The sequence below is a fragment of the Musa acuminata genome, chromosome BXJ3-2 (genome assembly GCF_036884655.1).
Source record: "Musa acuminata AAA Group cultivar baxijiao chromosome BXJ3-2, Cavendish_Baxijiao_AAA, whole genome shotgun sequence".
Classification (NCBI taxonomy): Eukaryota; Viridiplantae; Streptophyta; class Magnoliopsida; order Zingiberales; family Musaceae; genus Musa; species Musa acuminata.
Window position 1 is genome coordinate 19649002 of NC_088350.1, and position 144179 is coordinate 19793180.

Sequence of the window (144179 nt, forward strand, 5' to 3'; positions counted from 1 at the left end):
TAATGTCAAATACGTCAAAAAAAATTACATTCAGATAAAGCAATTAGACTAAAAGAAATAAGGACAAAACAATGATGCAATTAAGCAATAGTAAATATGTACATTGTGTAGATATGTCAAACACTCATACATACTCATGAATATACATGATTGTACATAAGAGTACATATAGTGTTCCATGCAATTATACTCTAGACGTTCCTTGCTCAATTTTAATGGCTTGGTGCTATCTTGGACACCCAAGTAATTGCCACAATAACAGGAACATAAATGCTTAAATTGCATACTATATTCCATATCGAACACGTGAAGAATGCGTATACCCATTGAACACTTCTTATGTACATAAGCACCTAAGTTTAGAAGACGAGGCAGCTTAAGCATAAGGTTCCGTAGTAGAATTCGGAGAGGTCTAACAAAAGCACCCTTAGCCTTCAATACAGAGGCTCATTCTATGACTTGAACCCTAGTCACAGAAGCTGTAAAGAAACAGCCTTATTATCCAATTCTAAAAACAGTATTAAATAGTTAGTATTTTCAGATACTTGGGATACTTTGAGTACTGATAATGTAATGGATGAAATGAATATATGATTTACTTATATTGTAGTTTCATTTGTCTGATTATATGAAGTTGATTAATCAAATTATTCATCTTCTTTGGGTACATGTTCTTTTTACCTTCTTAAGCATTAAATTATTTCTTCCAAATTAAAGGAGTAGTAAGTATTGATTATTATTCATAATGATTTGCAACTACATATTCAGTGACTCAAACATCATATATTTGAGTATCTTTTTATACACATTGTACTGTATAATATTATACTGTTTCATGATTAGATTATAATGCATTTGTATACCCATATTTGTGTCATATAAGCATCATGCACTTAACCATGCTTTGTAGCAATACAGATCTGGAAGCATAGAGTTTATTACAGTACCAAAATGATCCAATTAAACAGTGAAAACAATAGAATACAAGCACCTTACATTTTCAGTATAAATTTAATCCTATGCTAGCAAATGGAGAAATCAAGGAGCCAACATTGTTCGGAAGCGAGTCATAAGCACCTGATATTAGTATACCACCAAAGGAACTCCTAGTTCAACTCTAATAGCTGGCCAACTAAACCAAGCCATAGAAATTATGGTCTGATGTGGAATGCCAACTCACTGATTTTGGCAAGTAGAAGGAAAGGAGTTATGGCCCATGTATCCTTTCTCTCACATACTGACATGTGTCACGCTTAATTCCTACTATGAATTTCTTACTGTAATCAAGTGCAATGCCTTTGCCAGGATCTTTTCTCACCAAAATAGGAGTAATTAGGGAGCTTGCAGATATAGCAAAACTGAACTTCTAATAGTTGGCTAACCAAACCTAGATAAAATAATAATAATCCTCAACGGACTGCTGTAACATTCGAAATCTCTAGCCTTGTCTAGTTAGACAGCTGGCATCTAACTCTTTATTTGATCTTGTCACTGAAATATACCGAATATATACTGTGGTACTGTAAGTCATACATTGGCTTCTCTTCTGCAAAGACAAGCAGAAACCATCATTCTAGGCTGCAAGCATAAGTTATCTTGCAAATTTTGAGGTTTCTAAAGAACTTCATATTAGCAAGTATAGAAGGTACCAATCCTACATAGGAAATATGATAAAATCAGAAAAAAAAAAAATGCAAGCATCGGCATAGCATAGCAAAGTGATTGAATTTAGACCACTCATCCAATATAACAAATACCAATTTCTTAGCAATGTATTGTTCCTCTAAATCTATGAGATACAATAAACTGAGAGCTTTATGGTAAAAAACTGGTAAAGAAAACATAATATGCATTATGTAAGCTGCTTACTAGCAAAAAACTCTAAAAGAAGTCTCTTTATGCATCAAGTTGTTTCAAAATATAATTCATCCCATAAAACCTAAGGTATTTTAACATGTGTCATCAGAACAACTTAAGAAATGCAAGCAAATGCATTCATAAATATTTATTTGTCTCATACAGCTGTGTACGTGCCGTAGAATCTAAAGAACTCTGTAAATCCATGTAGTAGAATAGCCTTTAACTTTGAGATGGGACTTTGATTGCAATGAATCATAGTAATAAACATAATAAAAAAGATATTCGCTATTAGTGATTGATATTATTTGCATGATACTGCAGATGCAATGATTTGTTGCAAATGACATCAGAGAAGAGCATGCACATGTATAATTGAGATGCCCCATCAGTCTACAAATAATAGCTAACAAATCTCGAAAGGCTTGCTGAAACGACACTTTGTTTCATGCATGCCAGTTGGTCTAGATCATCTGATCATTCAACATGGACTACTTTTAATAGCTCACAATACTAGAGCTCAGTAACAGAGTCAGTAAAGTAATGCACACTGAAAAAGAATGGACTGTCATTATGTGTTGACAACGCTAACTGTTGACCAAACCTCTGGTAACATATCAACAGGAAGATGGTAACACCATATCAAGGAGTGCATAACACATGATATAAGAGTTTTGAGGTATAGACCAACCCTTAATGCCACGTTAAGCTAAAAAAGAAAGCAGAACCTAGAAATTTACTTCCAAAAGTGAGACAATAGTTCCACCAAGTGTTTTCGAAGTTTTGCATTCAATTATTTCATCAAAACCTGCAAAAGCTTTGTCGCACTATCATTGTCACATAGAACAAACTGTTCAAATTTCCAACAAATCCATCCTCGTTTTGCCCAGGCGGCAAAAAAATAGAAAAAAAAAAAATTCTCATCCTTAGAACCCATCAATTCTCTACTATACTCCCAAGATTTATCCTAATAACAGCAAGTTTGCACATAATGCTCTGCAATTAGAACCAATCTCAACATAATTCCATCAAAATCGTCATCTCAATTAGCATAATTTGCACCGTGTTAATCTGCTCTCCAAGACCATGTCAAACACTGACAAATTAGTAATCTGGTTTGAAGTGACCTTTTTTTTCGTATAGAAATTAGGGGTTTAGGGTTTATTTGATCATTACCATATAAGTAAAAGAAAAGGGCATAAAATTAGTAAGGGAAAATTTGAAGGCACTTGGCATAGGGCAGGGGATGTTCTACACTGACCCAGATGACCTGAAGGCCCCGCCTTCCCCGCGATGGCACTGCCGACCCCGACCCCGTACCCTCCAAACCCTTCCATCTCTCCGGAACCCCTCCTTACTTTCTTCATTCCAGCGCGGGCGACCCCATCATCCTCCATTCCGTCCGCATCCTCCTCTTCCGCTTCCTCCTCGTCGTCGTAGGAACCGTCCCGGAAATCCGACGGCCGCGGCCGCCCCTTCCGTCCAAAGGGCGGAATAACGGGGTGCACCGGCATCGCCGACGGCGGCGGTGGCGGCGCGGGGATCGGGGGATGCATCTGGCGGGCCGCTGCGGCGGTAGCGTACATGGATCGGATGGGGAGGAGGAAGTAGAACTTCTTGTCGCCGATCTGGAGGAGGTCCTGGGAGTCAAGCTTGACGGGAGGGTTGCCGGGGAGGTGGAGAACGCCCTCGACGAGGCAGCCGTTCTTGCCGATGACCTCGAGGGCGAATCGGCGGCGGGGGAAGTCGTAGAAGATGCGGGCGTGGTGGCGGGAGATGTTCATGCCGCCGCCGAGGCTGGACAGGTCCACGTCCACCGTCGACTTCTTGCTGTTGCGGCCCAGCATGATGGAGTAGGTCTGCATGTAGTACTCGAAGTCCTCCCCCTGCAGCTTCGCGAACCCGGCCTCGACGTCGCCGGATCCGCCCCCAGCGGCGCCACCGCCCACCATCGCCATGGCCGATAAGGTGCCCCTTCGGCCGAGACTAATGGCTTGGGGGAAGGGTTGCGACTTGGGAAGGACGCTATTAAACCCGCTTCGCCCTTCGGGGAGGGGTTTCTTTTCTTTTATTATTTCTTCTATTTTCTTTAATTTTTATTTTCGTGATTAATTAGAATTGGGAGGGAAAGGAAAATTTTCTTCGATATGGATTTTAAACCCGAATCCATTAAGATTATATCGTCGGATTCGGATTCATGTCCAATACAGATTCGACCCGATTTCACCTCTATCATCTTCCATTGTATTTTCTGTTGGGTTTCATTTCCTACAAAACCTTTCTGCTACACTGATATAATGTTTTCTAATGTTTGGAAAAAACCTTTTAAATGTAAATTATGGTTTCTAATACGAATCATCAAATTGATCATAATTCTGTTTAAGTTAAAAGGATAAAAAAGTCTTAACTTATTTATTTTGGAAGGAGTAAGTTGGTCAAGACTCGATCAAGTTTCTATGAACGTAAAAAGAGACTAAAATAATTAATATGATTCAAATAAATCAAAATTATGAAAAGAGAAGGATAAATTTTTAGTCTATTTTAAAAAAAATATTCAATAATATTACATCATATTAAAGAATTATGAGCTTATTCATTAATAATCATTCAAATCTATATTCATGAATTAAGAACATAAATATCATTTAATATATATATATATATATAATAGATTCATTCCCTTTGTACTTTATCTTTGTACTATATAAACATGACTAACACAAGGAGGCAATTGAGAAGTATAATCATCTTTTAACATTGATGAGTATTTTGTTTTTAAGCTATCGTATGAACTTTAGAACTTATCAAGCTTTTTTTTTTTTTTTTTTTTTTTCCTGATCGTGGCATTCAAAACTCAAAATTCTTTGTTTTTTTCCTTTCAACTTATTAGACTTCATAGTTTGTGGCATTTTAAGGGAATCAAAATATTGTTCTAATTATTTCATCAATTTCTCATTGATAAAGTGATTAGAATAGTTTTTCTTACTTCAATCTTGAACGCTCCGTCTTGTTTCAATTTGTTGGAAGATATCAATTTACATTTCATATGTATCATAGCTCTTTAGCTATTGAGGTGTATGGTTACTAAGATATGGTTTCCACTAGTTTCACTGTTCTTGAATTAGTATTAGGAGACAACATAGTAATACCGCTAGTGTCGAAATAAGTTCGGATGAAAAAGAAGAAGGTTCAATCAACATAGGATGAAGAATGTTCGGATTGATAGATATAATGATTAGAAAAATATTACTTATTTAAAATAAACTATGTGATTGTGAAAAATATGCAAAGAGATGGATGGTTTCGATTTAAGAATTGATATGCTACAGAAAGCGCACGTATTACCCAGTAAATAAGTAAGGATTTCAAGTGTAATATTGTAGATATGAAAATAATTGAAGTTCGAATTATAATTTTAAATTTTATTTTAGGATAAAAGATTTTGAATAATATAAGTACTTGCTTATGCTCCTTAAGTTAGGTTAGATTATCAAACAAAATAAAATTTTAAAAGTAAATAAACTTATTATCATATGAGATTTAAAAAATCATGTATAAAAATAATATGATGAACAAAGAAAGATATATGATTTTACTATTTTGTATGATCATATAATTATTAATACTCACTAAAGAAATATGATTTTATTATTTTGTATGATTTTATAATTATTGTTATTCGTACGATAAAATTGATTTTCGTCTAAACGTCGATTCGAAAAATACTTAACTATAAAACATGTTCGTAAATGAGCAGAAGGTAGTAAGCTATTGAGGAGGTTTGCAGTAAAAATAAGATGTTCAAAGTAAATACAAACCGAGATTTAGAGTAGTTCGATCAATTTTGACCTACATCCACTTTTGGTTTCCTCCACCGACGATGTCACCGACATCCACTAGAGGCCTTCCTTCAATAGGCGAAGGCCAACCACCCTTTTACAGTTTCACTCCTTTTGACGAGCTTAGGAGACAACCCTTACAGAATTTCTCTCCTCTTTTGAAAGCTCAAAACTTGGAAGAAAAAAGGGAGGAGAACTTCTAACCTTTACAACACTTTTGAATTCTAAAAATCATAAAGTAATATCAAGCTTTCGGTGCTTTTGGGGTACCCTTTCATTGCTGAAAGGGTGGGGTATTTATAGGCCCCAAACCAGTTTGAATTCTGAGCTCAAAACTGTCATCTCCCGAAATTTCAGGGTCTGGCAGTTGCACCGCCTGGCAGAGCTCGGAGACTGAGCCTCTGGGCGGTGCCACCTCCTGTCAGGGGCGGTTGCACCACTTGGCAAAGCTTGGAGACTGAGCCTCTAGGCGGTGCCACCTCTTGTCAAGGGCGGTTGCATCGCTTGGCAAAGCTTGGAGATCGAGCTCAAGCGGTTCCACCGCCTGTCAGGGGCGGTTGCACCGCCCAGTCTTACTCAGAGACTGAGCCCAAGTAGTGCCACCGCCCAGTCTTGCTCGGAGATTGAGTCCAAGCGGTGCCACTGCCTAACCTGGGCGGTTGCACCGCCTAGCTTTCCTAGGAGACTATCTCCTGGGCGGTGCCACCGCTTAATAGGAATTCTGGTCCGAATGGGTTGATCCATTCGGCCCAATTTAGGTCTATCAAGGGCCCAATTGCCCTCATATTAAGTTAATGGGATCACCTCCCATTCCTAACTTAATCTACATACTAACTATGATATTTCTTAAGACATTTACTGCAACTTGCTCCGATGTATCAATCGCTTCTTCCGGCGAGCTTCCAGCGAACTTCCGACGAACATTCGACGAACCTTCGGCGATGCTCCGGCGGACTTCCGGAAAACTCCTGGACTTGCGACGATCCACTTGGTGAGTTCCGATAAGCTTCTTTGGCAAGCTCTTAGACTTCTCGGATTTATTCCCGTAGAACCTCCGATGATCGTCCGGACTTCTATCGAACTCTTGAACCCCCAACATGATCATGGTTATTGACTCCAGCGTAACTCCTACTGCATGTCTTTCTTCCATTGTAGTTAATCCTGCACATGTAAAACAAAACTTCGATTGAGACAATTAATCCTAAGCAATTAACCAAGTTGTCCGGCATGTCATTAGTCCCTCGACGCTTCGTCCGATTATTTGGTGCATTGTCCTCTCCTGCGGCCTATTGCCCAATCGTCCAGTTGACTCCGTAACTCCGATATCCTTGGCACAATACTCGCTCTTCTTGGCCCGATGCCCAAGTCCACGGCCCAAAGCCTTTTGTCGATACGTCGACCGATCCATTGGCCCGACGTCCAATCTTCTGACATGTTCCTCCGGCACAACATGATTTTTCCTGCTTTAATTGTCTCATCCTGATCGAAGCATCCTGCGTCACTCAAAACGCAGATTAAAACATAAATACAATTATCAATTGGTTTCATCATCAAAATACGAGATTCAACAATCTCCCCCTTTTAGATGATGATAACCACTTGATGACGGAGTTAACCTTAACTCCCGGAGCTTAAACAAGCTCCCCCTATCAATATACTATATTGATAGAACCTTGAATTCAAACTGAATTCAAGTCATTGCAATATTTATCATGAATACTTGCAACACGTCATCATGAACTTATGCATAACATTATACTTTTCCCCCTTTGTCATCAACAAAAAGGAGAAGTCCAACTATTCTTGTGTTTGGAGTATTAATTCAACTTATTGCATGAAAAACAGAGTATCAAATTTTATCATCATGCAATCAAGCAATTAAAGTTGTGCAAGTTTAGCATGTTTGCTTTTCATGAGATAGCAATTGTTTGCTTCTCTTTAGACTACAAGCTAGCAATTTTTACCATATGTAAGTTTTACTACATACAAGCTAGCTAAGATTTCAAAAGCTAATGCAAGATAGCTTTTTTGTGTAAGCTCATGATTCTTGCTTCCTTTGCAATGTTTGAGCTCACAATTTTGCTTTCGTTGCAAAGTGCAAGTTTAGCATGTTTAGCATCTTGAGATAGGCAAGATAGAACATTTATACATTTTCTTGAGATTTCAAGCTAGCAATTCTTGGTGATGTTCAACATAGCAATTTTTTCTCTTTTGAGAAGTGCAATTTTTGCTTTCTTCTTGAATTGTGCAAGCTAGCTATCTCCCCCTTTGTCATTGTCAAAAAGAAGAGAAGACCCTTTCTAAAGAAGGGAAGATCCTTTATGTCAATTCCTAAATCATGACAAAGGTGAGTATTATTCTTATTTCAAAATTCCATAATTGAGATAAACCTTGAATTCAAATTAAGGCAATTTTAATCATGATTCACATCATATGCAATACATCACATACATCATAATAAAAAGCATGAGTATTGCATGCATCATTTTAGCAACAAATCATAGCATTTCATCACATGGCAAGATATCAGCAAGTAAAATTACGATGCAAGTTCTTGATATCTTAACATGATGCAAACATGGCATATGTCAATCATAGCATTTCTATCATCATTTTACCATATATTTCTTTGCAAGCTTCTTTTGATATCTTAACATAATTCAAATTTAAATATGGCACTCCTAACATCAATTCATATATTTCTCCCCCTTTGTCATCAACAAAAAGGAGAACGATATAAGCAAATTTTAAACGTAAGTACGGTAATGATTCATGCCATAACTAGGTTTATGTCACTTTTCAACAATGAGTGATAGGATATCAATTATACAAACATCTTAAGGAAAACATGACATGGAGATAGCTTTCATTACTTCTTCCTCTTTATTTGTTATTATCTTTTTGCATGAAGGAGGAAAGTCACTTGTGAGCTTACTCGAATGAAGTTAAAATTGATAAGATATTAAAGCACACTTCATTTTTACAAGGATCAAGATATGTGTGTGAATCAAATTCTTGCACATAAAACTATTTCTCTAAAGATATAAGAAGGAATCATCAAATCCATTTCTCGAAAGATATTTTTCACATGATAAGTCTACGAGATGCATTTGCTAGTTGATTCCATATGTCAAAAATCAATGATATGAATCAAACTCGATATGACATATGTTTATTAAGTCTGGAAGAGAATAATGTATTAAAAAAATCTGATTGTTAGGATCAAGAAGATCCAAAAATAAATTTGAACACTTTCATGCATTCAAACAAGGTTTTGCTATAGATTTTTAAATTCAATCATGAAGATAAAACATGCTTATTATCATGGAAATTTTTGTATCCAAAACACATAATTTCCATGTTATTAAGGCAAGTAATTGTGTAAAATTCACATTATAGCAATTATATCCTACCATGATCAAAATTTCTTCCCATTTTATCATTGTAAACAAGAAAGAAGAAGGGAAGAACAAAATAGTATAAAATATTTTAATCATTTTAAGGCATACAAGCCATAAATACAATCACATCATGTCATAAAAGATAAAATCACTTGAATACCAAAAGACATGATTCATTTTGACATATCTCCACTTTAAATAAAAAATAAAAAGAATTATTAGGAGATCATGATATAGATAGAATTCATTCAATCTTGTAAGAGAACAAGATATTAATTCATGCATATAAAATCTTGACTTAAGCATAAGAAATCTCAATTTATAAATTTTAAAAAATCAAGATAAAGCTCAATTAAATCATCAAATCAATATCATTTTCAAGAGATTCATAAAAGTAATATAAATAGATTCATTAATTTCCCTTTTTGAAAAATCAATAAAGTAGAAAAAATAAATTTTTCAAGAAGAAACCTTTCCACTTTTTAGTTGTTTTAATTCATGTGATTTATTTCATACATGCATATTCTTTTCTTTTATGCCAAATAAAATATGCATCAATGTTTAGGATCAAAAAATGAATTTTGTCATAAAAACCATCAAGACCAAATCATCATGTATAACTTTTAAAATCTCGTGCATAAAATCATCAATCATGGTATCAAAAACATTTAATATTTTCATTACATCATTATGCATTACTTCAAATCAAACATGATTTCATTTAATCAAAATCGAGAAATTAGTTAATCAAACATGATACCATTCAACAATGTTATGTAAGAAATTTTAATGAAGCCAACTTGTGTTTCTAAATCATTATAATAGAAACACAATAAAACTAATGCGGAAACGAAATAGCGTACCTCCAGCCATTGTCGCCAAGAATTTCTGCAGAGGTTTCTTCTTGAACTTTGGTTCTTCTCGGCTCAGAACTCTCGCTTTAGATGGTGTAGGAAAGCCTTTCGCTTCGAAGAGATGATTGAGCCAAGGGACCAAAATCGTCATGTATATATAGATGTTCTCCCATCAAGAACATTTATCATCACCAACTCATAACGTTCAAGAATTAATTCAAATTTGTAACGTTTGGACCATAATGAAGAACTTAATGATATTAAATATTTAATTTAATAATAACGATTTCATGCATAAAGAATAAGAAACTGAAATCATTTAAACCATAATAAATGAAGAAATTCATGATAATGAATTATGAATCTTAATAAGAACAGTTACGTTATTATTAAATAAGATATTTAATAATAATCGTTACATTCTCCCACTTGGTCCATACGTTTATCTTAATAATTTGAATTAATCTTTCTCGAACAACTTTCTTAAGAAATAAATACATGAATCATAGCGATAAGTCCTCTAAGAGCGAGTATTATCATCCATGTATCACGATGTATTTAGTTTCTTAATATTAATGTGGTAATATTACTTTATGAATAAACCTTATGTTTATTCTTGGTCCAACAACAATATATTTTCTCAAAATAATGTGTACATAAATGAGAAAATTTCATAATATATAAGAGTTTCAATATCATTACAAAGTGGAACTAAGTCCCATTTTCTTTACATGATCCTTGAATTTTAGAGGTGGCATGCCTTTAGTCAAAGGATCAGCAATCATCAATTCAGTGCTAATATGCTCAATGACCACTTTCTTTTCTTTTACACGTTCTTTTATGGCTAAATACTTAATGTCGATGTGTTTATTTCGACTTCCACTTTTATTGTTTTTAGCCATAAAGACAGCAGCTGAATTGTCACAGAAAATTCTTAATGGCCTAGAAATAGAATCCATGATTCTAAGCCCAGAAATGAAACTCTTAAGCCATACACCATGTGAAGTAGCCTCAAAGTAGGAGACAAACTCAACTTCCATGGTAGAAGTAGCAGTCAAGGTCTGCTTAGCGCTTCTCCAAGAAATAGCTCCACTGGCCATCATAAAAATATATCCTGATGTTGATTTACGAGAATCAACACAACCGGCGAAATCTGAATCTGAGTAACCAATCACATCTAGATTATCTGTATGTCTATACATAAGCATGTAATCTTTGGTTCCTTGTAGATACCTCATCACTTTCTTTGCAGCTCTCCAGTGGTCCATACCTGGATTATTCTGATATCGACCTAGCATCCTCACAATAAATGCAATATCAGGTCTAGTACATACCTGAGCATACATAAGGCTTCCTACGACAGAAGCATATGGGATGTTTTTCATTGATTCCCTTTCAAAATTGTTCTTTGGGCATTGGTTCAAATTGAACCTATCACCTTTCACAATGGGAGCAACACTTGGTGAACAATCCTTCATCCGAAATCTTTCTAAAAGTTTATCAATATAGGTTTCTTGTGATAGACCTAAAATGCCTCGAGGTCTATCTCTATAGATCTTAATGCCAATGACATAAGATGCTTCACCCATATCCTTCATGTCAAAATTTTTAGAAAGAAATTGTTTCACCTCATGCAGCAAATCCTTATCATAGGTTGCAAGCAAAATATCATCTACGTATAAAACAAGGAAACATATTTTACTCCCACTAACCTTCTGGTATATGCATTGATCCATGAGATTTTCAACAAATCCGAATGAAGAAATCACTTCATGAAATTTAAAATACCATTGGCGGGAGGCTTGTTTTAAGCCATATATAGATTTCCTAAGCTTGCAAACCAAGTGCTCACCAACACTAGAGGAGAAACCTTCAGGTTGTTTCATATAAACCTCTTCCTCTAGATCTTCATTAAGAAATGATGTTTTCACATCCATTTATTGCAACTCAAGGTCAAAATGAGCAACTAATGCTAAAATAATACGCAGAGAATCTTTCTTAGATACAGGAGAAAATGTCTCCGTATAATCGATTCCCTCTTTTTGAGTAAATCCCTTTGCAACAAGTCTTGCCTTGTATCTCTCAATGTTGCCTAACGAATCTTTCTTAGTTTTAAAGACCCATTTGCAACCAATGGCCTTTGCTTCATTAGGCAACTATACAAGATCCCAGACTCCATTGCTCATCATGGAATTCATCTCTTCTTTCATAGCATCATGCCACAAATTTGACTTTTTGCAACTCATGGCTTGTGAAAATGTTTCAGGATCATTTTTGGCTCCAATATTATAGTCAGATTCTTGTAGATATACAACATAATCACCAGGAATTGCTGATCTTTTATTTCTAGTAGATCTTCTTAATGTTGTACCAATGGTTCCTTTAGGAACTTGTGGTTCAACTAGTTGTTCAGGAGCTTGTTGTAATTCCTAAACTGCTTGATCTATTAGAATACTATCAACAACTTGTGGAATTTCAATGATTAGTTGTTTAGCACTAGTTTGTACTTGAGGAGTGCTATGAACTATAACCAATCTATCATTTGATGTGGAAGGTTGAGATTCTATATGATCATGTGCGGAAACTATGTTCTTGAAATGATTGCTCCCACTAATCACATCATCCTCAAGAAATTTAGCGTTTCTTGATTCCACAATCCTAGTTGTGTGAGATGGACAATAGAACCTGTAACCTTTGGACTTTTCGGCATATTCAATGAAATACCCACTAACAGTCCTCGGGTCCAGTTTCTTCTCTTGTGGATTATATATCCTAACTTCAGACGGACATCCCCAAATGTGCATATGTCGCAAACTCGGTTTCCAACCTTTCCATAGTTCAAATGGTGTCTTTTGGACAGCCTTGGTTGGAACTCAGTTTAATATATACACAGTCATTTTTAATGCTTCAGTCCACAAGAACTTAGAAAGATTGGAGTTGCTAAGCATACTCCGCACCATGTCTAATAATATTCGGTTTCTTCTTTCTGCAACACCATTCTGGTCTGGAGAACCAGGCATAGTGTATTGGGCAATAATCCTATGTTCTTGAAGAAACTTAGCAAAAGGACCAGGTGCTTGTCCATTTTCAGTATATCTACCATAATATTCTCCACCCCTATCTGATCTCACAATTTTAATTTGCTTACCACATTGGTTCTCAACTTCAGCCTTAAAGACTTTGAAGGCATCCAATGCTTCATTTTTATTATGAAGCAAATATATATACATATATCGTGAGTAATCATCTATAAAGGAGATGAAGTATTTCTGACCATGTATATCCATGTCTGGACAACATATATCAGTATGAATTATTTTTAATAAGTCTGAACTCCTATTAGCACCCCTTTTGGACTTATTGGTCTGTTTTCCTTTAATACAGTCCACACAAGTCTTAAAATTAGTAAAATCAAGAGTACTAAGTACCCCATCTTTAACTAATCTTTTAATTCTCTCTATGGAGATATGTCCTAATCTCCGATGCCATAATATAGAGGAGTCCTCATTAATATTACACCTCTTAATGCCAGCGTGAACATGCATTGAACCTTGAGTATTATCATTTTGTAATAAAATACGGTAAAGACCGTCAAACAAAATACCATTCCCAACACAATCAGATTTATATAATAAACGAAAAATTAAAGGAATATCCAAATGGTACGAGTCTGGAAACAGAAATTAAGTTTCGTGAGAAACTTGGTACATAAAAGGTTCCTTCCAATTTTAAAACAAAACCACTACTTAAAGTTCAAATGCATGTTCCAATTGCTTCCACATGTGAGCCCATCTTATTTCCTGATAAGATGCTTTGCTCACTTCCCACTGGCTTCCTTAGATTTTGCATACCCTGCAAAGAGTTTGCAATATGGATTGTTGATCCAGAGTCAATCCACCAGGTGTTAATATTAACATTGATCATATTAGATTCATAACATACATATGAGGTTGGTTTACCTTTCTTTTCAAGCCATTGTTGGAATTTCGTACATTCCTTCTTCATGTGTCCCTTTCTTTTACAAAAGAAACACCTTGCTTCTTTCTTGATATCAGCTTGGGGTGGTATTTTACCTTTTCCCTGCTGATGAGCTTTTTGATTGGCTTGATGTTTGTCAGTTTTGTTCTTCCCGCGAGTGGTTACCATCAATGCACTCTCACCCAATTCCATTACTAGCCTCTCTTCTTCTTGAACACACATGGTCATTAATTCATTAATTGACCATTTGTCCTTATGTATATTGTATGAAATTTTCAAAGGGCTATATTGAGGTGGAAGGGTATTCAGAATATAGTGCACCAAGAAGGATTCTGACATATTAACCTCAAGTTTCTTAAGTTGAGCCGTAATATCTCGCATTTGCATTATGTGCTCACGCACACCCTTTATGTTGGTGAGTCTAAGGGATGAAAATTTCATTATAAGGGTGCTTGCTAGTGCCTTATCCGAAGTGATGAATTGTTCATCGATAGCCTTTAGTAAGTCTCAGACATTTTCATGTTGGTCAACAGAACCACGTATGCCAGCAGTTATCTTAGTTTTGATAAACATCACGCTGAGCCGATTGGATCGCTCCCATCGCTCATATAACGCGATCTCAGTTAGAGTGCTGGTATCAGTGACTATAGGTGGTTCGTCTTTTCTAATAGCATAATCAATATCCATCCACCCTAAATGGAGGAGAACCCTCTCCTTCCATATCTTATAGTTATCACCACTAAGTTCGGAAATATCACATCGAATATCAGAGAAATTAACAGTTCGAGAAACTGCATAAAATCAAACATACTTATGTCAAAATTTGAAGCTTAATAGACTAAATTACATGTTTTACCAATGTGAAACATGCCAAAAATATGAATCTCATGACATAAAAATTGCCTGTGGGCTAAATTCTTAATTCAAATAGATTCATATGGTCTTTATGATAAAACTATCAAATTATATTCCAATTCATAATCCCTGTGGGTAAATTATGAAAATAATCTGATATTTTATCCTGATTAATTATATTAAATATAATAAAAGATCCTGTGGGATAACAATTATTATACAAAATATAATCAATCACAATATGATGTCTAATTACTTATGTGATCCTTATTTTAACTTTATATATAATTTTAATTAATTAAGGATGCTGTGGCTAATTCTTAATTAATTAAGATTATATGGATCACTAGACATTTTAAACATAAAAAATTTGCTCATAAACATAATTTAATATAACTAAATATGCATATATAATATGAGCATTTTACCGACTAAAAATGTTGAAAATGATATTTCCTCATGATTTTCAACAAAATATATCAACAAGTTTCCAAGAAGAAATCAAAATCAAATCATTTTCATGGCATAAAAATGAAAAAAAATTTCATATCAAGGCAGAGGTCATTCGGCTCTGATACCAAATGTAAGAAATTTTAATGAAGCCAACTTGTGTTTCTAAATCATTGTAATAGAAACATAATAAAACTAATACGGAAACGAAATAGCGTACCTCCAGCCATTGTCGCCAAGAATTTCTGCAGAGGTTTCTTCTTGAACTTTGGTTCTTCTCGGCTCAGAACTCTCGCTTTAGATGGTGTAGGAAAGCTTTTCGCTTCGAAGAGATGATTGAGCCAAGTGACCAAAATCCTCATGTATATATAGATGTTCTCCCATCAAGAACATTTATCATCACCAACTCATAACGTTCAAGAATTAATTCAAATTTGTAACGTTTGGACCATAATGAAGAACTTAATGATATTAAATATTTAATTTAATAATAACGGTTTCATGCATAAAGAATAAGAAACTGAAATCATTTAAACCATAATAAATGAAGAAATTCATGATAATGAATTATGAATCTTAATAAGAACGGTTACGTTATTATTAAATAAGATATTTAATAATAACCGTTACATGTTAATCAAACATGATACACATTATTACTTCTTAACCACATATAACATGATTTCATAAGGTATTTTTAATCATTTTATTTATCATAAACATGTAATTTTTATGATTATTTTCAAAATTACTAGAATGATAAGCATGATTCCTAATTTTTGTATTTTCATTATAAAATATGTAATTTTCAAGAAAATTAATTTTAAACAAAAAAAGAAAAATGCATCATGAAAAATATCAAGTAATTTTAAAATAAATTAAGGGGGTTTCGATTACCTCATCATTGAATGTCCTTAAGGCGTAGTTTGCCACCTTGCCTTTCTTGATTTTCTCCTCGTCTTCGGAGGAGCTCGATTCATCCCAAGTTGTATTCTTTTTCTTGCGTTCAAAGCAAGTAGTTCCGTTTTTTTTGCTTTTTAATTTTTGTTTCATTTGTAGTTTAAGTTCACTATCACTTGAGCTTATGCTCGAGTGGTCTTTAAATGTTCTGTGTCCCAAATCCTTCCTGTTCTTTGGAAGGTTGTTTTGTTCATTATATTCATCATGTGCATTATGCACCATTTCATATATCATCAATGAACCAATTAGTTCTTCAAGTGGTAAGTTGTTTAGGTTTTTAGCTTCTTGTATTTGCAGTTACTTTTGAATCCCACTTCGTAGAAAGAGAACACAAAATCTTGTTTACGACTTCAAAATCTGAAAAATATTTGCCAAGAGCTCTTAAACCATTGATGACATCCGTAAAATGGGTATATATGTCACCAATGGTTTCGCTTAGCTTCATTTGAAAAAGCTCGAAATAATGCATCAAAAAGTTAATTTTCGAATCTTTAATTCTAGAAGTGCCTTCGTGTGTGATTTCAAGAGTGTGACATATGTCAAAAACCGTTTTGCACAAAGAAACCCGATTGAACTTATTTTTATCGAAAGTGCAAAATAAGGTATTAATAGCCTTTGCGTTTAAAGAAAAATACTTCTTCTCCAAATCCGACCATTCGTTCATCGGTTTAGAGGGAAGTTGAAAACCGTTTTCAATAATATTCCATAAATCTAAATTAATAGAAATAAAAAAAAATTCTCGTTCGAGTTTTTCAATAAGTGTAGTCCAATCCGTTAAACAACGGTGGACGAACAACCGATAAGCCCTCTTGAAAGCCATGAAGAGTCATTTCTCTCGGGTGTAAATCCGAAATGAGAAATACCGGGCTCTAATACCAATTGTTAGGATCAAGAGTACTAAGAGGGGGGGGGGGGGGGGGTTGGGTTGGGGGTGAATTAGTGCAGCGGAAAACTTTCGATGATTAAAACAGCGTTCGTACGATAAAACCAATTTCCGTCTAAACGTTGATTCAGAAAATACTTAACTATGAAACACGTTCGTAAATAAACAGAAGGCAGTAAGCTATTGAGGAGGTTTGCAGTAAAGATAAGATGCATAAAGTAATATGTAAACCGAGATTTAGAGTGGTTCGGTCAATCTTGACCTACATCCACTTTTGGCTTCTTCCACCGACGAGGTCACCGACGTCCACTAGAGGCCTTCCTTTAATAGGCGAAGGCCAACCACCCTTTTACAGTTTCACTCCTTTTGACGAGCTAAGGAGACAACCCTTACAGAATTTCTCTCCTCTCTTGAAAGCTCAAAACTTGGAAGAAAAGAGGGATAAGAACTTTTAGCCTTTACAACACTTTTGAGCTCTAAAAATCACAGAGTAAGATCAAGCTTTCGGTGCTTTTGGGGTGCCCTTTCATTGCTGAAAGGGTGGGGTATTTATAGGCCCCAAACCAGTTTGAATTCCGAGCTTAAAACTATCATCTCCCGAAATTCTGGGGTCTGGCGGTTGCACCGCCTGGCAGAGCTCGGAGACTGAGCCTCTGGGCGGTGTCACCTCCTGTCAAGGGCGGTTGCACCGCTTAGCAGAGCTCGGAGACTGAGCCTCTGGGCGGTGCCACCTCTTGTCAGGGGCGGTTGCACCACTTGGCAGAGCTCGGAGACCGAGCTCAAGCGGTTCCACCACCTGTCAAGGGTGGTTGCACCACCCAGTCTCACTCAAAGACTGAGCCCAAGCGGTGCCACCGCCTAGCAGGAATTCTAGTCTGAATGGGTTAATCCATTCGGCCTAATTTGGATCTATCAAGGGCCAAATTACCCCCAGATTAAGTTAATGGGATCACCTCCCATTCCTAACTTAATCTACATGCTAACTATGATATTTCTTAAGACATTTACTACAACTTGCTCCGGTGCATCAATCGCTTCTTCCGGCGAGCTTCCAGCGAACTTCCGGCAAACATTCGACGATGCTTCGACGGACTTCCGGCAAACTCTTGGACTTGCGACGATCCACTTAGTGAGTTCTGATGAGCTTCTTTGGCAAGCTCTTGGACTTCTCGGATTTGTTCCCGCAGAACCTCCGACGACCGTCTGGACTTCCGTCGAACTCTCGAACCCCCAACGTGATCATAGTCTTGACTCCGGCGTAACTCCTACTGCATGTCTTTCTTCCATCATAGTTAATCCTGCACATGTAAAACAAAACTTCAATCGAGACAATTAATCCTAAGCAATTAACCAAGTTGTCATGCATGTCATTGGTCCCTTGACGCATCGTCTGATTATTCGGCGCATCGTCCTCTCCTACGGCCTATTGCCCAATTGGCCAGTTGACTCCGCAACTCTGATATCCTTGGCACAATACCTGCTCTTCTTGGCCCGATGCTCGAGTCCACGGCCCGAAGCCTTCTGTCGATACATCGACCGATCCACTGGCCCGACGTCCAATCTTCTGACATGTTCCTCCGGCACAATATGATTTTTCCTGCTTTAATTGTCTCATCCTGATTAAAGTATCCTACGTCACTCAAAACACAGATTAAAACATAAATACAATTATCAATTGGTTTCATCATCAAAATATGAGATTTAATAATTATTAATACTCACCCAAATAGAAAATGTGTATATTTAATTACTTATAACAGTAGTCATAATTGTTGTAAAAAAATATTACTCTTTTATTATAAAAATAGATAAGGATTAATGGATAAGGAAAAATATATTATAAGGTTAAAGGTGTATATGGGCTTTGATTCTCGGAAAAGAGAATATAGATGGGATTATGATTTTAGATTTTACTATTTTCGTATCATCTCATAATTATTAATACTCACTTAAAATGGATATATATATATATATATATATATATATATATATATAATTATTTTTTAATATTCAACATTTTAAGTGACAAGCATGAGCTGATAGATTTTAGGAATACGCCAGTTAGTGGATTCATAACTATATAAAATATTGATATGATCATAATGTACTGTGTTTACATATAAGATTTAAGACTCAATTGAGTGTGAATCAAAACTCATGGCTTGAGTTTTCTTATTAGTACTTGATGACATTCATAGTTCTTAAGGAAGCTTAATATGATCTTATTCGAAGGTTCATAGATTTTACTTATTATTATTATTATATATAAAATAATAATTTGATAGGTGGTGTATTAGACTCGTTTATGAAATGTCGAGAATTCAAAATCTTATTTATAATATTTTAAGGATATCAACTAAACTATAGTATATTAGATCGATTTACTAAAATTGATAATTTAGCTGATAAAGATTTTGATTGTCCTCCTCTCTATTTGTGAAAATAAAAAACTAATATATCGATAGATGATCAGTTTAACATCATGATATCTCGACAAATATAGAGTCATGTTTAATCGTAGGATATCAAGTTGCTATGGGGCGTGAAACCCATCTGACATATAAGCCAGACAATTCAATGGATCAAGAATGCGCAATGCACATGTTCTTTCAATGTTGTGCTGTCTATAATTTTCTAACACAATGATATTTTATGCAAAAACACAATTGTGCAGCATTCTTTGAGATCAGATCCTCGAGTTTTGCTACCCAGATGGCAGATCATAGTGATCCAGGACGAAAATTCCTGCGAATCTGTATATGAAACCAGAATCATGTATCATAGCTATGTTAATCTACACAGAATTCGGTGTCAGGCTTTGTTCTTGTGTTTCCTTCACTTGTGCTTTTGTAGCTGCAACACTTGTGGTTCAATATACTTATAAGTGCAAAGATTTGTGATCTCGATATGCAATCGAAGATGAAGAAGAGAAAAAGAAAAAGTGAAAGAGGAAAGAGGAAAAAAATGAGGACGAAGAAGAGGAAAGAGGAGAGGTGGAGGAAGAAGAAAAAGGAGATGATGGAGAAACATGGAGGAGAAGATGATGAAGGAAGAAATAAAAAGGAGGCATATTGACATGACTTTAACAACATGTTTATAATTCCTCTAAGCTTTTTGTCTGATCATTTGATTTGATACGTGATATGTCATATTGTAATTTGTATAAGTTATACGTGACCATTAGTCAAAGTCTTAAATTTTCCATTCTAATTTTTATAAGTTAGAGGGCTTTTAAGAATTTACCTCTTAAATATAGCCAATTAAAGTTGATGAGGGAAACTTCAAATTTTCAAATCTTAAATTTGTGTTATGACGTAAAATTATCCAAAATTATCATAAAATCATTTTCATCCTAAGCGTTTCATTTAATTTTCACTTAGTGAATTCGGGCATCGCTATTTGGCTATGATTGTTGAGTTGTTAGATTCATCCTTATAGAAATAAATGGTATTTATATTGAATTTACCTAAAATATATCTAGTAGTATATTTCAGACTTAACGATCACGTTCAATAAATATTGACTTAATTAAAGATATTATCTTGTATATAACTCTTCAATATCGAGAAAAGATCCATATAATCGATCTCAAATAGTTAAGATATTATATTTTTTATTATCCTAATATTTTCTTTTTTTCAGATGAAATAGATCTTGAAACAAATTATGGATTCTCTTTCTTCCTCCAACCAAGCACAGTTGACACAGTTGACAGATTCACTACCCTTTCTCCACATCTTTTAGAGGTTGCTGCTACGTCTTTCTCCACATCTTTTAGAGGTTGCTGCTACGTTTAAACCTCGGCTCTTTGACTTGCATGAAGAGGGATTGACATCACAGCTGATACCAGTGGAGAACTTTGATTTGCTAAGAACATTAACAGCATAGCGTTTCCTCCGATATCAACTTTGTCCGGACCTGAGCTTGAGCAAGTGCTACTGTGAGAGAGAGAGACTTGAATCCTTTCTTATCTCATCTCACTTGATGATACATGATACCTAGAAAACTTGGTTAGATCAAGTGGTCTCATTTAATGGTCAGATATATTATAGATATGATTGGATAGTAGGATTCCTTAGGAGATAACCTTGATATGAGGAACTCTTCCAATAACTTATCCTACTCTCTACTCTCGCCTATAAATAAACATAACCTCTAGGGGTTAAAAAGTAGTATCTCATATAGGATTAGAGATTATAGTCTCTCTCAACTCTTCTCCCTAACCATCAACCTAAGTGGTCATGTGAAAGGATAAGAAGAGAGGAAGGATCTAGTTTCTAGTTGTCTTTTCAGATTGATATCTCAGATCCGACGATGGTACGCTTATAGATTAGATAAGGTTTATTCTTCTGAACAACAATAAAGGTACGCATCGTAATATTATTAGATCTAATTTTATTTGATTTTAATCCTAGCATAAAAAGACTTTCCGCATTACAGATAGCATGATTATAGGTTTTATGCTAATAATTGGTATAAGAGCTTAAGTTCTTGAGATCAAATATATTAGATCTATTATTTTTGTTTACAATGCTTGAATGATCCATATTTCATCGATCTGTATTCCTATCTATTTTGTTTTGTTGCCTACTTACTGGTAATGTTAAATTTGTTGTAAATACGATCTCCAAAAATTGCAAAGTAGCAATGGTCGTCGTCGACCTTACTGCGTACAACTAGCGAATCTGCTAGCGACAGAGGTTGTGCTTGGCAGCATGCATGTCACAACGGCTGTGTTGGGTAGTGTGCGCATCGCATCACAGCAGGCGACGACCGCACGCGGGCAACACCACACCCATGCAACGGTCGTGCGATGGTAGGCATCTATGCGACGACCGTGCGTTACAGTAGCCACGGCCAGCTGTGCGTAGGTGACAGTAGCTACGTAGGTAGCAACTATTAGGATTAAGAGCGGTACAAAGAGGGGAGGGGGTGTGAATTAGTGCAATGGAAAAATTACGTCAATTTGAAAATCTTCGTATGATAAAATTTGATTTCGACAAAAACCATTTTGTTTTTCTTGAATGAGTAGAGAAGAGGGGATTGGACAGTTTGTAATAAAGTAAAGTTGAATGCAGTAAAGAGATTAAGTAGTAAGGAATGAATACACCGGAATTTATAGTGGTTCGATCGTTGTGACCTACATCCACTTCTGATTCCTCCTCCGTCGAGGTCACCAACATCCACTAATGGTCTTTCTTCAATAGGCAAAGACCAACCACCTCTTTACAGTGCTTTCTTCTTTTCACGGGTTTAGAAAATAACCCTTACAAACCTCACTCCTCTTCTTGGATGATTATAAAGCTAAAGAGAGGGAGGAGGACTCTTCTCACTTTTATAACACTTTTAACATTCCAACACTTCAGAGTTTTTTTTCACACTTTATTACTTTTTCATGCAGAAAATGATGGGGTATTTATAGGCCCCAATAGCTTCAAAATTAGAGCAAAAAAGTGTCTCATCCCGGATTTTCAAGGTACTAGGCGGTACCACCACTTGACACTCTGACACTGGGTGGTACCATCGCCTAGTCTAGCAATACCACCGCTTGATAGAGTCTCGAATACTGAACTCTGATGGTACCATCACTTGATAGGGCGGTACCACCGCTTGGTAAGTAATAACTGCCGACAGTATCACCACCCCAGTCTGGCGGTGCCACCACCAGACATGGTCTAGCAACATGGTTGGGCCTTGAATCTGACCCAAACCAATCCAATTACGAGTCCAATTGGCCCCTAATAGAGTTAGTGAGATTACCTCCCAAATATAATCCTAATTAAATGCTAACTATAATTCTTAAGACATATACTAAGTAAATTAAGTCCAGTTAGTCTAGGTTTCTTCCGGTAAGCTTCTAGCAATCTTAAGGCGAACTTCTGACGATCTCTCGGTAATGTGTCAATGGATTCCCAACAAGCTCCTGGACTTTACGATAATCTTCTTAGCGAGTTCCTACGAGATTCTTTGGCAAGCTCCTGGACTTCTCGGTCAATTCCGACAGAACTTCCGACGAATGTCCGGACTTCCGACGAACTCTCGAACTCCCAACAAAATCTTGATCTTGACTCCTACACTTCGTTTTGCTTTATACCTTAGTTGCTATCATAGTTAATCATACATTTCTCAATATATAGATTTGATCAAATAATTTACCAATTGATTTTATCATCAAATCTGATATTCAACAACAGCCACATGCGCGAGCAAAGGCAGCCCCGCGACGGTAGCTGCGTGGAGGCGCTGTAGATCATTGGGCAAAATTATAGTTTTGTCCTAGGGTTTCCCTTTGGTCAAATTATAGCTTTGCCTTTTTATATTTTATTAATATCCTTTAATTCTTTTGACAGTTCTGCCCTTTACAAATCTCATAATTCCAGTTTATATCATGTCAAATATTTACGATTTTACTCTTATGAAATTGAGAATTCTAATTTATTTTCTTAATTATCAAATTGATAAATATGATTTATTATAATTATGATTGAATTTAATCATGATTATATTTTGATTATTTGATTGGATTTAATTTTGATAAAAAAATATAAATTATAATTTACTTTTATAGTTTTCTCATATGACTTATTGATTATATTTTTACATATGGTAAATAAAATCTAATTATTATTTTTATATATTTATTTGGTTATTCATATATATATATATATATATATATATATATATATATATATATATATATATATATATATATATATATATATTTAAAATTATGAAATGATAGTTATCTTTCACAGCTCTTTATCATTTATATGTTATCATGATTATTATATGAGTTTTTTCTTTTACTGACTAATGTTCAATAATTATTATGGTTGTTATTCTATTACTGAACTGCTTCAACATAAATCAAGATAAATAAATTTATGAATATTATTTATAATTTATCTTTATAAGTTTTATTTGATCGATACTATCAAAGTAGTCTAGGATGGGAGATTATGAGATATGAATTACAATAAAGGCCTTATCATTTATAGGATATTTTAAACTATATTTTATAATTTAAATAAATTTGATAAATATTATTTATAATTTATCTTCCTAAGTTTTATTTGACTCGTAACTACCAAAATAGCTTGAGATGATAGACTTATGGGATATGAATTACAATAAAGTTCTTGTCATTCATGGGATATTTTAGATTATATTTTATCTTTTTGTATTGGTCCTACAACCATCAAAGTGACCTGGAATAATAATCTATAAAATATATTATGGAATTGATCTTAAATAACATTAAATAAAATAATATTCATGATGACATATAATTAAGAGATTTAGATAATATCAACGAAAAATCTATTTCAAATAGTTATGTGATGAGGGTAGGATGATACTGTTTTGAATATCCTTATAGTTTATGGTTGTATACCCAAAGGTAATAATATTATTCCACAAGAATGGTATCAGTCCCCTATAAATGATCTTAAATAAACACTAAATATGTCAATATTTCACCCAAATATGAAATATATATGATATCAATAGTTCATACTATTTTGGAAACTCAAAGCATTAATGTTATATTATTATAATAGTACTCCCTTCATTATATTTTTATAAATGTCCCTGTACTTTTTGAAATAAATGACTGAGCATATGCAATTTATATTAATTGAGTGAGACCTTGATCAAATTAATTGAACATGACACAAACTTAATTATTGAAAGTTCTGTAGAATAAATAACTGAGGTGACTGATCAAGAAAGGTATGAAAGACTCAATGATACTTATATAGTTTATAACTAGGGTATGAGAATATCTAAGGATTAATTTAAATTTTTTGATAAGTCATTAATTGATATCTTAAAATGATAGAATTTGAGGAATTCAAGATTATATCCTCAATATAAATGATAAAGCTGTAAACTCAAGACTCATATTTTGAGTACTACTCAGGGAGTAGGTAACACTAAAATAAGGATAAAGCGTAAGTCACCTTAGTTTATAATTACTATATAAACTCATAAAAGAATATCTTCATAATAAATTATTACTTATGTAGCAAAGAAAGTTATGTAAAAAAAAAACACTATAAGATTTGATTTGAAATGAAAAGGTATAAATATAACCTTTATATGATTTAAATCAAATATTACATAAATATTTTTCTAATACTTGATGGATTAATTTGATGCTTCAATATATATTACCAATAATAGATATTTATTAAAAAAAAAGAAGGGGGATAAAACTAAAAGAGAAGATATTCATCATTATAGAGAATCATTTTAAAGTGAAAGCGATATTAGTTTGTCTTTATCGCCTACATCTAAAAATAATTCATTTGATAGATCTTGAGGATCCTATTATTATAATTCTAAAAATTTAGATTTTTAACCTATAATTATTAGAATATTATTTTTCTTTTGGTGGTTGTAAATTTACTATGATTCAATAAAAATTAACCTTCGAATTCTATATAATTGTCTATACAAAATTAATATGAATCTTAAATTTATAATTATTCTATAATTAAATATTAAAATGAAATGTAGTTTTATAAACTCCTTGAGATTATGCTTATATCTATGGGTCACTGTATGTTTTTGTCTCGTTAAAGAGATATATTTTGTCACAATATAAATAACTTATTGAGATATGATTGATTATATATATATATATCTAATTTATGTAAAGTCTATGACTGTTCACACTCTTGAAGTATACATAAATGAAGTCGATAGACAAATAGATAGAAAAGTCAACATCATTATATTTGACAAGGGTAATAAATTTTATAGTATTTATGATGAACCTAATTATAATTTTAATTCTTTTGCTAGATTCTTGAAAAAAATAAAATATATATTTAATATGATTTACTAGATGCGTTATAGCATAATATGATTGCTAAAAAATATAATCGTACCTTTATAGATATGGTTAGAAGAATATTAGGTTATTATTCTTTTGTACCAAAATGAATGTGAGAAGAAGCTCCAAAGACAATTATGTATTTCTTGCATGCTGTTCCTAGTAAGTAAATTATATGACTTCTTTTAGTTATCAAATTATAGGAAACCTAACTTAAGATATTTATATATTTGATATTATTCTATAGAGATAAGGATCTTCAACTCACATAAAAGAAAATTAGATTTAATAACTATTCTGAATATTTTATTATCTATTCAGAAAAGTTTAAAAGGGTGTATACCTTATTGCTGTAATCATAGTATGGGGATAATTAAATCTGGTAATGTAAGATTTCTATAAAATAGAAAATTAGTGGGAGTAAAAATCTCGAAATTCAATATAAAGGAGATATAAGTTGATACTTCTTTATTATTGGAGAGATTGTTATTACTTAAATCATTAAATGATTTGATAAAAGTGAACAACAAAATAATATTACTAAACTCTCATATTATATTGATATCGCTATTAATGGTCTTGTAGAATAACTATAATTAACAACATTTGGAATATCTCAAAGAAAAAGGAATCTGTGATTTATGGTTATTATGTGGTATATCTACAAGAATTATATTATGATATATGAATCATAATGGATCCCTTATTATTTTCATATATCATGAAAAGTAACGATTCTAAAAAATAATATGATGCAATAAAAGAAGAGTTAAAATCAATAACCAGAATAGTATTTGATAAATTTATTGAATTATCTAATCATTATAAAATAGTCTATTATATAAATGTAACTCAAAGAATAATGTTGAACGATATAATGGTCAAACTTGTGGTTAAAAATTTTACTCATAAAGAATGTATCGATCGTAATGAGATATTTAGTTTTTAATGAACTCGTTAAGAATCATCATGAAATTAGTGACTCATTGTAAGTTTGAGTTATATTATAATAATATAAAAATATATTTTTTAAAATATAGCAGGTTACTCTAAATGATTTACAAAGAAAATGAAAGAAATATAAAATTTAGTATACAAATTTAGAAATCTATTTATGACCTTAAATAAACTTTAAGATAATGATATATAAAGGTTCTTGATATCATTATTTTTAATTCAGATTTAAGAAAAATACTATTGATTAGTATTTATTTTAGTAGGAGCAAGTTTATTATATTGATCTTATATATGGATAATATTTTGTCTTACCAATAGTGATCTTGGTTTATTATACTAAATCAAGAAATTTATCACTAAGAGTTTTAAGATGGTTAATATGAATGAGACATCTTATATTATTAACATTGAGTAATTCAAAGATAGACCTCAATGATTATAAAGACTATTTAGAAATGATATATCAACCGAGTCTCGAAAAGATTTAATATACAGCTTTGTTTAGTAAATCATAAAAGTAAAATTTTATTCAATAGTAAATACTTTAAAATGACTTGAAAATAATCAAATAAAGAAGATATTATTTGTATATATGCAGTTGGAAGTCTATGCTTAAGCATGTGTCGGAATAGATATCAGTTTTACAATTAAAATGTTGGGTATATATTAGAATTACCCATAAGTAAAAATACTAAAGGACCGTAAAGAAAGTAATAAGATATCCGGAAGGGACAAAGGATTATATGCTCACATATATGAAATTATATCATCTTGAAATGATGGTATTTTTTTTAGATGCTGATTGTATAAATTATCTCGATAATAGGAAGTCCACTTTACGATTAATATATATATCAATTAAAGGGATAATTTATTATTATTAATAATAAAAGTTGATTTTATGACATGCTTTGAGGTCGTTGATCAAAATTTTTTACTGTGAAATTTTATCTCAAGACTTGGTGTAGTCAGACTTAATTGCCAAGTTTTTGAAGATATTTTGTGATATTATAGTAATTTTCTTTTCTAAGAATGACAAGTACTATTGCTTGAGTTCCACTGTCAATTAATTACTTGAGTTCCACTGTATTGATTGTTGATCAATTCACTTATGACTTACAGTCTAAAGTATTTAATATACAGCTTTGTTTAGTAAATCATAAAAGTAAAATTTTATTCAATAGTAAATACTTTAAAATGATTTGAAAATAATCAAATAAAAAAGATATTATTTGTATATATGCAGTTGGAACTCTATGCTTAAGCCTGTGTCGAAATATATATCAGTTTTATAATTAAAATGTTGGGTATATATTAGAATTACCCATAACTAAAAACACTAAAGGACCGTAAAGAAAGTAATAAGATATCCGGAAGGGATAAAGTATTATATGCTCACATATATGAAATTATATCATCTTGAAATGACGGTTATTTCTTTAGATGCTGATTGTATAAATTATCTCGATAATAGGAAGTCCACTTTACGATTAATATATATATCAATTAAAGGGATAATTTATTATTATTAATAATAAAAGTTGATTTTATGACATGCTTTGAGGTCGCTGATCAAACTTTTTGACTGTGAAATTTTATCTCAAGACTTGGTGTAGTCAGACTTAATTGCCAAGTTTTTGAAGATATTTTGTGATATTACAGTAATTTTCTTTTCTAAGAATGACAAGTACTATTGCTTGAGTTCCACTGTCAATTAATTACTTGAGTTCCACTATATTGATTGTTGATCTATTCACTTATGACTTACAGTCTAAAGTATTTTTGAAAGAACATGTTCTTATGATTGAATTTGTGAGCAACCCATAAAGGATATTGTGATGAGTGGATATTATAATTAATATTTTTATTTAGGTACTTAAAGTTATTTGTTTCTATTATCCTATTCACAATTATGTATGTATATATTATAGTTAAATGTGATGACATGATTGTCTTAACAAGACAAATTATAGGGGTCATTTTGGACTGCATTAAGAAATGCTAACAGTGTTGTAGTACATAGAAGGAAGTATGACACTGATGACATACAACCATTCTAACTCATATTGTTAATTAGACTTAACGAAGTATTATTATATTTATTAGACTTATTGACCTATTTTTTAAAATTTTCATACATGCATATAATTTTTCTAAAATTTCAAAATCCAATTGGGTTAAATTATTTTTAAATAAATTTTATTTATTTATTTTTGATTTTAAGTCTTTTTTATCTTACTAGTAAAGTGAGAGAATGTTAGATTATGTGACCTTATTTAATTAGATAAGATTTATTATAGATATGATTGGATTCCGATTATGGTTATTGACGAATACAAAAGAAGTTCATGTTAAAGTAGGATTCTTTAGGAGGAGATATCCTAACAATTTATTATAAACCCTCTACTCTCGCCTATAAATAGATAAGACCCTTAGGGGTCATATAGTTGAGGGATTACAGTCTCTCTCTCAACCCTTCTCCCTAACCATTAATCTAAGTGGTAGTATAGAAAGAGAGGAGAAAATCTAGTTATCTTTACAGACTGATATCTCAGATCCGATGATGATACACTTGTAGATTAGATAAGATTTAATATTATTAGATTTAATTTTAATCTTGATATAAATGTATTTTTTATATTATAGATAAAATGATTACAGATTTTATGCTAACACATGTTTTCTCTTTTCTCTATGCTCCACTCCACGAATAAGAGTTACCATTTCCGATTTCCGAATTCCACTAGTTGCCTTGCCGATGGATTAGACGTTGACTTCCTCCTGGTTGATATAGATTCGTCTCACACTGCTCTCACCGGTTATTGATATTAATATCGGACAGAGATTTAAATCCTTGACTCGAACTACAATAAAAGAATCGAATGATTAATCAAATGAGGTTGAGATGGTTGAATCGTCGAAAGCTGCATTGAGTAAATCATCAATATCAGACGTCACAAATTTACTTGAGCTAAAAGTGTTTGCATCGCTTTTACTTTTTGTGGCCGATGGGAAAGCACCCAAACACCTAATATCCATGGATTGAAAGGTCCCCTAAACCAAGATGATAGACTTTATGAGTGCTTAAGCCCCAAGTTAAACCTTTTCCCCATGGACACCTCCCTCTCACTTGCAAGTCTGTGTCATCTCCTATCATTCCTCATGGGAACCAATGCTTGACTTTGACTGCATGATGCTGTGTGCATAATCTGCTCAAGCCATATCAGATACTTTAAGGTTCTAATGAATGCTGGAAATGCACCACTGTTTCAACCCGTCATGTAGCTTGTCTACATTTCCTGTTGTAAACTTTAACCCCTTGGGGGTCTCTTGAGCTACGTGGGTTGGCGCTGAAGGAAGGTAAAAGTAGAAGAGCGATCGGGATAGGAGAAGAGTAGAATGACTGACTGAGTTGGTGATTGAGTGGACTACACATGCCGGGGTTGCAATCTGCTAAAAGAGTAGGTATTGGACCAACTAATCCATCCCTCTCTCTCTCTGCTTCGAATGTCCGAAATCATTCATACGTGCAAAAGAATCCAACACCAGCTGATGTAGATCTGATATATCTTCTTGGGGGTTCATTTTGTTCTTGCTTCCTCGCTAACTCAGCAACTACTACCCCTGTTTCATTCATTCATGGGCAAGTTTGTCGTCCTTCCCTTCTCCCTCGGCTGCGTCTCTCAGTCGAGCGTTGCGGTCGGCGAAAACCGACACAGGAGAGCACAAGCAGATGCGCCCTCAGCAATACCAGCCGGTGACAGTTCTTGTTCGTTCTCTCGTTCCTCGTCGCTATGTACCATGTAGATCTGCTCATCTGAATCCTGTACAGATGGAGAACCGGGGAAGACGAGGAGCTCGTTCATGTTTCGTCCACCTCCACGCCCTAACATCTCTGCGGGGTTTCAGAAGCTCATCAGGAGCTTCAAGAGCTTGCCTCAGTTGTTCGCAGTGTACGACGAGGAGGAGGAGGAGGAGGAAGAGGTGGTGATGGAGATCGGGTTCCCGACCGACGTGCAGCACGTGGCTCACGTAGGGTGGGATGGCTTCCGCGGCGTGAGCGCCACGAACTGGGTTAAAGGCCCGGAGTTCCTCCCCGTCCCCTCCCTCTCGATGAGGCAGCTCGAGGTGGCGGCCATGGCCACACAGACCGGCTTCCCTCCGCCCCATGGTCCCCTGGGGCTCGACCACATGCAGTGAGGTGTAGTTTCCCCTTTGTTGTCTTCTCTCTCTTCTTTGGTTCTTCTTCTTGCCATCTTCTGGTGATGGCCAGGAGGTCTGCATGTGAACTCATATCATAGCTTTGTTCTCCTGTAATACCTTCAAACTTCACTGGTACTTCTCGTCTGCTATATTTGAGTTTGACATATGAGATCAATATGGACTGTTTCTGAGTATCCTTGTGATCACTAACAAGTTGATTGACTTAATTCTCATCCATCCTAGTAGCATTTCTTGGCCAAATGAAACTGAGAATATCTGATAAATTTTATATGGAATATGATTACTATCTTTATCTTTTAGAATATATGCCTGATGTTGAGTGTGTGATCTTTCAAAATGGATCTCTTAATCCTTATAAATAGATAGAGGTTTATGATATGGTAAGGAAGAAAAACTACAAAGATCTATCTTTGATAACAAAGTGCAAGGATTCTTTTTGTGTGGTTCACATGATTTGACAGCCTACCAAGAACTCTCCAATTAGTTATAATTTTTGTAACTTTTAGTATGAAAAGAAAGAGACAGAATTTGTTTGTATGCTCATCAAAAGTTTGTCTTTTGTACAAAGAGTATGAAATCAATGTTTAGGTTTCTCCACCCAACCCAGCAGCAATCTACAAATTCCCTTGCAACTTGGATCTGATTAAGTCTCAAGTTTCATCATCTTCAAACCCCTTGTGGTTTTGTATCATCACCATGTTCTGGTCCCTAAGAAATGAGTGACAGATTTCTATAGAAAATAATCTAGAGATGGCTATTGCACTAAAAATAGTGATAGTAAAAAAATAATGCCTGAATTATAAAGTTAATTTAATTGCTTCATTCTCAATCTTCACTTTCACAATTTGTATCTCCACATCAATGTATTATTGTTATTATTATCATCATCATCATCAACTTCACATATTATTGTTTTGTTATTTTTCTTTTTCTTGTTTTTATATCTTTTATTTATTTTTTAATCTTGTTAATTACTGCATAGAGGAACTTGAAAAGTAAATGCTTTGACAAAACAATTCAATCGAGAGTGGAAGTTAACCAAGTTCAGTAATATCATCAATGATATATTTGATCTCATGAGAGGAAAATATTGGATCCTTTATCTTTTTGCTTGTTTTCACATGAACATCAACTTAGAATTGACTCTGGTCAAGATTAATAGCTACGATTTTAGTGAAAACATAGGAAGGTCGAGATGGATGTGAAATAGTAAGGAAGGGATTGAGAATTAAAAGAGAATCTCATAAATGAATAATTAAGTATAGCTCTCATAGAATAAATACAAAATTAGAAAGAATAATCTAAGAGAGACCTTATAATATTGTGGTTACACAAGACAAATCAATTAATATTACTAGTATGAATGCCTATAAAACATATTTATCTTATATGACATGTTTCTTGAATCCTACTCAATAGATTACAGTTAAATAATCTTACCATAATTCATTCTTAATACTTCTACTAATCATAATAGTTTTTTAGTTATTAATAATCTTAAAAAAGATCTATAAATTGGTAACGGTCTTTATACACGTAAGTTTAACACGTGTCGGATATGTCGGGGCTCCTTTGGTCATTTAGAAGATAAGACCGTTGGGCCCAGGACGGTCGACTCCATTCGCCGTTTCCCCTTCCCGACAGGCTCTCCGTCGCCACCAGCAGGCACAACCGATAGAGAAGAATCCGTTTCCCCGTTTCACATCCCCGACAAGTTTCTCCTGTCTCCACCACCACACCACCCACAGCCGCAAGACAGAGAGATGTCCGCCTCTGTCTTGTCTGCGGCGTGAGGAGAAGTGAGCGGAGGATAGAGGAGGCAGGGAATTGAAGTGGAGTAGCAGCTCGTCCAGGCCACTGTCGATATCGCATCTCCTGTCTCTGTGGTGAGGTTCTCCGGTGTTGGATAATGAAAAGGGCGATCTTTTTGGAAGCTATTCAGTTTGGTGAAGGAAAAGGATTCCGTCCCTGTTCGATTGGTGTTGGAAATCTTCGCCCACGAATGGATTCAGAAAAGATGCGACGTTTATGGATCCAGGAGTCCTGATTCCCGGTTCGCGTGCTCAATCGCTGGGTTCTTGTCGTAGATTTTTGCGGCGTCTTTGCTGAAAGTAGCTTTGGGGACGAACTTTTTGGGGGTAAAAATTGGATCTTGGTATGGAAGGAAGGCAGCTGCGGCGGCGTAGCGTGACGCTGTCGGAGCAGCTATCCGTCGGCGATTCCTCCAATCTCCGAGACCTTCTCAACGTTCGGGACGAGGACGAGACACGCCTCTTCCGGCGCGGGCCGTGCGAGGGGAGGGAGGGCTCTGTGGCCTCAGGCGGTGGAAGGACGCTGCTTGACATCATCCAGCGGGAGCACGAGGGGAATGGGATCATCGCCGGTGGTATTTCCAGCAACGGCAGCACCTGGAGGTCGTTAAGAGACCGCCTCCGCCCCGGCCAAAGTCACCCGACCTTGGACCCTGAGCTCGTCGCCTCCACCCGTCCCAACCCCGACCTCGCACGCTCTGTTTCCCGCTCGGTCTCCATTGAGAACTCGGAGCCGGGCGTCCCAGAATCTACGGCCATGTCCACAGCAGCCGAACCGTCCTCGGTCAATGGAGGAGGAAGCGACGAAATCAACGGCCGCGAGAACTCCGAGGAGCAGCCGGAGATGGTGTCGCTAATGGCTTTACTGGAGCAGACCGACAGGCAATGGGATGAAAGCAGGAACGAGGAGGAAGACGAGGTGGCGGCGGAGGAAGCAATGGGCCGGGGAGGGGGCATGTTGTACGTGTGCTGTGTGTGCATGGTGCGGCACAAGGGGGCGGCGTTCATCCCTTGCGGCCACACCTTCTGCCGACTGTGCTCGCGGGAGCTTTGGCTGAGCCGGGGCAGCTGTCCCCTCTGCAATGTCTTCATCCTGGAGATCCTCGACATCTTCTAGTGCCCACTCCCCTTCTTCATCTCTGTGCCGCCGCCGCCGCCGCCACCTCCACCTCAACATCTCTGGTAATTGCTCCTCGCTTTGTGATAATATAATTATTAGAAATTATCGTCAAATTTGATGCTGCTAAATGTTAGTGATGAGTGATTGATAAATTGAACGTTGTTGAACACCAATGTAAGAACTCGTCTCTGTAGCTATCCATAGTCTCCTCTCTCGGAAGCAGTGCAGATGGTAGCAAAAAAGCACGGCAGTTTTGTTTTCGATCCCCATCAGAATGGTTTAGAGATTTTTGGGGTCTAAGCACTCTTAGGGAGAACCAAAAGAGGACAACCATATGTTCGAGTGGGACGCTGCTGCTGTTGCCATGTTACATGCCTGTCCGGATCTAATGTGAACATGTGATGGTGTTTCCCAAGCAAATGGTGGGGCTACTTTGTGTTTTGGCTCTCTTCAGCAACTGGCTGGAAAGCGATGGCAGCACAGCTTTCTTCTTACCCCAAGAAGAAGAAGAAGAAGAAGAAGAAGAAGACTACCTCCGAGAACTATATACAGAGTTAGTTGTTTATCAGAACCACACAAAAAAAACCCTTCTGTTCCCAACTATTTAAAGGTCAGCTGGATTTTGAGTATGTGGAGTACTCACGGTACAGAATTAAATAGTGAGTAATTTTCTGAAATATATATATATATATATATATATATTAGTTTTAATTTTTTTTATCATGTTTTTTTTAAAAGATAAATAACGAATATGGAATTCGAGCTCAGGACCTTACGATAAACTAACCGGGCTAGTTAACACCAAGGTCTGTCATACCGGGCGGTACATACCGGTTCGATAGGTTATCGGTACGCGGATCGTCTGGTATCGCTACAGTGTTACAGTATGAAAAAGTATAAATTTATTCGGTACATCATGGTGTACCGCCCGGTATACTGGTACCGTACCATACCGAGCCCGGGTCGAAACGTCGGTACGAAGCTTCGTTAACACATTCTCATTTATGTATTTATTAGAATGAGAGCTCTGAAAAAATAATCAAAATACTCTTCAAAAAGTGATTTCTTATTGAAATCTAATTAAAGCTAAATTAATCTAGGACTTTTAAATAAAATTATAGTATTTATTGTTTACAATATATTCTAATAGAATTATAATGTTTTTGATCTACAGTGAATGGAATTACAAATGTTTTTTTTTTATCACCGAACCAAAAATTCTTAAACTCCATTAAAAAGAAAAAACAATGTTGCTAGATAACGTCTCATTATTTTTTATTATCTTTCCTTCATAATAAATTATTATAAATAAGATTTTTTAAATATTTAGACCTAAATTTAAGACAAAGCGGAAAAAAAATAAAATTTTTATCGTGATTTATTTTGAAATATGTAAAGAAGACCTTCGGAATGTTCTTCAGAAACCATTCAAATTCGCATATTAATGATGTTATAATATCTCCAAACTTATAACTTAATATTTATTTTTTAATGAAAATTTTAATTAATTAAAACTAAGTTATAATATTTTTATTAGAATTATAATGGTTTAATTCGGTGAAGTCTTTGAAAGCTAAAGAAATATTAAAATTATTTTTTTTCTCTCTTTCGTATCAATCCATGTCACATGTTATGTTTTAGTTGAATGCAACTGACGACATTAGGATGAATGATACTATTTATTTTATTTTTAAAACTATATAAATCATAATATAAATTTTTTAAATATAAAAATTATGATGCTAATAGAATCCAAATACATGAGGTAATTAATACGTAATTAGTCCCACTTTTTAAGGGTCGAAGTTTGCGACTACGATTTCACGATCCGATGCTTAGGGCTCAATGAATAGGCAGCTAAATTTGAATGACTATAGATCTCATTATGCGATACACTAGCATCAGTATTTCCAATGGAATCAACGCACACAAACTATGGTTGTGAACATCTCTGCACCTTCTACATTCTTTTAGCTTTGCTCTATCCTTTCTGCAGCTTTTATTTTCTTTGGGCTTCCGCTTTTATGATCTCAATATTTTGGCCAAGGATTCATAGTACATTGAAGAGGAATCTACTAATAGGCTTGTGAACTCACAATACACAATCATATACGTCTAGACAACTACCAACAATAATCCATAATTAGGTTGTACAAAATAATTATCTTAGTTAAATTACAAGTATTTACTTATTAAATCTTTCTCTATATCTCCTTATATCACTAATACCAATTACAACATCTATAAAATCTTCCTTCACATGTCTATATCATTTTAATTTTTTTTTCTAAACAGATAAAATGTATTATCATAAGTTCATCCATTACTAATATTAAAAAAAATAAATACTTGAGATTGAACCCTGATATAATAAATAAATAACCTACAAAACACATTCCCTACCTACGGTTCTAATGCTAATCCATGTACTAATGTATATATTTTTATAACATCAATATAATTAACCAATACATCTATTTTCTAAAACACACCTTCATAATTATCTGAGGATTCTATCATAAGCTTTTTTTTAGAATGTACAAATCTCTAATTTTTTTTTTCTCTCTCTATGGCTTTTTATTAATTATATTACAATTTCAAGTAACAAACTAAATTAATCTTGAAATACTTGTCTCACATCTGATTCTATCTTCAATTTAAGTCCTACATTCTCACCTCTTTTCATATTCTTTCAAAGTTTTTTTTCCTTATTCCCTTTGATTTTAATAACAAATCTATAATTACTAAGCCTACCACTATTATTTAACTTTCTATGACAGAGTGCTGAATCCAAGCAGAATTCATAGTTTCCCCGGATGCAGGTGAGATCTGGATGTCTGGGGCAAGTGAGGTTGGGTTATATGCCTTCTGCATGATCCTGAACTAAAACATATGCATGCCACTCCATCCAGCAAAATTAGATCAACAAGCAAACAAAGAGAATAGGAATCAGTTCATGGTAGTAGCACCTGTCATCAGGTTCATCATCCACCCAACTGCTGCTCCTGCAGCTGATATGCTCAAACGTTTTCAAGAATTCACATTCATTTTCCAATTATTGTTTGTCCAGTAGACTTCATCGATCTGGAAATGTATAACTCTTGCAAATGTATGATCTTTCAGTGCAAGTATAACTCATATAACTTCATCGATCTGGAAACATGGTGATGAATCTGCCTAACTTGAAAGGATACACTTATCTTTCAATACAACATGCTGGAGGCCTCTGCTAAATATATGTGTTCTGAAAGGTGATTGGTTTGGTAGGGCACTTGTCAGGCTGCCGAACTATATAAATCTCATCTCCAGTACTGTTGTAAAGATCCTGATTGCGGTGCCATGTCCACAAAGCATGTGTCTCATTCTTCACCTGCAAGCAATTCACAGGTTAAAGATCTGTTACTAGACGAAAAGTAAAAAGAGTGGGGATGAAGGTAAGGAGCTCTTTACCTCTAGGATCCCATGACCAAAGCTACTTTCTCTATAAGCACTATACTCAGGCTGACGGTCCCAGCAGAACTTGCCTGCGGCTGGGCCTGAAGTGAAGTTGAATGCACAGAATCCACCCATGTACTCATCAGGTGTGGTTAGTGGATCTGGACATCCACCAGGATCATCTGCATGGTTGACTGCCATCTTCTCACGGTTGCCACCATCTCCTACTGTGATATAGACTGGACCGCATGGGTCCAATGAATAGTTGTACACCCGGTTTGATCGTTCATAGGCATGAACCTAATAGCTCAGGAGATGAACAAGGTAAAAGGATGTTAGTGATTCAAAATTTAACAAAATATGAGAGAAAGAGCAGTACAAGAGATTGTTTAAAACTTTAAATAATAAAATAATTAACACTCTTTGAAAAAGATTGGGAAGCAAAATCAAAATTGATATTATATTTTCAAATCAAGATTTAAGTGATAGTACATTTTTTTCTCCTAACTGTCCACATGTTCAGGTTAAATCAAACTTCATGTTACAATTCTCAAAACAAAGTAATGCAACTGATGACAGCTATAACAAAACAAAATTGAAAAGGTGTGATGCTCAACTTGGGTTATTATTTAAATGCTGAAAATTGTTCCTTTATCGCTTAAAAATTCTTATCTGATCTTATAGCCATTACGTCAGATCGTATTTACTACTCATCAACTCTCCAGGGAATTCAAGTCGTACCGGCCAATTGTTTTGTTATCTATTAACTCTTGGTTTTTTTCCTTTGATAAAAACCATATCGACTGTTTGAACAGTCCAAGCATAGACAAAAGCAACAGAGGCTTACATGACCATTGAACACAATGTCAACACCATAAGAGTAAAGTAGTTCCTCCATTTCCACCCTCATACACTCGGCTTCTCTATAATGAGCTTTATATGTGCTGTACCAAGGTGGATGCCAAGTAGCTATCAGCCATGGTGTCACTGTTCGGTCAACCATTGCCAGGTCTCTTTCCAACCACTTGTATTGTTCACCTGAAATATGCAATAATGTATTACTTAAGAAACTGTCATCATAAGGAAGTTCAATTAGACAAATTGAACTAAGGGGATGCTGCAACATTCTGGGAAGCATCGTGACTGAATGCCTATCCAGATTATCACAATGTCACTTTGCGGGATCTTACAATTCAGACTAACAAGCTTAGCACAAAATGGATAATTTGTTTTCAGTCAATTCTCCGATGGAAAAAAATCCAGTAGGAATTATAGAACGTCCGGTTCCTTACATGACGCTGATCACATTCTATAAGTCAGCGTGACTTTCCAAGCTGTTCATTAAAAGACTAAGCCTTGTGGTTTTTTGGGCAAATGTCGATGACATATTTTCAGCCTCCAGTTTGCCATGGATGTCTTTGGTGAAGGACTTCTGTGGATGTAAAGTGAACAGGTCCACTCTCCATTTTAGGTGTTCATTCTTTAAGAGTAGAATGCATGGTGTTGAAAATTTTTGCTAGTGTGGATTATATTTGAGTTATATAGAGAGATGTATCAGATTTAATGAGACAAATGGCTTGATGATACTCGCATAATCTGTCTTCTTGCAATACCTGTTATCTTCTCATATTGTATGAAACAACTATATATATTCAACAATGGCAACCAACCTACATCTCTTTCTTCACAAGGTTTGCTATGATTCAACTCAATGATTTTCTTTTGTTGAGTCCATATTATATGGATGCCTCCTGTAGATTTGTTAGAAAAAGAATTGTTTGTTGCTTTTGTTAATTATAGCAGCCCCAAAGAAAGTAAAGGTCATCATTTAGCAAGATATCAGTTCAAGATGAAAACAATACTAATTTACAGTTGTCAACTATTGGAGATTAATGACCAATTCCAACTAGAATTCCCTTCTCAAAGAATGTTTGAAAGGACTTTCAAGAGAAAATTTAGGATCACTGGAATGACTACTGAAGCTTTTAGGAGAACTGTGACCTGATTATGCATAGATTTATAGTAATAGAAATTCTTTTGAGGCATTTGGAAGGGCAGAACTTACAGAAGACACATAGAAATGAGCTCTTGCACATAAAAATGAGCTCTTGCAAAACAAGGATATGATTTATGACTATCAGTTCTTGAATTAAAAAATTCAGCATGTGATCCTCGTATCTTCACTGTTTGTTCTCATTCTTTATTTCGAGGACTGTTGTATTGCATATAGCCTACCCTAAAGAGATCCCTCATTGGAATGATATAATATCAACACTGTGTGTCAAGTGTCCATACACTCAACATGACACTTCACCAATAAAAATTCTTTTTTTTTCTAAATTTTATTTTGGTTTTTAGCAAATTTTATCATCTATTGTATATATTACGATCACAAGATCTCATCTAGGATCATAGTAATGTATACTCAGCATAGTGTCATATAAAGGAGTAAAGGACAACATATAACTTGCTGAGTCGAGCAAATCCATCACAGTACATCAAAAATCAGTTAAGAGCAATACACAAGCCCAATGATTCTAACTCAATAATATCAAGCTTCAAAAGCAATGCAATCCGGTCAAAGAAACCTAAAACCATGTCGCTGGGATAGGGCCTGGAGGGTTAACAGGCACCAATATCTAAAATTATAATTTTGTCTAAAATATTCTCATTGCTAGTCTTATGTAATGATATGTCCCAGACCTTGTACCATTGAATAAGCCAAGAATACTGAATTCAGTCTTGCAAATTGGTGTTCGCCAGATGATGCATAAGACTGATCGACATATACCAACCTGCAATGGTTCGGTACTGACCTCTACTGATCTCTTATCAATCTATACTGATTGGTATATCTCGATAATATAACATACCAGTACATACTGCCCATAACACCTTATACTTCAATTTCCTTGATAAAAGTTTTAGACAGGACTTTTCTCCAATTTGTGCTACATGAAATAAAAAATACTAGACAGAAATCAGGATGGTGCATACACATTTTAAGAAAATCAATAATTAATGTGGGAAGTAAGAACTAAAAGAATAACCTAAATTGACAAACACCTTCATGTGGATACCAAAGATGGAACCAAACTACTAAAGAACTGGTAGTGATCAAAGAGGAACAAGCAGACAACAAACTAACCTGACTTGTTATAGGAAATGTAGGCCCCAAGCATAATGAAATGTATTCCCCCAGCATTGAATGAATAGTAAAATGTAGAAAATGATTCACTTTCTTCGGATGGAAATGCAAATCTAGAGCTGTAAGACACAAAGGCCTTATTTTCAGCCTGCTGTTCTATCTCATGGTTTCCTTCAACCACCATTATTGGAATTTCTGAAATCACAGGCTCCATGTATCTGCAGAGAGACCTCCAATTTCAGTGACACATGAAATGATAACCAATCATGCTAATAGTGAAAGATATTATGGATTCAAGTTGTCTAATGAAGACCTTATCTCCAGACTTGATATATGCAAGAATAAATCAATAGAGATTCTTAAGACAAATGTACAAACCTTCCCCAGTAGTCCCAACGAGGCTGAAAGGTCTCGTGTATTGGTGTTTCAGGAAATGAACAGGAATAGCAGTCTGATCCAGTCCCATTTGTCAGATATAAGTTTGCATAAGTAACATCACCAACCAAAAGAATTAGATCCGGCTTGTTACTTGCCATATGATCCACTGTGGATGTACTATTGTACGTTAGACCCAGATCGCCAATAACAGCTATCCGCTTTGGGTATCTCTTAGGACCTGAAGCAGGCATGGTGCGGAAAACATGGACAGCACTCATAGCTGGTATTGATGGGTCTCCACATTGGTAGTAATATTTTGTCCCTGGTCTCAGATCTGCCAAGGAAATTATTTAGCAGCAAGATTAGAGAAATGTACAAACTAGCAAAAGATCCATTGACGGTATTGGAATATATCCCAAATTGGCATTCCCAACAATGAGTAAGATTTCACTAAATACATGGTTAAATATTTGATATCTACTGAAATTTAAGCACTTTCTTACCTATTAGCGTCAATGAAGAACTATGCATAATACACATATACGAAATTGATTGATTGTGTGTGTGTGTGTGTGTGTGCGAGAGAGAGAGAGAGAGAGAGAGAGAGAGAGAGAGAGAGAGAGAGAGAGAGAGCAAGTGAATGAGTGTGCCTAAAGCCATAACAAGACAATAAAAAAAAAGAATTCCAAGCAAAAAATGGAACACAAGTTTAAACATCATCTAGCCCACTAAATATATATCCATGTCACTAAGAGTACTGGAATGAAAATGCCAACCTCCAACTTCCCAGAACTAAAAAAATTTACCAAACAAAACAATCTACAACTATTTTGTACAAGCATATTTGACAAAAGTAGACAAAAGGAGCCAAGAGCCTGAGAAGCCATCTGACAACCACAATTAACAAATATGAGTGAAACTGAACCAGATCATCTAAAAAAAGAATGAAAACAGCATACCATCGAGTAGAACATGATGAATAATCCCAGAAGTGTAATTTTGGAGGCCTTCAAATGGATAAAGCTGATTATAAATGAGAGAATAGCCGGTAGCTTCATACATTAATAATTTCTTTGAATTCCCATAACGAACAACACTAGCCACACTAGTAGGATCCAATGGCTCAATGTCTTTGCCAATTTGAAACTCCCCTGCAATGCAACACCAAATACGGTCCTTAGGCAACATATCAAGACTCAATCACAAGAAACCAGAACCACGGTGGAGTGCAAGATGAATACATGCTCGGCAACCCAACAAACCTATGTTTTACATGACCAAAGGACAACATGCAGAAGAGAAAAAGTGATGCAAATTCTTACTCAATGGAAAACCATTCCTAATGAAATACAAAAACAAAGGAAAACAGAAGTATATTAAACCTTGATCACCTTTTGAAGGCTGTTCTACTAAAATCATAGCCAACAGTGATATGAAATTTCCAAAGGCGCGAAAAAAGTTGCTTAATCATTCACAACCACACACAGACAGAGAGAGATAGAATAGCTACCATAACTATACATAGGACTTTCACACTTTGATCCACTCAGGCAACCATGCAGGGTGAAGAAGGGAAAGTATGGATAATTCAAGTTGACAACCTCAAGGTACCGAAACAGAAGCATCCCACCGGTCATCTCAAGCTCAATGCTAGCACATGCATGAAGCGAAGAAGAAATCTGGAACAACACAATCCTAAGCTCTCTACTCGCTATCCGTTATCCTTCACAGCTTGTACATAATCTTACAAAACAACACCAAAGAAGGGCAACAACTCTCGACCAACAATTAAATAAGCATTTCAATCACTCGATAGAAGTCCTTGTTTAAAGCGAACTTGTTAAAAAGGAGAAACACGATGCAAATTTTGGCAAGAAGAGAAGAGGAAAGACGACCTGTAACCCATGAGATCCATACGGAGTCCTCAGTGGCGGAGAGGGAGACGGAGATCTGCTCCGGTTCCAACTCCGTCACCTTCCTCTGCAACCTAAAATCGGAGGCGGGCAGGTCGACGGCGTGCCCCCGAGCCACCCTACCGTCGAGCGGCACCGTGACGGGTTCGAAGGGGCCATCCAACGTCGTCGGGATCCTCCGGCCGCCGCGGAGCCCGGCGATGCTCCACAACAGCAGCGAGATGGTCGCCACCACGAGAGGGAGAGGCGCTCGATTCCCCATCCCCCCGGTCCGGTTCCTCGGTAGGGATTGAGCCTCCGGGCGTCCAAAGCATTAGGGTTATAGTGAGCCGATGAGAGGAGGTTTGACGCTCCTTCGCTTTCTCCCTCTCTTTCACACCTGTAGAGAAAGAGAGAGAGAGAGAGAGGCGGAGGAGGCCAAGGATGGCAGTTCGTTTGTCGCGTGTCGTCTCCGCCGATATGAATCCAACCGTTGCTTGGAAGCATTCCGGCATTCCGTTCCAAGGTTCGAATCGGGGTCCATATTTTAAGCAATCATTGGTGTCTACTACATAATTCATTATTATTATTATTATTATTATTATTATTATTATTATTATTATTATTATAAAATAATATTCATAATAAATAATATTCACGTCGCCATCTTCGTATGAAATTTTTTTAACAAATTATTAATTCGAGAATCTATTCATAATAACATTCTCTCGATGCAAGCTGTTATTGGTAATATGATCTCCGATTATTAATTAGAGAAACTATATGATCTCTGGTTGATTCAATGGATATACCAATCTTTTGTAGCGCAAACTCTTCACCTCCTCGCTATCTATCTAAGAGCTCCGTCAACCTCCGATTAATAATAATATGGAGTCGTAATTATGACTCCACCACCATGTGACTCCCATTCAAAGAAAATATTTGCTCTGTATCCGTCATGTTCCTTCCAACGCCTGTTGCTTAGTGCGTCACCCAAGCAAACTCAATCCCAAAGGATCAACTCATAGCGCAAGAAGTCAACATCGGCACATCAGCACAACGCCACCGGTATTCCACAAAAGAAAACGAGTTTTACAATATTTTCATCTTTTTAAGACTCAACGTTGCCATAACAAGTGTCTTACATCAAATCATCAATTAAAACGTTCCAGTGACATTCCAATAAATAAATAAATAAATAAATATATGTATATATATATATATATATGTATGTATGTATACATATACAAGAGGTGGGAAATGAATGTCCGATTGTTGTTGGAGAATCATTTAAAGAGAAGAAGAAAATGTATTCTGAAAGAAGCAAAAGAAATTAATTGCAAATTTTAAGTTGAGATAGGGACTGAAAGCTTCCAACAAAAATATTTTATCCTAAAGGAAAAGCTGGTTTGGTCAAAAGCAATTCCTCGAAAATTTGATTTCCAAAACCAAAAAAGCTTCACACTGATCAAGAGATAAAGTCAATATTACAAATTTTATTTGTCAAAATTTATTAAACCAAAAGCATTTATCTCATTGGCTATTATTTGTAAATATATATTTGTAACAAAAGAAATATCAAAAATTTAATTATTAAAGTTCAACCCTTCCAACAAACTTCATAAAACCATATAGTAAAATTTCAAATGCCAACAAGACTAGATAAGCTCATTGTAACATTAGACCTAATGTCCCAAGGATTAATAATATCATGTTTGGCTTTAATCACCTTAACCCAAATGCACTTGGAATTAGTAAGAAGATATTGATAAATGTATTTAGCATTGCAAAGTAACTTTCATCATATGTACATCTTTACCACCAACACCCCTTAAAATTATGTTTATTACTCTAAGAAAATTTTTAGTAAGCTCCAAATGACACTAAGAAAATGAATGAAAGTTTTGCCAGGTTCTAAATATGTTAGAAATAGATTCCATAAGTTCATGAGAGTGTCAAGATATTATTGTTATTGTTATTATTATTATTATTTAATAATATAATGATAAATATCTAAAATTGGTAGTGATGTATCAGATTATATATACTATTTATTGAAGGTTGATGATTTTAATTCTCATTCCATAATTTTTAAAGAAAATTGATATGATAATTGATATATCAAATTCACTTATAAAGGTTAAGGGTTCGAGACCTTATGTATTAGTAAAAATTATGTTATAAGGATTTTTAGTATCTCAATGCATTGGCTCCTAATTTTTACTAAAAATAAAAAAAAGGATGATAATAGATAATTCTCGTATTAAAATATCTATCCCTCCGTTCAAATCAATTTAGGTTTACTATTTTTTAATCAAAATTTATCTCAATCCTAATTAAAATATAATTGTGGTTTAAATAAATAATTTAGATAAATCCAAATACCAAAGGGATAACCCACCATCCCTAAATATAAATAAAGACATTGAGTGGAAAACAATATCCTCTGTTTAGTCAGGGAAACCCACGTGACCTCCGCGTGAGTTGGTCCTTCTTCCGCAGCGAACAGCTTTTTCAGCGAACCAAAACGCGCCACGCATCTCTTTGTAAGGACTTATTTACAAGAATGCCCTCCTCTCGGTTCTTGGGTATATAGACGGACCTCGGAACGCTCCCGATGGTCGCCGCCGCGCCGTGAAACGGCAGGGGAAACGCCAAGGCAATGGGGAAGAAAGGCGTCCCTGAGTGGCTCAACAGCTCGCTCTGGTCATCATCCTCCGCCTCTGCCGCCCCGTGTCCCGTCGATCGTTTCCCCCGCTCGCCGCCGGCTCCCAAGCCGGAAGCCCCCACCCGAGCTCCGATCCCCGAGCCTCCGCCGCCCTCCCGGCCACCTCCCGCTCCGGTGGAGGCCCCGAGGCCCTCTAGCGGAACTCCGCCGGAGGATCCGAGCCCTTCGCGGTTGGCTCAGGAGGAGGTCTCCCGCCAGTCCCAGCTCTTAGCCGAAGTAGAACATACATCTTCTCTTGTTGTTGCTGTTTGCTTTGATCTCGATTCTTTTCGGTTAGGATTTGCTTATGGGTGTCGAATTCGTGTTCAGATATCGAAGAAGGTTGTAAATATTGGAGAATTGAGGAGGTTGGCCTCGCAGGGCATTCCGGATGGAGCTGGAATTCGGTCGACAATATGGAAGGTCCCAAAATAATTCATACTTTTGCCACATTCTTAGTTTACTGTGTTGTAAATCTGATGATTTCTTATGCTTGATTCCCCTCAAAAGTTGGATTTTGGTTGGATTCCCCTAATTAGTCAGAAACGGAAAGCTGAGGTTCTGGAACACTTTGAACATTTAGGTCACATGTTTCGTTCTTACTTGGATATTATTATTTTTATATGATTTCTCATGCTTATTTTGCTCTTAAAAAATCTGTTAGTTGGTAATGCACTGTCATTTATTCAGATAGATTCAATCTTTTCATTTTCATGTTCTTGAAGTTGCATCTTTTTACATGGTGCTGAACAGCTTCTCCTAGGTTATTTGCCAAACGATCATGAGTTCTGGGTGCAAGAATTAGACAGGAAGCGGGCTCAGTACAAGGATTTTAAGGAGGAGTTTTTGGTGAACCCCGTAAGTCTTCTTGAGGATCCTTTAATCCGCTATTTATTTGTTGAGATTATGAACTCGATATCGATGGACCTATCGGCCTCAAGATTGCTGGTTTACTTCTTGATATCTGAGATGTATGTGGCTCATGGAAATTTCTGATAATGAAAGGAAGTTTAGAACTATGATTGCTTTGGTGTTTGTTTTTCATGGTTGCATCAGGAATTTTTGATAGATTTGTTTTGTTAGTCAGTCAGAAATGGCACGAAAGTTGGAAGAATCTACTGGCCACAAAAATGGAGGGATGGAAAGTGGAGGTTGTGGCTTTCTGATGAGATCTGAAATAACACATGATGAGCATCCTTTGAGCCTGGGGAAGACCAGTGTATGGAATCAGTTCTTCCAGGTAAGGCATTTGGCTCCGACAGAACCTGCTGTTGTGATTGGTTAGATGAAGTTGATCCTTTATACTTTTGTTCCAGTCTTGTTCTCAAGTGGAAATATGAGTGTTGACATGGATAGTTTATCTTGAGAGTTTTCACTTTAGTGTTCTGTAATCAAGTTTTCAAGGATCCTTTTGTATCATCAACTAGCTGTGATTTTGCATGCATGAGTGTGACTTTCGGCTATTGAAAATTAATGCATATAAGTATGTAGATTGGATAAAATAGTCTAATGCTTCTTTGGGGTTAAATTGAATTGCAAAATGCTATAAAAAATAAACCTTGTATGGAACTCTAGAATAGATGGAAGTCTATCTTAAAAAAAGAAAAAAACAAAGGAATCCTGCCTGCTCTCATTTGGTGATCAACCACCTTATTACACTCTTTTAGGCATGAACCATATGTTCAAGATTACAAAAGTCAAAACATCATAGAGTATTAATCACAATTCAGGGACTTCTTTGGCTTATGAACTCAATTGGAAGAACCTTCACACAACCTAACTTTGGTTAAATGAATGAATAATTTTTAATCACTGAACTGGCTATTCGGTGGACTTCTTTGGCTTATGAACTCAATTGGAACTACTCGCACATGACCTAACTTTTGTGAGAAATATTCAGCTTGCATACAGAGGAATCATGTGACGGTAACAAAAAAGTTGATGCTAAGAGCCACCTGAGGCTTATGTATTTCTCAAACGAGTTCATTAGAGTTAAAAACTGAGCTGTTGTCAGGATATCCATTTTCATAAACCTAGAATATGGAAGATCCTGATGTTACTGCATAAGAATGTGACATGTTGTTTTCTTGTAAACTTTCATATGTAAACATCTTTTTGCCAAATAATAATAAGTTCCTAGAGAACTAAGGAAAGGCAAAATCTTTCTTGAGCAAAAATGTTTTTATTTCTTTAACATGTGTTTTGGTACCAAATGTTCAGCAAGGTGAAGCGGCAAGTCTGAAACAATATTTCTCTGGAGTGTTGTTTTATAAGTTCTAATTAATTGTTGGTTGTTTATGGGGTTAATGCGATCTGACGTTTACCTGAGTTATATAGTGATGGTCATGTCCACATCATGATAACATTGCTCTATAAGCTATTGGCATTTAGTCATGGACTAATTCTGTAGAAATGACAGAACTAGGGTGCCCCATAAAAGTTGCCACATGCTGTTATGCTTTATTATTTTGTTCCAATTTTCTTTTACATATAGTTGGATGTAAATCTAATTCTAATATGTCATCTAATTTCAGGATACAGAGACTATAGAACAGATTGATCGAGATGTAAAGCGCACTCATCCTGACATGCATTTTTTCAGCGGGGATACATCCCTTGCAAAGTCTAATCAGGCAAGCCTTTTTAGTTAATGAAGAGTCACTTTTCTCAACTTGTTTAGACTAGTGAATTAATTTCTATTAATTCCAGGAGGCCTTGAGGCACATACTGATTATCTTTGCAAAGTTGAATCCGGGAATAAGATATGTACAAGGGATGAACGAAGTCTTAGCACCTCTTTTCTATGTGTTCAGAAATGATCCAGATCAAAATAATGCTGTATGTGTTATGAAACTCCTAGTGTGTCACTCTTTACAAAATAATTGCTTCATGTTTCTTGAAATGAATACTGCTAGATTACCATAGGTTATTCCCCTTAAGCAGCAAAATACTTTTATTCATCACTGGATCTCATCGTATTCAAGTGAACTGCCAGTTTCAGGCTTTATGGTCCATTCTGGAACTATCTCAAATATTCATTCAACAGTGTACAAACTTCATGTATTATTTCGGTAGAATCTATTATACAGGCAGTTAATTGTGGTCAACTCATATAAGTTATATCGAGTTTAGAGTGAAAATTCTGGTATCTTCAGTCCACTACAGTATGAGGTATTCTACTTCCACATGTATTTCATCACCAATTATATTGAAGATTCAATTGTGTTGAGTACAGACCATTGCTATTTTGCATGTTATGGACCCTTCTTAACATCTATTAATTGTCTATGTATTTGAAATAGTATAATGGTTGACTTAATTGTGTGGACAGCTGCCTAGGTAGTCATTTTAGCTTTAAAGTGAGCTGGAGTTATATAGGAGTTAAATCCGTATAATAATCACTTCTAAAGATCTGGAAGTTTCGTGAGGTGCTATTCATATGGGTGTGGTATACCTTTGGCAAATAGAGTATACAACTTCATGTATATTATAACTTGTTCTCTTTTCCTAATTTAATATTTGGTCTTTTTGCACCGACTTTTGATTAGCAGTGTTCTCTTACCTCTCTAAGGTAACACTGAAGCATGAAAATTCATGTACCAACAAAATTGGGTTATATCAACTGGTTTTTTGATTTACTCTTTCAAGATTGTTATTTTGTACTGTTTGTTACATATTAGATTACTCTTGTTGGATACTACTTGGGAATAAGTATGCAGCTGTATCATCAGTGTGTTTCTTAAGTAGAATGGTCCAGGTTACAGCTGAGTGCATCAGACGTTTCTTTTCTTCTCAATGACATTCATTTATTTTAATCCTACTTTGTGTCATCGAATCATTTTCTTGATTTTCTTTGGTCTCTTAAACTTTAACATACTTGGTTGCAGGCATATGCTGAAGCAGATGCTTTCTTTTGTTTTGTTGAGTTACTGAGTGGGTTTAGGGACAATTTCTGTCAAAAGCTTGACAATAGTGTAGTTGGCATTCGTTCTACAATTGCCAAACTATCAGAGCTACTAAAGAAACATGATGGAGAGCTTTGGCGTCATCTGGAGATTACAACGAAAGTAAGAGAACGTACCAAATTTATTTTTGTGTTTCTATCTGCAATTATTTCGAGTATCATCCAGAAACTAACTCCATTATTCATCTCTCATTCTTTTTCTTCAAATAGCAATTTATTTTGATAGTTTTATCAGAAGGGTTTGTTCTACTTGGTGACTAAAGGTGTGTCTTTGCTGTTTGTCTCTGGATTGACAATTTGATTGTGGAACACATAGTAATCCATACTGCATGTCAATCTACCAACAGCTCAGTAACTAGTGATATCAGACACTCATGGATCAACCACTTCATAAATGTTTGCAATTTCTTCGTATTAGTAGAGAGGAAGTTTTAGTTAAGCTAACTCGGTGCTTTTGGACTACAAAAGCAAGAACCCATTTTGGTTTCTCCTGTAACATTTTCTGATTTGTGTAGTCTCTAATTTATCACTCTTTCCTTGTCTGTTATCTCCTCTAGCTCACCCTTTATCTCCTCTGTTATTACTGTTTTCAACAATTAAAGATGATTGTTTGAATTTTTTGCCTTCTCAATTCTCTTTTACTATTTCTTTAGGCTGCTCTCTATTTTTCTTGTTTTGTTGTAACCTTTGCTTCCGATATTATCTTTTTTATCATTCTTCTTTTTTATCCAGTTTGTCTATGGTGTCAGTGTTCTCTTAGGTCCAGCTAGGTTTGTCCTATTCAGCAGTTTACACACACTGTCAATTGTATTGTCTTCCTTGTACTGTCTCTAGAGGCAGGCGTCATAGTGTTTTCACTCTGTTGTTTCAAACACGACTTCAGGCCCTTGATTTTATTTACCACACTGGGAATTGCAAGGCATAACAGTCTGGAGAAGAAGGAGAAGGATTCACTGACTAACTTCTCACATTAAATGTTCTGAAATAGTGGTTTTGTGGTAAAAACTTCTAGAGGTTCGACTGTTGTTACTTGCTAATATGACTTGGATGCCTGCCTTGATTTCTTCATATAATTAAGTTATGCTGAAACACGGTGTCTAAGTGATGTAAATGAATTTTGAAGGTGAATCCCCAGTTTTATGCATTCAGATGGATTACACTGCTTTTGACTCAAGAGTTCAATTTTGCGGACAGCCTTCACATTTGGGATACACTGTTAAGTGATCCGGAAGGTCCTCAGGTATTACCATCTTCCCTCGTGGAGCTGTTTTGTGAGATCAGAGGTCCATCATTATTCAAAGGTTAACAAAATGTGTCCTCGTAATTGCAGGAAACGTTACTCAGAGTATGTTGTGCCATGCTGATTCTGGTTAGGAGACGTCTGTTGGCTGGCGATTTCACTTCCAACCTCAAGCTGCTGCAGAATTATCCATCAACAAACATCAGTCACCTTCTCTATGTTGCTAATAAGCTGCGTGGGTCGTCGGCTGGTTAAGTTCCGATGCCATGCTCTTCCAATGTTGGTTAACATTCCATCTATTTGTAAATTGCTGGAGCTGTCGAACAACTTAAATTTTTGTTGGAGAACAAGCATTTAACTGTTTGTGCTCTTTAGAACCTTAGAATGAGAGTAAAAAACCTTGTGTTTTCTGTGTTCTACACCAGTGTTTATACCTCCAAAAGTTGTCCGGATGGGATGTGATTGTGGTGGGGAAGCTAAAAGAAATACTAGTATAATCGGTGCATTTGTTGTGCATCTTTGATTGCATCTGATTCTAATCTTGTCATGCCTAAAAACTTGTAATTTGGCTTACGTTTACAAGAGAAACATCTGCTTGCATGGTGCTGTTTTCAAGCGTGGAAAGAAATAAAGAAACACGAATTTGCATAGTGACTGCATACATTAATTCTCTGCAAATTTAATTTATTTGTTTTTTTTTGTTTTTACTAAATTGTCATCATCCAATTCTCAAAAGATAAAACCCTGATAGTCTTACTTGTTTTTGCTACTCTTTGGGATGAGATCGTAATGTCAAATGTATTCTTTATTAGGTGGTCTAAATTATTTACGCTAGTCTTATTATGGTAGGTCAGAAGTAAAACCTAACGATGAGTTTCTATTTCCTCTTCCAACAACATTCTAAATTTCTCAATATGATGATGATGATGTTGTGATGAATTCGACAGGGCATGCAAGTTTGGTACACGTACAAAAAAATTTATCTATCTATCTATCTATCTAAAGTGCAACACTAATCGACTTAATGGACCCCAAAAAAAAAAAACACTTGTACTAATTATCTCCAACTTTTGCTACCTCTCAAATCCATGTCAAAGGGAGAAGAATCAGCAGCACACAAAAATAGTTTGACATTTGAAAGGAAGCTGTTTCTTTATCAGAGAACTATCTATGGTTTACTCCTCTCTATTTATGGTTATTATTTCAAAAGGTAAATTTTGAGAAAACACACACACACACACACAAACCCAGTGAGATGTCATTTTCTTGTTTATTCAAACAACTTCGATCATATGTATTAGAGGAATTCAACTGTTCCGTCGAGCATCCACGCTCTTCCTAAGAACAGCTATGACATTTCCCTGCCTCTTCGGCTACGAACACTGAACGCGCTGCTACGATACAGTTTGCACCTGCCAAAGCTGCCATGTCGATTGTCGAAGGACCTCAATCCACCATCCACCTGTTTTCTTACAAATAACGTCATATTGATGGAAATATATTTGTCTTATTTTCTCAAATAATTCTTCAAAATATTTATGAAAAGATTTTTTTTTACTCTTAAATAATGCTTCAAGAAGTTTGCCTTATTTTTGTGTTTCCGTCGATAAAACTGACGTCGTTAAAATAAATAAACCTACATGTTTCACATTGAGAGATGTCAATACAACTTTTTAAAATATAAAGATCCAAACACTAAACATAACTAACTACAACAAATAATATATAAGTAAATATAAGGTGTGTTTCTATAGACTCTCGATAACTCGCTCCAATCGTTAGGTTAGGGACGAAGTGTTTAAGATCGATAATAAAAATGATAGAAAAGACTAAGCTTTTGGCATGATGTAGTAACTCTGATTTATACTGATCCACATTTAAAATAACACATACTGCTCATGGAAATATATTTGTCTTATTTTCTCAAATAATGCTTAAAATATTTATGAAAATAATTTTGAAATTCTCTATTCGTATCACATGTAGTAGATCAGATAACATTCCATACAATAATATATCTTTTTTGGATGGATAATTCCACTATTAGTTTGGTGATTTAAGGATTATATAAGGTTATAAAATGAGCTTATTAAATAAGCATGTCCACAACCGTGATTATAATCTTACCATAAAGTCAAATTTTGATCACAACAAAATCCTTCCCAGCAAAGCTAACACACACCTAAAAGTATATCGTATAAGATCTCAATCTCTCGACATATGATAGGTGAACCTGATACTTTATCACCAAATTAATTTTTTTTTTTGTATAAACCCTTAGAATTCTTTCAGAAAAACCCATCACTATAGATATACTTGATTGTTTGAAATAATAGACACTCAAATTTATAGTCGATATATTTGACAACCGCTAAATGTTTGTAACGAGGTATACAACTTAGATCCTGGATTCTAGTATCATGTAACAAAACACGATCTCACAAAATTTGGGAAGAAGGGGAAGGGGAAACAAAAAAGAAAAACAGAAAGAAACATTGGAAACACAAAGCTCTAATAGTTTTGTATTTAGAGAGTGAATTACTTAAGCCACAGGTCTTACTTTTGGCTACGTATGTAGCATCCGAGTTTGATGTGAACTATGCAGTGCTTGAATGAAAAAATTAAGTTTACTTCATAAAGTTATTTGTGATTGTCTGTCTTCTGGAGCAACACACTGCCACAAAGAACGATATGCCGATATCTCGGATGCTTCGATCCCCATAGCAGAAAGATTGCGGCCGTACTCCTGAAACCAATGCGGTCAAAGAGGAAGCACCACATTAGAGAAGTTCAACTGGTGCAACATAAAGATGTACTAATCAAAGATTACAATAGTTCAGAGGGGAAAATTATAATTGACCAATTGACTATCCTCTGTATGATGACAGAACATGTTTCAAGTACTTCACAACAGCTGGTCTATGCTGAGGCTGAAACTTTGGATGGAAAATTGTTAACAACTGGAATGTACATGTACTATTTTAGAATCTAATTGCTTAAAAAATGCATCACAAGATCATTACAAGAAAATGTTATTATCTTTACAGTTAGCAGTAGTTGTATGCCCATGTAGCACAAGTATGGCCAAGTTTGGTAGGTTTTGTCCATAGCACAAAGTATGCCCATGTAGCACCATGAGTAAAGGTTTTTTCCATAACTCTTTTTGGTAGTTGCTAACCTTTTACTTCAACCATACTATCAGTAGCACCATAACTTTTTCAATAATCATTTATTTCTAATTGTGTTTCAACCATACTATCAGTCTCAAATGATTATGTTTTTAAGTTGTATTTATCTAATTCTTAGAATTTATCTGAACTACACTCTCATCAATCAGAACAACATAATAAGTTATTAATAAACCATGTTAAACTTCATACTGGTTAGGTCTAGTAAGTTTAATTAGTTTAAGCAAGCAAAAAATTCAAGGCTGACCTTTCTATAAGCTCACCATTATCAGAAGTCTTTCAAAAACTGGACACAACAAGAGGCCACTATGCATCTAGCCTCAATCTACCCCCTTACACCGGCCAGCATAAGATTAAATCATTTCCCATTCTTAGTCAAAGCAGCCATTCTACAGCTATAAACCTCAATCTAAAGTTACTTCTACCATGAGCCCCAGATTTACATTAGTTCATATCCTACTGGAGAAATATTACTTTATATTACTGGAGGTTACTAAGCACATGTTCTGTCACCTGAACATCAAGAAATAACTGCATGCAGATCTTCTCTGTGTCAGAAATATTATTATCCACGGAATCAGAAGTTGCTCCAACTCGTCGTTGTGCACCTTGGCGTAACCTCAATAAAGAAGACTCTGTTTTCCTTGCCTGTCATGCAAACCAATCAAGCATGATTTACTGATCTGGAGAGATGAGAACACAAAATACCCAAAGGATAAAGGTCTTGACAACTTACCACGTTAACAGTATCAGCTGCTAGTTCATAGTAACGAGTAGTGATTTTTTCAGTCACGCCATGCAGAAGTTCATTCCGAGCATCTTTCATTAAAAGTTTAATATGCTCCCCATCAAGGAATGCCTGTATACAAAAGCTTACTCATGGTCATGAACCATTTGAATAGAAATGAAACAAAGCAGGAGATAATAAGATTCCAGCAAAACAAAAGAAAATATTAAAATGTAATATGCATGTCAAAATTAACCAATAATCATCAAAGATAAATTTGCTGCTTTTTCTTGCATAAAAGGTCCAAATGCTTATTATGCTTATTTCATGTTCTCTAGAATGCCCATGACCCCACAATGTGCCTAAATATGAGAGCAAAAAACTGACAGAAAATAAGTGAGGATAATTTTCCATTATGAAGGACCTTTCTGTTAGCTCCAATCAAATTCCAGATCTCCCACTTACAAGGTGACCTATTGAGCATGACAAAAGCACAATTGACAAGAAACAATGCACAAGTTTAAAAAAAATGATAAAGAAATCTGAAAAGTTAAAACAGATCTATAATAAAAAAGAATCACGAAGTTTGCTCTCCACCTAACTATAAAATCAGGCCAAAACAAGGTTCAAATGGTAATTGAAGTTGCAAAAGAAAATTAAAACTGACTTTATAAGAGCAAAACCTATAGGTCCAGGTCACCCTAAGGCTTACCAACTAGGATATACAAAGTTTGTTGGTCTTATTCCCTTAAAATGTTGTGTATGTTGTGTGTAATACTGTGATGCCTGTATCAGTCAATAGAGATTAGTGACACTGAGTTTGATATTTCAGCTAAACAGTATATGTTTATTATTTTTTTCTCTCAATTATATACACTACTTAAAATGCTATCCATGTAGGTTTGTAGCAGGTATTGCCAGACCTTTCTTTGGAACAATATGCTCAAGTATGGAATGAGAAGGTAGAACAACCCCTTCAGCCATTCATGAAAGGAGTATATCAGGATTTTCTATTTTTAGAGACTCTCGAATCTATTTTTGCCTTTTTTTTCAGTAGTTATTTATTATGAATCCATTCAATATCCAAGGTCCTACTAGGATATATTAAGAATAATATTTAGAGAATTCTAAAAGTCATTCTCATAAGGATTTTGAGAAGTGATGAGGCTTTCAAAATAGAATATTTTTTTTCTCTCACAACCCTGTATATATGAATGCTATGTTGCTCTTGAGGCAAATGATTGATCTTATTTTTCTATTGAACAATAAAGTTTGATTCAAAGTTTTGAATCTTGAGACTGATACATATCAATCCCCCACTGGACTGGTACCACACCAGAAAACTGACCAAAGTGCCATCCAATACCAACCAGTAAAACCTGAGAATAAAATGATACGAAAATGGTGACAAAGAAGAGAAGAAATTTAAAAAACACAGGGAAAGAGATGCATCTAAGTTATCTTCTTTTACTGTTCCACATCCTCCTTTACACTTCTTCTTTCTTCTCCATCGTTATTCTTCTTAAAGAATAAACTAGTCCAACACTAAAGTTTCAGAACAGAAGCGCTAATTTACAGGTATCTAGGACAAATTCACAGGGTATTTTTCTATTCAATTTAGTCATGATTAGAGAAATGCATCCAGGATAGGGGGCAATGTTAATCTTCCTCCCATGATCACTTAATTCAAGTAATATCCTAGTGCGTAAACACAAAATTTCACTACCCACCTTGCTCCTGCCTTAATATCTTCAGTGAAGACACCATAAAACCACATCTACTATGGCCAAAGCTGCTCCCGACTCAATTTAAAGGACTCGGTGAATCCCGTATGTGACACCTATTTTCATTAGTATCTATCAAAGAAAAGCAAGAAGCAGATACTGGAATATCCAAGATTTTACATTCATCTGGCAAAAAAATATTCCTCAAAAATCAAACTAATGGTGAAGAAATCTAAAAAGGAACTAAGTACAATTAAAAAAATATATCCTTAAGAAGCAAGATTGTGACCATATAATTAAATGTTCTGTACGTGTCCGTCCGCAAAGGCCAACCTCCCCGAAACCTCCTATGGTCCCTCGGGACGTACAAAAGAGAAAACGGGTTAGAGAAAGCACCTCACTCGAGATCCACAAGCAATCATTTTAGTAAATACTTCATAACCAATGCAAATTACAAACAGACTTTACAAGCTCTGAACGGTCGCATAACAAAGAGTTCAAATAGTCCACTACAAACCGAAAGAAAATGAGGCTGCTAAGCCCACTGCCAGCCCTTTACATGCTGTGCAAAGCATGAAAAAACCAAAAGACACGGACATACATAAGCATTACGTCGAACACCCCATTTACAATTTTGTCCGTGACATTTTCCCCCACTTATTCCTTCGACATTCTCGTCGAAGCCTTTGCCGACGTTGCAACTCCTTGTCTTTGCTGAGTCTTCAATCTTCTGCTCCAGCTGCAATGCGCCTCTTGGCTCCCAATTGCTCTCCATTGTTGTTGTTGAGTAGTCGAAATTTTAATCCGCCATGCTGCTTCAACTCACCAATGACTCTGACTCTATTGTGGGGTTGACTGAGTTATGTTGATCCTTGTTAGTTCATGCGGATCCTTTAGATGAAGGAAAAAACCATCCTTAGTATGCGTCAGTCCCTTAAATGCCTCATGTCGCTTGAATTGGGTGGATGTCTGTTGGAGCTTTAACGAGCATCGTCTCGCAAACTTTTAAAGTTTTTTGGGTCCTTCCTCCACAAAATTTGCCCATCGACTCTTCATTCACTTAGTTGTCACCAAAGATTGAAATATCATACCGTACCGGAGTTTCGATATTCGCTCAGTACAGTACAGTACTATATACCGAGCAGTATACCGTTCGGTATATATATATATATATATATATATATATATATATATATATATATATATAAGTAAAAAAAAAATTATATATTTATATATAAAAGTAAAAAAGAATTTTTTGGCAACGTTGCCGAGGCGACGCGACGTCGCCTTTACCCGCCTGGGGAGAAAGAGGCGACGTCGCATATTTATATAATATATATTATAATAAATATATTATATATAATATATATAATACCACTCGGTACAAGCGGTATTATTCAAAATTGTAATCCTTGGTTGTCACTTCCAAGTAGGTTCGCATGACTTCCGCTTTCGATTAGCATTCTGTTGAGAAATGAAGCGGATAATCTACTCTCAATAGCATTGATCACCATTGGTGAGGATTTGACAACTATTATCTTCGATTTGGTTTCTTCGAAAGGACTTTGAACATGTGCAAAGCTCCTTTGCTTGATAGATAAGAGACTTAGGGTACTCGGTTTCGCCTGTTCTCTTAAGAGTTAAGGCAAAGTTACTTGACTTCGCCCGCCTCCTCGAGGGTTGTACTCTATGCATCGAACTTGTTACTGGCCTTCACCTGCTCTTTGCTCATACTTCCGAAGCACTTGAAGTGTTTGCACTCCTTGCGTTGAGTTAGCTACTGTGATTCAACTTCCCAATGCCATCGAACTTCTGAAATGCAAGAAGGTTTCACCCCAACTTGGAGTAAGTCTCTAATGTTTTGGTCGCCTCTGGGATTGTACCGTCTTCTCCATCAACCCAACCGCCTACTCCACTGAGTACTACCTACTTCGTTCCTTGGTCGTGCACTCTTACATCGACCCGAAGTCCTCCACTTTCGGCTATCTTGATGAGAAGCTCGTTGGCACTGGTCTTATGAAGTTCCCTGGCCTCTACCCTTCAGCCTTGTCTCGGTACTTGGAGTTTGCCTCTGCATTCTCCACCTCCTCGGATCCTTTCACAACCAAGCGCTCTCCCCCCATGAGCAAGGGATCGATGACTTCACGGAAGTCCCGCCTCTACGGTACTATGGCGCTGCCATGCCCATGGCCCTACTATTCGTCGCCTCACATTTGCATCCCTTTCTTCGCAATCGGTCTTACGAAGTTCCCTGGCCTCTGCCCTTTAGCCTTGTCTCGGTACTTGGAGTTTGCCTCTGTATTCTCCACCTCCTCGGACCCTTTCACGACTAAGCGCTCTCCCCCCATGAGAGCAAGGGATCGATGACTTCACGAAAGTCTAGCCTCTACGGTACTATGGCGTTGTCATGCCCATGGCCCTACTATCCGTCGCCTCACATCTGCATCCCTTTCTTCGCAATCGGTAGACCTGTCTCTGTGGCACTCTTCCGAGTCCGCCTCAATTCTAACCGATGTTTGGTTTTGGGTAGCTAAGTCCCTCTAGACTCGTCGTCGCCTCGTCGCCCCTTTCGACCCCCTGCTTCAACATCTCTGTGTTCTCCAAGCAGTTCCCCTTGGTCGATGGAAAGACAGACTGCAACTCCTATGCATGGCCTCTGCCATCATGTTACAGGGTTCGCACCGATTCTGTTCTCCTTAGCTTCCTTGGTAGTAACGTTCGCTTACTCGACCTGGTCCTCTGACTTGCTGGGCTCCCTTAAGCGAATATGGGCTTTGGAGCAGTCCAACTTTTCAATCGCTCTGATCATACCTCTACATGATCAAGTCCCTCCCATGGGACTTACTGATACTTGCATTCGAACTTTTCGCTCGGTGGTACACAATCCCCATATGCTAATGACCAAGGCTTTCATCCGATACAAAATTCGATGCACACACGGAAGACCCGCCTCTGCAGTACCATGGCTTTCACTCCTTGAATCCATAGCCCTTCTTGTAGTTGTGTTGTTTACCGAAGTGGAGCTCCCAATAGCTCCCGATCATACCTCCGTATGATATAGTCCCTCACAGGACTAGATTCGTGTGTATCGCATTGCCACAAACTATTCCACTACGATCCGTTGCACTATATCGCCTCCTGGTGACATCTCCATTGCATTCTGATTCTTGTGGGATAAACTCGGATTGTGATCCCTCCATATATGGCCTCTGCCAACACATTGCAAGGCCTCTTCCACTTTTGATTGTGTTCGCTCCTTTGGCAATCGACCTTCGTCCACCCGCTCTCGGGTCACACTTGGACGAAACACCGCTCTAAGACAGTCCATCGTCTAGTAGCTCCCGAAGTCCATCATCGGATTGGTGCACCATTGTTTGGATCTTCGGCCTCTGCCCCTACCAGCACAATCTCTGCTACGCACCGCATCCTTCATGACAACTTGAATGACAACACTATGGCATATTCTTTAAGAATACACGCCTCCGTGTCCTCTTGCCTCGTACCAAGGTCTTCTGAACCCAACTTCGCCTCCGTAAGTTGAGTCGCCTTAGTTCCTCGGTTAAATGCTTCTCTGAGGTAAGGTGTATGTGCCTTGAAGCTCCCTTCGTCTTTGGCACCATACAGGATGAGCCCGCTCCATCATAATGAGGGACCCATGGAACGACATGATCCCGCTCTTGCCTCTGCAAGAGTTCATGTCTTTGACCTCTATTCAAGGAAAGCTCTGTGCCTCCGCTCCATGTTTCATTTTCTATGCTAGCTCCTTTCATGCGGCTTGGGTACTTCGCCAAGTTACACCCAAGTTGCTCCGCTCCTCGATTTGCATTGAGTTGATGATGGTCCTCACGCCCACCATTCCACGGGTCAGCCCTCCATTGAGTCTGATCTCCATATCGACTCCAAGTGTGTCTTCATTTGTGTTGCCTTGGATCGCTCCCCCACTTAATCTTGCAATGCATCCCCACAATGCATTACCTCAAGCGAGATCATACGACAACTCCTCGCCGCTCGCTCGGTTCGTTGAGCTTTGTGAAGTTATTTTTGAGGTACTCCTCAACATGTGCGGTCCGTTGCACATGGTTCTCCCTCTTGTCACAGACAAAATTCTAAACAGGATGTTTGATGTAATGCTTATGTATATTTGTGTCGTTTGGTTTGTTCATGCTTTGCACAACATGTAGAGGGACGGTCGAAGGCTTAACAACCCCATTTTAGTTAGGTTTGGTGGCTTTTTTAGGCTTGTAAATAAAGGTTGTGTCATGTGGACACTTGTGAGAGATATTCAGTTTGTAGTGGACCATTTTGACCCTTTGTCATTCAGAGCTTATAAAGTCTGTTTGTAATTTGCATTGGCTATAAAGTGTTTTCGAAAATGTTTGCTCGTGGATCCTGAGTAAGGCGCTTTCTCTAACCCGTTTTCTCTTTTGTAAGTCCTAAGGGACCATGGGAGGTTTCGGAGAGGCTGACCTTTACGGACGGACACGCAAGGGTGCCGCACGACTTAGGCAAAACCAACTAAGTTCGTGACACTCTGGAGAGTCGGGACTTATCCCTCCTGGATATCTATCCTGTTGAAGCAACTTCTCTCTTCGCTTCTTTCTCTTTGAAAGTTTCGGATACCATTATCCCCTTGGACTACTCCGTCTTGCTGAACAAATTGTGCATTGTTCTGCCTCTTGCAAACGCACTTGCTAGATTGCGACTCCACATCAATACAACCCCCGCTGCACCCCTCAAGGCCTAGCAACATGCTAAACTCGCTGAACACTTCAGCCTCCTACGGATGTATCCTTCTCATACTAAAAAGAAAGTTTCAATGCTCCATGGCGCCGAGTTTCGGTCGCCTTGGGATGGCCAGAAACACTCCATCGTTCGCATACAATCGTTTGCATGAGTATCAAATTCTTCGAGTTAGCAATTCCCCTCACCTCTGTAAACTTTGCACAACTCTTTCGGTCGCTGAACAACTCATTCCACCTTACATGGTCTCATCCTTTACCAAGCGCCTCGCTTGCCTTGAGCACCATCAAGTATGGTTGCCATTGTTGAGCCGTAGCTCAAACTCAGCCATCCTAACCTTTATGCGCTATGCATTCTTCCCAGCTTGCTTGTCCTAGTGGTGCCTCTTGCACGAAGGGTTGGCCATTCCTCTGAATACTAATCTCAGATGTCCGCTCCTCTAAGCGACTCATTTTCCCTACATCTCCATACAAGTTTTCCCCCAAACGGTCGCGCGTGCTGGCTGCCCTCAATGTAGCCCCGCTAGGTCCCCCACGTTTGCATACCAAGTGTTTCTATGAGTGCTTGTCTCGCTCTGATACCATCTGTCACGAACTTAGCTGGTTTTGCCTAAGTCATGCAGCACCCTTGCATGTCCATCCACAAAGGTCAGCCTCCCCGAAACATCCTATGGTCCCTTAGGACCTACAAAAGAGAAAACGGGTTAGAGAAAGCACCTCACTCGGGATCCACAAGCAATCATTTCAGTAAACACTTCATAGCCAATGCAAATTACAAACAGACTTTACAAGTTCTAAATGGTCGCACAACAAAGGGTCAAAATGGTCCACTATAGAGCGAAAGAAAATGAGGCTACTAAGCCTACTGCTAGCCCTTTACATGCTGTGTAAAGCATTAACAAATCAAAAGACACAGACATACATAAGCATTACGTCAAACACCCCATTTACAATTTTGTCTGTGACACAATGTTGCCCTGCAACATGTCACCACACATAAAACCTGCCCATGATTTCCTATAAATTATTTCCTCTATTATATTATAAACACATTAAGTATATATACCAATCATATTATATATATTATCATAATTTATTCACATTAATCAAGGTAGGGGAAACTAATATATTCAGCTGTGTGGATTAGGATTGTATGTCTTGTCAACCAGATTAAGGACAAAGCAGGAGTTATAAGTAAAACCTGCCCCCCTTGTATGCATCCTGTGCAATTCCAATAACAATGCTATTGCAAATTTACATGCTCAGTGCTTTCTGATGATTCTACCCGGCATTAATTTTTTTAATAATATAAAGAGAAACAATGAAATTACAGACAACAAGTTCAACAAATATTATTGCTTTGTTGAGTGTAATATCAGCATACGCAAACAAAACACAAGCATATTAGTCTCCATCAGAAAGTTGTATACCAACAGAGTTGTATATGCATGTGTATTGCAATTGGCCATGCAAAGAGTATACATATGTATTGCAATTTTCTAATCACATAGAAGTACCAGAAATAATATTGAATAAAATATTAGGAAATTTTGTTAGAGACAATCTTTTATGCCACCAGACCAGAGGTTTCTCGCACATGAAAAGATTGAAGTGCCAACAGGACATGGCAACCAGTTTGAGTAACATAAGAAGAAGAAGAAGAAGAAATGATTACACACCTTTAGTGGCCTCAAGATCAGTGATACATATTGTGAAGGTATCACAGGAAGTTTATTAGTCAGCCTATATGTTGCAGTGACTCCTTTCAGCTGCCTTAAGTCCTACCAATGAAATAAATAAGGTGGATTAGTATCAAACTAGCAATTGTGATTTACCAACAGATCAACTTGGAAAATCATTGTTAATAGTCCAGAAGTCTGAATATCACTACTTATAATCTTTTGCAAGAAATAATCAAATGAAATATATATCAAGCCAACAAAATGACTGCATGTTCAAGAATAGTATTGTGCTTTCTATATTATAAATTGTCTTATATTGCATGTGACATTTTCAAAAGGAAAAGGCATAATGTTTTTGAAGGGATTATTTTTACATTGACATCATACAATCGGCTGTGTAAATTGATTTGATTGAATATTTGCATTTAATAGATATTTTGGCTATAATTTGTACCACTAGAGCAAGATTAGACACCCTCCTTTTCCTTTTTGTTGTTCTTTTAGGCAAAAAAACCTGAAGAAGCTTACATCCTTGATATTATCAACAATTTTCAGACACCAATAAGACCACTTCTTTGGATATTTTGAGAAATGATCTCCCTTATAAGAGTTAAATAATGCTAGATTCCTTATCGCAGGATAGATACCTTGATCAATAAATGATAAAATATTCTTAAGAAAACCTTCCTAGCATCTAAACTCATGTCATCCGTTTATCGCCACCATGTCATAGCTTCACATGTTAAATTTGGCTTCAAGAAGCTCCAGGTTGGATCATCTGCAGATCCCAAGTTAGACAAAGCAATGTCATCATAACATAGCATCGACAGATTACCTTTCGCCTTTGCTTTTTGAAAATATTACTGCATTAGCAATGTAATGTCCTTCCAGCCTTTTCTTACATCCATAATCTTTGAGAACCATTTAGAAATACAATCGGATAAATGGAATATGCCTTGTGTTATCATTTAGAAAGATTTTGGAAGTTCCTCTCTCTTATTGAAGTGCACGAACTAAATTTCAAGTTAGCCCCTTGTTACATATTGTGAACGCAAACAATGCTTCTCAACTCCTAAGAAGCCCATCAAATAAATACAAGGATATATAGTGTGCACAGGCACTAAAACATACACAAACATGCACACATGGTAATGTGTATCTATGTATATATTATCATGTAACTGAATCAGGTACACACATAAACAGATAACTTAATACACCAGATTTGCTTATTACATATGTCCTTGGCTTTTACACATGTTTGATTGCCCAAATTTCCAAATTATCTACTAGCATATAAGTTCATGTATTATGGCCTCCAGAAGATATCAGAAACAAAAGCACAGTGATTGGTAGAGATTCAACACATTAATAACAATAGTATCTATTATGTGCAACAAGGACTTGTCATAGCAATAATCTCCTCCATTTGCAAATATTTTGATATGATTACTTATATGATTTACCTCCACAGATTTCTCAACTATAGCCTCAACCATTGTATCCATTATGGCAGGTAATAGATCCTCCAAATTTTTTCCAGCTTGCAATATGCTTTGTCTTACAAGATCAACTACTTCATCCGAGCATGACCCAAGAACTTGAATCACTTGTCCAAGAAAGACACCAGAAAGCTCGCTTCCCAGAAAAGTCACATCATGCATTACCTGCAAAAGAAGCACAATGTGAATACACATCTATAAAAAGATAAATTTTCCAATTAAACTTAAAAAATATAGCAGATATGAGATTATCCAACTCATAAAAGTGTTCACACCCTTTTTTTATTTTTTTATATATTAATGTACCAAAAATATGAATGATACAGTAATATATCACTTCAACATCAAAAAATTCTTAGCCATGATTATCCGTGTCACTTTCTGCAGGTTCTTGCCAAGGTCAACAACCACATGTTGCACTCTGTAGATGCATAGCTGGTGCAAATATAGTGGTGGAAAATGATTCTTTTGCAAGATAAGTGAGCTACTCTCTAGTGGATCCTCTAATGATGGCATTGATTGTGGTTGAACTGCAATGCAAAGTGATGATGGAATGTTCAGATTTTGTGCTATGAGTGAACTGAGATTCCTCAATTTCTGTCCACAGGAACCTAATAAGTAGAGGACCAAACCATGTTAGCTCAAGCACTGAGCCACTTGACACAACAATTTTTTGGCAGGAGAGCAGAAGTACAGATGTAGGTTCTTTCTTGCCAAGAATTAAGCCACTAGAAAAAAGGGCTAGCAACAGATTTCATGTCAGTTCTCAAGAAGCATACATGGCCCACTGATGCAAGGATCTCAATTCTACACTAATTTATACTATGTTAACCTGATTCCCTCACTATATGACTCAAATATAAGTAAATTTGATGATATAGTTGTACATGATCCGCATCTCTTTTATGCAAATTTTCTTTATATCCTGGTATTTTGCCCCACCATCAACTCCCAAATGAAAGATCTAGATAAAATGCATATGGCAAGATCAAATATTGTTGAGGCACCAGACAAAGAATAAACTCCAAGATAACTGTCACCCTGCATAGTTAAAACAATCCAAAATGATAGAGACCTAGACAACATCTTGCATGAGTTCATTTGAGAATTGAAACCTACAAACTCTGATATCCCATCAACTGATTTGTAGACCTTATTCAAATTAAAGTTGTGACTCCAATAAATTAATAATATACCCATTCTCCAAGAAGAATGAAGATTCCTTATCTAATGTCTAAATTCGAGGACCTTATATCCACTTTGACCTGAAGTAATGCCATATTGCTGCATATGAGCATGTCATCTTATTTTCCTGATTTCAAATTCAATTTTTGAATATCCAATCCCAAGTTTGAAGAGCATTAGCTAATTGAGAACCATCTCAAACTTCAGAAGAACACATATCAACATAGTTCTTCGGCGAACAAATTTTGGGTGTCCCCTTGCACTAATAGAGGTAAATGTGAGGGACAGGTCTGTGTCCCAGAACACAATAGTTGGAAATGTAGATCTCTGAGAATCTACCTATCAAGATCCAATGTCAAGCAAAAAGCCATAAGTTACCACTGGAAGTTAATTATGCAAAATTTAGAAGACCTGTATCGATGAAAATTGTGAGAAGAAGAATTAAAATTGAAACATGGATTATATTTGTAGTCTTACATAAATAAAATCTTCTACTTGTGCAGAAATAGACCATTCAGAATTCTGCACAGGCCTTGAGCTAGCACTACGTGCTTTGCGAGCAGACAAACCATGAGATAGCCAAGACGAGTACCTGCTTGCGTGCTCAAAAATATACATAAGAGGGAAAAAAAGAAGTGAAATCATATAGTCACATGGAACAGGCTAACCTTGAAACAAGTTGCAATGTTAAGCGTAGAAACTTGTCCGAGTGAGAAAGAATAAGAACATCATCACTCCAGCAAGATTTCAAGCTTTCCATCAATGTAATACTCTGCTTCATTGTCAACTTATGGGGTTTCCCTTGAATATCAACAGGGTTAATTGAAGAGGCCATAAGGGCAGAATCAAGTGCACCAGCAATTTCCTGAAATCTGATAGAAAGAAACCACTAAATATAAGCTAGGCCAAAGTTCTTTTTAAATCCCACAAACACAGGTACTCAGAAATCATGTTTAGGTACCTCAAGGAGAAATAGACACCAACATTCCACTGTCGTATGAAGTCCATATACACAACTTCTGAACGAAATTTAACTACAGCAGATCTAGATGGGCAGTAACCTAGCATATTACAAAGAAAATATGGTCAAATAGCATGAACAAAAAAAAGTTTGAAAAGGCTATTTTTTGAATAGTATGAAATAAAGGATGTGCTAGTTAAATTGCATATGAAGATATTTAAAAATTTAAAACAACATGAGGAAACTGAGACAAGCAAAAACTAAACATGATAGGATCTACAGAATAGCAAATCAGCTTAATGACTTGACTTAACGGCGTATACTTCAAAGAGTCCTTTTAACTCCAACCAAAATGGCAATGAACTTGAGAATTTCACAAAAAATGAATTATGAGAACTTATAACTCCAGGATGGAATCTGTACCCTCAAGAATGGCAAGAAAACCAAGGCTTGACTTGTAGTTCTTCAAAAATTCTGCTGGCCTTCCAGGAGAGAATGCCCCTGGTTTCCCCTTTTGAATAGCAATAAGGACCTCTTTAAGCACTGAATTGGCCAGGAAATCAAAAACATGGAAACCTGAATTTGCTGAAATCACAAAACAATATTGAATAAGACGATAAAACACTGAACTATAAATAAATTAAAATTATATTGCTTATATAACATGTCATGTAAAACCAAGGTTTGCCGTATAGCTCGGTACGGGCGACCTATACCGATCAGATGGGGGACTGGTGCAAGTGATACATCAATACACCACCATGTACCATGTGTTGATATGGCTCGATACAACTCAATATGTATCATACTAATAGCTGGTCAGTATGCCGGTTCGGACTGATAAAACGAACAATGTGCAAAATTACTATAAACAATTTTCATGTAAAACTACTATAAATTAATTTCTTAAAAACCTGTTGAAGATATCTCCAGCAAAAATTTGCAATCCTTCTCAATGCATTGCATAATCTTCTGATAATCATGCTCAAGTTCATCTGAGGAAGCACCACCAACTGTTTGCAAGTGGTCATGAGGAATAATTTGCTGAATCAGGGGAGACACAATGGTTTTTCGGAAAAGCTCTTCGGCAGCTGAGGTGTTATCAATAGCAGCAAACGCACGCAAGCAATTGTAGATTGCCTTTGCATCTCGATTTTCCAGGCCATCCACAAAACAATTGCCTAAACTACCATCCAACATCAGTGTAGCATTTTGGATCCTCTTCTCCATGTTCTCGATGAAGGGGAGATTCTGTACTGCCATAATTTAAAGCAGAAGTAAGTGACTACATAACTTTCCACAGAAAATGATATGAACTATATCAATGTTGTCATAAGAAGACAACTAGGCAATCTCCAGCCTAGGCAGGCCAACCAACGACTGAAGTACCTAGATGGGACCTAGACAGCTATCTCAGGCTTGCTTTTTCTCATACGTGGCAGATCATTAATTTATTAGCAAAAGTAAAATTTATCATTTTGAATTATCATAAATTAGTTGTTCTTCTTTATAAAAAAATTACAAGTTCAATTATTTGCTTTACATAATACACGATAATCATCAACAACATTGAGTAGCCGAGTTTGTCAAATCATTTTTAGTATGCTTCTTTTTATCTATGGTACTAGACAATTATCTTAAAGGTAGAAATATGCTTTTAAATTTTGGTTCTACTTTTATTCATGCATCTTCAAAAGGATCTTTCAGCAAACACCTAGAAATGGAACATTCAAGCTAACATTAAACAAGTCTTAGGACTTCAATTGGAACAACCAATGCGAAAGTGAAACTATGGACAATAAGAACACCATCTTGTAAAACTTAATGCAACATAACTGAATATAACATATCATACGTCTCATGAGAAATTACGAATAACTAAAAATAGTTTCATTAATATTTATACTTATATATTTATTATTCTTGAGAGGATAATAAAATATACATCAGAACAAACAACATTCTATATGTTTACATCCATCTCTTATAACTTAGCTAACAAGCTATCAATCTTACAACTCAACCAAGAAACATTCATCTTATGAGCAAACAGCAAACAACAACATCACCTAAATGGTGTAGAAGAAAACATTAGCACAAACATTCTTCATAGCCAATTTCCAATTTGAAATAATGAATATACCAGTATCTGCAGATGTATTATTAGTACTCTCAGTAATGATTGACATTCTTACATTTTCTACTGGTTTGTAAATTTTGTCATGTTTTAAGTTTCTTAAAAGTTGTGCTTTTCTATTTTATCAATATTCATTTACCATCAAGCAGATAAAAAATTTGCAACAACTTCTACTCCCTATGCTAAAAACACCATTAAAGTAAAGCACATATTGAAAAGATAAACAAAATCAACAATATGAAACTAAATTGAAAGACTATGTAACCTTTGCATGACTAGTGTAAAATTTAAGCCGATTCATCTCACTGGCAATTCTTTCCAAGAGAATGCTTTGATCCTCTCTAAGATTTGACCCAATTTCGACATTCTGTATGGAATTAGCATTGGTTAAGGAACCTTTCTCACTAGACACTGTGTCTGGACTTGACTGATTAGAGTGAGTAGTTGGTAATTCCTTGATAAGTTTCTCAACCTGCAAAAGAGAATACTTGATATTTCATTCATACTCTCAAACAAGAGAACATGGTAAAAGTTCACAAAACACTGAAATTCCATACTATAATCAAACAACAAGAATAGACATCTCATGGAAGCAGTATGCAGAGACAACATAGTCCATGCAGAAAAGAAATTATATGATAGCAAAACTTGAATGAAAATTCAGTAGTACAGTTACAGGCTAGGAACAAGGTACTCAGTGAAAAACAGGTTACAAGATCTTCAGAAATGAAAGCAGATAATTATTCTGATCCTTATTGGCGAGGCTCAAACCAAAGACCACTGGCAAAAGTTTAGGCGGACACAACTACAGAATGATAAATAGTCCACAACCAGAGCTCTGAAATACTATAAGACAGATCAAACAGAGTTCAATAAGGTGTCCTCACACTGATCTACAACTGGTCCACCAGGAAATCACTCTCAAGAATGCATAGGAATTTACTTATATTGACATGTAAAAATGCAACAGTGTGTCAAGGGCAGCCGAAATATAGAATTTTGATCAATTACATAGGATCAACGTCAGAGTTCAATCAGGCTTTAATTTCTATAAAAATAATCTTGACATACAACCTATTCTAAAATCTGCACTATAACGTTAATCCTGTCAGATAATTCAAATGTACAAATAGACAATTCAAAGATTACCCAGAAGACGATATCGACAGTAACAAGAACAAGGTAGAAAGGCTCGAGTTCAGGGTCACCTTGGAGACCACGTGGAAGGTGTCAAGAAGCAGCTGGAGGATCTCCCTTGCAGCCGACGCCTCAGACCGCTGGCGAAGGCCGCTGCGGATGGCGACGAGGGCGGCGTCCACGACGGCACGGAAAGAAGCTACCTTATCGCGGAATTCGACGAGCGGGGCGCGCATGCGGCCGGCAGCCGCGTCGACGTCGACGAGGCGGGTGCTGAGGCCGACGAAGTCGGCGTAGTCGCGGTTAATGAGGTCGACGAGCTCGGCCTTGAGGTCGGCGAGGTGGGATCGGAGCTCCGCGGCAAGGCTCTCGAGGGGGACGAAGGAGCGGAGGTCGGCGACGTAGGACTCGGGTACGAAGTCGGGGCGGAGGAAGGAGGAGGACTTGAACCAGGGGGGTTTCGCGTCGATGGGGTCGCCGAAGAGGTCCGTCGCCGGGGATCGTGGCGTCACAAGGTCCGTCATGGTTGGCTTCGAAGACCTCTCTCGCTGGTCTGGATCTGGATCTGCGCGATTTGGTTTGGGGGCCAGGAAGAAGAGGGGAACGGGCGATCGAACGAGTTGTACCGTCTCAGTGTGCCCGGATCCGATCCAGGAACCGGATCCGTTAAAGAAGAAGATGACGTGGATTTTATTTTCTTTTTGTGGGTTTATGCGTTTGAAAATACCGTTTTCATTTTATAAAAATAATAATAGACGCTGGTTAGATTTCATATATCGTTGATAAAAAATAATAATTATATCATTTCCTCGTAAGGGTTATACATTTATATCGTTGATAAAATCTCAATTAATATCATCTACAATAAAAAGTGACTAAGTTGTATTTTAATTTTTTTTCAAAATAAACATATTACATACGAGGAGATATTTTGGGATACGTCATATGCTTCAAATACTTTATTATTTTAAATGAATGTAGCATGTATAATGAAAACATGATGGATGCATAAAAATACTTTGAAATATATTATCTGTATCAAGCGCTTCAAATTTTTTTAAGTCTTGGATAACATTTTGTATGCAAATTAAACATTTTAGGATGTGTCGAGTACTTTGGATGCATTTTATTCGGAATAAATCTATCACACACAAACAAGATATTTTGGTGTGTTTTAGATGATTTTTTTATAAGGTACTTTGGGGTGTGTTAGGTGTTTCAAATGCATTTGTACTCTAGGCAAATGCATCATGTACAAAAGGAATACTTTGAGATTCATTAGGCATTTTACATGCTTTTCTATCCTAGGTAAATATATCGTGCATATTTGAGGTAAGTTGGGTGCTATAAGCATAATAAATAAATGAATATATATATATATATATATATATATATGTATATATAATATCCTTTAGCATAAAGCATGAACTAATATGGTGGTAAATAGATTTATTTATAACCAAAAGGTATTATGTTTGAACTTTTGTTAGTGTAGAAGTTCTCTTTTGTTCTAAGAAAAAATAAGAAAAAATGTATAATGCACGTGGGCCAAATCTTCTCACAAGCCTAAGAGTTGGCTGGTCTAGCCTTACTCATCTTAGTCAAGCTAGACTTGATCCAGCTTAGTCAAGCATTAGGCCCATGTGAGCTCTGAATTAGTCGAGCCAAATTGACTTGAGTTAAGTTGATCGGGTCAAAAAGAAGAGGAGTAACCTTACGAAGGGAGAAAACTCTACAATGAGAGTTATCTTGAGGACAATTGAAAGGCAATTTCTAGTTGAAGATGTCTTGAAGGTATAATCAAATTTAAATAATCATCTTAAAGAGGTGGTCGTCTTTGCAATTGTCTTGATTATATAACTATCTCAAAGATGACTAACGTAAAGGAATGATTTTCTAACAATGCAACCAGCTTAGAGAGTGACCATTTTGAAGATGTGATCAACTTGAGGAAATTATCAATGCTAAGAGATCAAATTATTATCAGCTTGACCGAGCGAGGGTGTGAACATCTTTTAATTTTAGAATGTGTTATAATATTTAGCATACATTACCCATAGAGATAACTAGATATCATGAAATTGTGAAGGTTAAAGTTATATAGATTACTTATCTTTTTGTCACTTCTTAATAGCATCCTTTTTTTTTCTCTAACATAAGTGTAATTCAAATATGCCATATATGTCGATTCACCTTTTGCAGTAATTCAAATATGACATCGAAGGCTTCTTGTTAGTAACCAGAAGAATCGTGAGAGTCTTATACCATTGATAAATACATGGATCATCATGCATGAGTGCTAATTGACTACTTGCTATGTCTCATTATTGAACCTCGTAACATAGTCGATTAGGAACTCATTCTCACCTTATCAAACAGTTAGCAATGTCATTATAGACTTCTTCGAGAGTGTTGATTGTTGACGATGTGGGGCTCAAATTCTTCGGGTGTTGCCTTGTCAAAATTATCCTCACTTTATTGATTAGGTTTAACAAAGGGACCACATAAGTGACCATAATAAATACTAATCTCCGGCTATAGTCAGTGATACTCTAAATGGTGTCGAACCTAGGAAAAGAAGTTGAAGGAGCATTGAGGGAGGAGGCAATTAAGGCCATAATTAAGTAGGTCCCCACTTCGATGATGGGGGAGGCACTTGAAGCTACTGTGATCAAGACCTCTATGATTATCAAGAGGGCTATGGGCACCAAATCCTCAAGACGTCTAAAGCAATTCCTATGGAGGACACCCTTCAAGTGATAAAGGTGCTCGAGCAAAATACATATTTATCAAGAGTCTTATCCTTTTTTTATTTCTAAATATTATATGTACAAGCGATCCCGACAAAAATTTAAATATTTTTATCTAATAAAATATAACTTTTCCTTCACAAGAATTAGTGTTTATATTGGACTCTTCTTAAACTCAAATATCCTTTATATATAATATTTTCTAAGATATACAATGTTTTAAGTTCTTAGAATATCCAAGTCCCTCAAATTTAGAGTCGATAAGTTTTAGGTCAGACTTCTTCTAAGACATGATAGGATCCCTCTTAAAGCAAGTTTTCCTAAAGAGCAAGTAGGATCAATGACATCGGTCTTACGCAAGACCAAGTTCCCCAAATTTAGGAGTCGATGTCAGATCTTATGATTATAGTGCTTGAAAGTTAAGTGTAAAAAATGAGCCCTTTCTCAAGTATCATCAATTAGGTTAAGGTTTACCTAAAGTCTTTAATCTAACATCTCCTCATTATAGTATGAGGTTTTGATTGTTAAGAGGATGATTCCTAGTGAGATGATGGCCTTAATTTTATAAACAAGACAAATGAGATTCCTTGATCCAAGACCTTAGAGTGGTTCGATGGCTCCAGAGGATGCTCGAAAGTTCATCTACCCAAGCTTCATTAGTCATGATCAGTTGCTTTTTCAATTCTTCTAAGATGACTTAGTTACTTAATTATGTTTAGTCATTCAATCGAACATACACCATGGAACTAAATTATAAAGATATATCAAAGAAGTCATAATTAAAAAAAAATTATTAAACTACATGTCATTATTAGTGCCGAAGACAATTGAAAAGTCGAATCGAGAAATTATGCTCTTTCATATGAACCCCTAACTTATCTTTTGTTGAATCTCGGATTTTGATGATGAAGTCAATTGATGGGTTAATTGATCTAATCCATATTATTGAGTTAAGTATGCAGGATTAACTACGATAGCTTGAAGACATAAAGCAAGTTTACCGGAGTCAAGTTCGATGGGTGTTTGAGAGTCCGCCGAAAGTCCGAAGAATTATCGGAAGTGCTACCGGAACCAACCGAGAAAGAATCGAGGACTTGCCGAAGTTTTTGGAAGTCCGCTGGAAAGATCATCGGAGGTTTGCGAAGATCACCAAGAAGGTTTGGATACTTGCCAAAGAATTGTTGAACTCGCCACAAAACCAGGAGCCTATTGGGAGTCCGTCGGAAGAAATTCGAGGGTGTATTGGAAGTCCGCCAAAAGTTCGCCCGAAAGCTCGCCGGAAGGAAACTCGACATTGCCGGTTAAAAATTTGCTTAGGGCTATGTCTTAATTTCATAGTTTACATATAATTTGGGTTAGGATTAAGGATTAACCCTATAACCCGATTACGGGTCAATTGGGCTCGAGTTTGGACTGGTTTGAGCCAAGTTTAGAGCCCAACTAGTGAGCTGGAATAGTCCAAGCAGTGGCACCGCCCAGAACCCGAGAGGTCTAGCGGTGGCACCGCCAGTACACTGTTAATGTCAGATACAAATAAGCGGTGGCACCGTCAGCACCGGGAAACCCAAAAGTAATTCAAATTTGGAGCCCAAATTTGAATCCTCTTGGGGTCTATAAATACCCATTAATTCTCAGTAGAGAATATACCTTTTTGAGAAGTTAAAAATTGAGAAAAAGCTTTAGCAAAGTCTTGTTTTCAGTAGCTTAAGTGTTCACCTCCCTTTTTCTCTTTAAAAAATCTATAAGAGTGTGAACCACTTGTAAAATGGTTGTAAGAGGGGTATTTGGCCCTTCCCCTTCAAAGTGATTTGCTAGTAGAAGTTGGGAGCCTCATCGAAGAAGGCTTCGCAAGTGGATGTAGGTCATTTGACCAAACCACTTTACATTATGGTGTTCCTTGAATGTCTAAGTGTTTTAGATGAACCCTAACCTATCTTTTGCTAGTCACAGGTGCCCTACAAGTCAATCACGTGAGTTATGACATGTGTGACATGATACATATTCTTTTTACTTATTATTATTTATTGATATTTTTTTCACTTTATATTACCTACTGCATATATTCTGACGTATATGGATCTATGTAATGAGAATAGGATCGTGATGAGATCACGATAATGAGATTGATTCGCCTTTAAACACATACCATAAATAATCTTAGTCATATGTTACTCGAGAGGGACATCGAGATAACCAAACAGACTGGTATATTGTATACCTATTTATATGATAGAGGCGATCAGTCTCACAGTTGCTCGTGTGGGGACATTAAGAATACTGTATAGGTGCTCATTGGAGAATAAGTTCATTGATCGATCCGCTTACGGAATATTAGATAGTTCATGATACCTTATTATCAAACAATGATTTTGTCATCACAGTAGTTTATTTACTCATTAGACTTGAGAAACCAAGAATATCCTATTTGAGTACTCCACTCTTTGATACCGGACTTATAGGTTTGAAAGTTTTAAATCTAGCACAGTTGGTCATCGGGAGTGGTAGCCAACCTTCCGAGGTAATTGAGTATCGATAGAGGATCATCCGCTCTTGGTGTCATGAGAAGAAAATCCTATGTGTTCTTACTCAAGAAAATCCCTAGCTATGGTTATTCGGATTGAGAGAAAAAGAGTTATCCGAGAGAATCAGATTAGAGCGAGACTCGAGTAGATTCCATATGGATTTGACAATACCATATCCGGTATATGGTCTCTGGGATATTAGACGGATAAGGGATTCTAGATACATGATAACTAAGGACAGATAGATCTAATAGATTAGATCCATTTATATCGTCTGGGATCTACCGCATAGTAGCTTAGTACGACCGTAGTCGATGAGTGAATTATTATGGAGATAATAATTTACTGAGCTCGAAAGAGTTTTGACAGGTATAACTCACAGCCAGCTTGATATTGAGCCTAGAGGATCACACACATATAGTAGGTGTTACAACGAGTACAAATTTAGATATGAGATATCTGTTGAAGCTCCTATCTTATTAGATATCCAGTAAGTTCCCGAATTATTCGATTTTATGGATATGAGCCAATAAGAGCCAATGAGAGATTATTGGGTAGTTGGATAGAGATTCAATACCCAATATGACAGAATCCATTAGAGTTAAGTTTATAAGGACGTCTATAAGTAGGAGAGAACCAAATTGCCATAGGCTAGACCATTTTTTGCTACCACCTCCTATACTCCTCTCTCCCTCTCCTCCTCAGCCAACAGCCCCAATTTGAGGCATGTGGATAGTAAGAAGGGCTAGTCTTTTCTTGATCACATGGTGTGCATGGAAAGGAGGATTATGCAGTGATTTGAGAAGCATCTTTACTACGCCAATCATGTGGATCACTACTGGAGAGGAGGACAGTTGACCTCTTTCATCCTCTCCCGTAGATCTATGAGTTTTTAGGGATATACGATCTTTTATGTAACATCTTTTACGTATGCACAGTTTTTTATTTTACAGATTTTTGCACATCAATCTTTGTACGACGATAAGAAACTTTTTTTGTAAAAATATCTAAGAATTTTATTTTCTGTTTATCCACTATGCATGTGATGTTGCCCCAGGTTTCTTAACAATTGTAACGAAGGTAGGTTGCTTATACGAAAGATTGGTTTTTGAATGATGTGTTATGTTGAATCGCGTAGAATTATTTTTGCATGATTATTGTGATCTTTTATCATAGTTTTCAAATCTAGACTGCACCCTTTTTCTCTATTATATTTTAGAGAGAGCTTTTGACATTCAAATTATTAACGCAAAAGGGGGAGAAAGGGCAACAACTGTTACTGCCCTATGGATTGGCTGAAGGCTGCTTGCAGCCTTGGCCGAGAGCACACCTTGCTACTCTTGACCTAGCCAAAAGTAGCAAGGATGAGAGCAGTAGAGGTCCTCTCGGCCTAAGGGTTGGTAGCCTCTTCCTAGCTGCAAGGGGTAGCCTTGGCGACCAGGGTTTCTTGATCATAGGGGCAGCCCTAGAGGCTAGGATTCCTAGCCGCATGGGGCAAGCAAGTGGCCAGGAAACCTGGCCACGCATACTTGCCCTATAACTAGGGTTTCTTTGCTGTAGGGGAGTCCCTAGCGGCTAGGGTTATCTAGCAGCATAAGGGACTACTTGCCATGTAGGGCACCCTATGGTAGGGTTCCCAAAATACTGTATATAATTAATTAAATAATTTAATTAATTATTATTATCTAGTAGTCCTACATGGTATTGTGTATATGTGATGTGTGATGTGTGATGTGGACGGATGATCATAGACCATGATGTGTATGTATATGTGATGTGATTATTGTTATTATTAGGGCTTGTGAGCCTCCATTTTTTTCTTATTTATTATCAGGCCTACGTGCTTGTGATTATATTGTAATTAACACGACGGGAGTGTGGAGGTGACAGTGGGACCCTTGAGGCCGAGATGGATAATCATGATGTATTGAGATACACTGAGATGCCAATAGAACCGATGAAGATGAGATAGACAATCACAGGGCATAGAGATGTGTCGATGCATACATAAATCGTGATGTTAGTAATTGGGGCCACTAGTTCAAGTTTAATCACATTAGGCTATGGTTTATGATCATCTGATGTGATTATTCATATGGTGTAATTGACTATACACATATTAGATATGTATATATATTTACATGCGATGTAGATATATATTAAATATGTTTGTGTATGACATGTCATATTAGGAGATCGAATCAAAATCCCCTTTATTAAAAATATTAAATCGATAAGCTTGAGACAATTAGATTGTCCCATATGACCTTCTATTATTATAGGGAGAAATCAATTTCTAACGTAAGTTGAGTCGGTCGAGTCCCTCGAGACTCACCTATATTGTCATTCGAGTTCTTGCCTATGACATAGAGATATCACCGGTGATCTGAGGATGTTGTATGCTTGGTCGAGTCCCTCGAGGACATATCATCGAATTAGACTCATCTTGTATTGATTATGATGACTTAACCAAACATCATGATTGGTCAAATTCCTCAAGACCATGATGGTTCAGAAGCCAAACAAGACAAGAATTATAAAGAGTTGTGATCGGCAAGAGTTGTCAACCTTTTGGGCTTAGTATGATTGTTCGAGTTCCACGAGGTTACACTAAGACATCCATTATATTTTGATCCCCACTAGAGATCTGTCAAGGGTCTTCGATTCACATACCGGAGGGAGTTGTTTATTTTTATAAAACTTACATATTATTTATTTCTACTACATCTTTATTTTTAAAAAATATCACTTTCAAATCACTTACATAACATACTTAATGGCAATTACCTTATTAGTCTAAACTATACGAATTGACTCTATAACCTGAGAATCGTTCTCACGGTAGAGAAAATAGTGTATTTCCTTAACATAGTAATGCTCACACTTGAGGAAAGGATAAATGAGGATGAGATCGCTCATTACATGAAGTATATAGATGACTCCACTCTTGTTCAGTATTACATGTTAGGCTCTATGACTCCCGAGTTACAGAGACAACATGAAAAAAAAGATGTCAAATCCATTCTCTTGCATCTTTGCAAATTGTTTGAGGAATAGAGAAGAACTCAACGACATGAGATATCGAAGAGTCTCTTCTATACCGGGATGACTAAGGGGACACAAATTCAGAACTATGCCCTTAAGATGATTGAATGAATGGAGAAGCTCATGGATGTAGGAATAGTCCTAAAGGATAATGAGAAGCTCACGTGAGTTATAACATGTGTGACATGATACATATTCTTTTTACTTATTATTATTTATTGATATTTTTTTCACTTTATATTACCTACTGCATATATTCTGACGTATATGGATCTATGTAATGAGAATAGGATCGTGATGAGATCACGATAATGAGATTGATTCGCCTTTAAACACAAACCCTAAATAATCTTAGTCATATGTTACTCGAGAGGGACATCGAGATAACCAAATAAACTGGTATATTGTATACCTATTTATATGATAGAGGCGATCAGTCTCACAGTTGCTCGTGTGGGGACATTAAGAATACTGTATTGGTGCTCATTGGAGAATAAGTTCATTGATCGATCCGCTTACGGAATATTAGATAGTTCATGATACCTTATTATCAAACAATGATTTTGTCATCACAGTAGTTTATTTACTCATTAGACTTGAGATACCAAGAATATCCTGTTTGAGTACTCCACTCTTTGATACCGGACTTATAGGTTTGAAAGTTTTAAATCTAGCACAGTTGGTTATCGGGAGTGGTAGCCAACCTTACGAGGTAATTGAGTATCGATAGAGGATCATCCGCTCTTGGTGTCATGAGAAGAAAATCCTATGTGTTCTTACTCAAGAAAATCCCTAGCTATAGTTATTCGGATTGAGAGAAAAAGAGTTATCCGAGAGAATCAGATTAGAGCGAGACTCGAGTAGATTCCATATGGATTTGACAATACCATATCCGGTATATGGTCTCTGGGATATTAGACGGATAAGGGATTCTAGATACATGATAACTAAGGACAGATAGATCTAATAGATTAGATCCATTTATATCGTCTGGGATCTACCGCATAGTAGCTTAGTACGACCGTAGTCGATGAGTGAATTATTATGGAGATAATAATTTACTGAGCTCGAAAGAGTTTTGACAGGTATAACTCACAGCCAGCTTGATATTGAGCCTAAAGGATCACACACATATAGTAGGTATTGCAACGAGTACAAATGTAGATATGAGATATCTGTTGAAGCTCCTATCTTATTAGATATCCAGTAAGCTCCTGAATTATTCGATTTTATGGATATGAGCCAATAAGAGCCAATGAGAGATTATTGGGTAGTTGGATAGAGATTCAATACCCAATATGACAGAATCCATTAGAGTTAATTTTATAAGGACGTCTATACATAGGAGAGAACCAAATTGCCATAGGCTAGACCATTTTTTGCTACCACCTCCTATACTCCTCTCTCCCTCTCCTCCTCAGCCAATAGCCCCAATTTGGGGCATGTGGATAGTAAGAAGGGCTAGTCTTTTCTTGATCACATGGTGTGCATGGAAAGGAGTATTGTGCAGTGATTTGAGAAGCATCTTTACTACGCCAATCATGTGGATCACTACTGGAGAGGAGGACAGTTGACCTCTTTCATCCTCTCCCGTAGATCTATGAGTTTTTAGGGATATACGATCTTTTTATGTAACATCTTTTACGTATGCACAGTTTTTTATTTTACGGGTTTTTGCACATCAATCTTTGTACGACGATAAGAAACTTTTTTTGCAAAAATATCTAAGAATTTTATTTTCTGTTTATCCACTATGCATGTGATGTTGCCCCAGGTTTCTTAACAATTGTAACGAAGGTAGGTTGCTTATACGAAAGATTGGTTTTTGAATGATGTGTTATGTTGAATCGCGTAGAATTATTTTTGCATGATTGTTGTGATCTTTTATCATAGTTTTCAAATCTAGACTGCACCCTTTTTCTCTATTATATTTTAGAGAGAGCTTTTGACATAAAAATTATTAACGCAAAAGGGGGAGAAAGGGCAACAACTGTTACTGCCCTATGGATTGGCTGAAGGCTGCTTGCAGCCTTGGCCGAGAGCACACCTTGCTACTCTTGACCTAGCCAAAAGTAGCAAGGATGAGAGCAGTAGAGGTCCTCTCGGCGTGAGGGTTGGTAGCATCTTCCTAGCTGCAAGGGGTAGCCTTGGCGACCAGGGTTTCTTGATCATAGGGGCAGCCCTAGAGGCTAGGATTCCTAGCCGCATGGGGCAAGCAAGTGGCCAGGAAACCTGGCCACGCATACTTGCCCTATAACTAGGGTTTCCTTGCTGTAGGGGAGTCCCTAGCGGCTAGGGTTATCTAGCAGCATAAGGGACTACTTGCCATGTAGGGTTCCCAAAATACTGTATATAATTAATTAAATAATTTAATTAATTATTATTATCTAGTAGTCCTACATGGTATTGTGTATATATGATGTGTAATGTAGACGGATGATCATAGACCATGATGTGTATGTATATGTGATGTGATTATTGTTATTTTTGGGGCTTGTGAGCCTCCATTTTTTTCTTATTTATTATCAGGCCTACGTGCTTGTGATTATATTGTAATTAACACGACGGGAGTGTGGAGGTGACAGTGGGACCCTTGAGGCCGAGATGGATGATCATGATGTATTGAGATACACTGAGATGCCAATAGAACCGATGAAGATGAGATAGACAATCACAGGGCATAGAGATGTGTCGATGCATACATAAATCGTGATGTTAGTAATTGGGGCCACTAGTTCAAGCTTAATCACATTAGGCTATGGTTTATGATCATCTGATGTGATTATTCATATGGTGTAATTGACTATACACATATGAGATATGTATATATATTTACATGCGATGTAGATATATATTAAATATGTATGTGTATGACATGTCATATTAGGAGATCGAATCAAAATCCCCTCTATTAAAAATATTAAATCGATAAGCTTGAGGCAATTAGATTATCCCATATGACCTTCTATTATTATAGGGAGAAATCAATTTCTAACGTAAGTTGAGTCGGTCGAGTCCCTCGAGACTCACCTATATTGTCATTTGAGTTCTTGCCTATGACATAGAGATATCACCGGTGATCTGAGGACGTTGTATGCTTGGTCGAGTCCCTCGAAGACATATCATCGAATTAGGCTCATCTTGTATTGATTATGATGACTTAACCAAACATCATGATTGGTCAAATTCCTTAAGACCATGATGGTTCAGAAGCCAAACATGACAAGAATTATAAGGAGTTGTGATCGGCAAGAGTTGCCAACCTTTTGGGCTTAGTATGATTGTTCGAGTTCCTCGAGGTTATACTAAGACATCCATTATATTTTGATCCCCACTAGAGATCTGTCAAGGGTCTTCGATTCACATACCGGAGGGAGTTGTGTGTTTCATGAGAAAATAGTATGAGTAGATTAAGATAGAAGACTATATCTTGATTGTTTATTTTTATAAAACTTACATATTATTTATTTCTACTACATCTTTATTTTTAAAAAATATCACTTTCAAATCACTTACATAACATACTTAATGGCAATTACCTTATTAGTCTAAACTATACGAATTGACTCTATAACCTGAGAATCGTTCTCACGGTAGAGAAAATAGTGTATTTCCTTAACATAGTAATGCTCACTCTTGAGGAAAGGATAAATGAGGATGAGATCGCTCATTACATGAAGTATATAGATGACTCCACTCTTGTTCAGTATTACATGTTAGGCTCTATGACTCCCGAGTTACAGAGACAACATGAAAAAAAAGATGTCAAATCCATTCTCTTGCATCTTTGCAAATTGTTTGAGGAATAGAGAAGAACTCAACGACATGAGATATCGAAGAGTCTCTTCTATACCGGGATGACTAAGGGGACACCAATTCAGAACTATGCCCTTAAGATGATTGAATGGATGGAGAAGCTCATGGATGTAGGAATAGTCCTAAAGGATAACTTGTGTGTGAATCTTGTATTTTAGTCCCTATGAGATTCCTTTTCTCGGTTCATTATAAATTTTAATATGAATAAGTTTGATGTGACTCTCCTTGAGCTCCTCAATATATTGAGTGAAACTAAGAGTACCATCAAGAAAAAGAAGCTAGTTCTCTATACTGGTTAGACTAGAAAGAAACGAAGGCAGAAAAATCCCTTAAGGAGAGCAAGGCCAAGGGCAAAATACATATTTATAATTTTTCTTTCTTTATTGCTATCAAGAGTCCTGTCCTTTTTTTATTTCTAAATATTACTTGTACAGGGGATCCTGACAAAAATTTAAATATTTTTATCTAATAAAATATAACTTTTCCTTCACAAAAATTAGTGTTTATATTGGACTCTTCTTAAACTCAAATATCCTTTATATATAATATTTTCTGAGATATACAATGTTTCAAGTTCTTAGAATATCAAGTCCCTCAAGTTTAGAGTCGATAAGTTTTAGGTCAGACTTCTTATACGACATGATAGGATCTCTCTTAAAGTAAGTTTTCCTAAAGAGCGAGTAGGATCAATGACATCGGTCTTACGCAAGACCAAGTTCCCCAAATTTAGGAGTTGATGTCAGATCTTATTATTATAGTACTTGAAAGTTAAGTGTAAAAAATAAGCCTTTTCCCAAGTATCATCGATTAGGTTAAGGTTTACCTAAAGTCTTTAATCTAATATCTCCTCATTATAGTATGAGGTTTTGATTGTTAAGAGGACGATTCCTAGTGAGATGATGGCCTCAATTTTATAAACAAGACAAATGAGATTCCTTGGTCCAAGACCTTAGAGTGGTTCGATAGCTCTAGAGGATGCTCGGAAGTTCATCTACCCAAGCTCCATTAGTCATGATCAGTTGCTTTTTCAATCCTTCTAAGACGACTTAGTTACTTAATTATGTTTAGTCATTCAATTGAGCATACACCATGGAACTAAATTATAAAGATATATCAAAGAAGTCATAATTAAAAATAAAATAAAATTATTAAACTACATGTCATTATCAATGCTGAAGACAATTGAAAAGTCGATTCGAGAGATTATACTCTTTCGGATGAACCCCTAACCTATCTTTTGTTGAATCTTGGATTTTAATGATGAAGTCAATTGATGGGTTAATTGATCTAATCCATATTATTGAGTTAAGTGTGCAGGATTAACTATGATAGCTTAAAGACATAAAGCAAGTTTACCAGAGTCAAGTTCGATGGGTGTTCGAGAGTCCGCCGAAAGTCTGAAGAATCGTCGGAAGTGCTACTAGAACCAACCGAGAAAGAATCGAGGACTTTCTGAAGTTTTTGGAAGTCCGCCAGAAAGATCATCGGAAGTTTGCGGAGATCACCAAGAAGGTTCGGATACTTTCCAAAGACTTGTTGAACTCGCCACAAAACCAGGAGCCTATTGGGAGTCCGCCGGAAGAAATTTGAGGGTGTATCGGAAGTCTGCCGAAAGGAAACTCAACGTTACCGGTTAAAAATTTGCTTAGGGCTATGTCTTAATTTCATAGTTTGCATATAATTTGGGTTAGGATTAAGGATTAACCTTATAACCCGGTTATGGGCCAATTGGGCCCGAGTTTGGACTAGTTTGAGCCAAGTTTGGAGCCCAACTAGTGAGCTGGAATAGTCTAGGCGGTGGCACCGCCGGTCTGGGCAATGGCATCGCTCATAACCCGAGAGGTCCGACAGTGGTACCGCCAGTACACTGTCGGACTAGGCAGTGGCATCACCTAGAACCCGAGAGGTCTGGAGGTGTCACCGCTAGTACACTGTTAATATTAGACACTAATAAGTGGTGGCATCGCCAGCACCTGGAAACCCAAAAGTAATTCAAATTTGGAGCCTAAATTTAAATCCTCTTGGGGTCTATAAATACCCCTCAATTCTCAGTAGAGAATACACCTTTTTGAGAAGTTAAAAATTGAGAAAATGCTTTAGGAAAGTCTTGTTTTCAGTAGCTTAAGTGTTCACCTCCCTTTTTCTCTTTAAAAAATCTATAAGAGTATGAACCACTTGTAAAAAGGTTGTAAGAGGGGTATTTGGCCCTTCCCCTTCAAAATAATTTGCTAGTAGAAGTTGGGAGCCTCATCGAAGAAGGCTTCGCAAGTGGATGTAGGTCATTTGACCGAACCACTTTACATTATGGTGTTCCTTAAATGTCTGAGTGTTTTAGATGAACCCTAACCTATCTTTTGCTAGTCACAAGTGCCCTACAAGTCAATCACGTGAGTTATTACATGTGTGACATGATACATATTCTTTTTACTTATTATTATTTATTGATATTTTTTTCACTTTATATTACCTACTGCATATATTCTGACGTATATGGATCTATGTAATGAGAATAGGATCGTGATGAGATCACGATAATGAGATTGATTCGCCTTTAAACACAGACTCTAAATAATCTTAGTCATATGTTACTCGAGAAGGACATCGAGATAACCAAACAGACTGGTATATTGTATACCTATTTATATGATAGAGGCGATCAGTCTCACAGTTGCTCATGTGGGGACATTAAGAATACTGTATAGGTGCTCATTGGAGAATAAGTTCATTGATCGATCCGCTTACGGAATATTAGATAGTTCATGATACCTTATTATCAAACAATGATTTTGTCATCACAGTAGTTTATTTACTCATTAGACTTGAGATACCAAGAATATCCTGTTTGAGTACTCCACTTTTTGATACCGGACTTACGGAATATTAGATAGTTCATGATACCTTATTATCAAACAATGATTTTGTCATCACAGTAGTTTATTTACTCATTAGACTTGAGATACCAAGAATATCCTGTTTGAGTACTCCACTTTTTGATACCGGACTTATAGGTTTGAAAGTTTTAAATCTAGCACAATTGGTCATCGGGAGTGGTAACCAACCTTATGAGGCAATTGAGTATCGATAGAGGATCATCTGCTCTTAGTGTCATGAGAAGAAAATCCTATGTGTTCTTACTCAAGAAAATCCCTAGCTATGGTAATTCAGATTGAGAGAAAAAGAGTTCTCCGAGAGAATCAGATTAGAGCGAGACTCGAGTAGATTCCGTATGGACTTGACAATACCATGTCCGGTATATGGTCTCTGGGATATTAGATGGATAAGGGATTCTAGATACACGATAACTAAGGACAGATAGATCTAATAAATTAGATCCATTTATATCGTCTGGGAACTACCGCATGGTAGCTTAGTACGTCCGTAGTCGATAAGTGAATTATTATGGAGATAATAATTTACTGAGCTCGAAGGAGTTTTGACAGGTATAACTCACAGCCAACTTGATATTGAGCCTAGAGGATCACACATATAGTAGGTGTTGCAACGAGTAGAGATTTAGATATGGGATATCTGTTGAAGCTCCTATCTTAGATATCCAGTAAGCTAATGAATTATTCGATTTTATGGATATGAGCTAATAAGAGCCAATGAGAGATTATTTGGTAGTTGGATGGAGATTCAATACCCAATAGGGCAGGATCCATTAGGGTTAAGTTTATAAGGACATCTATACATAGGAGAGAACCAAATTGCCATAGGCTAGACCATTTTTGGCTACCACCTCCTATACTCCTCTCTCCCTCTCCTCCTCAGCCAACAGCCCCAATTTGGGGCATGTGGATAGTAAGAAGGGCCAGTCTTTTCTTGATCACATGGTGTGCATGGAAAGGAGGATTGTGCAGTGATTTGAGAAGCATCTTTACTGCGCCAATCCTGTGGATCACTACTAGAGAGGAGGACAGTTGACCTCCTTCATCCTCTCCCATAGATCTATGAGTTTTTAGGGATATACGATATTTTTAGGTAACATCTTTTACGTATGCACAGTTTTTAATTTTACGGGTTTTTGCACATCAATCTTTGTACGATGATGAGAAACTTTTTTTGCAAAAAAATCTAAGAATTTTATTTTCTGTTCATCCACTATGCATATGATGTTGCCCCAGGTTTCTTAACAGTTGTAACAAAGGTAGGTTGCTTATACGAAAGATTGGTTTTTAAATTGTGCGTTATGTTGAATCGCGTAGAATTATTTTTGCATGATTGCTGTGATCTTTTATCATAGTTTTCAAATCTAGACTACACCCTTTTACTCTATTATATTTTAGAGAGATCTTTTGACATAAAAATTATTGACGCAAAAGGGGGAGAAAGGGCAACAACTATTACTGCCCTATGGATTGGCTAAAGGCTGCTTGCAGCCTTAGCCGAGAGCACACCTTGCTACTCTCGACCTAGCCAAAAGTAGCAAGGATGAGAGCAGCAGAAGTCCTCTCGGCCTAAGGGTTGGTAGCCTCTTCCTAGTTGCAAGGGGTAGCCTTGGCGACCAGGGTTTCTTGATCATAGGGGCAGCCCTAGAGGCTAGGATTCCTAGCCGCACAGGGCAAGCAGGTGCCCAGGAAACCTGGCCACCCATACTTGCCCTACAACTAGGGTTTCCTAGCTGTAGGGGAGTCCCTAGCGGCTAGGGTTTTCTAGCCGCATAAGGGATTACTTGCCATGTAGGGCACCCTATGGTAGGGTTCCCAAAATACTGTATATAATTAATTAAATAATTTAATTAATTATTATTATCTAGTAGTCCTACATGGTATTGTATATATGTGATGTGTGATGTGTGATGTGAACGGATGATCATAGACCATGATGTGTATGTATATGTGATGTGATTATTGTTATTATTGGGGCTTGTGAGCCTCCATTTTTTTCTTATTTATTATCAAGCCTACGTGCTTGTGCTTATATTGTAATTAACACGACGAGAGTGTGGAGGTGACAGTGGGACCCATGTGACCGAGATGGATGATCATGATGCATTGAGATACACTGAGATGCCAATAGAACCGATAAAGATGAGATAGATAATCACGGGGCATGGAGATGTGTCGATGCATAGATAAATCGTGATGTTAGTAATTGGGGCTACTAGTTCGAGTTTAATCACATTAGGCTATGGTCTATGATCATCTGATGTGATTGTTCATATGGTGTAATTAACTATACACATATTAGATATGTATATATATTTACATGCGATGTAGTTACATATTAAATATGTATGTGTATGACATATCATATTAGGAGATCGAATCAAAATCCCCTCTCTTAAAAATATTAAATCGATAAGCATGAGGTAATTAGATTGTCCCATATGACCTTCTATTATTATAGGGAGAAATTAATTTCTAACGTAAGTTGAGTCGGTCGAGTCCCTCGAGGCTCACCTATATTGCCATTCGAGTTCTTGCCTATGACATAGAGATATCACCGGTGATATGAGGACGTGGTATGCTTGGTCGAGTCCCTCGAGGACATATTATCAAATTAGACTCATCTTGTATTGATTATGATGACTTAACCAAACATCATGATTGGTCAAATTCCTCAAGACCATGATGGTTCATAAGCCAAACAGGACAAGAATTATAAGGAGTTGTGATCGGCAAGAGTTGCCAACCTTTTGGGATTAGTATGATTGTTCGAGTTCCTTGAGGTTACATTAAGACATCCATTATATTTTAATACCCACTAGAGATTTGTCAAGAGTCTTTGATTCACATACCGGAGGGAGTTGTGTGTTTCATGAGAAAATAGTAGGAGTAGATTAAGATAGAAGATCATATCTTGATTGTTTATTTTTATAAAACTTACATATTATTTATTTCTACTACATTTTTATTTTTAAAAAATATCACTTTCAAATCACTTATATAACATACTTAATGGTAATTACCTTATTAGTCTAAACTATACGAATTGACTCTATAACCTGAGAATCGTTCTCACAGTAGAGAAAATAGTGTATTTCCTTAACATAGTAATACTCACACTTGAGGAAAGGATAAATGAGGATGAGATCGCTCGCTACATGAAGTATATAGATGACTCCACTCTTGTTCAGTATTACATGTTAGGCTCTATGACTCCCAAGTTATAGAGACAAAATGAAAAAAAAGATGTCAAATCAATTCTCTTGCATCTCCGCAAATTGTTTGAGGAATAAAGAAGAACTCAACGACATGAGATATCGAAGAGTCTCTTCTATACCGGGATGACTAAGGGGACACCAATTCAGAACTATGTCCTTAAAATGATTGAATGTATAGAGAAGCTCATGGATGTAGGAATAGTCCTAAAGGATAACTTGTGTGTGGATCTTGTATTTTAGTCCCTATGAGATTCCTTTTCTCGGTTCATTATAAATTTTAATATGAATAAGTTTGATGTGACTCTCCTTGAGCTCCTCAATATGTTGAGTGAAGCTAAGAGTACCATCAAGAAAGAGAAGCTAGTTCTCTATACTGGTAGGACCAGAAAGAAACGAAGGCAGAAAAATTCCTTAAGGAGAGCAAGGCCAAGGGTAGACCTGTAACACCCCCAATTAGTCCCGTATCCGAAGTGGGTAAAAACTAAGATTGGCTTATAAGGGTCTGATGAGTGTACTATGATAACTCCAGCTTAAATCATCAGTGAGAGTAATAAAGTAGGAGGTAAGGCTTGCAAGTTGCATATAACTCACATACATTCATGATATGTGTAGTGTCTAATATAAACAAACCATTATGTAATGTTCCTTTTGATCTCATCATCTAATAATATTGAACAATTATCATTCATAAAAACTAATTTTTATCCATTAATTGTCAAACATAAAAATAAATAAATAATATTTTTGATAATAGAAGGAACAAAATAGCATGCATCCAATGCAATAATAGCTCCGCTGATATAGGGTGACCTCGCCAACAACTACTATCGCAACGTTTGCTCCATTACACATCTTGATGTCCATCTCGCCAATCTCTTTGGTCTTATTAGAACCTACAACAAATTATAAATATGATAAATACTATCGGTATCCAATACCCATGTGTTATCATAAGAGTCTAACAAATGGAGACTGATCATGAATGTACTTGAAGCTTCTTCAAGCTTCTATTTTACCCTCTCTACAAGGTACTCTTTGCAGTTCCTCTTTCAGTGCCCATCTTTACTGTAGTAGAAGCACTAGCCTTTGTCCTTTGTTAGGTTTTTGTTAGCAACCTTTGCTTTACTAGGTCTGCCCTTGCCCTTGCCCTTCTTAAGGGACTTTTCTGCCTTCTTTTTCTTTCTGGTCTCACTAGTATAGAAAACTGGCTTCTCTTTCTTGACAGTGCTCTTTGATTCCCTAAACATATTGAGGAGCTCAGGGAGAGTCATCTCTGTTGAATCTCGGATTTTGATGATGAAGTCAATTGTCATTTGTTGTCTAATCTATGTGTTGAGATAAGTGTGCAGGATTAACTACGATAAGAGTAAGACAAGCAGCAGGTGTTGCGCCGGAGTCAAGATCATGATCATGTTGGGAGTTCGAGAGTTCGACGGAAGTTCGGACGGTCGTCGGAGGTTCAGCGAGGACAGATCCGAGAAGTCCAGAAGCTTGCCAAGCGAAGCTCGTCAGAACTCGCCAAGTGGATCGTCGCAAAGTCCAGGAGTATGCCGGATGTCCGCAGAAGGATCACCGAGGGTTATCGGTTGATCGACGGAAGTTGGCCGGAAACTCGCCGGAAGAAGCGATTGACGCATCGGAGCAAAGCTGCAGAAGTTGTCTTAGAGTTAATCGTAGTTAGCATGATGATTAAGCATGAAAATGGGAGGTGATCCCATTAGCTTAATCTTGGGGCAATTGGGCCCCTGAAAAGATTCAAAGTGGGCCGAATGGAGTGAACCATTCGGACCCTGATTGCACCAGGAGGTGCAACCGCCCCAGCCAGGAGGTGCAACCGCCTGGGCTGTGGGGTTGGGAGGTGCAACCGCCCCAGCCAGGAGGTGCAACCGCCAGGGCTGCGAGGCTGGGAGGTGCAACCGCCCCAGCCGAGAGGTGCAACCGCCCAGAGCTCAGTCTACGAGCTAGACTGGGCGGTGCAACCTCCTCTGCCAAGAGGTAGCACCGCCAGAGCTCAAGTTTCGAGCTCTGCCAGGCGATGCAACCACCAAGCTCAGTCTTCGAGCTCTGGCAGAGAGGTGCATCAGCCTGAGCTCAGTCTCGAGCTCTGCCAGGTGATACAATCACCGAGCTCAGTCTTCGAGCTCTGGCAGAGAGGTGCATCAGCCTGAGCTCAGTTTGGAGCTCTGCCAGGTGATGCAACCACCGAGCTCAGTTTCGAGCTCTGCCAGGTGATGCAATCACCAAGCTCAGTCTTCGAGCTCTGCCAGGTGATGCAACCATCGAGCTCAGTCTTCGAGCTCTGGCAGAGAGAAGCAATCGCCTGAGCTCAGTCTTCGAGCTCTGCCAGGCGGTGCCACCTCTCCAGTCAAGAGGTGCAACCGCCTGATCCCAGAATTCTGGGATTTGATCGATTTGATCGTTTTGAGCTCCAAATTTGAACTGGGTTGGGGCCTATAAATACCCCACCCATTCAGCACTGAAAAGATATAGATCCACACCGAATTCTTGATCTTTTCAGTGATTCTAAGAGCTCAAATTTGTGTAAAGTCCTAAAGTTCTCCTTCTTCTGTTCTTCAAGTCTTGAGTTGTAAAGAGAGGAGAGAAAGGATCTGTAAAGGTTGTCTCCTGAGCCTGTCAAAAGGAGAGAAACTGTAAAAGGGCAGTTAGCCTTCGCCCATTGAAGGAAGGCAGCTAGTTGACGTCGGCAACCTCGTCGGTGGAGGAAGCCAAAAGTGGAGTAGGTCAAGGCTGACCGAACCACTCTAAATCTCTGGTTTGCGTTTATTTTTGAGCACTTTATCATTACTGCAAACCTCCTCCATTACTACTGCTCTCTGCGCTTTCACGAACAAGTTCTAAGTGCTGTTCTTTCAGAATCTGCATTCAAACGTAAATCGTGTTTTCGTACGATCTTCACACTGCAGTTTACGCTTACATTCGGACTCCATTTATAACTGCAAATTGCTTTCTACGTAAAACGCTTTTCAAGGTTCAAAACTGCTTTTAAACGCAAAACTACATTTAGACGTAAATCTGAGTTTAGACGTAAATCTGCGTTTAGACGTAAAACTACGTTTAGACGTAAATCTACGTTTAGACGTAAAACTGCGTTTAGACGTAAATCTGAGTTTAGACGTAAACTGCGCTTAGACGCAAAACTGCGCTTAGACGCAAACTGTGTTCAGACGCAAACTGCGCTTAGACGCAATCTGCGCTTAGACGCAAACTGCACTTAGATACAAACTGAGAATTAGCTTTTGCATCATAATAGTTTTTATTGAACGAACGCAGCTTTTGGTTTTTAATCGCTGTAAGATTTCCGCTGCACTAATTCACCCCCCCCCTCTTAGTGCTCTCAATCCTAACAATTGGTATCAGAGCCCGGTTAACTCTCAAAAGGATTAAAACCCAAGAGAGATGGCTTACGCCGGAAACCAAGAGGGCCATTCTATTACACGTCCACCCATGTTTAATGGGACGGACTACACCTACTGGAAAACCCGAATGAGGATCTTTCTTATTTCTATGGATTTTGAATTATGGAATCTTGTCGAGAATGGTTTTTCAAAGTCTTCTCTTCCAATGATCGATTGGAATGATTTGGAGAAGAAGGCTTTCGCTCTAAATGCAAAGGCTATGAATGCCTTATTTTGTGCACTCGATAAAAACGAGTTTAACCGTGTTTCAACTTGTGAAACTGCATTTGATATTTGGCACACACTCGAAGTGACCCATGAGGGCACAAGTAGAGTAAAAGAGTCAAAAATCAATTTGCTGTTACACTCTTTCGAACTCTTTCGGATGAAACCGAGTGAAACCATTGGCGACATGTTTACCCGTTTCACGGATGTCGTCAACGGTTTAAAAGGACTCGGAAAGAGCTTTTCGGATTTTGAGCTTGTTAATAAGATACTAAGATCCCTTCCTAAGAGTTGGGATCCTAAAGTCACCGCTATTCAAGAGGCAAAAGATCTGCGAAATTTCCCTCTTGAAGAACTAATCGGGTCACTAATGACCTATGAAATGACTTGTAAAGCTCATGAAGAGCAAGAAGACATCCTTCCAAAGAACAGGAAGGATATGGCACTCAAAACGTCAGAATGCCACTTGAGAGAAAACTCAAGTGATGAGGACTGTGATGATGACTTGGCACTACTAACAAGAAAGTTTAAAAAGTTCTTTAAAAGAAACAAATTTAAGAATGATGCAAAAAATAAACTTGAACCCAAAAAGGACCAAGTGATCTGCTATGAATGCAAAAAGCCGGGACACTACAAAAGTGATTGTCCCCAAGTCAAGAAAAGAACAACAAAGAAGAAGGCGCTCCAAGCAACATGGGATGATTCGAGCGCATCTGAGGAAGAGGAGTCCAACACCGAGCAAGTTGCTCATTACGCCTTAATGGCCATCGAAGACGAGGTAACAAATTCAATAGATGCTGATTTATCTTTCGATGAATTATTAAATGCTTTCAATGATTTATTTGACGAATGCAAGAGTATAAGTAGAAAATATAAATTGCTGAAAAAGATGCATGATAGTCTTACCTGTGAGTTTGATAAGTTAAAAGTCGAACATCATGATAGTTTAAATTCATGTATCAAATGTCATGATTTAGAAACTATGCAAAAAGAAAACCTGCTACTCAAGGACACCTTGAAGAAATTCGAGGTTGGTAGCAAGTCATTAAACATGATCCTTGCAAACAAGGGTCACATTCCCAAAAGAAGTGGGATTGGATTTGTGAGGAGTCCTCACCGAAATCCAACTACCTTTGTAAAAGGCCCCATCTTACATGTTCAACACCAAACCAAGTGCAACTTTTGTTGCAAATCTGGACACAAGACACATTGTTGTCCATTCAAGAAAATAAGTCCAAACAAATTAATTTGGGTTCCTAAGGGAACCATGATAAACTCTATGCAACATGATAAGAAATGTAGATCTATTTATGAGGCACCCAAAAGCAAATGGGTACCTAAACATCATCCTTTCTTGTAGAAAACTAAACAATCGCAAGCTAGGAGCAAGAAATGGTACCTTGATAGTGGATGCTCAAGGCATATGACCGGAGATCCATCTCAATTCTCTAAGCTCACTAGCATAGACGAAGGATATGTCACCTTCGGAGACAACAACAAAGGTAAAATCATTGGCAAAGGAACCATAGGTAACAAATCCAACCTCTCTATTGAAGATGTTTTACTAGTTGATGGTTTAAAACATAACCTCTTGAGCATTAGTCAATTATGTGATAAAGGATATATTATAAGATTTGAATCTAATGCTTGTATCATTGAAAAACCACACAAAAATATATCTATGATTGCATTAAAACAAAACAACGTATACACTATTAACATCAATGACTTATGTGATGAAATGTGCCTTGCCGTTATGAATGAGGATGCTTGGCTATGGCATAGAAGATTAGGTCATGCTAGCATGAAACTAATCACTCAAGTATCATCTAGAGAACTTGTAAGAGGAATTCCTCATATCAAGTTCATCAAAGATAATGTATGCGATGCTTGCCAATTAGGTAAGCAAATTAAGGGTAGCTTCAAAGCTAAGAATCAAATAAGCACCTCTAGGCCCTTACAATTGATCCATATGGACTTGTTCGGACCAATCTCTACATCGAGTCTAGGAGGTAGCAAATACGCCTTTGTCATTATTGATGACTATAGCAGATATACATGGACCTACTTCTTAAAACAGAAAAATGAATGCTTTAGATATTTTACCAAGTTTTGTAAACTTGTTCAAAATGAAAAAGGATCTATGATTTCGTCAATTAGAAGTGATCATGGTGGAGAATTTCAAAACCATGACTTCCAAGAATTCTGTGAACTCAACGGATATAACCATAATTTCTCTACTCCAAGAAATCCTCAACAAAATGGGGTAGTAGAAAGAAAAAATCGAAATTTACAAGAAATGGCAAGAACAATGTTGAATGAACATAGCCTACCCAAATATTTTTGGGCCGAAGCTGTAAACACTGCATGCTATATTTTAAATAGAGTCCTAGTAAGACCCTTACTCACCAAAACTCCTTATGAGTTATGGAATAACAAAAAACCCAATGTCTCATATTTCAAAGTCTTTGGGTGTAAGTGTTTTATCTTGAATGAAAAGGATAACTTAGGAAAATTCGATGCTAAATCTGATGAAGGAATCTTTCTTGGTTATTCTTCGGTTTCTAAAGCTTTTCGCATCTTCAATAAAAGAACCTTAGTTATTGAAGAATCCATCCATGTTGTTTTCAATGAGATTTCAGAAATTAAGAAAAATGATCTTGATGATGATTTTGATTCCTTGAATTTAAACGAAACCCCGTCTCCAATTAACAACTTGGATGCATCCACTTCCGAAATATCCTTACCCAAGGATTGGAAGTATATAGATGCTCATCCTAAGGAGCTAATCCTAGGAGACACATCAAAGGGGGTTCAAACACGATCTTCTTTTAAAAACTTTTGTGCCAACGCCGCCTTTCTCTCCCAAATTGAACCCAAATGTGTTGATGAAGCCATGAAAGATGATTCATGGATTATCGCAATGCAAGATGAATTAAATCAATTTGAGAGAAATGAGGTGTGGACGCTTGTTCCTAGGCCAAATGACCATTTAGTTATTGGTACTAAATGGGTCTTTAGAAACAAGCAAGATGAAAATGGTATCGTGGTTAGAAACAAGGCTAGATTAGTGGCCAAAGGTTTCAACCAAGAAGAAGGTATCGATTACGAAGAAACCTTCGCACTTGTGGCTCGATTGGAAGCCATAAGGATGCTCCTTGCCTACGCCAGTTGCAATAATTTTAAGTTATTTCAAATGGATGTTAAAAGCGCTTTTCTAAATGGTTTCATTTCCGAAGAAGTTTATGTTGAACAACCCCCTGGATTTGAAAATAATGGCTACCCTAATCATGTGTTTAGACTAACTAAAGCTCTCTATGGTTTAAAACAAGCCCCAAGGGCTTGGTATGAGAGACTTAGTTCTTTTCTCATTGAAAATAATTTCATAAAAGGCAAGGTTGATACTACATTGTTTATCAAGAATTTTGAAAATAATTTTCTCATTGTTCAGATTTATGTTGATGATATCATCTTTGGCTCTACAAATGAATCTCTTTGTGAATCGTTTGGTAAAACTATGAGTCTTGAATTCGAAATGAGCTTAATGGGAGAATTAACATTCTTCTTAGGTTTACAAATCAAACAACTAAGCAATGGCATCTTTATTAGTCAAGCTAAATATGCCATGAATTTATTAAAAAGGTTTAATATGAACAACTCAAAGGCCAGTAACACTCCTATGTGCACCTCCACTAAATTAGAAATTGATGAAAGTGGAGAAAGCTTTGATCAAAAAACTTATAGGGGTATGATAGGAAGTTTACTTTACCTCACTGCAACCAGACCAGACATCATGTTCAGTGTAGGACTTTGTGCTAGATTTCAATCAAACCCTAAGATGTCTCATCTCAAAGCAGTTAAAAGAATATTTAGATATCTTAATGGTACCACAAATCTAGGATTATGGTACCCAAAATCAGAAAATTTTGAGTTAATTGCTTTTGCTGATGCTGACTTTGCTGGGTGTAGATTAGATAGAAAAAGCACATCAGGATCATGTCAATTTTTAGGACATGCCCTTGTTTCCTGGTCATCAAAGAAACAAAACTCAGTTGCACTATCAACAACCGAAGCTGAATATATTGCAGCAAGTGCATGCTGTGCACAAGTTGTATGGATGAAAAATACCTTAGAAGATTATAAAGTTTATCTCAGAAATATTCCAATTAAATGTGATAACACAAGTGCAATATGCTTAACCAAAAATCCTATACAACACTCAAGAACAAAACATATTGATATTAGACATCACTTTATACGAGATCATGTCACCAATCATGACGTAACCATAGAATTCATTGATACTAAACATCAACTAGCTGACATTTTTACAAAACCCCTATGTGAAGAACAATTTGATTACATAAGAAGAGAATTAGGAATGTTGAATTGTCCGAATACTTTAACTAGTTAAAATTATTTTTCGGATGTTATTACTATTACATGCCTTGACAAACGCTTGATCAAATAACATGTTGCAAATTATGTGACAAATATTTTTAACCAGATGCATGTAAGAAGTTCATTTTTCGGTTTGTATACTAAAAATGGGATGTTCTTGTACACTCTTATGAAAACTCTTTGAAAAATGACTTTCCTCCGTCAAGCAAAAATAATAAAAAGATATATGTGTCATGACTTCCTTTATATGCTTGATAATGCTATCATGCTTTTTGTTGATGACAAAGGGGGAGAAACATATGAATTGATAAACACTATGTCATAGCTGAACTGCCATCATCATATCTATGTCATAGTTGCAAATACTTGAGTGATGCTATAAACAATGTTATGCCATCCTTGCATCACCAAGAGATATGTGAACATGTGCTATAGTTTGCATCATATCTTGATTTGATATCCTATTTTGTGAAGTAAATGCAAACTTGCTAGAAAATCTCAAATGTGTGCATCATGTAAAAAGTCCTTCGTAGCTTTATATGTTTACATGATGAACAGTTACAAACACCATAATACAAACGTGATGATGAATGTCAAGCTTTGACATCATCCTTGAAGAGATACATCATGATAGGTATCATGATGGGAGTATTGATAAGTTTAACTGATCTAACTTATCAATACGTCACTTGAATTCTTAGTCTTGAATTCAAGGTTGACTTATCTCAACTATGGCATATAGACAGGGGGAGTTAAGGATAACTCCATTATCAATTGATTGTCATCATCAAAAAGGGGGAGATTGTTGAATCTCGGATTTTGATGATGAAGTCAATTGTCATTTGTTGTCTAATCTATGTGTTGAGATAAGTGTGCAGGATTAACTACGATAAGAGTAAGACAAGCAGCAGGTGTTGCGCCGGAGTCAAGATCATGATCACGTTGGGAGTTCGAGAGTTCGACGGAAGTTCGGACGGTCGTCGGAGGTTCAGCGAGGACAGATCCGAGAAGTCCAGAAGCTTGCCAAGCGAAGCTCGTCAGAACTCGCCAAGTGGATCGTCGCAAAGTCCAGGAGTATGCCGGATGTCCGCAGAAGGATCACCGAGGGTTATCGGTTGATCGACGGAAGTTGGCCGGAAACTCGCCGGAAGAAGCGATTGACGCATCGGAGCAAAGCTGCAGAAGTTGTCTTAGAGTTAATCGTAGTTAGCATGATGATTAAGCATGAAAATGGGAGGTGATCCCATTAGCTTAATCTTGGGGCAATTGGGCCCCTGAAAAGATTCAAAGTGGGCCGAATGGAGTGAACCATTCGGACCCTGATTGCACCAGGAGGTGCAACCGCCCCAGCCAGGAGGTGCAACCGCCTGGGCTGTGGGGTTGGGAGGTGCAACCGCCCCAGCCAGGAGGTGCAACCGCCAGGGCTGCGAGGCTGGGAGGTGCAACCGCCCCAGCCGAGAGGTGCAACCGCCCAGAGCTCAGTCTACGAGCTAGACTGGGCGGTGCAACCTCCTCTGCCAAGAGGTAGCACCGCCAGAGCTCAAGTTTCGAGCTCTGCCAGGCGATGCAACCACCAAGCTCAGTCTTCGAGCTCTGGCAGAGAGGTGCATCAGCCTGAGCTCAGTCTCGAGCTCTGCCAGGTGATACAATCACCGAGCTCAGTCTTCGAGCTCTGGCAGAGAGGTGCATCAGCCTGAGCTCAGTTTGGAGCTCTGCCAGGTGATGCAACCACCGAGCTCAGTTTCGAGCTCTGCCAGGTGATGCAATCACCAAGCTCAGTCTTCGAGCTCTGCCAGGTGATGCAACCATCGAGCTCAGTCTTCGAGCTTTGGCAGAGTGAAGCAATCGCCTGAGCTCAGTCTTCGAGCTCTGCCAGGCGGTGCCACCTCTCCAGTCAAGAGGTGCAACCGCCTGATCCCAGAATTCTGGGATTTGATCGATTTGATCGTTTTGAGCTCCAAATTTGAACTGGGTTGGGGCCTATAAATACCCCACCCATTCAGCACTGAAAAGATATAGATCCACACCGAATTCTTGATCTTTTCAGTGATTCTAAGAGCTCAAATTTGTGTAAAGTCCTAAAGTTCTCCTTCTTCTGTTCTTCAAGTCTTGAGTTGTAAAGAGAGGAGAGAAAGGATCTGTAAAGGTTGTCTCCTGAGCCTGTCAAAAGGAGAGAAACTGTAAAAGGGCAGTTAGCCTTCGCCCATTGAAGGAAGGCAGCTAGTTGACGTCGGCAACCTCGTCGGTGGAGGAAGCCAAAAGTGGAGTAGGTCAAGGCTGACCGAACCACTCTAAATCTCTGGTTTGCGTTTATTTTTGAGCACTTTATCATTACTGCAAACCTCCTCCATTACTACTGCTCTCTGCGCTTTCACGAACAAGTTCTAAGTGCTGTTCTTTCAGAATCTGCATTCAAACGTAAATCGTGTTTTCGTACGATCTTCACACTGCAGTTTACGCTTACATTCGGACTCCATTTATAACTGCAAATTGCTTTCTACGTAAAACGCTTTTCAAGGTTCAAAACTGCTTTTAAACGCAAAACTACATTTAGACGTAAATCTGAGTTTAGACGTAAATCTGCGTTTAGACGTAAAACTACGTTTAGACGTAAATCTACGTTTAGACGTAAAACTGCGTTTAGACGTAAATCTGAGTTTAGACGTAAACTGCGCTTAGACGCAAAACTGCGCTTAGACGCAAACTGTGTTCAGACGCAAACTGCGCTTAGACGCAATCTGCGCTTAGACGCAAACTGCACTTAGATACAAACTGAGAATTAGCTTTTGCATCATAATAGTTTTTATTGAACGAACGCAGCTTTTGGTTTTTAATCGCTGTAAGATTTCCGCTGCACTAATTCACCCCCCCCCTCTTAGTGCTCTCGATCCTAACAATCTCAAGCTTATTCATATTAAAATTAATTATAAATTATGAAAAGGAATCTGGTAGGGATTGAAGCATAAGATCCACACACATGTTATCTGATTCTCTAGACATATGAGTTTCTTTATCCACTCAATCATTTTTAGGATATGGTGCTGAACCGGTGTCTCCTTAGTCATCCTAGCGAGGAAGAGGCTCTTGGATATCTCTGTTAGGAAAAGAGTCGGCACTAAGAGGGGGGGGGGGTGTGGGTGAATTAGTACAGCGGTAAAATTACATTGGTTCACTAAAGGCCTTCTTACGATAAAAATCGATTTCGACCAAAACCGTTTTGGAGAGAGGTTAACTTGAAAGCGTTTTCGTAAAGATAGATTGAAAGCATACGGAAGATGTGTAGTGGATATAAAGCAAGTTAAGAGGTTTGCAAAAAAATAAATTGCTCAAATATAGAAATGCAAACCAGAGAAGAACATGCCGATTTTATAGTGGTTCGGTCGTCGTGACCTACATCCACTCCATCGATTCCTCTTCTGTCAAGGCCACCAGCATCCACTATCGATCTTCCTTTAATAGGCGAAGATCAACCTCCTTCTTACACCCATCTTCTCCTTTTATCGAATTTAGGAGACAACCCTTACAAGCACTCACTCCTCTCTCAAACTATTCTAACACTTAGAACTTGTGTGAACTCTTCTCAAAAGTTCTAAGTGTTAGACTAGTTTGAGAGAGGAGTAAGTGAGGGTGTAAGGGTTATCTCCTAAACCTGATAAAAGGAGAATCAAGTTGTAAAAGGTGGTTGGTCTTCTCCTATTGAAGGAAGACCAATAGTGGATGCTAGTGGCCTCGACGGAAGAGAAATCAGCGGAGTGGATGTAGGTCACGACGACCGAACTACTATAAAAATATGGTTTGCTTTACTTTGAGCAATTTACTTTAAACTGTAAACTGCCTTCTCATTACTTGCTTTGCTCCTCTTATTGCTTTCAAAGTTAAGCATTTCCGAAATCGGTTTTATCGTACGAAACGAAGAAATTTCTGTAACCGATGTGATTTGACTGCTGCACTAATTCACCACCCCTCTTAGTGCCAACTCTGTTCCTAACATAAACCTCTATCTGACTCTAACTGAACTAAATAGACTCAATAAACATTATTCAAAAACTCAGAAAATAAAGGGATTCTAATAACCTCTTGAATGTGATAATTCGAGGTAGGCATTGACACAAACAACCTGGCTCTAATACCACTATAGGAAAATCTAGGGACAATATCACATGTGCAGTGAAAGAATAGAAAACAAAAATATCAAATTTCCTAAAAAGATATTCGTCGTCATGCGAAGATTGGTATGCAAAAACCCGTAAAACTTAAAACCACGTATGAGATAGTGTTTTACCTAGGAAGACCATATATCCCTGAATTCTTATAGATATGTGAGATTAGATGAAGGAGTTCAAGTGCCCTCTTCTTTAGTGGTGATCCACATAGTACGGCTACAACAATACTTCTCAAATTACTACCCAAATCTCCACACCTGTTATTTAAGAAGGAGAAGGGGAGAGGAGAATAGGAGGTGGCAATCAAGAAGTCCCTAGCCTTGGGCATATAGAGATGTCTCCTAGGTTTGTGAGAGGTATCAGTCGAGGTGTACCCTCCTAGTTAGCTCGTCGATTCAATGTTTCATATGTGTCATAGTCGTGAATCCCAATAGAACTAATAGTACTTTATCTTGTCCCTCATCATGGATAGAGTATGGTTCGAGATGCTCATGGTTGGTCATTCTCATTGATTTAGAGGAATACTTTAGTATGATAAATATTTAGGGGCAAATACTCTAGGGTGGTGCACAATCATTGTGGAGCCTTTTACCTCGAGACTAGTCATTTAATGATGGTCAGAAAGAACACTTATCCTTTATTAATTTTTTTTTCCTTTGTCGCTCTCTTCTCAATTATCATTATAGATTTAAGTATGATATATTGATTGACTAATAGCTCAAGGCATGTAGCTATGGGTTTTTTGAAAATTGATTAGAAGAAAATGAGAGGTGAAGGCAAGTTTAGATCTGACATCATCCTTACATCTTTAATAATTTTTTTTAATGTAATTCACTTGTCTTATTGTATAGACATGAGGGAATTAGTAAGCTTTTTCGGGAGTTTGTAACTTATAAAATTGAGTTAAATTCTCTAATTAATTGGTTGAAGGAATTGACAAAGTTCAAGGGACATATGTGGTACCATTTTTTAGTGATACTTCTAGGTAGTTAAGAAAGGGCACATGAGTGCATCGATATTTGTATATAATGTCATATGAGCTAATAAAGGCTATGATGTAATGGAGACTGTACGTAGGGGTTGAACATATCAATTAAGTTGCTTCCTTTACTTAATTTCTCACCTTATATCTTCAAAATATTGATCCATCTTAATGAATTGATCTCTAAATTCAGATATAGCCCGATCACATAGTATACTTTTAATCCTTTCGACGGTTTAGGCTCTTAATTGAGAATGTAGTGCAGTAACTATATGTCATAAAGATCTTCTTGTAACACTAGTTGGGACTTAGGTAAAAATATGGGGTACCTACCTACTCGAGGGGCGGTACAAGAGGAGTAACTATAGGGGCTTCCCATGTTGGGTGACTTAGGTATGCTAAAATAGAAATGAGATAATAGTTTACACAATTCGTATGAGGGCACGAACTTATTGAGATAGGTTAGTAAAGACCTCAATAAGGATAGAGAGCATGTTTAATAAAGTCTCTCCAACGCACTTAGGTAAGAGGTGAATTTGGATTATTCAAGAAGTACCGAATAACCAATAAAAAGAGCTCCCTTCTCTATGATATACTTGAGGGCTTTTATAATATACTAGAATGATTATTGAACTGATGCAATTATTAATACCTTGAATGATTACATCAATTGTCCGACTATCAAGCTTGAGGTCATGCATCAAATCATTGGAGTTGCATTTATGAGATAACGATACACCTTGATACTAGAAATTCCATTTGCCATCTTAGCGGAAGGGACTATCCCATTTTTATAGAGTAAACTTTGTAGTGTACTCTTCCTGCTCCTCGTGGATATAGATTTGATTGATGTGTCAATCAAATGTGACATGTCACTTAGTTATATATATATATATATATATATATATATATATATATATATATATATATATATATATATCTCATACTCTTCATATCAAATATGGAAAAAAATCAAACTATTGTAAATGAACTAGTTGTTAAAAAAAATATAGATTGTTGATTTAAGATATCAAAATTTAAGTTGAAAAAGTCTTTGTTCATATTATGTTTTTTCTTAATTCGCTTATGAGAAATGTTAAATTTATTACATATATATAAATAGTTTAATTATTGATATTTATATTTAAATTTAAAAATTAACGATTGATTATTTATATGTTCTTACATACACAAAGGGCATTTAAAAGAATGGATCAATTCAAGAAGAAAATAAATATTAAATGGTAATATTATATTTATCTATAATAATTATTATGGTCAATTTAAAAAAATAAAATGAAGGAATTTTTTTTTGTATTTAAAAGATTGCTTCAAATGTAACACCTGAATGCTTAATATGTGCACAAATAAGTTTCCTATATCTCCTTTGTTTCAGTATTATATATAAAAATAGGCAAACAGTAATTTCATACAAATAATATCTTTAAATACATTACGATTTTGAAAGAAAAATATACCTCATTTTTTCTGTAGTAAATACATCGTATTATTTATAATAAAAATATATACATTAAATATAGTTCTAATATAAAAGGTAATTTCTCAAAAAACCGCATACTTTTTAGGTATTTCCTATCAAGTTTCATATTTTAATATTATATGAAATTACCCTCATTGACAACAATTAACGATGTGTTTTCGATTGAGACACCACTGATTTGGACCAATTCTACAATAAAATCGATCTAGTGCTAATCCAAAACATAACTAGTTATAATTTCATTGATTACTAAGTCAAAATACTTTATCTTTATTCCGCAATACTATATTCAAATCCATCAATACCAATCAATCAATTGATGAATCACTTCGAATTGATTAATCTTCACTGAAAAAATTAAATTATACCATAAATATGAGTACTCACAATGATCCGTCGACGAGGATGACAAGAATAAATAAGGATAAGAATAAATATGATAAGTATTTTTTATTATTCACATAATTATGAGATGAGGACAGTTATAACATACCGTTTCTATTATTATATATAATATATTTATTAATAATAAATATATAATTATAATTATTTTGATATTTATATTTATTTAAAATTTTGATATTATTAATTAAGTTTGATAATAATTTTATATTTTATAAAAAATAGAATAATTAAAATAATATTAAAAAAAACTCATGCGATTTTAGCCTTTTTTTTGTCTTTCTATTATCGAGAAATGAGAGATAAAAGAGATAGAGATGAGACGAGTGCGGAGGTATTATTTTTGGAGGAAGTCATGCAAATTTTTGTGAGAGTTTTTCGAAAATCGTATATATATATATATATATAATGTTTTGAATTAGATTCGGTTCGATGTGAAGTTCCGTACGCCACGTGGCGCATGAGAGATCGTAGAAAAGCTAGTCCATTTTCCTACGAACTTGCTTGAAGCCCTAATCCCGTCTCGAGCGACGCGAGGGAGAGGGGAAGATTACGAGGATCCTTTTGATCGGCGTCTTCCTTTGTTTCTCGATTGATCGATCCTAGGGATCCATGGAGTTGCCGCAGAACGATTTCGATCGGATCGTCTTCTTTGAGCACGCGCGCAAGACTGCGGAGGTCGTTTACGCCAAGAACCCCCTCGATGCCGATGTGAGCTCCTACGTTTCGATTCCGTTACCTCGTAGTCGGTAGGGTTGCTTAGTTTGGCCTTCTCGACGGTTGGAACGTATTTCCCTTGATGGATTCGACTGCTTCACTTGTTTTCTCGACCTCCATTGTACTTCCGTTCTTTGGGCTTGTAGTGTTCATCGTGGAACAATTTGGTAACGGGATAATGTTACTGTTTCCTTAGAATCTCACGAGATGGGGCGGAGCACTTCTTGAACTATCCTCGTTTCAGAGTGGTAGCGACTCCATAAAGATGGTCGAAGGTTCGTATCAATGAACATATGGCAACCTCAATAAGAAAATAGTTTCTGCGAATGCAAATTTGAATGTGCTGCATGTGATTCCTTTACCGATTTCTCAAGCAGATGCTGTATCGAAACTGGAGGAAGCCTTGGAGGTGAATCCAAGCAAGCATGATACTCTTTGGTGCTTGGGAAACGCCCATACATCTCATGCTTTCTACACACCGGATCACGAGGCTGCTAAGGTTGAATTTGACAAGGCAGCTCAGTGCTTCCGGCAGGCTGTGGAGTTGGTAACTTTCTTGCACATTCTATAATGACATCCAGTTCATTCTCTTGGAGTATTTGTTGTTGCTTTGGTGAGTTGAGACTACAGTTTTCTTGTAGGATCCTGGGAATGAGCTGTATCTTAAGTCACTGGAATTATCAAACAAGGTATATTTTTATGATCAATTCTGTGTACTAGGATTACAGTGTGTCATGTACTAGTACTATAGTGTGTCAATTTGTCCACAGAATCATTTGGTATTTTATCTGATGGTCACAAATATTCTGAATGTCTTAAAAATGTATGGATGTAAATCCTCCATGATTATAGTTATGATGTCTTGATGGAGATTGATACTTGACATGATTTCATACCATGATTCTTTTGGTACATTAATATTTAGGAATATTTTAGTCTGAGCTGACTTATGATTATCTTCAGAAATTATTTGTTGCTTATATTAACAAGTCTAGCAAGCTCAATACAAAAGAATCTGCTTTTTAGTTGTGCTTCTGAGCCCTTTTTATCCACCTTAATTGCAATGTGAATAATTTAAAATATAGTACATGATTTATGAAATTTGAGGATATCTTATTGCCGTTTGCTAGAGCCTGTGTATTGCCTATCAAGAATCAACATGCTTGCCTAAACTGGGATAAATTACCTATTATCTCATGCACATAATCAAACATCGAATGGAAGTTGGTAAAGTTAGTGTAAAGTGTTAAGTGGTGGTGATCTTTATAGGAACTTGCTTGGAGATTGTAGGGAAGCATGTGAAGGTGAACATCATACTTAATTGTGTTGGTTCATTGCATATTGTAAATTTCTGGTTTTGTTTATTGGGAACAAGAACTAAATACAGATTTGCAACTAACTATGAAGAATTTTAATGATTGTTAGCACAAGGAATTAGCATGACGAAGTACCATCATCCTTTGTGGATTAGTATCATCTGATGACAGTTTTTTGTAACATAATATAAACATCTCCTTTAGGCACCTGAATTGCATCTAGAACTCCAAAGGCAGATGGCAAGTCAGCAAGCTTCACAGGGAGCAACCACTGCTTCGAGTATGAAGGTAATATTATGCTCTTTCTGAAGAAAGTTGAGCCAGTTTTTCTTGTAAATTTATCATGTCATTCTTGTCATTATGCAACAGTATATGCTGTATGTTGCCGAATGTTCTCTGCTTTTTTGCAAAACTTTTCATGGTTATCATTCTGTTTTTGCCTCTCTGTCACATGATTTACTTTGATGCTTCAACATTTTGATTTTCATGTGGCCTAATGAAGTGGACAAAAGAAGTTGACAAGATTAGTCTTGATACCAAACTGCTGAATAATTATTATTTTTGTTTTGTTTTGAGAATGTGGTCCTGGTGTATGTTAAACTCCTCAATTAGTTTCCTTTATGTGTTGAATTTCTCTTAATTGATTTATCTTGCCTTTTCATTTGTATGTTTAGGAGTTCATCTTTGTCGGTGAATTATCCAGTGATTTAACTAGGCGCTCAAGCGGTCGCCTAGGTGCTCGGGCGAGGCGAGACGAGGCTCGAGCGCCTCGTGTGTGGACCAGGTGGAGCACTTCAATGAGGTGTCGTTTGAGTGCTTGCTCGAACCTGGGCGTCGAGGGCTTCGGGCGAGCGCCCGGTTCCAATAAGCCAACCGAACAGACTTTTAAGTCTGGTTCGGTTCAATAACGTAGTTTCTTACACCCTGCGCGACCCCGAGCCAACCCTAGCGCTGCTTTTGCCTCTGCCCGAAGCGCCCGGTTCCAATAAGCCAACCGAACCAGACTTTAAGTCTGGTTCGGTTCAATAACGTAGTTTCTTACACCCCGCGCGACCCCGAGCCAACCCTAGCGCTGCTTTTGCCTCTGCCGCTGATGCTTTTTGTTGCAGATGCAGTGGACTGAGCCTTCCTCTGTCGCTTACGGATGGGTCCGACCACTTAGCAAGAGCCCGTAGCTTCCTTTCGCCATCGCTCTGTGTGCAGTTCCTTTCACTATCAAGGGAGAGGACTACAGGTTCTTCCACCACCGACGGATGCCCTTTGGAGCTTCCGCCGCTATCGCTGCTACTGCTTGTAGCTTCCACCATTGATGTTTGTAGTGCTGTCGCGGCTATCTTGAACCAATCCTCCGTTGCTATTGCTGCTAGCTTCTCACCGCTACCTTCTCACCTTTGTTGTTGTCACTTTCCGTCGGTTTCCACTGTTAGTGACCCTTTTATCCCCCTCTATTACAGTTAACAATTCTTTTCTCCTCCTCTAACTATTGTTAACAGTAAATAATATATTGTTAACAGTATATTTTAAATTTAATATCATATTTTTATTTAAATAATTATATTTTTTTATTATATTATTTTTTTATATTTTAATTTTTCATAGAGCCTCACTTCGCTTAGGCAACTCAGGCATTTTGGGACCTTGGCGCCTTTTGGGCGCCTAACCCTTTTTAAATCACTAGAATTATCTTAGTTGCGGAGATTTTTATATGCTACAGTTAACCTATTGACATGTCTTTGTCTTCTGTTAGCTACTTGACAGAACTGTAATTGTAACGGCTGTTTCTTAGGAATTTTTATTGCATTTTATTTTTTTATTATTTATATTGGTTTAAGGCATTACAATTTGTTTAACATATGATGGAAGACAGTTAAATGAGAGATTGAAAATAAAATTTCCTTTATCAATACTGAATTGGGTGTTCTATATTGATTGAGCACCATAAAATCTGACCATTCTTCTCCTGATTTATGTGCCAGCAAATTTGCAGTCATGTTGTGTGAAATATGCCTTTTCTTTGGATTATTTGTGGCCATTAAGAATATACTGGTTAGAAGGTTATATAATCTGGATTAGGATGATCAGGGGTGGTGGCAAACTGGAAGATGCAGCATTGAACACTCAATATTTCTTTTTTTCAGTAGTGTTTTCCTGATTACTCTTGAAGTGTTTTATGCATAATAATCCCTCACATCTTTTCTATCAGCTTCTAAGTTGATCAATACTTTTCGACCCTCAAACTTCTCTCATTCTGTATTTTAGTTCCTCTGGTTATTATAACAACATACTAACTGATATTCATGGAGTATACCATAGTTGCTGTTAACTTATTAGTGGAACAATATTATAAAAAAAATTTACCCTAAAAACCCCATCTGTTTCATAATTCTTGTTTTTAGAACTCTTATAACACTTGTTTATTCAAATTCAATTGAAAATAGTTGTAAGACGAGCACCATATGTACAGTGTTTAATTTTAGAAAACACCATCATAGAGCCCAATCTCAACAAGATAGCTCGTCTTATCATTATCCAAGTTAGTCATCTTCTTATGCTTATTCATAACTCAAGTCTTCACATCCTCTCTAATTTTATTTTTTAGAATGAATCCAGAAATTATGTGGTTGTTTTGGACTAAATGGTTTTTTCTGATGTCTATTTGGCTAAACTATATCTGGATTAAGGAACATAGAAAGATTGATATGCCCAAAGGAGAAATTTTTTGGGCTGATCATATAAATAATAGGTGTTCAGAGATGTATACCAAATATAGGAGATATAACCTTTGAACTGTTGACAGATGAATTGAAATTTATGAAACATTGTTCTTGAATTAGCCATGATGCTGTCGTTGATGGACTGCATGGTTGGATAGTAGATCACCGTGTGTCCATTGTCTCCTTCAGGCATCATGAAGATACTATATCTGGATTAAGGAACATAGAAAGATTGATATGCCCAAAGTAGAAATTTTTTTGGGCCGATCATGTAAATAATAGGTGTTCAGAGACTTATACCAAATATAGGAGATATAACCTTTTAACTGTTGGCAGATGAATTGAAATTTATGAAACATTGTTCTTGAATTAGCCATGATGCTGTCCTTGATGGACTGCATGGTTGGATAGTAGATCACCGTGTGTCCATTGGTCTCCTTCAGGCATCATGAAGATACTTAGTTCATGTTTTAATGATGTGCAAATTTTGTTGCCAATGGGCTTGATTTAGTACTATAAAACCAAAGCAAGGAAATTAACTTTTATTTACAATTTTTTGAAATACATAGAATAGAAATGGTCCTATGCACCTATTCCACTGCGGTCAACAATTTGGCTGAAAGTTTTGAGCTGCTTGTAACTTAAGAAGTTCCAGCTGATATGGCAAAAAATGGTAAACCCCACTCCCGGCAACGCCCCCCGCACGTGGACAGGCGCGGCGCCCCAGGGAGAGCAACGAGGGCAACGGTCTGCGTCCGGACGTCAGCCTCACTGAGCCCACAGCCCCTCAGTCAACCCAGCACAGTAGGACGAGACAGAAGTAGGTAGCGGTTGAAGCTCGCCCATGCCCTGCGATTCCCCGATCCCATACGCAACATCCTCGGCGATGTCGGACGCCATCAGAGATACGGCCCCGACCGACGGGATGGCGCGCCCGATAATGCCGAGTTCCCCTATAAACGTCCTCGAGCCAGAGGGAAGAGAGCAGACTGGACGCCCAGAACAACCGCCACTTCATCTCTCTAACTTGATCGTCGGAGGGGTCGGGTCAAACCAACCCGACCTTTGTGCAGGTATCAAGCCGAGGTCTCCCGTTCGGGACACGCAGGCAAGGAGTCCCCACCCGGAGGAAGTCGTTGCATCGCCCCGAGTCCGAGGCCGCACCCGACCACCCCGGTGGAGACGAGCATCGCCCCAGGGAGATCCCCGCCATTCGGACCCCCGAACGAGCCGAGACGACCTCCCGGGTCACGGCTAAGAAAAAAAGGTGTTTACACCAACATAATGGCGCTAGAAGGAGGGCCGGTCCGAATGTCAAGCGATCAACAGGCTCACTCCGACGAACCCCCAGCCGTCCGGTCGCACACGACCGACGCAACGGAAGAACATCCCCAACAGGAGGGGGTTCGGGACGAACGCCCCGCTGCGATCTCGGAGCGCTATTGGCGATTGTTCAACGATCCGGGTCTATCGCCACCCATCGCCAATCCCGGTGGCCCGTCACCCGTGCCACCCGAAGCCTTCTACGACCTCACGCACCAGGTCCGGGCTCTTACGGGAGTGATGCAGACCATCATCCCGCTGGTCTCTCCCCCGACGGCTTCACACTCAACCCTACCTCCACCACGGCAACGGCCCGCCGCTCAAAACCCCGCACCGCTCCCCGAGTCTCCCGCTTCGCCTCCGGACCAATCGACCCAACCCGGGAGCCGAGGAGCGGAGGAACCAGCGGCGCACCCGACGCCCGTGGCCCCACTTTCAGACTCGGCGGAGGGCCTGTGGGCCCAGCTACGCCTCGTAGGCCGCCGGCTGGACGAGGTGCAGCGTGAGGTTCACCGGACCAGGGGAGACCCGGGGGCCGAGCGACACCAGGGGTCCCCCTTCACCCCCGAGATTCAAGAGCAAGCAATCCCGCCGCATTTTCGGCTCCCGTCATTGGATGCCTATGACGGTGCCACCGATCCGGCGGACCACGTAGCTGCTTTCCGCGCCCAAATGGCACTATACGGGACATCCGATGCCCTGATGTGCAGGGCGTTCCCGACAACCCTGCGGGGCCCAGCCCGAGCGTGGTACAGCAATCTGAAGACCGCGACCATCGCCTCTTTCGACCAATTGGCCAGAGACTTTGAGCTTAACTTCCTCGCTCATGCCAAACCGAAGCCGTCGGTGGCGATGCTCCTCGGGCTCAACCAGAGGGAGGATGAGCCCCTCTCTCACTTTGTGAACCGCTTCACCACACAAATCCGCGGGTTGTCTGACGCTCACCCTTCTTTGATGATGCAGGCATTCATGATGGGCCTGCGCCCTACCCGATTCTTTTGGTCTCTGGTGGAGCGACCCCCCACTTCGGTTCCCGAAATGTTGCAGCGTGCGAACCAGTACATCGCTGCTGAGGCATGGATGGTCGGGAGGCGCGACGAGCGCAAGAGGGTCAAGCCAGAGCAGTCCCAACAACAACAGCCCGCTACCTCCCGGCGCAGGGCCGGCGGCCTCAACGATGCGGCACCTAGGTCCCCTCCCCCGGGCCTGAACTCCTCTCGGACCGAAATATTTCTCCACATTAAGGAGAAAGGCCTTCTCAAAGACCCCTACCCGATGAGGAGCTCGCGCGAACTCGCGGACCGCTCTAAATACTGCCGTTTCCACCGACAGCCCGGTCACGACACCGAGGAGTGTCGAGAATTAAAAAGGCAAATTGAGGAGCTCATCCGCCGAGGGCACCTCGGCTCATACCTCCGACCAGACAAGGAGCTCTCGCCACGCCCGGAAGGCCCCATCGAGCGGCACATAGATGTCATAACCGGCGGACCAGCGTCCGGAGGGAGTTCCATGGCGGACGGAAGGGCATACGCCAGGGCCTCCCGGGCTGAAGCCACCAAACAGGAAAAAGGCCCCGAAGTCACCTTCCCGACCGGGGGACCTGAACCAGCCGAACATGATGACGCGTTGGTAATATCAGCCAGAATCGCCAACGCGCAAGTGAGAAGGATCATGGTCGACACTGGAAGCTCGGCCGATATACTTTACTGGGACGCCTTCCAAAAGCTCGGTCTGGTAAAGGAGAACATGAAGCCGGTATACTCAACACTCACGGGGTTCACCGGTGCCTCAATCTCGTCACTAGGGGTCATCACCCTGCCCCTAACTTTGGGAGTCTTCCCGAAGGCAAAAACAGTGATGACCTCCTTTCTGGTGGTCGACCTCCCCACGACATACAACGCCATCCTCGGACGGCCAACCCTCATCAAGACCCGAGCCGTCATCTCAACTTACTACCAAACCATCAAGTTCCCGACCCACGATGGGGTCGGGGAAGTGGCGGGGAACTCCTGGGAGTCCAGGCGCTGCTACTTGACCGCTGTGTCACTAAACAAGAGAGCGAGGATCCAATCCCCGCTGGAAGACCCCCGGGAGGGAAAAAAACCGACCCCCCGCCCCGAGCCGAAGGAATCCACCATTGACTTGCCACTGATCGAAGGAAGGCCCGACCAAACAGTCAAAGTCGGGTCGGGACTGCCCGAACAAGAGCAACAGCAGCTCGTCGGCCTTCTGCGAGCCAACGCCGACATCTTCGCTTGGACGCCGACTGACCTAGTCGGAGTCCACCCGGAAGTCGCGCTGCACCACTTGAACATCTCGTCCGACGCCCGCCCGGTAAAACAGAGACCCAGGCGGCAGGCCCCGGATCGGCAACTGGCCATCCGAGAAGAGGTAAACCGACTTCTGGCGGCCGGTTTCATAGAAGAGGCAAGGTACCCACAGTGGCTCTCCAATGTAGTCCTTGTCAAAAAGCCTAATGGAAGCTGGCGGATGTGCGTTGACTACACCAGTCTCAATAATGCTTGCCCAAAAGATTGCTACCCCCTGCCGAAGATCGACCAGCTAGTTGACGCCACGGCTGGCCACGCCCGTCTTTCGTTTATGGACGCATTCTCCGGGTACAACCAGGTCAGGATGGCACCCGAAGACCAAGAACACACAGCCTTCCTCACCGAGCAAGGGGTATATTTTTACAAAGTCATGCCGTTCGGGTTGAAAAATGCCGGGGCGACCTACCAGAGGACGGTGAACAGGATATTCGCCCACCAGATTGGACGAAACATGGAGATATATGTCGACGACATGATCGTAAAGAGCCGAACGGCGGAGGCCCATCCTTCTGACCTAGCTGAAACATTCGACACCCTGCGAAAGTTCGGCCTGCGCCTCAACCCCGCCAAGTGCGCCTTCGGCGTGACCTCGGGAAAATTCCTCGGATTCATCATACATGAGAGAGGGATTGACGCCAACCCGGAAAAGATACAGGCCATCATTGACATGCAGCCTCCTCGGACGATCAGAGACCTGCAGCGCCTTAACGGGAGGCTAGTCGCGTTATCACGTTTTCTTTCCCGATCGGGAGATCGCTGCCTCCCCTTCTTCCAGGCCCTGAAGGATCCGAAGAACTTCCGATGGACGACGGAATGCGAGAGGGCCTTCGAGCGGATGAAGCAACACCTGGCCAACCTCCCCCGGCTCGCTTCAGTCTCCCCTGGGGAGAAATTGAGTCTCTACCTCGCCGCCTCCCAGCACGCGGTCAGTTCGGTTCTGGTCAAAGAAAACTCCGGCGACCAACTGCCGGTCTACTATGTCAGCCACATGCTGAGCGGGCCAGAAGAACGCTACCCGCCAATCGAAAAGCTGGCGCTGGCGCTCGTTCTGTCGGCGCGAAAGCTCCGCCCTTATTTCCAGGCCCACCCGATGGAGGTAATAACTGACCAGCCGCTCCGGCTTGTCCTGTCTAAATTCGACGTTGCAGGGCGTCTCCTCAAATGGGCAGTAGAGCTCGGCGAGCACGACATACAGTATATACCACGGACCGCCATCAAAGCCCAGGCCGTGGCAGACTTCATTGCAGAGCTGACCCCGAGCACAGGCGAGGAACTCGAGCCACCGCGTGAGACGTGGACCCTCCACGTAGACGGGTCGGCCAACACAAAAGGCGCCGGTGCAGGGCTGGTGCTGGTGACACCTGACGGCCGCTCGATCGAGCGCTCCTTCTGCTTCGGGTTTAGGGCCACCAACAACGAGGCAGAATACGAGGCTCTCCTGGCGGGGCTCCAGTTGGCACTGGAAATGCGGGTGACCGACATACGCGTCATCACCGACTCACAGCTGGTGGCTAGGCAGCTCGACGGCGGATACGAAGCCCGGGACCCGATTATGGCGAAATATCTGGCACAGGTAAAAAGCCTTGCCACCAAGTTTGCCCATTTTGAATTGTCGAATGTTCCCAGGAGCGAGAACCAGCGAGCCGACACCCTGGCAAAATGGGCGTCCGGCTCGGCCCCCTGGGCTCTACCCGAGACCGAAGTGCTCCCCCACCAAGCCATAGAGGTCGTCGCCACGGTCACGGGCGACGCGCCGGCCACTTGGGTACAAGAGATGCTACGCTTCAAGCGGGATGGGGCTCTACCCGACAATGAAACCACGGCTCGACGCTTGCGTCGGACGCAGGCATGGTACATCGAAGAGGAAGGACGGCTGTACAAGCGGTCCTTCTCGCGCCCCTTGTTACGCTGCCTAGAGCCGAACGAAGCTCGGGCCGTTCTGTCCGACATGCATGAAGGGGCCTGCGGGGAACACATAGGCGAACGAGCCCTGGCGCACAAGATACTCCGACAGGGGTACTACTGGCCGACCATGCGCCAGGACGCGAAAGCTTTCGTGCGGCGGTGCAGCTCGTGCCAGGAGCACGCCCGCATCGCCCGACGGCCGGCGGTCCTGTTCACCCCTGTCGACTGTGCCTGGCCATTCGCGCAATGGGGACTGGACATACTAGGGCCTCTCCCACCCGCCTCCGGCCAGCGGAAGTACATCATCGTGGGAGTGGACTACTTTACCAGGTGGGTCGAAGCCGAGCCTCTAGCGACCATTACGGAGTCACAAGTGGAAAGGTTCGTGTGGAGAAACCTCATAACTCGGTTCGGCCTGCCCCAGTCCATCGTCACCGACAATGGACCTCAATTCGCCGACAGGAGATTCCAAGAGTTTTGCGCCAAGCACAAAATACAGCTGAGGTTCAGCTCGGTGGCTTACCCCCAGGCGAATGGGCTAGCTGAGGTAACCAACCGGTCCATCGTCGACGGCCTCAAGAGAAGGGTATCCGCTGCCCGATCGGCTTGGATCGACGAGCTCCCGAGCGTCCTATGGGCGATGCGCACTACCCCCAAGACCCCGATCGGGGAGTCTCCCTACAGCCTCACGTTCGGGACCGAGGCCGTATTGCCATCCGAAGTAGCCATCCCGACTCCGCGGACGGCAGACTACAGCGAAGAGGCCTCGGGAGAAGGGCTCCGATCCAACCTGGACCTACTCGAGGAAAGACGGGCTAACGCACACCAGAAAGCTCTTTCTTACAAAAGAGCCGTAGCGAGGGTCTACAACCGGAGAGTACGACCCCGATCAATAAAATTAGAGGACCTGGTCCTGCGCAAAATCGAAGTCAGCCGCCCAACCCAAGCAAGGGGGAAGCTGACCCCAAAGTGGGAAGGACCCTATCGGGTCATCGGAGTATCCCGACCGGGGACGTTCCGACTCGCGACAATGGATGGCGACCCCGTGCCCCGGACTTGGAACATACAGAACCTTAGGAAATACTTCGTTTGAAGGTGCAGGCACTACGCAAACACAGAAAACGAAAAAGATCATTTTATTAAAAAGGAGGGGATACAGAAGCCAAAACCCATACAGGAACCCCTCGCACCCTCGACCCCGACATACAAAAACGACCCTCACTACTCTTCTGGAGTCTTCGGGCGATCGTCGAATGGCACGTCCTCCGGCATGTCCACCTCCAGGTCCACGGGGCAGGAGGCGAACGGGTCCTTTTCCACCTCGCAACCAGGAGGACATGAGCGGAAGCGACCCAGGGCGATTTTGTATCCATACTCGTAGGATACTCGTCCCATGCGGGTCAGCCCGAGCTCGAAGTTCTCGGACCTCTTGTAGGCTTCAATCGCCTCCTTGTCCTTCGACGGACGGAGGCGAACCTCCTCGGCCAGCGCATCGGAGGCAGCGCGGGCTTCGGCCTCGGCCTTCCCCGCCCTCTTGGTAAGACCAAGCGCCTCCGACTTCAACAGGCGGAGCTCGGCCCGATCCAAACGGAGGAACTCCTGGAGCTCCTTGACTGAATCGCCCGACTGCTCGAGCTCTGCCCTTAGGCGCGCCACCTCTTCCTCGGAATCGGTCGCACGTTTTTCCGCGGCCGCTACCGCCTCGGGGCCCGACCCGGCCCGAACCTCCTCTAGCTGGCGGCACAACTCGGAGTTGCGCTCGCTGAGGTCCCAGATTGCCTGGCCAGCGTCGCGCACTCGGTCCATTAGCGCCGTCGAATAGTGGAGGCCCTGCCACAGGAAAATAAGAGTCAGCACGCAGTCGCGGGGATGCCCGGAGTTAGCAAAACACTTACCAGTGTTAGAAACCTCCCCGCCTTGTTAAGCATGGTCTCCGAAGGCAGGGTGTATAGGTCCCGAGCCAGGTCGGGGTGGAGCACGCCTCGAAGAAAGGCAGCAGAGGGATCTCCCCCGGCCCATACCTTATCCCCTCGGGACAGCCCCTTCCATCGGGCAACCAGCGGGTCGGAAGCCTCCCCCGGCGGAAGCTCGCCCATCACCGCTGACCATAGGGGCTCGTCGACCCCCGTGCGTAGCCCGCACAGATCATCCACCGTGGGCAGGCTCGACCTCTTCCCAGCCGTCCCTTGGCTAAGCCCTTCAACTCGGGAAGGCCCCTCGTCCCGAGTGGTCCGCTTGGCGCCCACGATTGTTGAAGGAGTGGTCCCCGCCTTGGCTTTCCCAGGACCCGTCGTCTTTGCCTTCTTTGACGGACGTCCCTCTGGGATCTCTAATGGGGCACTCGCCGAACCGGGCAACGGGTCGGCTGGGGAACGCGGAGAGGAACCAGCGGACTGGCGCGGAGAAGAAGCCGACGAGGAGCGACCACCACGAAGGGACAGGAGCTTCATTCCTACAAAGGAGACAAGCAAACCATCACAAACTGTGGAAACAAACAAGGCATAGAGAACACCCTCTACAAACATACCCCCGAAAGCCGGGCTAAGACCCGCCTCGGCTAGCCACTCCTCGGTCATAGCTCGAATGGCCTGAGAACCGGGAAGGATTGCCCGAAGCCTCTTCAAGTCCCGACGCTCCTCGTCGTTCAAGTCCGGGACTGTGTTATCTATCACCCTCACCGCCCACCGAACTCCGAAGCCCCAATCCCTCGGCCAGCTAACGTAAAAAAACCGCCCTTTCCACCCTTTGTTATTCGAAGGGGCTCCCCCGACGCGAAAGCCAGTCCGGGCTGACACAAAATAGCGTTCCCCCAAGAACGCTACCAGGTACCGCCATGAGTTAGGCGCCACCTGGGAAGGCGAAATCCGCCATAGAGATAGGCAGGAGACGATGATAGGATGAAGGGGAAGGCGCAACCCGGCCTCTAGGGCATCTTGGGTCAGCGCGAAACCTCGAGGCACCGGGTCGTACGACCGCTGCCCCGGGTCAGGTGCGACCAGAACAAACTCCTCCGGGATGTGATAACGCCCCCGGAGCTTCTCCAGCAACGACCCGCTCACCGCCGAGTCGAGGTCGTGCGGCCACATTAGAGCCTCAAGGGCCCGCGCCGCCTCCTCGTCCGGGGAGGGCGGAGGTGTGCGCTCCCGCACACTATCAGGGGACGGAGATGAAGAGACAGGCGAGGGGGGCATCCTTACCGGCTTTGGGACGAACAAGAGCAACTGGGGAGTGACGGCGTAGGAAAGGAGAGGATGTGATGACAGAAAGGGCGACGAGGTCCAAGACTCAGCGACCAGAATCGTGAAACGGGCCGAGTGCACCGTTTATATAGGAAAAGCCCCGCCAGGAGAGACGTCCCTTCGTCTCCCCATAGCGGCCAACAGCTCATCCGCACACTCGCTCGTCGCACCAGGGAAGGCCAACGAACACCCCATCATAAATGCGGACCCAAGGTCGCTGCGGGGAACAACACGGAGAACGGCCACTGCGACCCCTCCGACGTCTGATAAGAACGACGATCTTCCCGCGTGCCCCCGAGACCACATCCTCGGCGCGGCCGGCCCGCCCGAGACGTGCTCCTCGGCCACATGTCCCCGAGACCACCTCCTCGGCACGGCCAGCCCGCCCGAGACGTGCTCCTCGGCCACATGTCCCCGAGACCACCTCCTCGGCACGGCCAGCCCGCCCGAGACGTGCTCCTCGGCCGCATGTCCCCGAGACCACCTCCTCGGCGCGGCCAGCCCGCCCGAGACGTGCTCCTCGGCCGCATGTCCCCGAGACCACCTCCTCGGCACGGCCAGCCCGCCCGAGACGTGCTCCTCGGCCACATGTCCCCGAGACCACCTCCTCGGCACGGCCGGCCCGCCTGAGACGTGCTCCTCGGCCACATGTCCCCGAGACCACCTACTCGGCGCGGCCAGCCCGCCCGAGACGTGCTCCTCGCCCGCATGTTCCCGAGACCACCTCCTCGGCGCGGCCAACCCGCCCGAGACGTGCTCCTCGGCCACATGTCCCCGAGACCACCTCCTCGGCACGGCCAGCCCGCCCGAGACGTGCTCCTCGGCCACATGTCCCCGAGACCACCTCCTCGGCACGGCCAGCCCGCCCGAGACGTGCTCCTCGGCCGCATGTCCCCGAGACCACCTCCTCGGCGCGGCCAGCCCGCCCGAGACGTGCTCCTCGGCCGCATGTCCCCGAGACCACCTCCTCGGCACGGCCAGCCCGCCCGAGACGTGCTCCTCGGCCACATGTCCCCGAGACCACCTCCTCGGCACGGCCGGCCCGCCCGAGACGTGCTCCTCGGCCACATGTCCCCGAGACCACCTACTCGGCGCGGCCAGCCCGCCCGAGACGTGCTCCTCGGCCACATGTCCCCGAGACCACCTCCTCGGCACGGCCAGCCCGCCCGAGACGTGCTCCTCGGCCGCATGTCCCCGAGACCACCTCCTCGGCGCGGCCAGCCCGCCCGAGACGTGCTCCTCGGCCGCATGTCCCCGAGACCACCTCCTCGGCACGGCCAGCCCGCCCGAGACGTGCTCCTCGGCCACATGTCCCCGAGACCACCTCCTCGGCACGGCCGGCCCGCCCGAGACGTGCTCCTCGGCCACATGTCCCCGAGACCACCTACTCGGCGCGGCCAGCCCGCCCGAGACGTGCTCCTCGCCCGCATGTTCCCGAGACCACCTCCTCGGCGCGGCCAACCCGCCCGAGACGTGCTCCTCGGCCGCATGCTCCCAAGACCACATCCTCGGTGCGGCCAGCCCGCCCGAGACGTGCTCCTCGGCCACATGTCCCCGAGACCACCTACTCGGCGCGGCCAGCCCGCCCGAGACGTGCTCCTCGGCCGCATGCTCCCGAGACGACATCCTCGGTGCGGCCAGCCCGCCCGAGACGTGCCCCTCGGCCGCATGTTCCCGAGACCTCCTCGGCGCGGCCAGCCCGCCCGAGACGTGCTCCTCGGCCGCATGCTCCCGAGACCACATCCTCGGTGCGGCCAGCCCGCCCGAGACGTGCTCCTCGGCCACATGTCCCCGAGACCACCTACTCGGCGCGGCCAGCCCGCCCGAGACGTGCTCCTCGCCCGCATGTTCCCGAGACCACCTCCTCGGCACGGCCAACCCGCCCGAGACGTGCTCCTCGGCCGCATGCTCCCGAGACCACATCCTCGGTGCGGCCAGCCCGCCCGAGACGTGCTCCTCGACCGCATGCTCCCGAGACCACATCCTCGGCGCGGCCAGCACGCCCGAGACACATTCCCCGACCTCATGCCGCACTAAGCACCTACGCAGCGCGGCCTATTTGCCCCGGACCTGTGCCTCAATCGTGAACCGCGAAGAACACCGCCGCTTACCGATCAAAGCCACGCCTCGAATCCCCACCGTCCGGTGCCGAGCCATGGCTTCCTTTGGGGGGGGGATATGATATGGCAAAAAATGGTAAACCCCACTCCCGGCAACGCCCCCCCCGCACGTGGACAGGCGCGGCGCCCCAGGGAGAGCAACGAGGGCAACGGTCTGCGTCCGGACGTCAGCCTCACTGAGCCCACAGCCCCTCAGTCAACCCAGCACAGTAGGACGAGACAGAAGTAGGTAGCGGTTGAAGCTCGCCCATGCCCTGCGATTCCCCGATCCCATACGCAACATCCTCGGCGATGTCGGACGCCATCAGAGATACGGCCCCGACCGGCGGGATGGCGCGCCCGATAATGCCGAGTTCCCCTATAAACGTCCTCGAGCCAGAGGGAAGAGAGCAGACTGGACGCCCAGAACAACCGCCACTTCATCTCTCTAACTTGATCGTCGGAGGGGTCGGGTCAAACCGACTCGACCTTTGTGCAGGTATCAAGCCGAGGTCTCCCGTTCGGGACACGCAGGCAAGGAGTCCCCACCCGGAGGAAGTCGTTGCATCGCCCCGAGTCCGAGGCCGCACCCGACCACCTCGGTGGAGACGAGCATCGCCCCAGGGAGATCCCCGCCATTCGGACCCCCGAACGAGCCGAGACGACCTCCCGGGTCACGGCTAAGAAAAAAAGGTGTTTACACCAACACCAGCTATAGTGATGCTTAACATATTTGATGTTTGGAGTTTTGATTTTACTTTAGGTTGAAGCAGCCTGCCTTCAATATCCTCAACCTGGTCTGGTAGTAGGCTAATTAACAAGAAAGGATTTAAATGTTGATCTGGTAATCGGTAGGATCCATATGGTACTTTTATACTGAGTGGTATTATGACTCAATTTTACTTAAAAAATAACTAGAACTTGAATACTGATCAGTATCATTTGGTATTACTTGAAATGTTGATTAGGTACTGATCTTTTGGTTGAACCAATAAATATCATTCAGTACATACTGGTCTATGGGTATTTGAAATCTCACTGAAAAGTTCATAGGAATATGTTTCTTAGCAAACTCTGTCTACATTGTGATTTTTGGTGATCCATCTTTAATCATTAAATGCTTTGTGTGTATTTGAAATCTCACTGACAAATTCATAGGAATATGTTTCTTAGCAAACTCTGTCGACATTGTGATTTTTGGTGATCCATCTTTAATCATTAAATGCTTTGTGTGTGTTTGAAATCTCACTGACAAATTCATAGGAATATGTTTTCTAGCAAACTCTGTCAACATTGTGATTTTTGGTGATCCATCTTTAATCATTAAATGCTTTGGAGATTGTGCCAGGATTACAGTCGGTGATTCTTTTTTCTTTTAATTTCAGACTCCCAAGAAGAAAAAAGACAGCGACCTAAAGTATGACGTGCTTGGCTGGGTAATCCTTGCGATTGGTATTGTTGTGTGGGTCGGGATGGCCAAATCTCATGTTCCTCCCCCTCCACCAAGGTAAGGTCATCAGTTTCCTTATCGGCAGGTGGAATGTTCCGCTTTTAGAACCCCATGCATGAAGTTTGCAAGAAAGCAATGATCTCTCAAGGTGGAAGTATGATGATGGGGTGTAGTTCTCTAAATTGTTGTTTCATGGCTATCCTTTAAGAGCCTATTTGGATGATTTGCTTCAGTATTCATAGTTCTTTCTTTCCTTTCTTAAAGTTGGTAGCCTCTCTTCTTTTCAGCAAAAAGAGGCTTGTGTTTGCAATAATCCCAAAATTTTGTTATAAATTTTAATAACGTTTCTGGAGGCTTCACAATACTGACCATAAAACTCACAAGTCATATTTGTTCATCTTTTTTTTATTGCACTCTGTTAATTACGCTTAATTCATGTACTTTTGATTGCAAAACACTGTTCGTTTGTGCTGTGCAGACAACGGATGTACAAAACGTCGTAGATCCAGGTACATAATCATTGCTCGCTTGTGGTGGTAGCCTTTATTATTGTGTTAGTGTTAAGTCTCCGTAGAGCATCCAAAAGGACTCGCATATGGAAGGTGAAACATAGGGAAAGTCCTTCAGAAGAGTTTGACATATATTTTTCATGATTAAAATTTCTATTTAGTGATGTCAAGTATTCAACAAGCTCTTATGAATTATTGAATGATTCCGTACAGCAATAAACCATATAATTTGGTTAGAATTTAAGCATCACTTGATGATTAGAGAAAGCAATTAGTAATTATAAGAATCAAATAAAAATGACAAAACCTTATGAAAGATTGTACATTAGATTTTTATTGATGTTCAAAATATAATTCTATAGGTCGTTAATGGTTGATATGAGCAAGGTAGCTAGTTGTCATATTGATTGCTCATGTTATTTTGGATAAGAACAAGAAGTTGGTTGAGCCACATTTTTCATGTTCAGAATCAACAAAAATATCTCAATGGAAAGTTAGAAAATGTGATACAACGTACCATACGCAATCATATGCTATCTTAAAACCATCGTACATCGATTAGACGGTGTTTATGTGAAATAAATTATATAGATTGGACAGGACATGGCAAGATCTTTCACAGGTGTATTATTGCTGAGTAAAGAACAAGGTGAGCTGTCATCATAAGTAGATCTCTTTTTTACTTCAACACATCAAGTCAGAACGGTACTAAGAAGCTGTTCCACCTGTCCCGTCCTGAGAGCTCGAGACGTTGCTTCGCTCGACCGAGATGGTGGCCGGTCAAAGGTGTTGTCCCATCTCTCGAGGGTCAACGGTCACGTCGAATCGACGTGATATCGACCCTCGTGTAATAGTATAAAGCCCCAGGTCGGCCCCCGGCCTGAAGGAGGAACGATCGATCCCATTATTGACATACTCGTCGGAGGGTCGAACCTAGAGATCAGGCCCTCCCCACCCCTGGAGATGGGGGGATCCCGGCCTCGACACCAGATCGCTACTAGCGCCTGTTCAACGACCTGGGGTTGTCGCCCTTGGACTCACCATAGGACTCTTGGCTATGACACCCTAGGCATTCCTCAACCTAACCAAGCAAGTGCAAACCATGGCGGGCATGATGCAGACGCTCGCTTCGCTCATTCCTCAGATCGTGCGGCTAGCGGCTCCCCCGACTGACCCGACCCGACAGAGGCCGAGCGGGGAGTAAGTCAGGACAGGAGAAGTCCGAGAGCACGCGACGGACCCGAGAGGTCTGCCTGCGTAGAGCATACCCGCACCCTGTTGAGTCACACTACCCCACTTTGAGCCTGACACCGTATCGTTTGACTCGGCGGATGACTCGCTCAGGGCCCAACTATCTCGGGTCAACCAATGCCTGGACGAGTTCCAGCACGAGTTTCAAAAATCACGGAGCGAGTCCAACGAAGACGACTTGGGCGGATCCCCTTTCACTCAAGAAGTACAGGACAAGCCGGTACCCCTCAACTTCATGCTACCGACATTGGAGACATACGACAGCGGCTCCGATCCCACGGAGCACGTCTCCGCATTTCAGGCTCAGATGGCCCTCTATGGCACCTTCGATGCATTGATGTGCCGGGCGTTTCCGACCACCCTGAGGGGATCGGCACGAGCGTGGTTCACCCGGTTGCACCAATCCTTGGTCTTGTCCTTCGACCAGCTCACTAGGGAGTTCGAGCATAACTTCCTCGCTAGCGTGCGACCTAGGCCTTTCATGGCCACCCTGCTTGCGTTATCTCAGTACGAAGACGAGCCACTCTCCTAGTTCATGGCACGTTTCGCCACTAAGATCCGGGGATTCTCGGACGCTCACCCCTCTTTAATCATGCAGGTGTTTCTGATGGGTTTGAAGCCTTCGAGGTTCTTCTGGTCGCTGATCGAGAAGCCGCCAGTAACTATCGCCGAAATGCTCCAGCGCGCCAACCAGTACGTTGCCGCCGAAGCGTTGGTGGTGGGGAAGCGCATTGACGGCAAGAGGCCAAGGGCAGAACAATCCCGGGGAACGACCTCAGCAGCCCTGACGCAACCCCGCCAGAGGCCCGACCAACAAGAGCTGCTGCTCCCGAGGCCCCTGCCTCTCCCCTTGAATGCATCTCGCATCGAGATCTTTCTCCAAATTAGGGAGAAGGGTCTCTTGCGACAACCCCATCCCCTGAGGGCCACCCACAAAGATCGGTCCAAATATTGCAGGTTCCACCGAGACTACGACCATGATACGGAGGACTGTCATGACCTCTAGAATCAAATAGAGGGACTGATCCGGAGAGGTCACCTCGGACGCTATCTCAAGAAACCTCGCGAAATGACTTCGCACCCCAGGGGACCCGTTGAAAGACAAATCGATGTCATCTCTAGGGGACCAGCAGCTAGCGGCAACAGCTCTACGGCGAGGAAGGCCTACGCCCGCAGCATGGTCGAGAAACGTCCCCGGCCCGAGTTCGAGCCTGAAATCACCTTCGGGTTCGGAGAAGTCAAGTGCTCCCATCATGACAATGCTCTGGTGATCTCTATCCAGATCGCCAATGCCCGAGTCAAAAGGGTGATGGTTGACACTGGGAGTTCCATCGACGTCCTTTACTTCGACGCCTTCAAGAAGCTCGGCTTGACCGAGGGAGACCTCACCCCATGGCGTCAGCACTCACACAATTCACAGGGGATTCCATCTCCCCGCTCGGGACCACGGTCCTCCCTATCACCATTGGGGAGGAGCCGAGAGCGAAGACGATATTGACCACCTTCATGGTAGTCGATCTGCCCTCGACCTATAACGTCATCCTCGGCTGACCACACTCAACAAGTTAAAGGCGGTGGTTTCCACCTACCACAGGGCCATCAAGTTTTCGACCTCGGCGGGGATCGGGGAGGCCCGAAGCGACTCAGGGGACTCAAGGCGATGCTATCTCGCGGCGGTTACTCTCCCGGGGAAATCACGCCCAACTGAAGCCCCCGACCCCCGTGAAGGACCCATAGCACCGAGGCCGCTGGAGCCTCCCAAGCGACTTACCGAGGTACCCCTAAAAAGGAGCCGACTTGATCTGACCGTCAAGGTCGGAACCACACTCCCTGAAGTAACTCAGCTCCACCTCATTGACTTCGTGAGGAGAAACGCCGATATGTTCACATGGTCCCCCGAGGAGATGCCTGGGATTGACCCATAAGTGGCCCAACATCGACTCAATATCGACCCCGAGGCTTAGCCGGTGAGACAAAGACCAAGGAAGTTCACCCCCGACTGGCAGAAGGCAATCGGTGACGTCGACCTCCTTAAAAAGGTTGGATTCATTACTGAGGTTCAATACCCTCGGTGGCTGTCGAATGTAGTCCTCGTTAAGAAATCTAACGGAAACTAGAGGATATGTGTTGATTACACCGATCTCAACCGGGCGTGCCCCAAGGACTACTATCCACTCCCCATGATAGACCAATTAGTCGACGCCACCGCGGGCCATGAACTCCTTACGTTCATGGACGCATTCTCGGGCTACAACCAAATCCGGATGGCGACTCAGGATCAAGAGAACACTACCTTCGTCACCAACAGATGGGCGTATTGTTACAAGGTGATGCCCTTCGACCTGAAAAACACTGGGGTGACTTACCAAAGGATGGTCGATAAACTTTTCAAGCACCAGCTCGGGAGGAATATGGAAGTATACATAGACGACATGATCATAAAGAGCAAGGTCACAAGCGCACACTTGATCGACCTGGCGGAAACATTCCAGACCCTAAAAGGCGGTTCAACATGTGTCTAAATCTCGCGAAGTGTGTCTTCGAGGTCAGCTCGGGGAGGTTCCTCGGCTTTATCAGTCACCAAAGGGGGATAGATGCCAACCCAGAAAGGGTGCGGGCCGTAACCGAGATGCAGTCCCCCCACTCGGTCAAAGAGGCGCAACGACTTGCCGGGAAGTTAGCAGCACTCAGCAGATTCGTGTCACGATCAGGCGACAAGTGCCTCCCCTTTTTCCGGGGCTCTGCGACGGCCTGACAACTTTACATGGACCTCGGAGTGCGAGGAGGCCTTCAAAAAGTTGAAGGCGTGCCTTGCCCGCTTGCCCCGACTCGCCTCGCTCGAGCCGGGCAAGACCCTTAGCCTCTACTTGGCGGCCTCAACCCAGACAGTCAACTCGGTGTTAGTTCGGGAAATACCACCAACATAGCAACCCGTATATTATGTCAACCATATCCTCGTCGGGCCCGAGGCACGGTACTCCTCGATCGAGAAGCTAACTCTCGCTCTAATAAAGATGGCCCGAAAGTTGCGGCCCTACTTCCAAGCCCACACGATCAAAGTAATCATCGACCAGCTGCTACGATAGATCCTTTCCAACTTCGACGCGTCCGGTACTCCCCCAGGACCGCCATCAAAGCTCAGGTACTGTCTGACTTTATTTCCGAGCTAACTCTTGAAGACCATGCTATGGGGCAGGAGAACAACCAGAACACGTGGACCCTGTACGTGGATGGCTCGTCCACTACTGGAGCGGCCGGGGTCGGGCTTATCCTCAAAGGCCCGTTAAGAGAAATCTACGAGAGGTCGCTCCAATTACAATTCTGAGCCACCAACAACGAGGCCGAGTACGAGGCGTTACTCCACAGCCTATGCCTTGCTCTGGAGATGCATGTAGACGACCTCGAAGTCTTCAGCGACTCCCAGCTGGTGATGGGACACGTCAATGGGAGCTACGAAGCCCGGGACCCAACGATGGCATTATACTTGATGGAGGCAAAGCAGCTCGTCCAACGCTTCAACTGCCTCTCAATCGCTAGAATACCTCGGGCACAGAACATGTGAGCCGACACGCTAGCCAGATCAACCTCTGCCCGTAGCCCGGCGTCGGCTCCAGCGATTGAGTCTGCAATGGCGCCAACGGTGACGACTCACGAGGTCGCCGAAACGGATGCACCACCAAGTTGGATGGAGGAGATCCTCCGCTTCAAAACGGGCGGAAAGGAGCCTGACGACCCGGCAGCTGCGAGATGGTTGAGGCGAACCCAAGCCTAGTACTGCGTCGTTGGTGGAAGGTTGTACCGAAGGGCCTTCTCTCAGCCTCTCTTACGCTACCTCGTGCCATCAGAAGCTGAGACGGTCCTCGCCGAGCTCCATGACGGGATCTGTGGGGAGCACATTGGGGGGCGAACCTTGGCCTTCAAGACCCTCCGACAAGGGTACTACTGGCCAACCATGCGTCGGGACGCCATGTCATATGTGCAGTAGTCCCCACAATCCCAAAGGCATGCCCGACTGCCACACCAGCCAGCGGTTCCCCTTACCCCGATGGACGCGGCCTGGCCCTTTGCCCAGTGGGGGCTCGACTACCTTGGACCTTTCCCTCCAGCGTTGGGATAGCAGCGCTTTCTTATAGTCGGGGTCAACTACTTCACAAAGTGGGTTGAAGCCAAACCCTTGGCCTCCATTACCGAGAAGCAAGTCCAAAGCTTTACATGGAAGAACATCATCACCCGGTTCGAGATCCCGAAGGCTATCATTGCCGACAACAGAGCTCAATTCAACAACGCTAAATTCAAGGCCTATTGCCAGTTATACGGGATCCAACTAAAGTTCAGCTTGGTCGCGCATCCCCAAACCAACGGCCAGACCGAAGTGATGAATCGAGCGATTTTGGAAGGCCTCAAGAGGAGGATCTTGAGTGCGCATGGAGCCTAGGTGGACGAGCTTCCTAGCGTCTTGTGGGCAATGTGATCGACTCCTAAAACCACCTCGGGGGAGTCTCTGTTCAGCCTGGCATTCAAGACCGAAGCAATCCTTTTGCCCGAGATGGTGTTCCCGACCCTGCGCACCTCCAATTATGAATAAGGAGACTCCGAGAAGGGCCTCCAAGCAAACTTAGATCTCCTCGAAGAAAGGAGAGCCAAGACATATCTATGTACCTTGGCATACAAGAAGGCAATTGCTCGGATATACAACCGAAAAGTCCGTCTGCGGCCAATCAAGATCAGGGACCTCGTCCTCCGAAAAGTAGAGGTGAGCGACCCGACTCGAGCAACGGGAAAGCTCGCGCCTAACTGGGAAGGCCCATATCGAGTCTATGACGTGATCCGAGAGGGGACCTACCGACTCGAGACTATGGAGGGAAGCCCCTTGCCGAGAACTTGGAACGCGACAAATCTAAAGAAATTCTACCCATAAAAGAAGCAAATCGGGGTGCAAAGAAGATATACGAAGCACAAGTACCCATAGTTGGGAAAAAACAAGTCAGAATTTCAAAATAAAAGTGCTTCTTGACAAAAAGAGGAAATACACAAGGTGGTCGGGTGGTATAGTCCCAAACCCGACCAAAACAAAAGAAAAAGAAAAGGGGAGCGTAGCCCCTAGCTCGGGGGCGGGGTCTCGGGCCCATCATCGAAGGGGACGTTCGTCGACATGTCGACGTCATGATCCGCCGGGTTATCGGCAAACGGGTCTGACTCCAGCTCCAGGTCCGGGTACTTTGCTCGAAAGCGAGCACAGGCCACCCGGTACCTGTACTTATACGTGGTCCGCCCCAACCTCACTAGGCCACGCTCGAACCCGGCGGATGCTTTGTATTTGGCGATCGCCTCATTGACCTTCTTGGGTAATGCCAGCCACTCCTCCTTCAGGATGTCTTCAACGGCCCAGGCTGAAGACCTGGTGGTCTCAACATCATGGGAGAGGGTCAGTAGCTCGTCATCCAACGATTGGATGTGTGACCAGCATCAAACGACCCACCTCCTCGCCCAGAGCCGAGGCGTGCTCTTCGGCCGTGACAACGGCCTCCCGTCCCCCTCCGGCCTTCAGCTCCAGGTTCTCCAAGCGAAGGGTGGCATAGGCGTCCGACTGGCGCTCGATCACCCGCCCGGCGTCGAGCACTCGATCGATCAACGCCATGCCATAGTGCTGGCTCTGCACGAAGATCAATGTTAGGACCTAGACAAGAAGGGATCGAGCTGGAAAAGGAAGCCACCACTTACCCAGATGAGCGACTTGGCCGCTCGCTCTGCCAGCACTTCAGAAGGGGAGCAATAGAGATCCTTAGCTATGACCGGATAGAGCGCCCCTCGGATGAACTCCTGGGCAGTTGGCCCATCGCCCCAAATACAATTGTCGGCCTTGAGGGACGCCCAGCGTGTGGCGTAGGGGGTCCCCGGCTCCCTCGCTTGGAGGTCAGCCATGTTCAGGGCCTGGTACTGCTCACCCTCCATTCGAGAGTAGACGCGACATAGCTCCCGAATTGACGTCGGGCACGCTAGTGCCCTCTTAGAAGGGTCACTACCGGATGACCCGACCGACCCCTTCCCCTTCACGCTCCCCGAGCCGTCACCTTGGGGAGCAGCCCCGGATGACTCTGGGACAGCGCTCATGCCGGCAGCCGGGTCCGAAGGCATCCTCCGGACCAAGGTCTTCGTCTTCTTCGGAGGGCGACCCGCCGCCGGAGACAACGATGCCCTCTTTGGTGTGCCCTCCTGGGGGGCACTCCCGCCTCCGGAACCCTCCCCATCCCAAGGCGGGGGCACAATGGCCTTGACGCTGGTCGTCTTCTTCACCGATCGAAGATCACCATCCCTGCAAAAAATATCGGTCGGTCAGATGGCCATACCCCTAGTGGCGGGGCTCAGTTCGGCTTCGACCATCCACTCCTCGCTCATCTCCTTAATTGCCCGAGAAGAGGACAAGATACCCCTCAGCCGATCCACGTCCGTCGTTTCTCCGGCAGAGAGCAACGGTTATCGATGGTCCGAAAGGCCCACCTAGTGCTGAAGCCACACTCTTGACTACAATTGACAAAGAAGAAGCGCTTCTTCCAACCTTTGTTGTTGGAAGGCGCATTGCTGATCTTAAAACCGCTACGGGCGGTCAGGTAATATCCGCCTTGCCCCTTGCACAAGCAAAAGCAGGCCAGAAAGAGGGCATGAGACGGCTCGATTCCAGCCCCCCGACAGTCCTAGATGAAGGCCACCAAATAGCGCCATGAGTTTGGCGACACCTGGGATGGCGAGATCCCCCAGAAACGAAGGCAGTCCCCGATGACCGGGTGCACCGGGAGTCGTAGCCCTGCCTCAAGCGCCCCCACGGTGAATCCGAATCCATCGGGAAACCGATTATACGATCGCTGCCCGGGCCGAGGGGTGTGGAGGTCGTAACACTCTGGGATGCGATAGCGATCCTGGAGCACACTCAGAAGGTCCTCGGTCACTACCGAGTCTACGTCATGCCACGACTTGAGAGCCTCAAGCGCGGCAAAACCCCCGGAGGCCTCCGAGGAGGCACTACCCAAGGACACACTGACTACCTCATCTCGTGGACTCCCAGAGGAAGAAGGTGAAGGAGATGGAGATGAAGGCGGAGATGAAGATGAAGAAGAAGACGAAGATGAAGATGGAGACATCCCGACCTCAAAGTTGCAAGAAAGAAGATGGGGCACCGGACAAAGGACTGAAGCAAAATGGCAAAGGTGAGGGCAACCACTCTGGAAGGCGTTTATAAAAGGTGGGTTGCCCTGCTGCAAGGCGACGATTGGGGCTTCCCGAGGAGTGAAATAGTCGCAGCATTTAAAACCCGTCACAACCCCTCGGATTCGCCTGCCTCGGAGCTCCCACCAAAGGCATCCCATCGCTCGAAACCGCCCTCCGAAGGCCATTCAAAGCAAAAGTTTCCCGTCAGGCCCCATGTCGCTTCGCTTGGCTTGCCACGTGGCATGATAGCGTTCGGGCAAAAATCGGCGCGTCGTCAGCACTGAAACCTGAGCCCGAGTATAGTCACTCGGCCCACAGGACCAGCTCCTACCCTGGTCGCTCTAGATCACTCCCGACTTGCGACCCGCTCGCACCGAAACCTGAGCCCGGGTATAGTGACTCGGCCCACAAGTCCAGCTCCTGCCCGGGTCGCTCCAGATCGCTCCCGACTTGCGACCCACCGGCACCGAAACCTGAGCCCGAGTATAGTCACTCGGCCCGCAGGTCCAGCTCCTACACGAGTCGCTCCAGATTGCTCCCGACTTACGACCCGCCCGCACCGAAACCTGAGCCCGAGTATAGTCACTCGGCCCACAGGTCTAGTTCCTACCCGGGTCGCTCTAGATCGCTCCCGACTTACGACCCGCCGGCACCGAAATCTGAGCCTGAGTATAGGCACTCGACCCATAGGTCCAGCTCCTACCCGGGTTGCTCTAGATCGCTCTCGACTTGCGACCCGCCGGCACCGAAACCGGAGCTAGAGTATAGGCACTCGGCCCACAGGTCCAGCTCCTACCCCGGTCACTCCAGATCGCTCCCGACTTGCAACCCACCGACACCGAAACCTGAGCCCGAGTATAGGCACTTGACCCACAAGTCCAACTCCTGCCCAAGTCACTCCAGATTGCCCCCGACTTGTGAACCGCCTGTTGGGAAATCATGGGGGCGACATCATATGCGCAGCGGAAGAACAAGAAAACAAAAATCCCCGATTCCCAAAAAGATGTTCGTCGTCGTGCGAAGATTGGTGCGCAAAAATCCGCAAAACACAAAACTGCGTATAGAGATTGTGTTACCTAGGGAGATCGTATATCCCTGTTTCCTTACAGATCCTTAGGAGAGGGTGAAGGAGGTCAAGCGTCCTCCTCTCTAGCGGTGATCCACACAGCAGGGTTGTGACGACGCTCCTCAAAACTCCAGGCCTACTCTGAGGTGGAGAGGGAGAGGAGAATAGGAAGGGCAAGCAAAGACTCTAGCCTATGAGGCTGTGAATCCCTCCTATTTATAGAGATCCTGTGTCAAACCCTAATGGGTCCTTCCCTAGTGGGTATTGGATCTGCATCCACTAAGACAAGGGCTCCGTCGGATATCTCATATCCGAACCTCTACTCATCGCAATGCCTACCATATGTGTGTGACCCTCTAGGCCCAATATCGAGCTGGCCGTGAGTCATACCTGTCAGAACTCCTTCTGACTGAGTGAATTATTATCTCTGTAATAATTCACTTGACTCATCGACTACGGACGTACTAGGCCACTACGCCGTAGTCCCCAGACGATACAGGGGAATCCAATCCATTGGACCTGTCTGTCCTCAGTTACCATATACCTATAGTCCCTCATCCATCTAATATCCCAAAGACCGTATATCGAGCATGGTTTTATCAGACCCATACGGTTTCTACTCGAGTCTCGCTCTAATCGGATTCTCCCGGAGAACTCTTTCTCTCTCAACCCGAATGACCCTGGCCAGGGATTTGTTTGAGTAAGAACACATGGGATATTCCTCTCATGACGCCGAGAGTGGATGATCCTCTATCGACACTCAATAGCCCTCGTAAGGTCGACTACCACTCCCAATGACCAGCTGTACTAGATCTGGGACAGCCAAACCTATAAGTCTGGTATCAAAGAGTGGAGCACTCATACAGGACATCCTTGGTGTCTCAAGTCTAAGGACCAGATACACCACTAGGACTACGGAATCGCTGTCTGACAATAAGGCATCATCAACCATCCAGCATTCCGTAAGCGGATCAATCAGTGAACTCATTCTCCAATGAGCACCTGTACTGTATCCCTAGTGTCCCTACACGAGCAGCTATGAGACCAGCTGCATCCATCATATGGACGGGTATACAACACACCAGTCTATCCGGTTATCACGATGTCTCTCTCGAGTAACCTATGACCGGGATTATTTAGGATATATGTTGAAAGGTGAATCGATCTCATTATCGTGATATCATCGCGATCCGATTCCCATTGCACAAATCCAAGGACATCACAATATATATATGCATTTATACAATAGTTATAAAGTGATATACGCCAAAATATAATAAGCAAAAAGATTCTGTATCAAGTCACACGTGGCATCACTCACGTGATTGGCTTGCTGGGCACCTATGACTAGCAATCTCCCACTTGACCTAAAGCCAATCACCTATGTGTCTGATCCCCATCAGACTCCTGTGACGCTCAAAGACAATCTGAGACAACGGCTTTGTCAGTGGATCTGCAATGTTATCTTCGGATGGAACTCTTTCCACTGCTACATCTCCTCGGGTTACGATCTCTCTGATAAGCTGGAACCTCCTCAGAACACTTCTGATGAGACTCGGGGTCCCTTATTTGAGTAATCGCCCCATAGTTGTCGTAATATAAGGAAGTCGACTTCTCGCTATTCGGAACGACTCCCAAATCTGTGATGAACATCTTCACCCAGACTCCCTCCTTTGCTGCATCTGATGCAGCAATGTACTCCGCCTCTGTGGTCGAGTCAGCAGTGGTATCTTGCTTGGAACTCTTCCAGCACACTGCTCCTCCATTCAAGGTGTACACATACCCTAAATTTGACTTGCTATCATCGTCATCAGACTGAAAACTTGAGTCTGTGTAGCCTTCAACCTTAAGGCTATTACCTCCATATACTAGTAAAAGATCCTTAGTCCTTCTCAAGTACTTAAGGATACACTTTACTGCTTTCCAATGCTCCAAGCCTGGATCCGCCTGATACCTGCTCGTGACACTCAGAGCATGCGCTATATCAGGCCTAGTACATAGCATGGCATACATGATAGACCCTATTGCTGAGGCATAAGGTATCATATCCATGTTCGCCCTTTCTTCTGGAGTCTTTGGGGACATACTCGTAGAAAGCGATATCCCATGTCTCATCGGTATGAGACCTCTCTTGGAATTTTCCATGCCAAACCTTTTGATAATAGTTTCTATGTACTTGGACTGGGACAAGCCAAGCATCCTCTTGGATCTATCTCTATAGATTCTGATCCCCAAGATATAAGATGCTTCCCCTAAGTCCTTCATAGAGAAGTGTCTAGATAACCAAGCCTTTACTGTGGATAGCATTCCTATGTCATTCCCAATGATGAGGATGTCATCCACATATAACACCAAAAAGGTGATAGCGCTCCCACTTACCTTTCTGTATATACAAGGCTCATCTTCGTTCTTAACGAAGTCATAAGATCTGATTGCCTCATCAAATCTTATGTTCCAACTTCGGGAAGCTTGCTTTAGGCCATAAATGGATCTAAGCAACCTACACATCTTATCTGGGCAGTTCTTGGACACGAATCCCTCAGGTTGCATCATATACACCTCCTCCTCGAGGTTCCCGTTGAGGAATGCGGTTTTCACATCCATCTGCCAGATCTCATAATCATAGTGTGCTGCAATAGCCAATAGAATTCTGATGGATTTTAGCATTGCTACGGGTGAGAAAGTTTCGTCGTAGTCAACATCTTGCCTTTGACGATACCCCTTAGCCACTAGCCTTGCTTTATAGGTCTCTACCTTTCCATCTACTCCGATCTTTTTCTTAAAGATCCACTTGCAACCGATGGGTACAATACCTTCGGGCGCATCAACTAGGTTCCAAACCTTATTGGAGTACATAGAATCCATCTCAGAATTCATGGCTTCTTTCCACTTCTCGAAGTCTATACTCATAATAGCCTCCTCGTAGGTCTGAGGATCAATATCCTCTACATCCTCTGCTCTAATATGTCCCACATATCTCTCAGGAGGATGGGATACTCTATCAGACCTGCGTAAAGTTGATACTTGTGTATTAGGTACCTGAACAGACTCGGGCTGTAGAGTGGTGCTTGAGCTTGGTTCTTCAACCTCGCTCAATTCTATCATTCTCCCACTGTCTCCATCAAGAATGTGTTCCTTCTCAAGGAACACTGCTCTCTTAGCTACAAAGACCTTTTGGTCCTCGAGATGATAGAAATAATACCCACAAGTTTCCTTGGGGTATCCCATAAATTTACATCGCTCTGTCCTTGATTCTAACTTATCGGGGTTGTGTCTTCTAACATGGGCAGGGCAGCCCCAAATCTTAACAACCTTAAGATCAGGCTTCTTCCCTTTCCATATCTCATATGGTGTAGATACTACCGACTTAGTTGGAACTCTGTTCAGAAGGTAAGCTACGGTTTCTAGGGCATATCCCTAGAATGAGATGGGTAGGTCAGCGAAACTCATCATGGACCGTACCATATCTAATAATGTACGATTTCTCCTTTCAAAGACACCATTGAGCTGAGGTGTATAAGGAGGTGTCCATTGGGATAATATCCCATGGTCCTTGAGGAACTGAGTAAACTCTGTACTTAAGTATTCACCTCCTCGATCTGATCGAAGAGTTTTGATACTCTTTCCAGTCTGGTTCTCCACCTCATTCTTATACTCTCTGAATTTCTCAAAGGCATCGGACTTGTACTTCATTAAGTACACATATCTATACCTTGAGAAATCATCAGTAAATGTAATGAAGTAGGAGTAACCTCCAATGGCATGAGTTGACATGGGTCCACATACATCACTATGTATGAGTTCCAACAACTCATTGGCTCTCTCTCCAGTTCTACTAAACGGAGATTTGGTCAGTTTTCCACGAATGCAAGGCTCACAAGTTGCATATGACACATAGTCGAATGGATCTAGATATCCATCATTTAGCAACTTTTGAATCCTTCTTTCATGGATGTGACCTAGCCTACAATGCCACAGGTATGCACTGTTCAACTCATCTCGTTTCCTTTTGGACACATTTACATTCATGATATGTGGAGTGGTGTCTAACATAAATAAACCATTATGCAATGTTCCTTTCGTGATGATCTTATCATCTAATAATATCGAACAACCATTATTCTCAAAAACAAATTTAAATCCACTAACTGTTAAACATGAAATGGAGATAATGTTTTTGATAATAGAAGGAACAAAATAACATGCATCTAATGCAATAAAAGCTCCACTAGGCAGATGTAGGGCGACCTCGCCAACAGCTAATACAGCAACTTTTGCTCCATTACCCATCTTGAGGTCCATCTCGCCTCTCTCTAGTCTCCTAGGCCTTGCCAGAACCTACAACAAATTGCATATATGATAAGCACTACCGGTATCCAATACCCATGTGTTATCATAAGAGTCTGACAAATGGAGACTGATCATGAATGTACCTGAAGCTTCATCAAGCTTTTGTTTCGCCCTTTCTGCAAGGTACTCTTTGCAGTTTCTCTTCCAATGCCCATCTTTACCACAGTGGAAGCACTGGCCTTTGTCCTTTGCTGGGTCTTTCTTAGCAACCTTTGCTTTACCTTGTTTGCCCTTGCCCTTTCCCTTCTTAAGGGACCTTTCTGCTTTCCTTTTCTTTCTGGTCTCACCAGTGTAGAGAACTGGCTTCTCTTTCTTAATAGTACTCTCTGCCTCCCTCAACATATTAAGGAGCTCTGGAAGAGTCACCTCAAGCTTGTTCATATTAAAATTCATTATGAACTGTGAAAAGGAATCTGGTAGGGACTGAAGCACAATGTCCACACATAAGTTATCCTCTAGGACCATTCCTAGACCTGTGAGTTTCTCTATCCACTCAATCATCTTTAGAACATGGTTCTGAACCGGTGTCCCCTCAGTCATCCTAGCGCGGAAAAGGCTCTTGGATATCTCATATCGTTGAGTCTTTCCCTGTTCCTCAAACAATTTACGGACATATAGGAGAATGGATCTGGCATCCATCTTTTCATGTTGTCTCTGTAACTCTGGAGTCATAGAGCCCAACATATAGCACTGAGCAAGAGTGGAGTCATCAATGTACTTCACGTAGCGAGCGATCTCATCCTCGCTTGCCCCTTCTTCGGGCGTAGGCATCACTATATCAAGGACGTACACGATTTTCTCCGCTGTGAGAACAATTCTCAAGTTACGGAGCCAATCCGTATAATTTGGACCAGTGAGGCGGTTGACATCAAGTATGCCACGTAAGGGATTTGAAAGCGACATTTTCTAAAAATAAAGATGTAGCAGAAATGAATAATATGCAGATTTTGCAAGAAATAAACTATCAAGATATGAACTTCTATCTTAATATGCTCCCACTATTTTACTAACGAGTCACGCGACACCCTCAGCACGTGAAACGGAAGTCTCCGGCAGACTTCTAGTGGGGATCAGGATCCAATCAGCGTCTTAGTGTAACCTCGAGGGACTCGACCAATCACACTAAGCCTAAAAGGTAGGCAACTCTTGCCGATCACAACTCCTTGTGATTCCCGTCCTATTCGTCCTCCGAATCACCATGGCCTCGAGGGACTCGACCAACCATGATGCTCGGTTAAGTCAACACCTTCGTTACAAGATGAGTCTGATTTGATGATATACCCTCGAGGGACTCGACCAAGCATACCATGCCCTCAGGTCACCGGTGACATCTCTATGTCGTAAGCAAGATAGCGAATCGCGATATAGGTGAGTCTCGAGGTACTCGACCAACTCAACCTACATCGGGAATCGGTTCCTACTCATAACGATGGAAGGCCACGTGGGTTAATCTAATTGCCTCACGTTTACCGACTTAATATTATCGAGAGATGTTTCTATAATTTGGTCTCCTAATATGACATGTCACACATATACATATTTAATATATATCTACATCGCATGCAAATATATATACATATCTAGTATGTGTATAAGCAATCACATCAGATGATCATGGACCACAACCTAATATGATTAGGCCCGAGCCAGTAGGCCTAATCACTCACATCAAGATCTATGTGTGCAACGGTGCATCTCCATTGATCGTCCATCTCGTCCTCGTCGGTTCCGTCGACATCTTGATGCATCTCCATGCATCACGATCGTCCGTCTCGTGGGTCCCGCTATCGCATCCACGCTCCCGCTGCGCCTCCTCATGTGATTACAACTTAATCATGGGCACGCAGGCCCGACAATAAACGAGAAATATAATGGAGGTTCGCAGACCTCAATAATAATAATCACAAGTACACACATCACACGGTCCATGATCATCCGTCCACACATCATACATCACATGTATAAATAATCATCATCATGCAGGACTATTAGATAATAATAAAAATAATAATCAACTAAACCTTTTAATTAATTAATATTTTTCTGAAATCAGGGATATATAGGGAATTTCTCAATTCCTAAGGGTATTTTCATAATTTTGACAAAAGACAGAAACTGGAATTTCTCAAATTCACAGGGGCAAAACTATCTTTTTGCCCAAAACCCTAATTCCCTCTTACTGCTACCGCTGCCGCCGCCGCCACCCTGCTGGCGGTGGCCTGTGCGGCGGGGCGAAGGCGCTGCCCTCGCCTGCAGGTGGGCTCCCCTCTCGGGCGCCGCTGCCTCCGCAGGCGGTGCTGTCCCGCAGGGCGGCCGCCCCTGTGGGGGTGGTTTCGCCCACGGGAGCAGCGGCGGCAGGCGCCGCTGCCCTACGGCGCCTCACCCCGTGGGAGAAGCGTCCGCAGGCGCCTCTGCCCGCGGGCTGCCAGCCCCGCCGGCAGCAAGCCTGCTGCAAGCAGGCCGTCGGTCGGCTACTCCAGACGCAGCCCCTGTGTTGCTCGCCTTCGGCTGTGCTTCACGCACGCAGATTGAGGGCAGCAACTGTTGCTGCCCTTTCTCGCTTTTGCGTCAACGATTATGACATCAAAATTCTTCCTAAACACAACACACGCAGTTCAAAACCAATCATTCGCACGAACAACCTGGCTCTGATACCACTGTTGGGAAATCATGGGGGCGACATCATATGCGCAGCGGAAGAACAAGAAAACAAAAATCCCCGATTCCCAAAAAGATGTTCGTCGTCGTGCGAAGATTGGTGCGCAAAAATCCGCAAAACACAAAACTGCGTATAGAGATTGTGTTACCTAGGGAGATCGTATATCCCTGTTTCCTTGCAGATCCTTAGGAGAGGGTGAAGGAGGTCAAGCGTCCTCCTCTCTAGCGGTGATCCACACAGCAGGGTTGCGACGACGCTCCTCAAAACTCCAGGTCTACTCTGAGGTGGAGAGGGAGAGGAGAATAGGAAGGGCAAGCAAAGACTTAGCCTATGAGGCTGTGAATCCCTCCTATTTATAGAGATCCCGTGTCAAACCCTAATGGGTCCTTCCCTAGTGGGTATTGGATCTGCATCCAATAAGACAAGGGCTCCGTCGGATATCTCATATCCGAACCTCTACTCATCGCAATGCCTACCATATGTGTGTGACCCTCTAGGCCCAATATCGAGCTGGCCGTGAGTCATACCTGTCAGAACTCCTTCTGACTGAGTGAATTATTATCTCTATAATAATTCACTTGACTCATCGACTACGGACGTACTAGGCCACTACGCCGTAGTCCCCAGACGATACAGGGGAATCCAATCCATTGGACCTGTCTGTCCTCAGTTACCATGTACCTATAGTCCCTCATCCATCTAATATCCCAGAGACCGTATATCGAGCATGGTGTTGTCAGACCCATACGGTTTCTACTCGAGTCTCGCTCTAATCGGATTCTCCCGGAGAACTCTTTCTCTCTCAACCCGAATGACCCTGGCCAGGGATTTGTCTGAGCAAGAACACATGGGATATTCCTCTCATGACGCCGAGAGTGGATGATCCTCTATCGACACTCAATAGCCCTCGTAAGGTCGACTACCACTCCCAATGACCAGCTGTACTAGATCTGGGACAGCCAAACCTATAAGTCTGGTATCAAAGAGTGGAGCACTCATACAGGACATCCTTGGTGTCTCAAGTCTAAGGACCAGATACATCACTAGGACTACGGAATCGCTGTCTAACAATAAGGCATCATCAACCATCCAGCATTCCGTAAGCGGATCAACCAGTGAACTCATTCTCCAATGAGCACCTGTACTGTATCCCTAGTGTCCCTACACGAGCAGCTATGAGACCAGCTGCATCCATCATATGGACGGGTATACAGCACACCAGTCTATCCGGTTATCACGATGTCCCTCTCGAGTAACCTATGACCGGGATTATTTAGGATATGTGTTTAAAGGTGAATCGATCTCATTATCGTGATCTCATCACGATCCGATTCCCATTGCACAAATCCAAGGACATCACAATATATATATATATGCATTTATGTAATAGTTATAAAGTGATATACGCCAAAATATAATAAGCAAAAAGATTATGTATCAAGTCACACGTGCCATCACTCACATGATTGGCTTGCTGGGCACCTATGACTAGCACCGCCGGCATCGAAACCTAAGCTCGAGTATAGTCACTCGGCCAACAAGTCTAGCTCCTGCCCGGGTCACTCCAGATCGCTCCCGACTTACGATCCGTCGACACCGAAACCTGAGCCTGAGTATAGTCACTTGACCCATAGGTCCAGCTCGTACCTGGGTCGCTCCATATCGCTCCCGACTTGCGACCCGCCGGCACCGAAACCTGAGCCCGAGTATAGGCACTTGGCCCACAGGTCCAGCTCCTGCCCGTGTCACTCCAGATCTCTCCCGACTTGCGACCCGTCGACACCGAAACCTGAGCCCGAGTATAGTCACTCGGCCCACAGGTCCAGCCCCTACCCGGGTCGCTCCAGATCACTCCCAACTTGTGACCCACCGGCACCAAAACCTGAGCCCGGACTCAGTCACTCAGCCCGCAGGCCCAGCCTTCAGACCAAACCGCGCCTCGCGGCCAATCTAATGCCCAAGTCGTATCTCGGCTGATCCAACGCCCAAACCGTGCCTCGCGGCCAATCTAATGCCCGAGTCGCATCTCGGTCGATCCAACGCCCGAACTACACCTCGCGGCCAATCTAATGCTCGAGTCGCATCTCGACCGATCCAACGTTCGAGCCACACCTCGCCGGCCTAGTCCGTTGTCCGAGTTGCTCCACGTCGATCCCCGACTCGCAGCTCGTCAAGTCTCTAATTGAGCCGCTCCAGCTCGCTCGCCGCCTTGCAAACTCAGTGGCCATAACTCCGAGCCGCGCCAAACCATTTATCCGACCTACGACGCATCGGTCTCGCCTCGTCAGGCCTCGGTCGCCCGATCTAATGCCCGAACCACGCCTCGCGGCCAATCTAATGCCTGAGTCACATCTCGACCGATCCAACGTTCGAGCCACACCTCGCCGGTCTAGTCCGTTGTCCAAGTCGCTCCACGTCAATCCCCGACTCGCAGCTCGTCAAGTCTCTAACCGAGCTGCTCCAGCTCGCTCGTCGACTTGCAAACTCGATGGCCATAACTCCGAGCCGTGCCAAACTGGTTATCCGACCTACGACACGTCGTGTTGAATCTCGTATTTTGAAGATGAAACCACTTGATATGTGTTTATATTTTAATCTGTGTTTTGAGTGACGCAGGATGCTTCGATCAGGATGAGACAATTAAAGTAGGAAGAATCATGTTGTGCCGGAGAAACATGTCAGAAGATTGGACGTCGGGCTAGTGGATCGGTCGACGTATCGACAGAAGGCTTCGAGCCGCGGACTCGGGCATCGGGCCAAGAAGAGCGGGTATTGTGCCAAGGATATCGGAGTTACGGAGTCAACTGGCTGATTGGGCAATAGGTCGCAGGAGAGGACGATGCGCCGAATAATCGGACGAAGCGTCGAGGGACCAATGACATGCTGGACAACTTGGTTAATTGCTTAGGATTAATTGTCTCGATCGAAGTTTTATTTTACATGTGCAGGATTAACTACGATGGAAGAAAAACATGCAGTAGGAGTTGCGCCGGAGTCAAGACTATGATCACGTTGAGAGTTCGAGAGTTCGACGGAAGTCCGGACGGTCGTCGGAGGTTCTGCGGGAACAAATCCGAGAAGTCCAGGAGCTTGCCAAAGAAGCTCGTCAGAACTCGCCAAGTGGATCATCGCAAGTCCAGGAGTTTGCCGGAAGTCCGCCGGAGCATCACCGAAGGTTCGTCGGATATTTGCCGGAAGTTCGCTGGAAGCTCGCCGGAAGAAGCGATTGACGCACTGAAGCAAGTTGTAGTAAATGTCTTAAGAAATATCGTAGTTAACATGTAGATTAAGTTAGGAATGTGAGGTGATCCCATTAACTTAATCTGGGGGAAATTGGGCCCTTGATAGACCCAAATTGGGTCGAATGGATCAACCCATTCGGACTAGAATTCCTGCTAAGCGGTGGCACCGCCAGGGTCGGTGGTGGCACCGCCCAGGAGATGGTCTCCTAGGAAAGCTGGGCAGTGCAACCGCCCCTGTCAGGTGGTGGCACCGCCCAAAGGCTCAGTCTTCGAGCTGCCAGGCGGTTGTACCGCCCCAATCAGGAGGTAGTACCGCCAGGACCCCGGAAATCCGGGAAAAGACATTTTTGAGCTCCAAATTCAAACTAGTTTGGGGCCTATATATACCCAAAAACACCGAAAATCCAATCTTACTCTGTGATTTTTAGAGCTCAAAAGTGTTGTAAAGGCTAGAAGTTCTCCTCCCTCTTTTCTTCCAAGTTTTGATCTTTCAAGAGAGGAGAGAAAGTTTGTAAGGGTTGTCTCCTAAGCCCGTCAAAAGGAGTGAAACTGTAAAAGGGTGGTTAGCCTTCGCCTATTGAAGGAAGGCCTCTAGTGGAAGTCGGTGACCTCATCGGAGGAGGAAGCCAAAAGTGGATGTAGGTCAAGATTGACCGAACCACTCTAAAATTATGGTGCTCTCTGGTTTGCATTTCTTCTTGCTGCTTACCTTACTGCAAACCTTCATATGTGCTTTACTTCCTTATTACTTTTGCTGCACTCCTTTACGAACTCGCTTTCAAATTAAGTTTCCGAAAATGGTTTTACGTCGGAAACGATTTCATCGTAGGAACGCAACTTTAATCGTCGAAAGTTCGCTACACTAATTCACCCCCCCCCCCTCTTAGTGCTCTTGATCCTAACAATTGGTATCAGAGCCCGGTATTTTTATTTAAACGCAAAGGCTATGAATGCCTTATTTTGCACTTTGGACAAAAATGAGTTCAATCAGATTTCTATGTGCGAAACGACTTTTGATATTTGGCGAACACTTAGAAATCACGCACGAGGGAACTAGTAGAGTCAAAGACTCGAAAGTTAACATTTTATTGCATGATTTTGAGCTTTTTCGAATGCAACCAAGCAAGACTATAAGCGACATGTACTCTCGTTTCATAGATGTCGTTAATAATCTAAGAGTTCTTGGTAAATCTTTTTCGAATTTTGATCTCGTAAGCAAGATCTTAAGATCTCTTCCAAAAAGGTGGGATCCTAAAATAACCGCAATACAAGAGATAAAAAATTTAAATGATTTTTCATTAGAAGAGTTAATCGGGTCATTAATGACCTATGAAATGACACTTTTGGAACATTTTGAACCCGATGAGCACTTGAACCACCTTCCAAAGAATATGAAGGATTTGGAACTCCGGACAAATGAATACTACTTGAGCGATGACTCAAGTGATAAGAACAATAATGAACTTGAACTTCGAACACTAAATCTTAATAAGTTTATTAAACAAAAATGTAAAATAAACAATGAACTTGAATAGAGGAAGAGACCAAAGAAGAGGAAGGCAACCAAGGATGAATCAAGAACTTCCAAAGGTGAAACGACGAATTGGGCTTTGACGGGCTTCGACTACAAGGTAAGTAACTCAACTCTCTTGAATTATTTTGAAATTACTTGACGTTTTTCATGAGTGCTTAATTTAGATAGTAGGAATAGGAAATAAAAAATTATTTTTCAAAAAATTATATCATATTTCTCTTTTTAGCATCATTAAAAAATTAAAAATTTGATCATGAAAATTATATTGCTAAGGTTTCATGCATGTTATGTTTTGAAATGTTGAATGATGTATGCAACATTAGGGATGATAATTATATGATATGGGATAATGCTTAGGATTAATCCATGCATATGTATCTTGATGATTTTATGTCATGCATGAGTTTTTGAAATGTTGATTTGAAACTTTCATTTTAGATTAACATGTTTTTGGTCTTATCTTTTTATGACGAATTAAGATAACATTCTCATGACATATTAAGATGAATTTCTTAATAGTCTTTTGATGATAGATGTGATATCATGATGTGTTTGGTCTTGACGGCTTCATGATGAAAATTATGTTTCGATTTTAAATGATGATACATGTTTTCACAAAAGACTTAAATACCCTCACATGAAATCAATTGTATGAAATGGAAATTTTCTATCCTATTGAGATTAATGAATTTATTTTACCAATCTTGTGAATCTCATGAAAATAAACATGATGAATATTTTGAAAATAAATGAGTGTATCATGCATTTGGTCTTAATGATTTTTCTTGAACATACTTTTTGAAATCATACTTGATGATGAATATTAAGATATTAAAAGGATGCTATCATGGAATCATGCTTGATGATTTATTTTTTACCTTTCTATCTTGAATGTTGACACTTGTTTTATTAAAGGCAAAAGCATGCTTATAAGAAGCAAATCACATGAATAGAAATTTATAAAAACGAAATGCGATCCTCTATTTTATCGTCTTTTCAATAAATATATGCTTGTCATGTATGAATTGATTGAATGTAACTTTGAGGATGATTTCGGTTTTCATAAATGCTTGATTCATACTTATGACATGAGACACATTTTAAATATGAATCATGTTCAATGCTTCAATCATATTACATCTCCCTTAATTCATTTTGTTCTCCTAGATTTATTTACCAAAGAGGAGAATCTTTCGAATGAATGAAATGATACAAATGAATCACAAATAATATCTTTTGGTATTCATGAATTGATACTCACAATATGAAAGTATTGGTATTCATGACTTGAATTTGATTGAAACATTGCATGCTTAAATTAATTATTTTCCTATGTTTCAAAAACTCTTTAAATGCCTTATGTGATGATTGAAAATTAATTTGCTTTATGATGAATCACTAATCATGACTTGATCTATGACATTGATATATTTTAACTATGATCCTTGGTGGTATAATTCTTTTGCTCTATTAAAAAGATTTGTCAAATGAATCATGTCCTTCTTGAATTTTCTTGATATCATGACATGATTTTATAATATGACTTGTATAATGATTAAATTTTTTAGTCATTGATTTCTCCCTTCTTTTCGATAATGATAAAGGGGGAGTTAGTTTACTAGCATGCATATTTCAATGGAAGAAAAATTTGCTAGCTCGATCATTTCATTGAAAAAACTTGCTATCATGAATACTACCAATGAATTACAAATCTTGCAATATAAAGAAAAGCAAAGAATTGCTATCTCGAAAGAAGCAAAAAATGCAAAACTTAGAAAACTTGCAATATAATTGTTCTTGTCATGCTTTGTATCAAAAATAGGTTGATATCCTTAAAAGCATCACATTAAATTTTTTAGTGTATCGCAATATATCACATGTATCGCAAATTGAGATTTTTGAGATTATTATCATATCATGTTTAACAATTGATGTCTTTCATGACATGATTTCTTTGCATTGTTATCTTGTATGTATCATGTGATGATTGAAATATTGATTGATGCAAATTCATAGTTTATGTAAAAGTCTATATCATTGGTTCATCTCTTTCTTTTCGGCAATGATTAGGGGGAGAAAGATTGCTAGTTCAAGGCAAATGCTGGCTAGCTTGTACTCTTCCCTTCTTTTCGACAAAAACAAAGGGAAGAAAGCTTTTGCTAGTTAGAA

The 144179-nt window shown here is 40.6% G+C and overlaps 8 protein-coding genes across 9 annotated transcripts in view; 5 read left to right on the plus strand and 3 right to left on the minus strand.

The window, feature by feature from the left end:
* LOC103972844 (FHA domain-containing protein FHA2) overlaps positions 1-3896 on the minus strand; it is an 8722-nt gene extending 4826 nt beyond the window's left edge. The window contains exon 1 of the mRNA XM_009387222.3: positions 3119-3896. Within this exon, the coding sequence (XP_009385497.1) occupies positions 3119-3815 (697 nt within the window). The 5' untranslated portion in view covers positions 3816-3896. The remainder of the gene's footprint in view (positions 1-3118) is intronic.
* A 26463-nt stretch (positions 3897-30359) lies between these two features.
* LOC135630877 (CRIB domain-containing protein RIC4-like) lies at positions 30360-31270 on the plus strand. Its single transcript, XM_065138142.1, has 2 exons — positions 30360-30630; positions 30706-31270. The coding sequence occupies exons 1-2, from the start codon at positions 30513-30515 to the stop codon at positions 31071-31073; spliced, it is 486 nt and encodes a 161-aa protein (XP_064994214.1). The 5' UTR covers positions 30360-30512; the 3' UTR covers positions 31074-31270.
* Positions 31271-32645: 1375 nt separating this feature from the next.
* On the plus strand, positions 32646-34682 carry LOC135631381 (uncharacterized). The gene is made up of 2 exons (XM_065139005.1): positions 32646-34090; positions 34223-34682. Exon 1 carries the CDS (start codon positions 33255-33257, stop codon positions 34023-34025), a length of 771 nt encoding a protein of 256 aa, XP_064995077.1. The 5' UTR covers positions 32646-33254; the 3' UTR covers positions 34026-34090; positions 34223-34682.
* A 2299-nt stretch (positions 34683-36981) lies between these two features.
* LOC135632138 (purple acid phosphatase 15-like) lies at positions 36982-43339 on the minus strand. The gene is made up of 7 exons (XM_065140584.1): positions 42885-43339; positions 41949-42140; positions 40990-41323; positions 40612-40829; positions 38311-38501; positions 37479-37763; positions 36982-37398 (listed from the first exon to the last, which is right to left on the minus strand). Exons 1-7 carry the CDS (start codon positions 43162-43164, stop codon positions 37258-37260), a joined length of 1641 nt encoding a protein of 546 aa, XP_064996656.1. The 5' UTR covers positions 43165-43339; the 3' UTR covers positions 36982-37257.
* A 2142-nt stretch (positions 43340-45481) lies between these two features.
* On the plus strand, positions 45482-51320 carry LOC135630688 (TBC domain-containing protein C1952.17c-like). The gene is made up of 9 exons (XM_065137816.1): positions 45482-45825; positions 45919-46011; positions 46342-46446; positions 46676-46828; positions 48123-48221; positions 48298-48426; positions 49476-49655; positions 50676-50792; positions 50883-51320. The coding sequence occupies exons 1-9, from the start codon at positions 45544-45546 to the stop codon at positions 51045-51047; spliced, it is 1323 nt and encodes a 440-aa protein (XP_064993888.1). The 5' UTR covers positions 45482-45543; the 3' UTR covers positions 51048-51320.
* Positions 51321-53287: 1967 nt separating this feature from the next.
* LOC135632020 (conserved oligomeric Golgi complex subunit 2-like) lies at positions 53288-70366 on the minus strand. Of its 2 annotated transcripts, XM_065140290.1 has the most exons (12): positions 69846-70365; positions 68903-69109; positions 67415-67751; positions 66924-67085; positions 66501-66600; positions 66208-66411; positions 66017-66131; positions 64319-64519; positions 62850-62951; positions 54717-54839; positions 54494-54628; positions 53288-53538 (listed from the first exon to the last, which is right to left on the minus strand). In XM_065140290.1, the coding sequence occupies exons 1-12, from the start codon at positions 70296-70298 to the stop codon at positions 53425-53427; spliced, it is 2253 nt and encodes a 750-aa protein (XP_064996362.1). In that variant the 5' UTR covers positions 70299-70365; the 3' UTR covers positions 53288-53424. The 2 variants fall into 2 exon arrangements, with proteins under 2 accessions (XP_064996362.1, XP_064996363.1); XM_065140291.1 differs by lacking the exon at positions 62850-62951 and having other exon boundaries at positions 69846-70366.
* Positions 70367-103599: 33233 nt separating this feature from the next.
* LOC135586772 (mitochondrial import receptor subunit TOM20-like) lies at positions 103600-120593 on the plus strand. The gene is made up of 6 exons (XM_065138182.1): positions 103600-103814; positions 104017-104095; positions 104198-104367; positions 104462-104509; positions 105341-105424; positions 120132-120593. The coding sequence occupies exons 1-6, from the start codon at positions 103716-103718 to the stop codon at positions 120255-120257; spliced, it is 606 nt and encodes a 201-aa protein (XP_064994254.1). The 5' UTR covers positions 103600-103715; the 3' UTR covers positions 120258-120593.
* Positions 106822-114552, plus strand: LOC135630896 (uncharacterized). The gene has a single exon (XM_065138181.1). The coding sequence runs from the start codon at positions 109135-109137 to the stop codon at positions 114499-114501; it is 5367 nt and encodes a 1788-aa protein (XP_064994253.1). The 5' UTR covers positions 106822-109134; the 3' UTR covers positions 114502-114552.
* Positions 120594-144179: the final 23586 nt, after the last annotated feature.

Bases quoted from the DNA above. Each gene is read 5' to 3' on its own strand.
- LOC135632020 (XM_065140290.1), bottom strand. From the start codon at position 70,298: ATGACGGACCTTGTGACGCCACGATCCCCGGCGACGGACCTCTTCGGC. The intron at 66,601-66,923 runs GTACAGATTCCA...GTAATATGCTAG, and splicing joins TTTTCTTGCCATTCTTGAGG to GTTACTGCCCATCTAGATCT. The intron at 53,539-54,493 runs GTGACAGAACAT...CATTGGTTTCAG, and splicing joins AGTTATTTCTTGATGTTCAG to GAGTACGGCCGCAATCTTTC.
- LOC135630877 (XM_065138142.1), top strand. From the start codon at position 30,513: ATGGGCAAGTTTGTCGTCCTTCCCTTCTCCCTCGGCTGCGTCTCTCAG. The intron at 30,631-30,705 runs GTGACAGTTCTT...AATCCTGTACAG, and splicing joins GCCCTCAGCAATACCAGCCG to ATGGAGAACCGGGGAAGACG.
- LOC135630688 (XM_065137816.1), top strand. From the start codon at position 45,544: ATGGGGAAGAAAGGCGTCCCTGAGTGGCTCAACAGCTCGCTCTGGTCA. The intron at 45,826-45,918 runs GTAGAACATACA...ATTCGTGTTCAG, and splicing joins AGTCCCAGCTCTTAGCCGAA to ATATCGAAGAAGGTTGTAAA. The intron at 46,012-46,341 runs GTCCCAAAATAA...GGTGCTGAACAG, and splicing joins TTCGGTCGACAATATGGAAG to CTTCTCCTAGGTTATTTGCC.
- LOC135632138 (XM_065140584.1), bottom strand. From the start codon at position 43,164: ATGGGGAATCGAGCGCCTCTCCCTCTCGTGGTGGCGACCATCTCGCTG. The intron at 42,141-42,884 runs GTCGTCTTTCCT...GTTGCATTGCAG, and splicing joins ATGGATCTCATGGGTTACAG to GGGAGTTTCAAATTGGCAAA. The intron at 41,324-41,948 runs GTATGCTGTTTT...TTTCCTTGGCAG, and splicing joins TCATCATGTTCTACTCGATG to ATCTGAGACCAGGGACAAAA.
- LOC135586772 (XM_065138182.1), top strand. From the start codon at position 103,716: ATGGAGTTGCCGCAGAACGATTTCGATCGGATCGTCTTCTTTGAGCAC. The intron at 103,815-104,016 runs GTGAGCTCCTAC...CTGTTTCCTTAG, and splicing joins AGAACCCCCTCGATGCCGAT to AATCTCACGAGATGGGGCGG. The intron at 104,510-105,340 runs GTATATTTTTAT...CATCTCCTTTAG, and splicing joins CACTGGAATTATCAAACAAG to GCACCTGAATTGCATCTAGA.
- LOC135630896 (XM_065138181.1), top strand. From the start codon at position 109,135: ATGGCGCTAGAAGGAGGGCCGGTCCGAATGTCAAGCGATCAACAGGCT.
- LOC135631381 (XM_065139005.1), top strand. From the start codon at position 33,255: ATGGAAGGAAGGCAGCTGCGGCGGCGTAGCGTGACGCTGTCGGAGCAG.